The sequence below is a fragment of the Somniosus microcephalus genome, unplaced genomic scaffold, assembly GCF_052327205.1.
Source record: "Somniosus microcephalus isolate GS21.2 unplaced genomic scaffold, FLI_Smic_1.0 unresolved_chr2, whole genome shotgun sequence".
In the NCBI taxonomy this organism is placed as follows: Eukaryota; Metazoa; Chordata; class Chondrichthyes; order Squaliformes; family Somniosidae; genus Somniosus; species Somniosus microcephalus.
This window is the reverse complement of record NW_028225180.1, coordinates 79,866,648-80,010,826: the sequence shown is the minus strand read 5'-3', so window position 1 is coordinate 80,010,826 and position 144,179 is coordinate 79,866,648. Positions and strand designations below refer to the sequence as shown.

Genomic DNA, 144,179 nt, shown 5'->3' with positions numbered 1-144,179 from the left:
AGTCAATGGCTAGGGAACGGAATTCGTGGCGGGGACTGAAAACAATGGCAAATTGGAGAAAATGTTTGCTCATCCAGAACTGTATGTCGGACAAGCAGCATGACAATTTAGACACCATGGAGGGGTCTGGAGAAGAGGTAGCAAGGTAGAGTTGTACATGTGGAAACTGACGCTGTGTTTTCGGATGATGTCGTCAAGGGGCAACATGTAGATGAGAAATAGGAGGGGGCCAAGGATAGATCCTTGGGGGACACCAGAGGTAACGGTGCGGGGGTGGGAAGAGAAGCCGTTGCAGGTGATTCTCTGGTTACGATTAGATAGATAAGAATGGAACCAGGTGAGTGCAGTCCCACCCAGCTGGATGACAGTGGAACCAAAGGAGCAGCTCTTAGGACTGGTGATCAAACGCTTTGTCAAAGAGGTAGGTTTTAAGGAGGGTCTCAAAGGGGGCGCGTGAGGTGGAGAGGCCGACAATTTTTACGGGGCCCCAAATGTGGTGGGGACTTGGGACTTTGGTCCCCTCACAGATATTTGGTCATTGAAGGCCAACAAAATGGAGGCAAAGAACAAGGTATGGCCTTGTAAGAAGGGGACGATGGGTATAGTCTTCCCAATGTTTAACTAGAGGAAATTGCCCATGAATGTCTCATCCAAGACTGGATATCCAGGACATGATCAAAATAGCCATAACTCTTGTCCTCGAGGCTTTCACATCAAGAATGGCACACCTCGATTTTAAACTGAACACCCTTGTTTTTCAAATCCCTCCATGGCATCGCCCCTCTCTATCTCTGTAACTTCCTCCAGCTCTACAACCCTCCGATAAATATTGGCCAGGGCACCGGGGACACCTTCCCTGTTCTTCTTTGAAATAGGGCCATGGGATCTTCTACACCTACCTGAGAGGGCTTTAAAACCGGCAGGTAATTTCTGACCATCTCACACATACAGATGGCATTGTACGGTAAAGGAGGTAAAATTGGCTTCAGTGTCATTGAGGGAGTGAAGGAGGAAGGGTGGGGGGAAAGATCAGCCAAGGACCCCCATTCCTGGTTGCTCTCCAATGACCTCCTGCTGGTAGGTGTGGACACCAGGTGAGAAAAGGAGAGGCTGTTGACGTAAGGAAACTACTAGGCACTTGGTCTAAGCGTTAAACAAAGCTTTAATCAACTGTTTTACAACATGGAGGTCTAGTTGTGTCCTTCACTAGTTCCTGTTAAGAATGTCCTGCGCAAGCTGGGCCCATGCCCGAGTATTTATACTCTCCCTGGGCAGCGCCACCCGTAGGCCACTCAGTATTATTTCATAGGTCTTTCTTTCACGAATGACTGATTCATGTCAGCTGTGATGCATCCTAACATCGAATAGCCAGTGTGCTGACTGGGTTCACACTTGGGTGAGGTACCAGAGGGCGACCAGCGCCTATGGAACCTGTGCCCCAGTGAGAGTCAAACACCCTCAGTGTCAGCAAACGAAGTAAGAAAACTATGAGAAGAAAGATTCGCATCTTAAGAGCCAGCTCCACTGGGAAGGGTGCGGGGGAACAATTAATGGGACCAGGATGGGTTTCAGCAGAGCAGATTGGCTCAGTAAGGGAAAACAGATGGGAACGAGCACTCCAGCCTGGGAAGTAGGCCAGGAGCTGAGCTGCACGCAGTTACTAAAGCTCGGTATCACGTGAACCCAGCTGACAGCTGGGCTCTGGATTCAATCCAGAGTAAGGCCAACATCTCCTTCTGGGCCTTTCACTTCAGATGACGGTTGTATGGGCCAGTGGGTAAATTAAGGTTGTTTTTGCCAACCCTCCAGCATTGGCCTGGAGTCTCCAGGAGTTGAAGCTTAATCTCCAGGACACTGCTGCGAGCAAACCCAGGGAGGAAAGACCATAGGCATTAAAAAATAGTGTTTTCTTTTTAAATTTTCTTTGAACACTCTTGTTTATTAGTCAATAAAAATATCAGGCATGGGAGAAAACTCTGTTTGACTGATAGACAGGAATCATCAAATCGGGTAATGACGACTCTATCCGCTGAGAGTGTCAGCCGTGGCTCAGTGGGTAGCACCCGCACCTCTGAGTCAGAATGGTTGTGGTTCGAGTCCCACTCCAGAGACTTGAGCAAAAAATCTAGGCTGACACTCCCAGTGCAGTGCTGAGGGAGCGCCACACTGTCAGAGGGGCAGTACTGAGGGAGCGCCGCACTGTCGGAGGGGCAGTACTGAGGGAGCGCCGCACTGTCGAAGGGGCAGTACAGAGGGAGCGCTGCACTGTCGGAGGGGCAGTACAGAGGGAGTGCCGCACTGTCGGAGGGGCAGTACTGAGGGAGCGCCGCACTGTCGGAGGGGCAGTACTGAGGGAACGCCGCACTGTCGGAGGGGCAGTACTGAGGGAGCGCCGCACTGTCGGGGGGGCAGTACTGAGGGAGCGCCGCACTGTCGAAGGGGCAGTACTGAGGGAGCGCCGTACTGTCGGAGGGGCAGTACCAAGGGAGCGCCGCACTGTCGGAGGGGCAGTACTGAGGGAGCGCCACACTGTCGGAGGGTCAGTACGGAGGGGCAGTACTGAAGGAGCGCCGCAATGTCGGAGGGGCAGTACTGAGGGAGCGCCGTACTGTCGGAGGGGCGGTACTGAGGGAGCGCCACACTGTCGAAGGGGCAGTACTGAGGGGCAGTACTGAAGGAGCGCCGCACTGTCGGAGGGGCAGTACTGAGGGAGTGCCACACTGTCGGAGGAACAGTACTGAGGGAGCGCCGCACTGTCGGAGGGACAGTACTGAGGGAGCGCCGCACTGTTAGAGGGGCAGTACTGAGGGAGCGCCGCACTGTCGGAGGGGCAGTACTGAGGGAGTGCCGCACTGTCGGAGGGTCAGTACTGAGGGAGCACTGCACTGTCGGAAGGGCAGTACTGATGGAGTGCCGCACTGTCGGAGGGTCAGTACTGAGGGAGCACTGCACTGTCGGAAGGGCAGTACTGAGGGAGCGCCGCATTGTCGGAGGGGCAGTACTGAGTGAGCGCCACACTGTTGGCGGGGCAGTACTGAGGGAGCACTGCACTGTCGGAGGGGCAGTACTGAGGGAGCGTCACACTGTCGGAGGGGCAGTACTGAGGGAGCGCCGGACTGTCGGAGGGTCAGTACTGAGGGAGCACTGCACTGTCGGAAGGGCAGTACTGAGGAAGCAACGCACTATCGGAGGGTCAGTACTGAGGAAGCGCCGCACTGTCAACATTTACGACTTTAAATATTTTTTGCATTTGCTGAAGGTGTATGGTGATCAGATCCAGAATTCTGTACTGTAGGCCAGACAAAAACTCTGCCCCTACCACTCCCAGCCCGAACAGCGCAACATCACTGGTCTGAAACAGAAACAAAGGCGCCTTGTCCGTGGGTGTTTTCCAGAAGCTTCTATGATCGGACACGCAACTGATCCTGTGGCCTGCAGGATGAGAGCCTGATTTAGAATTCGGTTTAATTTACTGCAGACCCGAGGTACAATGGTGGAACAGTGAGGGTTGTCAAAGCAAAAACTGCTGTCAGTGCAGTCTCCAACACATCGTGCTTCAGCCCATGAATCACGGTCTGTGTGTTCCTAAGGAGTCTTATGACATCCCCAAGTATCTGAATGGTTTAAGATGTTCCTTAGCTACTCACCCGCCCAAAAGCAAACATTCGTCCCTTTGAAACAGTTTGCAATGTGTTTATCTCCCCATCTCTCCTGAAGACAATGACTCCTCACTGGGGTGTGGGTTCCATGGACTCCAGTCGCCCTCTCTCTCCACCCACCCCGGTACTTCATCCACGTAGCCACTGTTCATGTGTGAGTGCCGACAGGACATTAGATAGCAGGGTGACCGCAGCTGAGCCTGAACATATCCTCCCCCGATAGACACACATGTGCACATGCACGCACACACATACACGCACACAGACACGCACACCCACACATGCACGCACACACTTGCGCACAACCACACATGTGCACACAGACACATGGCCACATATGCGCGCGCACACATGTACTTCCACATATATGTGTGCACATACCCACACACGTGTGCAGATGCACACAGACCCACACACATGCACACACCCACATATATGTGCATGCACACACACACGCTCGCACCCACAAACGCATGCACGCACGCACACAGGGCAACTAAAAGTGGCCAACAAATGCCAGCCTTGCCAGCGATGCCCACATCCCAAGAATGAATTTTCAAAGTACAGGGCAGGAAGGGCCCAGGTTTGAACCCTCACCTCAAGCGGGGCTGCGGTACGTGCGCCACACTTAGGCTCAGCTCCACCCCATCAAGTCCCTGATCGCCTTCTGGGTGGCGTGCCTGTCGGGTAAGGACGGGATCGGTCGGGCACAGCTGCGATGATCCCACCACCACCCCCCCACCCACCACCCCCCACTCCCTCCCCCTAAGATTGCCAACTCAGGTTGGCTGTGTTCCTGGAGATTTCATTACTTGGCCTCCCGCCTCCAAGCACCCCGCCTCCAGTCAAAAAGACGTTTCTCCCCATCTCTAGCCTTTTTGTAACTAATAAACGAAAGTGTTCAAAGAAAATGAATGAATCACACAATTTTTCCAATGCCTGCTATGATTTTTCTCCCGGGTGTTACTCACAGCAGTGCCCAGGAGATCAATGTTTAAGGTTCACCAGACTGATTCCTGGGATGGCAGGACTGTCGTATGAGGAGAGGTTGGGTCGCCTAGGCCTGTATTCACTAGAGTTTAGAAGAATGAGAGGGGATCTCATTGAAACGTTTAAAATTCTGACAGGGCTAGACAGACTGGATGCAGGGAGGATGTTTCCCCTGGCTGGGGGGTCTAGAACCAGGGGCCACAGTCTCAGGATACGGGGTAGGACATTTAGGACTGAGATGAGGAGAAATTTCTTCACTCAGAGGGTGGTGAACCTGTGGAATTCTCTACCACAGAAGGCTGTGGAGGCCAAGTCACTGAATATATTTAAGAAGGAGATAGATAGATTTCTAGACACAAAAGGCGTCAAGGGGTATGGGGAGAGAGCGGGAATATGGTATTGAGATAGAGGATCAGCCATGATCATATTGAATGGCGGAGCAGGCTCGAAGGGCCGAATGGCCGACTCCTGCTCCTATTTTTCTATGTTTCCTAGAGACTCCAGGGCGATCCTGGAGGATTGGCGACAGCGTTACCTCACCCCCTCCCTTGCCATCGCTCATTTGAAGAACGGCCGCTCGGGTGAGGGTACGACAGTGGGGCCTAGACTTCTATTGAGAGGGTGTCCAGGGAGATGATTGCGGGCTGCGCCGACTGGGTCACCTGACTTGAGGAGAGCTGCACAGAATTGGGGAGAAAAACTGTGAGTGCTGTCACACAGTGAACTTCACTGTGACTAAAGAATAATGATAGCAAAATACTGCGGATGCTGGAAATCCAAAATAACAACAGAAAACGCTGGAAAAACTCAGCAGGCCAGGCAACATCCGTGGAGAGAGAAACAGAGTCAATATTTCGGGTCGAAACCCTTCTTCAGAACTGAGAAAAAAAGGCAGGAAATGAAAAGATTAAAAGGCAGTTTGGGGGCTGGGAAATGGGGGAGGGGATGAAAGCAGCGACATTAAGAGATAATCAAGGCGAGACGAGATGGTAATAGGACAGGTAAAGAAACAAACAATGGCTCTAGATGAAGTGTGAAATGCGCTGGCAGAGTGAGAGACAGCTGCCATGTGGGAGAGAGAAAAAAGGAAAAGTCACAAACCAAAAGTGTGGATAAAAATATATAAAAATGTAATAGGGGCCGAGGTTATGATCTGAAATTGTTGAACTCGATATTGAGTCCGGAAGGCTGTAAAGTGCCTAATCAGAAGATGAGGTGCTGTTCCTCGAGCTTACGCTGAGCTTCTGTGGAACAATGCAAGAGAGTACAGTGAGGTCTGAGTGGGAATGGAACGGAGAATTAAAGTGACAGGCGACCGGAAGCTCGGGGTCACCCTTACGGACTGAACGGAGGTGTTCCGCAAAGCGGTCGCCCAATCTGCGTTTGGTCTCCCCAATGTAGAGGAGACTGCATCGTGAGCAGCGAATACAGTATACTAGATTGCAAGAAGTACAAGTAAATCGCTGTTTCACCTGGAAGGGGTGTTTGGGGCCCTGGACAGTGGGAAGGGGGGAGGTATATGGGCAGGTGTTGCATCTCCTCCGCTTGCACGGGAAGGTGCCGGGCGAAGGGGAAGGGGTGCTGGGGGTGATAGAGGAATGGACTAGGGTGTCTCGGAGGGAGCGGTCCCTACAGAATGCTGAAAGGGGAGGGGAGGGGAAGATGCGTTTGGTGGTGGGATCACGTTGGAGGTGGTGGAAATGGTGGAGGATGATCCGTTGAATGTGGAGGCTGGTGGGGTGAAAGGTGAGGACAAGGGGAACCCTATCGTGGTTCTGGGAGGGAGGGGCAGGGGTGAGGGCAGAAGTGCGGGAGGTAGAGTGGACCCGGTCGAAGGCCTGTTTCTCTCTCCATTGATGTTGCCTGGTCTGCTGAGTTTTTCCAGCGTTTTCTATTGTTATAAAGAATAATGATACAGGCATATTTGGCACGGCCTGCTCAATGTAGTTAATGGCACTTAAAAGAACTTAATAGCTACAGGCCGCCTGATGGTTCTGGGCCTGCTGGCTGTATTTCAGCTGGCAGCTTGAGCTCTCAAATAGGAACCTTGTTCTTGGAATTCAATACCCAGGAGCCAAATCCCTCCCACCATCCATTTCTCACTTACAATCAGCAAGGCCGCCGGGCAGGCAAGCCTGGAGCCACCTGAGGAAACGGAACCTGTCAGCCTTGGTTCAGTGGGTAGCACACTCTCTCTCTCGCTTCCCGAGTCAGAAAGTCGTGGGTTCGAGCCCCCACTCCAGAGACTTGAGCGCGTAATCCAGGCCGACACTCCCAGTGCAGTACTGAGGGAGTGCTGCACTGTCAGAGGTGCCATCTTTCGGATGAGACGTTAAACCGAGGCCCTGAGTGCTCTCTCTCAGGTGGATGTAAAAGATCCAAGGGGTAAATGTCAACTTCGAGGGCGGGGGAAAGGGGCGTAAAACCTGCAGTATCTGATTGACCACCGGTTATACACCCTGCCCCTTTATAACAGCAATCGGCCACCCATTATACACCCTGCCCTTTATAAGCAGGGGGTGTATAACAGGCGGGATGTATAATGGGCATGCCACCCAGAAGGCGATCAGGGGCTTGATGGGGTGGTGTTTGAAGTGAGCTACTCAGGGTTCAAACCTGGGCCCTTCCTGCCCTGTACTTTGAAAATTCATTCTTGGGATGTGGGCATCGCTGGCAAGGCTGGCATTTGTTGGCCACTTTTAGTTGCCTTGTATACACTGCCGCTTTTCCGTTCCCTGCCACCCCCAACCCATCAAAGTTGAAATTTACCCGAGATCTTTAAAATCCACCTACAACAGCCACTAGAACAACTTGCATTTATATAGCGCCTTTAACGTAATAAAACGTCCCAAGGGCTTCACAGGAGTGTAATCAGACAAAACTTGACACCGAACCAAAGAAGTAGACATTAGGATAGGTGAACAAAAGCTTGGTCAAAAAGATAGGTTTTTATGGAGGGTCTTAAAGAAAGAGAGGTGAATTACAGAGCATAAGGCCTAGGCGGCTGAAGGCGCAGTCGCCAATGGTGGAGTGAAGGGAGTGGGGGATGCCCAAGAGGCCAAAGTCGGAGAAACACAAGAGATCTCGGAGGGTTGTAGGGCTGGAGGAGGTTACAGAGATAGGGAGACAGAGAGGGGCTTGGTTTAATGTCTCATCCAAAAAGACAAGGTAGCACCCCTTCAGTACCGCACCAGAGTGTCAGCCTGGATTATAGGCTCAAGTACTGGAGGGAGGCAGCTTCTCGCACCCTCTGACACAGGGGTAAGAGTACTACTGACTGAGGCAAACTGGCACTAAAGGGGAAAGTAAACGGAAGAAATGTTGGACGTTTCACGCAGAGAGGAACAAAATGAGTGTGCATGTTTCCGAATTCAGAGACTCAGTCCGTGTGGAGCAGAGAGGGGTGGGTTTCTGTTTCATATCCACGGCCTGAGTAGGGAATAGGGTTACTATAAGGAAATGCGAGTGACTAACGCTGTGGAGGGCAGATAACAGACCATTTTCCACTGACTCACCAGAGGAAACTGGCTCATTCCAGCCCCTCCCAGCCTCACTGACTCAAGATCCAGGAATGTACAACTGGATTGTGTCAGGGACAGTGGGGAAACATGAGAGCAGAGCCCTTGCACAGCGCAGCTTACTGGGGCTCAATGCGGGCTTATTATACATTGCAAAGCAGCCCAGAAGGGAGCGGTTTGTACACAGGATTTTATTTAGGAATGCAATCATTCCTCCCCCCCCTTCCCACACTACAGTATAGTTAGAAACCGTTCCTCCCTCCTCTCCTGAAAGTGCTGACTCCTCGCTGAGGTACATTTGCACAGGTCCTTCTCGCCACACGCTACCTTCTCCAAGCGGCCATGCGTTCCAGCCCAGACGCTGAGTGCCGGCTGGATATTCAGCCTTGGGGGGCGTCACCGCCGATCCACCATATTGCACTCGCTCAATGCGCACACAGGAGCATTTTCCAGCAGAGTGGGGTTGCTGGGTGTTGGTGAAGGGCAGGAGCCACAGCTGATTGCTCTCCCTCTACCCCGCCCAGGGGTACTGAGGCCAACCATTGCACCCCAGCTGAGATCAGCTAACTAACACGGGCTGTTGGGAGGTGGTGAGGGGGGTGTCAAACCTGGGACCTTTATGCTCTGCATAGCTCATTACCACACTGGGCAGCGCCTTAACCTACACATAATCATCTTTTTCCAAAACTTGAACTCCTAACTGTAGTGTATAGTGGTTCTGGTACTGGACTAGCAATGCAGAGGTTGTGAGTTCAAATCCCACCAGGGCAAATTGAGAATTTGCATTTAGTAAATCAGCTAATTTGGGGGCTGGCACCAGTTAAAATGACCACGAAAGGTGTTGGATTGTTGTAAAAATCCGACTGGTTCATTAATGTCCTTTAGGGAAGGGAACCCGCCTCCCCTACCTAGTCTGTGCCTACATGGGGCTTTAGACCCAGACTACATAGTTGACTGAGGAAGAGAGTGTTTGAAGACCAGGATCTCAAACCCGGCACCAAGCTCATGGTCTACAGAGCAGCAGTGATACCCGCCCTGCTGTATGCCTCAGAGACATGGACCGTGTACAGCAGGTGCCTCAAAGCACTGGAGAGGTACCACCAACGCTGCCTCTGCAAGATCCTGCAAATCCATTGGCAGGATAGGCGCACCAACGTCAGTGTTCTCGCTCAGGCCAACATCCCCAGCATCGAAGCTTTGACCACACTCGATCAGCTCCGATGGACGGGTCACATTGTCCGCATGCCCGATACGAGGCTCCCAAAACAAGCGCTCTACTCGGAGCTCCGGCACGGCAAGAGAGCCCCAGGTGGGCAGAGGAAACGCTTCAAGGACACCCTCAAAGCCTCCTTGAAAAAGTGCAACATCCCCACCGGCACCTGGGAATCCCCGGCCCAAGACCGCACAAAGTGGAGGAGAAGCATCTGGGAAGGCGTTGAACACCTCGAGTCTCTTTGCCGGGAGCAAGCAGAAGCCAAGCGCAGGCAGCGCAAGGAGCGCACATCAACCCAAGCATCCCACCTGTTGTATCCGTGTGTTAATGGAGACACGGAATGCAGGAGTTGGTTTAACAGGTGTTTACTGAACAAAGTCTGGAGGTGAACTAACAGATACAAGACACTATACAGGCTTATATAGCCCGAGTGGCCATTACCGGCATTACAGTACACAGGGGGCTCTTAAAGGCACATACACCACAATTCTTCCCCTTTTAGACAACCAGTACATAACATTTTAAGTAATCATTAATTAACATGTTACAAGAACAATAATCTACACATTGGCAGCACGGTGGCATAGTGGTTAGCACTGTTGCCTCACAGCGCCAGGGACCCGGGTTCGAATCCGGCCTCGGGCGACTGTCTGTGTGGAGTTTGCACATTCTCCCCGTGTTTGCGTGGGTTTTCTCCGGGTGCTCCGGTTTCCTCCCACTGTCCAAAGATGTGCGGGTTAGGTTGATTGGCTATGATAAATTGACCCTTAGTGTTAGGGGGATTAAATGCGTGGGGTTACAGGGATAGGGTGGGATATGTGTTAGTGTAGGGGTTACGGGGATCGGGTGGGATATGTGTCGGTGCAGGCTCGATGGGCCGAAATGGCCTCTATCTGCACTGTGGGGTTTCTGTGATTTCTGTGATTCTGTGATTTGCTGCAGTTAATCAATTATAAGTCAGTCTCTCTGGAGGCTTCCTGACTCGGTCCGGATAACGCCTCGGTGGTGTAGTAGTTTCTGGTGGTGTAGTAGGTTCTTTTGGCAAGGTCGATTCGGCTTGAATGCCAGTGTCGGGTTCATCTGGTTCCAGTATCACCGGATCGGAGGTAGATACTATGGGTATCTCTGCTTCATCATTAGGCGTATAGAGTTGTGGTGTAGGTTGTCCCTTTTCGAATGACTCTATGATCTGGTCAGCATGGCGCCTTATTATGCTTTCTCCAATGTCCACGGTATACATCAGCGGTCCTAGTTGTGTGCAAATAGTTCCAGGCTGCCATTTCTCGGTACGGTAGTCCCGGGCCAAAACTTGTTGACCTATCTGGAAGGTTCCAGTTGGCCTTTCATTCATGCCTTGAAATTGCCGGTTCTCCACGTCCCTTCTGATGTTTGGCTTGATCAAATCCAGCCGGCATCTTAGGCTTCTATTGAAGAACATCATGGCGGGAGTTTGGTTTGTAACCACATGTGTTGCATTCCTGTATGCAAACAAGAAGTTATCTACCTTATGCTGTAGATTTATGTCTTCATTACCCATGGCCTTTATGGCCTTCTTGAAGGTCTGGACAAACCTTTCAGCCAATCCATTGGTGGCGGGATGGTATGGGGCGGACGTGTAGTGCTTAACCCCATTGTTTTTTAAGAACTTCCTGAATTCTTCGGACACAAATTGCGGTCCATTATCAGAACAGATCTGTTCAGGCAGCCCATTCCTGGCAAATATGGTCCTTAATACTGTGATGGTTTTTTCCGTGGTGGTGGAGGACATCTTTATTACCTCCGGCCACTTGGAGTGTGCATCAACCGCGATTAAGAACATTGAGTCAATAAATGGACCAGCAAAATCGATGTGTGCCCTTTGCCATGGAGGAGGGCCACTCCCATGGATGTAGAGGGGCTTGTGGTGGGGCGTTTTGGACCTTCTGGCATCCGAGGCAGCTCTTGGTCATTTCTTCGATGTCTCCATTGATACCTGGCCACCACACAAACGCTCTGGCTAGGTTCTTCATTTTCACTCCACCCAGATGCCCCTCGTGAAGCTCTTTTAGCACTTTATCCTGGAGTTTAGGTGGAATCACCACTCTGGATCCACACATCAAGGTTCCTCGGCACACTGACAGCTGTTCTCTTCTTTGCGAGAATGCTGGCAACAGTGGTTCGCCATGTGCTGGCCATCCCTTCACCGTTAAATCGTAGACTCGTGAGAGAGTCGGGTCATTTCTCGTTTCCTTTTCAATGGCAGAATTTGTTACTGGTAGACATTCCACTATGGTTGAGTGGGACATCTCCACTGGGTCCACTGTAGGTGCCTCTTCTACCGTTGGCAAGGGTAGGCGCGATAAACCGTCAGCATTCCCATGCTGTTTTGATCCTTTGTATTCTATGTCATATTGGTGTGCCCCTAGGAAAAGGGACCACCTCTGTAGCCTTTGCGCTGTCATAATGGGAACACCCTTTTTAGGGTTGAATATGGAGACGAGGGGTTGATGGTCAGTCAACAAGGTAAATTTTTGTCCGTGTAGATAATGGTTGAATTTCATCACTCCCCATACCAGGCTGAGTGCTTCCCTGTCGATCTGGGCATAGTTACGCTCAGCTGAGTTCAATGAGCATGACGCAAAAGCTATCGGCCGCTCCGAGCCATCAGGGAATCTATGCGATAATACCGCTCCTACGCCGTAAGGGGATGCATCGCACGCCAGTCTGATTGGCAGTGATGGGTTGTAATGAGCCAAAACTTCCTTGGACGTGATCAAGCCTTTGCATTTATGGAAGGCACGTTTACAGTCTTCGCTCCATTTCCAAATTACTCCTGTTTGTAGCAGTTCGTTAAGAGGGTGCAGAACAGTTGACAAGTTCGGTAAAAATTTATGATAGTAATTTATCAATCCCAGGAACGACCTTAATTGTGAGACATTTTCAGGTGCTGGGGCTTTTATGACCGCTTCAATTTTTTCAGGTGACTTACGCAACCCTTCCTCGTTAATTATGTGGCCACAATATGATATTTGTTTCTGGAAAAATTCGCACTTGGGGCGATTTGCTCGTAGGCCCCGTTCTTTCAGCCTAGTGAGCACCTGCTCCAAATTGGCAAGGTGCTCGTTGTCGTTTTCTCCTGTTACAAGGATGTCGTCTAGGTAGCATTGAGTCCCCGGAATCCCTTGGAGGACTTGCTCCATAGCTCTTTGCCAGATAGCTGGAGCTGATGCTACTCCGAAAACCAGTCGATTGTACTGGTACAGGCCTTTGTGTGTATTTATCGTGAGATACTTTTTAGAGGCCTCTTCAACCTCCATCTGTAGATATGCTTGTGCCAAGTCAATTTTGGTGAAACGTTTCCCTCCGGATAGTGAGGCGAAAATATCTTCTGTACCGTGTGAAGGACCGGGTTTACAGTCACCTTGAAGTCCCCACAGATGCGAATTTTTCTCTGTTCTTCAGATTTATCATTATTCAATGTTTTCTTCATGACCGGGACGATGGGTGTTGCCCACTCGCTCCAATCTGTCTTGGATAATACGCCTGCCTTTTCCAAATTCTCCAGCTCTGCCTCGACTGCTGGACGAATTGCGTATGGCACCGGCCTTGCCTTAAAAAACTTGGGAATTGCCGCATCTTCCACTTTTATTGAGGCAGTGACGCCTTTCAAGGTTCCTAGTTCCTGTTGAAACACTTCCTTGGCATTGGCCAAGATGTCTTTTAATCGTTCAGGTATGACGTCATCATCATTTTTTTTCTTACTGGTCACTGTCAGTGCCTGAATGGAGCGCCAGTCTAAACGTATCTTCCTGATCCATTCACGTCCCAACAGCGGTGGACCACCATCTTGCAGAACGTATAAATACAACTTCTGTATTTCCTTGCCGTTGTATACAACAGGCACCCTTATTTTCCCTTTGGGGTATACTTTCTGCCCCGTATATGTTTTCAAGATAATGGATGTGTCTTTTAAAGGTATATGCGGAAATAGCCGCTCGTAATCCCGTCGACTTATGACGGTCAGAGCTGATCCTGTATCTAGCTCCATTTTAACTGGGGACCCCGCTATCGTGAGGGTAACCCAAATGGCCTGGTAATCTTCTTTGGCAATTACATTATGTAATTTGAGACAGCTTAGTCTCTTGTTTCCGGAGTCGCTATCGCCCTTCTGGTCTTCGGAGCTACTGTCCGTCATCATTTGTACCTTTCTGTACTTTTCCTTATTGATTTTTTTCCTGTCCGTGGATTTTTTGTTTCCAGATCGGCATACACGTGCAATGTGTCCAATCTTTCCGCATTGCCTGCATGCTTTGTCCTTGAACCAGCAGTCCCTCTGGTGGATCTGCCGCAGCGATAACATCTCTCGAAACCCTGTGTCATTTCATGGGTGCCGAAGTCCTGTGGCCTTTGCTGTATCTCTGCAGCTCCTCTTGCGGCTGCTTCGTATGATACAGCCACACTGAAAGCCTTGTCCAGTGTCAAATCTTTCTCAGAAAGTAGCCTTTTCTGTGTTCCTTCACTTAGGAGACCGCAGACGAATTTGTCTCGAAGAGAATCTGCCAGTCCTGCCCCGAATTGGCAGTGCTTTGACAGCTTCCTTAATTCGGTGAGGTAATCAGCGTTACTTTCATTCTTGTGCTGATTCCTCCTGAAGAATTTGAATCGTTCCGCTATCAACAGCGGTGTTGGGTTTAAGTGCTCCTGTAGGGTATCAACAATCTCCTTAAAATTCTTGTCCCTCGGTTTGGCTGGAGTGATTAAGTTTCGTAACAGCCCGTATGTCCTTGCGCCCATTAGATTTAGAAGTACTGATGCCTTTTTATCATCCTCTATTTCATTTGCTGTGCAATATACCTCCACTCTTTCCACATATGTGGTCCAATCCTCTATATCGCTATCGAAAACAGTAATATTGCCAGTCTTAGGCATCCTGAAAAAAAAATGGCGCCTCCCGCGCTTTCCTTTCTTCCCCGCAGAAAATAATGGTGCCTCCCACGCTTTCCCGCCGCTGCCGCTGCTGACAACGCTGTTCTCCGCGGTTTTTATTTACACAGGTATTTTTAATAGGTGGAGACTCGTTCCCGCCGGACTCTCTGGGACTTTTCCCTCCCTCTGCTTGGTCCGAACGCCGACCTGCTTTGCAGCGCTGGCCGTCTCCCGAGCACTCCACCCTCTGTCTCTGTTTGTCTCCGCCTTCGCTGCTCGGCACCGCTGCAGAGCCAGCCGATGGAGCCCCAGCCCGCCGCCCAGGAAGGATTATTGCAGTACCTGCCACCAGCTCGGCTAGCTGGTGAAACCACAGTTTTTTTTTTTTCTTTCTTGTTTTTTTCTTCGACTTTCGTCTGAGGAATCAATCTCCTTGAGGTGCTGCTGAATTGCAGGTAAGTCCGTTTCCAATTCGTCGCCACTGTTGTATCCGTGTGTTAATGGAGACACGGAATGCAGGAGTTGGTTTCACAGGTGTTTACTGAACAAAGTCTGGAGGTGAACTAACAGATACAAGACACTATACAGGCTTATATAGCCCGAGTGGCCATTACCGGCATTACAGTACACAGGGGGCTCTTAAAGGCACATACACCACACCACCCACCCGCCCCTTCAACCACCGTCTGCCCCACCTGTGACAGAGACTGTAGGTCCCGCATTGGACTCATCAGTCACCTGAGAACTCATTTTTAGTGTGGAAGCAAGTCATCCTCGGTTCCGAGGGACTGCCTAAGAAGAAGAAGAGAACATAGTTGACAAATAACGATCTCAGGGCAACTAATGTGGCCTTTGTGCCTGAGAAGAAATATATTTTTAACATGCCTCGATACTCCAGCAGCAAAGCATTGCACCTTGACTCCAGCCCGTGTGGGCTGGGCACTGGGATCTAAATAGTTACAGGATGCCAGCTTCTTCAGATAACAACAAGCATATATATAGCGCCCTTAAGGAAAAATCTGACACCGAGCCACATAAGGAGTTATTAGGACAGGTGACCAACAGTTTAGTCAAAGAGGTAGGTTTTAAGGAGTGTCTTTATGGAGGAGAGAGAGAGATGGAGAGGTTTAGGGAGGGAATTCTGGAGCTTAGAGCCTAGACGGGTGACAAGACAGACACAGGTAACTCTTCGACTCATCCGAGCTTTCCCATCAGACACACCTTGCTCGCAGAATCCAATCTCTTAAATGATTCCAGGTATTTTTGCCTGCACTACACCAGTCAAAATCAATTCAATGTGTTAATTTGTCTATGTGTGAACTTTTATCAGTCCTTAATTCCCCTTTCCCCAGTTTGACCCTATGTCCCCTTTACTGTCACGGATTTGTTTGAAGTTGTGTCATTTCTTATTCCTTTTATACCCAGTGTCCCTCTGTGAGGTCCCGTCTCCACCACCTCCGCTCGAGGCTTAACCCCTGAACATTTCTCCAGCCTTTCCCTCGTGGCTCAGTCCAGTGTGTCCAGCGACCAGCCTCCGAGGCTCCTCTCCTGTCTCCCCTCTGGGGTGAACCTGTTGCAATCCGGCCTCTGCTGACGGCAGATTTATGAGCTGGAAAACTATGTTTTTTTCAGGAAGCTGCCCTTGTTTTGGGTGAAAGAGATAATGCGACACACTGTTTGTACTCACTGCATGCAGCTAGTTGGCGGGAAGTCCAAGGGACTCCACGCAGAGTCCCACTGTTGTTCCCACTGTGGTTCCCCGCCTCTCCTGAAGGCATTAATCGCCCTTGGCCCCGGTCTGCCCCTGAGCACTTTTCCCAAGAGGCCATTCTTCATTTGTTTCGACAGTGAGGGTCAGACGGCCATTTGGCCATGAGGGGGATCGAATCCTTCCACCCTCAATATTTCAGCCTTAGCTCAGTGGTAGCACTCTTGCCTCTGATGTAAAAAGGTTGTGGGTTCAAACCTTGCTCCAGAGACCTGAGTATAATCTAGGCTGACACGCCAGTGCTAATACTGAGGGAGTGCTGCACTATTGGAGGTGCTGGCCTTCAGATGAGGGACACAGATCTCTAAAAGTTAGTGCACGGATATGAAAAATAATCAGAAGGGCTAATGGAATGTTGATTTTCTCAAGGGAGTTGGGATACAAAGAGGAGGATGTTGTGCTTCAGTTGTACTTGTACTTGTGACTTGGTCAGATCCCATCTGGAGTACTGCGTTCAGTTCTGGGCACCGCACCTCAGGAAGGAAGCTGGCCTTGGAGGAGGTACTGAGCAGATGCACTGGAATTATAACAGGGCTTAAAGGGTTAACTTATGAGGACAGGGGCCTAGAAATTCAGTCGCGTTTGCGCCCACTTAGGGGCGAAAGAGTGGGTTGCGCCGGAAGTTTTTTAGTGCCCGAAATTAAGTTGGTCCCTAACAGCGGCGTTAGCCGGTAGCGCTGCGCCGGCACCGATGACGTCATCGGTGTGCGCAGCGCCCCGGTTCCAACGTGATTCCGTGCCGAAGGCCAAATTCAGTTGCGGCCGCCTCGCCCGCAGCGGCCGCAAACAACGTTTGAAAAACGGGGCCTTGCAGCTCCGAGAGGCCGGCGCATAAAGGTGGAGGGGCGGCCGGCCGCTTTCCCGGCGGCCGCATGGCCGCACCTCCCTCCCCGGACTCCTGCACCACCCCCCCACGGCATTGCTGTCTGACTCCCGCAAGCCCGGCACTTCTCCGTGGTGCCGGGCTCATTTGCCGGGGGAATCCAGCGGCGACCTCACGGCTGCAGGCAGCTCCTCCTTAAGAGAAGGAGGAGGCCTGCAGTACCCCAGCCTGCCGCACCGCATCGGGTGGCGCAGCGGCAGCTGGACGCCTGAAATAGACTTTCATCGCCCCAAGCGAGGCGGCCAAACCCTGCAATAGCGCCTGCCTCCGTCTTGGCCCGTCGCAACTGAATTTCAGGCGGGCGCTACGGGAATCCGGGCGAGCGCTAAATTTCGGGCGCTAAAGACCTGGCGGGGCCTTACTGAATTTCTAGGCCAGGTTGTATAAACTTGGTTTGAATTCCCTCGAGTTTAGAAGGTTAATGGGTGATCTAATCGAGGCCTTTAAAATGATAAAGGGAATCGATAGGTTAGATACAGAGAAACTATTTCCACTGGTGAATGAATCAAGAACAAGGAGCAACATCTTAAAGTTAGCCCTTCCCCTTCGCCCGGCACCTTCCCGTGTAAGTGCAGGAGATGCAACACCTGCCTTCTTACCTCCTCCCTTCCCACTGTCCAGGGCCCCAAACACCCCTTCCAGGTGAAACAGCGATTTACTTCTACTTCTTGCAATTTAGTATACTGTATTCGCTGCTCATGATGCAGTCTCCTCTACATTGGAGAGACCAAACGCAGATTGGGCGACCGCTTTGCGGAACACCTCTGTTCAGTCCGTAAGGGTGACCCTGAGCTTCCGGTCACCTGTCACTTTAATTCTCCGCTTCCCTCCCACTCTGATCTCTCTGTCCTCGGCCTCTTACACTGTTCCAATGAAACTCAACGTAAGCTCGAGGAACAGCACCTCATCTTTCGATTAGGCACTTTACAGCCTTCTGGACTCAACATTGAATTCAACAATTTCAGACTATAACCCCTGCCCCCATTTTTCAGACTGTTTATGATTTTGCCATCCCCACTTGCAATATTTAATCTCTCCTGCCTCCTACCGTAGCACAGAACGTTCCTTCCTCCCCTCCCTCCTCTCCCTGCCTCTGCACCTGCTTAAAATCTGTTACATCTCTAGCCTTTTCCAGTTCTGATGAAGGGTCCCAGACCTGAAACGTTAACTCTGTTTCTCTCTCCATGGATGCTGCCTGGCCTGCTGAGTATTTGCAGCATTTTCTTTTGTTATCTTAAAGTTAGAGCTTGGCCATTTAGGGGTGAAATTAGGAACCACTTTTTCACACAAAGGGTAGTGAAAATCTGGAGCTCGCACCCCCAAAAGGCTGTGGATGCTGGAGGTCAATTGAAATTTTCAAGACTGAAATCGATAAGATTTTTGTTGAGTAAGCGTATCAAGGGATATGGAGAAAAGGTGGATAAATGGAATTGACGTACAGATCAGCCATGATCTGATTGAATGGCAGAACAGGCTCGTAGGCTGAATAGACTACTCCATGAAATGGGGCTCCATCTCCCCACTCAGGTGGGCATAAAAGATCCCGTGGCACTTTTTCGAAGAAGAGCAGGGGGAGTTCTCCCTCAACCAGCATCACCAAAAAACAAATGATTTGGTCACTTATCTCACTGCTGTTTGTGGGACCTTGCTGTGCGCAAATTGGTTGCCACATTTCCTACAACAGTGACTACACTTCAAAATAGTTCATTGGCTGTAAAGAGCTTTATTTTAAAATTGAGGCGTTGCCGGCCCGGGAGCCAATGAAGGTCAGCAAGCAGATTACGAAGGGATATAGTATTATTGGAGATAGTCAGAGAGCTGGGCTATGAGTAGAGAATGTTTAACCTGGGACTATACTCTCTGCAGAGGAGGGGGAACTCAATATAGGTTTTTCGGATTTTCACAGCTATGCAGAACTTAGATCTAGGAAAATTCTTCTGCTGGATCCGAAGACTGGGGGGCACAGTTTAAAGTTAAGGGCGACAAAGGAAGACTGGAAATGTAGGCAATTTTTTTTTAGTAAGAGGGTGATGGAACCCTGGAACAGAAAACCATGGGTTTCAAAAAGGAACTGGATGGATTCCTGTCAGTGAATGGAATGCAGAGCTATTCGTTCTGTCGCTGGGTTAAGGGAGCGGAGGCGGCGCTGTGAATGCCAACAGCTGGCTCCTGGGCAGTGGCCTCCCGTGGTCCAAACTGACACCATGCCAATACAGCACTACGGAGATGGAGGATGTGGAAAATAACTTACATTTATATCAGATCTTCCACGACCTCAGGATGTCCCAAAGCACTTTACAGCCAATGACATACTGCTGTAATGTAGAAAATGCAGCAGCTAATTTGTGCACAGCAAGCTCCCACAAACAGCAATGAGATAATGACCAGATCATCTGTTTTAGTGATAAATAGAGGAGACCAGGGAGAACTCCCCAGTTCTTCTTCGAAATAGTAGCATGGGATCTTTTAAGTGGACCTGAGAGGACAGACTTTTAATCCCACTCCTTCCCCAATAGCCCTGCTATTCAATTTCAGTTTAATGTCTCAACTGAAAGACACCACCTCCGACAGTACTAGCACTAGTGTCAGCCTGGATTTTGTGCTCAAGTCTTTGGAGTGGGCCTTGAACCCATGATCTTCTGACTCAGAGGCAAGAGGTATTACTTACTGAGCCACAACTGATTCTGGAACCGAACCATCCTATGGCTCTGTGTCAACGGCTGTAGGTGACAGAGCAGGAACAGCCAGCACGTAACGTCACCCCTCCAGGGCAATGCCGTCACCGCCGCGTTGCCGTATTTTCCACATCCCTTGCGATGCTGCTGCTGCTCGGTGATTGGCTTCCACCCACTCTTTTCAGCTGCGATAAAGCCCGGCCTCCCCAGAATAATAAAACCACAAGTGAAACCACATGGTGTGGAATGGGGACAGCAGGCGGCCCGGTCTGCTCGCAGAGAACTTCACCGCTCTACAAAGGAGCATTCATGCACCCAGCGTTAAACACACCCACGCTCAACAGTGGGGAAGGAAGCAAGGGATGTATAGGATTGGGGTCTTCAGGCGTTCAACATCCATCCCTCATAAAGAAAGCACCCTTCACGACCTCAGGACGTACTAAAGTGCTTTACAGCCAATGAAGTGTGGTCACTGTTGTAATGTAGGAAACGCAGCAGCCAATTTGTGCACAGCAAGCTCCCACAAACAGCAATGAGATAATGACCAGATCATCTGTTTTAGTGATGTTGATTGAGGGATACATTTTGGCCAGAACTCTCCTGCTCTTCATCCAATAGTGGCCACGGGATCTTTTAACATCCACCTGAGAAGGCAGATGGGGCCTCGGTTTAACATCTCATCTGAAAGACGGCGCCTCCAACAGTGCAGCACTCCCTCAGCACTGGCACTGGGAGTGTCAGCTTGGATTATGTGCTCAAGTCTCTGGAGTGGGACTCAAACCCACAACCTTCTGACTCAGAGTGTCAAGAGATCAACGGCTAACACCAAGGTTTGTCCTAACTCAGTCCTGTGACACTAGGGATCGGCCTTGCAGTATTTCTCTGTACTGCCGCCAGGGTTAAACTGCCTCCCTTGTGTCTCGGTGGCCAGGGCTGAACGTGATACTCAAGGAGTGGTCTGCAGGTCAATTTCTTCATGTTATGGTGCAATTCTGATTCCGGGCAGCCCATCGCTGAGTTTTAAAGGTTTGGCTCCTGCGGAGCTCGTCACTGTGAGAGGGGAGAGTTATTTATTTTCTTGCATATTTGAGCCGGAGCCAAAGAAAGGACAGGAAACCGAACGCTGCAACGTTTAATAGGATGAAAGGGAATAAAAGCTCTGAGGATTCCACCCACGAAAGCCAGAGGCTTTCTAGATTGGCACGTGCTGTCTTTCTTATGTGAAACACAAGGGAAGGTTCAAGGTTCAAGGTGCAGGATACCGCCAGGGTTGAAAACAACAGGAGAGAAGGTGAGGCCAATCAGGAAGCAGTGGTTAAGTGACGCCAAGCTTGGGTTTTTAAAGCCTTACAATCGTGAGAAGGGGAGGAGAGGCGCTGCCCAGTTTTGAGGTCCTGGGACATAGGAACAGGAAGAGGCCATTCAGCCCCTCGAGCCTGTTCCGCCATTCAATTATATCATGGCCGATCTGCATCTTAACTCCATCTACCCGCCTTGGATCCATATCCCTTAATACCCTTGAATCATGGAATAGTACAGCACAGAAGGGGCCATTCAGCCCATCGAGTCTGCGCCGGCTCTTTTGAAGAACGATCCCGTTAGTCCCGCTCTCCCAATAGCTCTGCAATTTATTCTCCTTCCAGTATTTGTCCAATTCCCTTTTGAAGTCTACTATTGAATCTGCCTCCACCGCCCGATCAGGCAGCGCATTCCAAATCCTAACCACTCGCTGCGTAAAAAAGATTTTCCTCATGTCGCCTCTGGTTCTTTTGCCAATCACCTTAAATCTGTGCCCTCTGGTCATCGACCCATCAGCCATTGGAAACAGTTACTCTTTATTTACTCTACCTAAACCCTTCATGATTTTGAACACCTCTATCTAATCTCCTCTTCGCCTTCTCTGCTCCAATGAGAACAACCTCAGCTTGCCTAACCAAATTATATCAATCACAGTTTTGCAATTTTCAATTGACCCCCAGCTTCAACAGCTTTTTGAGGGGCATAGTTGGGAGTAGGAGACGGTGTGATGAGCCTTGATCTCAACGCAGTAACGATGCAGGGAGGAGGAAGAGGGTGTAGGACAAGGAGATTTGGAGATTCCGAGGAACAATAGAGCAGGGATTGGGGAGCATTGGTCAGATCGATAAAATAGAGAGACAAGAAAGGTGGTGATGGATGGAGAGGTGGTAGGGTAGCGTTGAGGGAAGGGGTGCCAAGGTTTCTCTTGTATACTGCCCGGGAGATTGAGAGGTGCTGTGCTTCCATAGGATCAAACAGACTTAGTACTGAAGGGCAAATTGTTCGGGCCGGTCATGTCCCTTTAAAACTTGGCCCAGTTGATGTGGTCACTTTGATGACGATAATGCCACTTACTTTTAATTTCGCAAAACTCTCTATTTCTGCCTCAAACAGATCAAAAGCACCAGTAGAAAAAGAAAAAGACTCAAAGCAGCCGCATCAAAGCACAGCCGTGCTAAGGAATGTGGAGGGAACCTGTGACGGAGCCGCATCATTCCCAATCCGGTTATAAAATCCTACAGCACAGTAAGAGGCCATTCGGCCCATCGTGCCTGTGCCGGCTCTTTGAAAGGACTATCCAATTAGTCCCACTCCTCTGCTCTTGCCCCATAGCTCGGCTGTTTTTTTCTTTTCAAGTATCCCATTTGAAAGTTACTATTGAACCTGCTTCCACCGCCCTTTCAGGCAGCGCATTCCAAATCACAACAACTTGCTGCGTAGAAAAATTCTCCTCATCTCCCCTCTGGTTCTTTTGCCAATTATCTTAAATCTGTGTCCTCTGGTTATCGACTTTCTGCCAGTGGAAACAGTTTCTCCTTATTCACTCTTTCAAAACCCTTCATGATTTTGAACGCCTCTACTAAATCTTCCCTTAACCTTCTCTGCTGTAAGGCGAACAACCCCAGCTTCGCTCATCTCTCCACATAATTGAAGTCCCTCATCATCCCTGGTTTGTATTCTCTAGTTCTTTTGCCAATTATTTTAAATCTGTGTCCTCTGGCTCTTCTTCTTAGGCAGTCCCTTGGAACCGAGGATGACTTGCTTCCACATTAAAAATGAGTTCTCAGGTGACTGTCACAGGTGGGGCGAATGACGAAGTCCAACACCGCCTTCAGTGTGCCAGTGCAGCCTTCGGTCGCCTGAGGAACAGAGTGTTTGAAGACCAGGACCTCAAACCCGGCACCAAGCTCATGGTCTACAGAGCAGTAGTGATACCCACCCTCCTGTATGCCTCAGAGACATGGACCATGTACAGCAGGCACCTCAAATGTTTTTTGTCTTTTTTTGTTTTTCATACAGACCCCAGCATCTGCAACATTTGACCCCTTGTGACCCCACCTCATTGTTCTTTGATGTAATGTTTTCCTGACTGACCTGTTTGGACACCATTTACACCTTTGATTGCTGTGATTATCTCTCTGCCGAGGTGTGATAAATGGCAGTTAGAAAGATTACCTGTAAACATCTGACATTATTCTCTGACTATATAAGCTGTGTTTTTATGCATCTCTCCACTTCACCTGACGAAGGAGCAGCGCTCCGAAAGCTTGTGATTTCAAATAAAGCTGTTGGACTATAACCTGGTGTTGTGTGATTTCTTACATTTGTCCACCCCAGTCCAACACCGGCATCTCCACACCACATTTTCAAGTTGGGGAGTGCTATTTAAAGGCGGGCACTTCCTGCCTTTTCTTGTCGGCAAAATTTTTGGTACACGCAGGTTGAGAGGGCGAGAGCCGTCTGGAAAGGTTTAACGCTGTCCTAAGGAGTTTTGTCCCTCAGCACCACTTTTGAGGTTCCTAAGCGCCGAGCTCTTTCCCTGAGCCTATCCATTAGTGCTTCCAACACAATTGCTTTTGAGGTCTCTCCAGGCCGAGATTCAAGGCTGCAATCAGCAGGGTGTGGCTGGCCAGCAAGATAGCCCCTCCCCTTTAAGAACTGGACGGCACCAGTCTGTCTGGCTTCCATGGTAACAGACATCACCTGAGCTTCGGTAGCGTTCTGAGGTAGCGCCTCGCTCCCCGACGTTAGCGCCTTAAGAGAGGTGTGTAGCGCCTGATTTAGCGCTCCAATCACCTCCAGGGATGATAAGAGCCGAATTTTGCAGTCGGAGGCAATAATTAGCGCCGGGCCCAAAATGGACGATACCCAATTCCCCCCCCCCCCCCATGCTTTCTAAAGAAAAGAATGAACTTGCATTTCTATAGCGCCTTTCACGACCACACAACACCCCTTGACGCGTCACAGCCAATGAAGTATGGTCACTGTTGTAATGTAGGAAACGTGACAGCCAATTTGCGCACAGAAAGATCCCACAAATAGCAATGTGATAATGACCACATCATCTGCTTTAGTGGCGTTGGTTGAGTATTGTGTGCAGTTTTGGCCGCCTTATCTGAGGAAGGATGTTCTTGCCATGGAAGGAGTTCAGCGAAGATTCACCAGACTGATACCTGGGATGGCAGAAATGAGGTATGAGGAGAGATTGTGTCGATTGGGCTTATACTCGCTGGAGCTTAGAAGAATGAGAGGGGATCTCATTGAAACTTATAAAATTCTGTCAGGCCTGGACAGACTAGATGCAGGAAGGATGTTCCCGATGGTCGGGGAGTCCAGAACCAGGGGTCACAGTCTAAGGATAAGGGGTAGGCCATTTAGGACAGAAATGAGGAGGAATTTCTTCACCCAGAGAGTGGTGAACTTGTGGAATTCTCTACCGCAGAAGGCAGTAGAGGCCAATTCATTAAATATATTCAAGAAGGAGTTGGATATATTTCAAGGCTAAAGGGATCAAGGGATATGGGGAGAAGGCAGGGACCGGGTACTGAATTTGGATGATCAGCCATGATCGCATTGAATGGCGGAGTAGGCTCGAGGGGCCGAATGGCCTACTCCTGCTCCTATCTTCTATGTTTCTATGGTTGAGGGATAAATATTGGCCCGGACACCAGGGAGAACTCTTCTTCAAATAGTGCCGTGGGATCCTTTATGTCCACCTGAGAGGGGAGACGGGAATCGGTCTAATGTTGCATTGAAAGAAGGCTAGATTTTGTGCGCAAGTCTCTGGACTGGGACTTAGTACCCACAACCTGCTGACTCAGAAACGAGGGTGCTACCACTGAGCCACAGCTGACACATAGTGCTGTGGGGTCTTTAACATCCACCTGCACAGGCACAAAGAGCCTCAGTTTAACTCATCTGAAAGCCAGCACTTCCGACAGTGCAGCATGCCCTCAGTAAGGCACTGAAGTGTCTCGAGTAGGGCTCGAATTCTCGACCTTCTGGCTCAGAGGGATGGAGGACTGTTGACAAATTCCAGTCATAGTAAATGGGGCTAAACAGTCCATAGTACTCATAGAAGTCAGTGGAGAACATGCTCCAGGCTCCAGGGCCAGATGGGATAATCCTAAAATCATCAAGGAATTAAAGGAGGAAGTTAGTAAAGCTTTAGTTGACATTTTTCAGAGCTCCATAAATACAGTAGTGCCTGGAGAATGGCATAGAATGTACAGCACAGAAACAGGCCATTCAGCCCAACAGCTGGTGTTTATGCTCCACACGAGCCTCCTCCCACCCCTCTTCATCTCACCCTATCAGCATATCCTGCTATTCCTTGTGTGTTTATCTAGCTTTGCCTTAAATGCATCTCTACTATTCGCTTCAACCACTCCCTATGGTAGCGAATTCTCACCACTCTCTGGGGTAAAGACGTTTCTCCTGAATTCCCTGTTGGATTTATTAGTGGCTATCTTAAGAGTGGCAAATGTAGTCCCATGAGGCAAAAAAAAGAGTAAGGCACAGACCTGGGAATTATGGGCTGGTTAGTTTAACATGCATAGTGGGAAAAATGCTTGGAGGCAATCTACAGAATGCCATATATGAGCATTTAAAGAGAATTGGTATCAGAGGGATCGATCAGCTTGGTTTCTGAAGTAACAGCTCATGCCTTGCCAATCCTATCTGAATCTTTTGAGGGGTTAACTAGCGGACAGGATATAGTTTACTTGAATTTTCAAAAAGCATCTGATAAAGTTCCTCACGTGAGGTTGATGAGGAAGTTTGGCTCATGGAATCGTTGGCAAGTTATCTTGATGGGTTGAGAACTGGGCTAGCGACAGAAAGCAGTGATAAACGGAAGATGCTCTGCCCGAAGGGGAAAGTAACCAGTGGCGTTCCACGAGGATTTGTTGTGGGACCCCCTGTCATGAATCTTACCATTCATGTAGAAATGACTCATGAGATAACACTGGGCGGCCAGCTGGTGGCGCCGTCCAAGGAAAGTATAAATACTCGGGCGTTGGCCCAGCTTGCTCAGGACGTTTTTGTAACCAGGAACTAGTGATGTAACTAGAGCGCATGGTTGTGAAACAGTTGATTAAAGCCTTGTTTTATACTCAAACCAAGTGCTTAGTAGTTTTCTTACATCAATTTAATCAACTGTGTATCGGCTCCACGCTCTGAGTGATTTCGGGAACAGCCAGCTACAACTTCAACTGTAGAAGGGAACTCCGACGTAGAAATCAATCCATCATGGACAAACCACTCAGACCCGCCCGTCTTGACCTGGACCCGAATTCACCTACAACTGCTAAGGTATGGAAACACTGGTATCGTACCTTCAGCAACTTCCTCAGGGTGTGTGGTGAAAATGTTCCTGATAAATTAGAGATACTTGCCAATTATGTATCTCCTCATGTGTTTTGACTATATCGAAGACTGTGTAGAGTATGATGCCGCTATCCTAATATTACAGCGACTATATGTTAAGGCCCCAAATGAAATGTTTGCTCGGCATCTACTGGCCACAACTCGACAACAACCCGAGGAATCACTTGACGAATTCCTTCAAAAGCTTCGCAGGCTCAGCAAGGATTGTAATCTTAAAGCTGTCACAGCTGAGCAGTACCAGGAGGAGTTAATTTGTGATTCCTTTATTAATGGGATTGCGTCTCCCTTCATACGCCAGCGTCTGTTGGAGAATAAAACCCTCGAGTTACAGGGTGCCTATGACCAGGCATGTTCTCTGGACTTAGCAAAGAGGAATGCAGATACCTATCTTTTACCACGTACACGGGCTGCTGCTATCACTTTTAGTGACTCCTTCGATAGGCCTCAGGCGGAAGCCCTCACTGATGATGACTCTAACCTAGCTGATGACAACCCTACCCTAGAAGCCTTCACTGATGATGACCCTGCCCTAGTGGCATCTTGGCAATCTGGAAGGAAGTGTTTCTTCTGTGGAGGTGCATTCCACTATAGGAAATTTTGTCCTGCTCGTAACGCAACCTGCAATCATTGCAGTAAGAAAGGTCACTTTTCTAAGGTATGCCAGTCAAGAGCCTCTGTTAGTAAGAAAGGCCACTTTTCTAAGGTATACCGGTCAAAAGCCCCTGTTAGTTTTGCAGCTACTATCTATAAAACTGCTCCTCCCCCAAGAGCCACTACTAAGGTTACAGCTGCTATCTATAAAACTACTCCTCCCCCAAGAACCACTACTAAGGTTACAGCTGTCAAGGGTAAAACTGCTCCTCCTCCCATCACAGCTGTTTTTCCCCAAAGTCTGTCCCATGCAGCCACGAAGGTTTCGGTAAATGGACACATTCTGAGTGCACTAATCGACTCATGCAGCTCTGACAGCTTCATTAGTGAGCGGGCTGTCAGGAAGTTAAAACTGCGTATTTACCCCTCGGACAGGGAAATTGCAATGGCTCTGACGACACTGACCACCAACTCTTCCGGTTTTTGTCTTGTTGACCTTATTCTCAATGGCCGCATTTATTTCTCCACCCGGCTCGTGGTGCTCAAAAACGTATGCAGTGATGTGCTCCTGGGACAGGATTTCCAGAAACAACACAAAAGACTCACTTTCGAGTTTGGAGGGTCAAAACCAGAGCTTACTATTTCCAAAGTACTGTTTTGTGCGCTTTCGGCGGCTTCGCTCGACGAGCCCTCCTTGTTTGCCAATCTTTCCCTCTGACGTAAGCCCATAGTCACTAAATCACGACGTCTCAGCCAAGATGATCTATCCTTTATCGAGGCAGAGATCTCTCGCCTTCTAGCTGACGGTATCATTGAGCCATGTTCATCTCCCTGACGGGCTCAAGTCGTCGTTGTTAAAAATCCTCTGAAGCAACACGAGAAATGTCTTTGCATCGATTACTCGCAAACTATTAACCAGTATACCGACCTGAATGCCTACCCACTACCACGCATCAATGACATGGTATTTTCAACTTTTGATTTAAAGAGCGCGTACCATCAAGTACCGTTAAAAGACTCTGACAAAAAGTATACGGCCTTTGAGGCCAATGGTCGGCTTTACCAGTTTTGTCACCTTCCATTTGGGGTCACCAATGGGGTGGCTGTCTTTCAACGGGCAAGAATAGCCTAGTCAAACAGGAGAACTTAACGGACACTTTTCCATATCTGGATAATATCACCATTGCTGGTCATGACCAGAAGGAGCATGATGCCAACCTCCAGAAATTTTTTTGACGTTCTCCGTCGTCGCAACTTAACCTTAAATGAGTCCAAATCTGTGAAATCAGTACCATCAGTCAACATCCTTGGCTACTGGGTGGGCAATGGTGTCATCAAACCGGATCCGGAGCAACTTTGTCCGCTTCAGGAGCTCCCTCCCCCTACGAATCTCGGTTCTCTTCGTCGGGCACTCGGCATGTTCGCCTATTATGCGAAGTGGATACCCCACTTCTCTGACAAGGTCCAGCCCCTGCTTCACGCAAAGTCATTTCCATTGGAGGCAACATATATTTCAGCTTTCAACCACCTCAAGCGACAACTGGAAAAAGCCACACTTCGCTCCATCGATGAAAATCTCCCTTTCGTGGTCGAGTGCGATGCATCGGAGGTGGCGATCTCGGCTACCTTGAATCAAGGTGGTCAACCCGTTGCATTTCTGTCCAGAACTTTGCAGGGTAGCGAGCTCCATTATCCTCCTGTCGAGAAAGAGGCTATGGCTAGCATCGAAGCAGTACGTAAATGGTGTCATTTTCTCGCTCGTCACCATTTCACGCTTATAACCGATCAGCGCTCCGTGGTCTTTATGCTGGATAACCTGAGACGCACTAAGATCAAGAATAACAAAATACAGCTCTGGAGGATGGAATTGTCCACCTTTGGCTACACCATACATTATCGACCCGGCAAAGAGAATGTGGCCCCGGATACCCTCACGCGTTCATTCTGCTCTTCTATGTCAACTTCAACTTTTGCGGATCTTCATACTGATTTATGCCATCCTGGCGTTACCCGTATGTTGCACTTTGTGCGATCTAAAAATCTCCCATTTTCTACAGAAGGCGTGAAATGAACATGTTCCACTTGTAGAATTTGCGCGGAATTAAAACCGCAATTCTTCCGTCCGTCGGATGGCTCGCTCATACACGCTATACAGCCTATGCAGCGACTCAGCATTGACTTTAAAGGGCCATTGCCTTCCTCAACGCGAAGCACCTACTTGCTTACTATGGTGTACGAATATTCACGCTTTCCCTTTGCTTTCCCCTGTCCCAATATGCTTACTTCCACAGTGATCAAATGCCTCGATCAGGTCTTTTTCCTTTGCGGTACGGCCAATTTCATCCACTCTGATCGGGATCCCTCCTTCATGTCAAGCGAACTCAAAAGTTATCTTTCCCAACGAGGAATCGCCACAAGTAAAACGACACCGTATCATCCCATCGGTAACGGACAGGTTGAGAGATACAATGCTATCATTTGGAATGCTGTTCGTCTTGCACTGAGGTCACGCAACCTACCAGACCAGGAACTGTGCGCCCTGATGTGTTGTTGCATTCCATCAGGTCTCTTCTTTCTACTTCCACCAACGTTACTGCTCACGAACGATTCTTTGGGTTCCAGCGTTGCTCCACTCATGGGATGTCCCTACCATCATGGTTGGCAGCTCCCGGCCCCGTGCTGCTCCGCAGATTCGTTCGATCTTCCAAGAATGATCCCCTCGTCGACGAGGTGGAGCTAACAGACGTTAATCCCACATACGCGCACGTGCGGTACCCTGATGGCCGGGAGTCCACCGTTTCACTCCGAGATCTGGCTCCCTGTCCAACCGGTCCCACGGACCCCACCGATAGAGGGATCCATATTAATGATGCCGATACTCTGCGCTCCTTTGAGGATGACGCCCTACCCGGGACATCAAGGGATCTGCCGGCTACTCCGCCGAATCAACTCGGGCAGCAGAGCGCTCCCCATGGGATGGCCACCCGAAGCCAGGACGCCGGACAATCACCAGCTACCAAGCAAGATGAAGCCAGCTCTGCGCCTGTGGGGACTCGCACCCGGAGTCACGATCTCCCTAGTCCTCCTCAGATTGATCAAGGTGACACGGGCCCTGTCAACCTACCTGTACGAACCAAGCGACCCAGGGACCAAGATACGGTCCGAGGAGACGTGCCTTCCGGCCACAAACAGAAATCAAAACGACTGCGGCTCTTCGTGGTCCGTTATATCTGCTAGAAGGAAGTCGTCGGACTTCCAAATCTTTCGGGCAGGAAGAATGTCATGAATCTTACCATTCATGTAGAAATGACTCATGAGATAACACTGGGCGGCCAGCTGGTGGCGCCGTCCAAGGAAAGTATAACTACTCGGGCGTGGGCTCAGCTTGCTCAGGATGTTTTTGTAACCAGGAACTAGTGATGTAACTAGAGCTCATGGTTGTGAAACAGTTGATTAAAGCCTTGTTTCATACTCAAACCAAGGGCTCAGTAGTTTTCTTACGTCACCCCCTACGATTTTGTGAATGATATGGGATGGGGTGTCGGTAGATTTACTGATGACACAAAACTGCATGGGCAGGTGACAAGTAGAACAATTGGCTATCTTCAGAGAGGCTTGACTAATGATGTTTGTGAGCTGAGATGTGGCAGATGATATTTAATGTGGATAAATAGGTCATGCATATAGGATCAGGCAACAGTGAATATTTGTACAACACAAAGGGTTCCTACAGGTAGTGGATTTGGGAGTGATCATTCTCTGAAGGTACTGCGTGTCAGCGAGAAAGAAAGAATTGCATTTATATAGCGCCTTTCATGACCACCAGACATCTCAAACCACTTTACAGCCAATTAAGTACTTTTGAAGTGTGGTCACTGTTGTAATGTGGGAAATGCAGCAGCCAATTTGCGCACAGCAAGGTCTCACAAACAGCAATGTAATAATGACCAGATCATCTGTTTTTGTTGTGTTGGTTGAGGGATACTGGGGATAACTCCCCTGCTCTTCTTCAAAATTGCCATGGGGACTTTTACATCTACCTGAGAGAGCAGACGAGGCCTCGTTTTAACGTCTCATCCAAAAGACAGCACCTCTGACAGTGCAGCGCTCCCTCAGCACTGCACTGAAGTGTCAGCCTAGCTTTATGTACTCAAGTCCCTGGAGTGGGGCTTGAACCCACAACCTTCTGACTCAGAGGCAAGTGTGCTACCCACTGAGCCACAGCTGACACATGTTACCAATACCTACCCCTGGGGGATCCCACTGCATGCTTTTCTCCAGTCCAAAAAACATCCATTCACCACTAGTCTCTGCCTCCTATCCCTTAGCCAATTAAGTACCCAAGTTGCAACTGTCCCATAAATCCCATGTGCTTCTATTTTCCAAATAAGTCTGTTATGTGGTACTTCATCAAATACCGTTTGAAAGTCCATATATATATACACATCTACAGCACAACCTTCATCAATCCTCTCTTACTTCATCAATCAGGTTCGTCAGACACGATTTGCCTTTAACAAATCTGTGCTTGCTGTCCCTAACACTTCCCTCTGCAACTGGACCCTGGACTTCCTAACAAACAGACCCCAGTCTGTCAAATTAGGTAACCACACCTCCCCCCCCTGACCCTGAACACGGGGGCCCCACAAGGATGTGTGCTGAGCCCCCTCCTCTACTCCCTCTTCACCCACGACTGTGTGGCTGTTCATGGTTCCAACACCATCATCAAGTTTGCGGATGATACCACGGTAGTAGGCCAGATCACCAACAACGATGAGTCAGCCTACAGGGAGGAGGTCCAGCATCTCGTGAAGTGGTGCGCCGATAACAACCTGGCCCTTAACATCAAGAAAACCAAAGAAATCATTGTGGACTTCAGGAAGTCTAAAGGCGGAAGTCACACCCCCATCCACATCAATGGGGCTGTGGTGGAAAGGGTGGACAGCTTTAAGTTCCTCGGAGTCCACATCACGGAAGACCTCTCCTGGTCGCTCAATACCTCCTCTCTGGTGAAGAAGGCCCAGCAGCGCCTATATTTCCTAAGGAGGCTGAAGGGATGTAACCTGTCACCCCTGATCCTCTCTAACTTTTACCGCTGCACAATAGAGAGCATCCTGACGAACTGTATCACAGTATGGTATGGCAGCTGTAGCTACTATGACCGGAAAGCCCTGCAGTGGGTAGTCAAAACTGCCCAACGCATTACCGGCACCCGGCTACCGACCATAGAGCACATATACCAGAAACGCTGTTTACGGAGGTCACGGTCCATCATCAAGACCCTACCCACCCCAGCCACAGTCTGTTCGCCCTCCTGCCATCTGGGAGACGCTACAGATGCATTCGCACCCGTACGACCAGATTTAGGAACAGCTTCTTTCCCAGGGCTGTCATCCTACTGAACTCCACAAATAAACTCTAAAGCCTGCACATCTGCCAATGCACTTTATTATGGTTATGTTTATGTTAATGTATTACAAGCCAAATGTATGTTGAATGTTTAAATGTCTTAATCTAAATGTACACTCTCGGGAGCCACAAGCCTACATTTCGTTGTACTGCACTTGTGCACTAACAATGACAATAAAGTTGATTATGATTATGATTATGATTAACCCATTAAGACAGTCGAGTCTGTCTACGCAGAACTGACCGACACCAAGCGGCAGGGGAGACAAGTTAGATAATTAAATGGCTTGTTAACAGCCAATTTAATGCTATTTTGAGGCTACCTTGCAATTTTACGTGCTCCCCCATGGGTTACCCGCTGCTCGGGGAACACGCCAGCTCACCCTGTCGTGAGTTGAGTCTGCTTTGATGTATCTGATAAGCTGACAGCTACAGAAGTGGTATAAAGGATGCCATGTTGCAGCTGTTCAGTTTCAGAGCTCAGAAACTGCTGGTTACTGCATTTGTAAGACATATAGGGGGAAAAATAGGATCACGCCCCCTATGGGGTGCTAACTTTTAGCGCTCCGAAAAAGTTAGCGCCCCCGTGCCGGAAATTGAATGGAAACGCCCCCAGCAGGAGGTGGGGCACTACTGGAAGCGCTCCCCCTCCCTCTTGGGGCGCTCCCATTCAATATCGCAGCGCTATGTGCAGCAGCGCCACGCACGTAGCGCCGCAGTACTACAGGCCTCCTGCCCCTGATTAACGGGGAGGGGCCAAGCACTCACCGGGGCCCCGCTGGACCACCGGGGAGCGGGGTGACAGCAAAAGAGCCCGGCACTCAAGAGGAGTGCCGGGCTGACCGATCGTGGCCAGCACCCTGCTGGAGGAGGCCAGAGGGGGCAGGTGCTAGCAGGCAGGCCAAAAAAAAATGGCCGCCCGAGACCTGCCCTTTAATTACCACCGCAAACACGGCACCCTGACCCTGTCGGACACAGCGTCCGTCGGTAGGTCAGGGGGCGCGAGCCAAGTTTGCGGCCGGGGCGCGAGCGGGGTGCTGTGCACAGCGATGATGTCATTGCCAGAGGCGCAGCGCTGCAGGGCACTACCAGCTACCGCTAACCTCCCGCGGAATTTTGCAGGAGGTGTTAGCGGTGGCGTACCCTGGTGCTAGGGGCTTTGCGCCCCGTTAGCACCCCCTTGGGGCGCTAACAGGAGGCGCAAAGCAACCCAATTTTTCCCCCAATAGAGATTTAATTAGTTTGCAAGTGTTTAGAGTCAATTGTATAATTAGTGCCACCTCATTGGAACAACCTCTCTCACCATTGAAAGATCGCTTCTGTCATCTCACCTGCAGCTGCCATCTATTGCAGCAACATCGTTGCCCCTGGAAAAATCACACCTTGGTCCTCTGAATCCTCACACGGTCAGCCCCAACACCAACATCACCAGGCACACCAACATCACCAACCTTCTCTGCCATCACCTGATGCTGCACAGGACACAGGGCATCAGCCCCTGACAACATTGCTGCCCGGGAGGCCAGCGATGGCATCACCATGACCAGATTTACTTCACTTGACGCTGTAAACCCTGGCTGCCACATGATGCGCCAGGTTGACACCATCCCACCCCAGCACCGTGAAGCATCCCTTTAATGTCCAAGCCATTCCATGCACACTCATCACTATAGCGGGGTGGGGGGTGGGGGGGAAGTTCTGTCTCAACATTCACTGGAACTCAGTAAGACACTTCTCAAAGTGCGCACAGATCTGTCCAATAAGGTGAAGTGTTGAAAATATAGATTTCACTGTATGACAACACATTACCAGAAACATCACATGAACATTGGCTAAACCTCTCAATTGCCTTTCCTTGTGTGTTGTTAGTTGGTATGCTTGCAGTAGAATGAGGGTGAGTGTGAGGGGTGGCTAGTGAGATGGGGAAGTGATAATGTAGACAGAGAGGGTTGGTGCAAGGTAAGTTGGTGTGAGTAAGGATGTGCCTGAGTAGGGTAGGGAAGGCGGAGTGATGGGGATGCGATGAGTGGCGCAGTAGTTTGAGTGTGGCATTGCAGGAACGTTTTGTGATTTACTGAGATCATTGAAAGGTTGGCGCCACTGCAGTCAGGTACTCCTGGTGACATCCCTGCTTGTGTCCTGCTGTGCAATGTGCAACCAGGGGATGTCACTTCCGCCCATGGGAAGGGAAGAGAATCTCCCTGCGTGCTGTGACTCCCTCCATAAGCATATGGAGGGAGTCATGCGTGAGCCTGGGTGCAGCCGTGCACCTTTGTGCAGTGCTTGTCAGTGTTTGCAGCACCTCAATGCTGCAGAACACTGATCGCACAACTGTCAAAATCAATGTGGCCGTGGTCGCTTTAAGGAAACCGGCTGATGACGCGACATCAAATGACGTCATCAGACCCGCTTCCTGTTAATTGGCCAGGAACCCCGCAGGGCAAGCTTAACAAGGCCAATCTACGGAAAATCTTTTTTGAGGGAGCAGCTGCAGACGGGAGCGGGACCGGAACCCGCCATCCGACTCTCCCACCGCCATCCCGCCTCCGCAGGGAAAATCCAGCCCTGGGGGGGAAGGAAGGGCGGGGATATGACCCAGGTCTTCAAAACAATAGCGAGGTGGGAGGAGACATACTAATTTAGGCAATCGGCACAGGACTAGGGGTGAGGGCAGGATCAGGCTCGGTTGTGATGAGCCCAACACGATGGGTCGAATACGTGAGTAAGGGCTAGCTGGGCAAGGTGCTGATGGGCATCCAGCGTGTGTGGCACCCTACCCCAGCGTAAGCCACCCTACCCCAGTGCAGCACTGAGGGAGCGCTGCACTGTCAAGAGGTGCCGTCTTTCGGATGGGACGTTAAACCGAGGTCCCATCTGCTCTCTCAGGTGGATGTTAAAAGAACTCACGCCCACTATTGGAAGAAGAGCAGGGGGAGTTCTCCCCGGTGTCCTGGGGCCAATATTTATCCCTCAACCAACATCACTGAAAACAGATGATCTGGCCATTATCACATTGCTGTTTGTGGGAGCTTGCTGTGCGCAAATTGGCTGCTGCGTTTCCCACATTACAACAGTGACTACCCTTCAAAAAGTACTTCATTGGCTGTAAAGCGCTTTGGGACGTCCTGAGGTGGTGAAAGGCGCTGGAGAAATGCAAATACAAAGGCAAAATACTGCGGGTGCGGGAAATCTGAAATATAAACAGAAAATGCTGGAAATACTCAGCAGGTCAGGCAGCGTCCGTGGAGAGAGATGCTGCCTAACCTGCTGAGTGTTCCCAGCATTTTCTGGCTATGTCAAATGCAAGTCCTTTCTTTCTTAAAGTGGAGAAAACGGGGAAGGAATGCAAATCGCGGCGTGTGACCCAGAGCTCCTTGATCGGTTTGCTGAGCCGAACACTGAAACAAGAGAGAAAACGACAAGAGGAGGTACCAGGCTTGGGCTAGCACTGCTAGTTTGACTTGGCGGCACCTCAGACACAAGCACCTTTGTGAAGCAGCACCTGCGGACCCTGAAGCTGCAACTGGAACTGTTTGTTCTGCTGGGTGTGGCTGGATTAACCACAGACTATCTTCCCAACATTTAAAACCCAGCCAATCGCTATTTCCTGAATTACTTCACCTCTCTTCAGGTGCTTCTTATGTGGCGTAGACTGCACAGCATGCACCCCACCCCCCCGCCCCGCTATAGTCACGGGTAACTGAAAGTGTCGCAGACCCACGAGAACATGCGGAGGTGGGCAAATACACTGTCAGGTAAAGGCCTCCAGTAAACGCGGCAAACCGGGCCCACTTGTTTGCATTCTCTAGCGAGAGGGTCTCCATGAGCCCAGCAGGCCCTGGATGACTGGCACCTGAAAGCAAGTGCAAGAAGGGGACGCAGCGCACTAGCGGCTGCTCGCTATTGGAGCCCGGCAAGGGTGACAGAGAGTGGCAGCTGACGCTGATTTGTCAGTGGCTAGTGCTCGCGCCTCTGGGTCGGAAAGTTGTGGGTTCGAGTCCCACTCCACAGATTTGAGCAGCTAAGGCGTGATCCAGGCCGACACTCTCGGTGCCAGGGCTGAGGGAGTGCTGCACTGTCGGAGGTGCCGTCTTTCAGGTGAGATGTTCAACCGGAGGCTCCGTCCGCCCTCTCGGGTGGCACTATTTTGACGAAAAGCAGGGGGTGTCCTGGGCCAATGTTTATCCCTCAACCAACATCACAAGAAAAGAAAAAGAAAAACAGAAAATGCTATGAATACTCAGCAGGTCGGGCCGCATCTGTGGAGAGAGAAACAGAGTTAACGTTTCAGGTCGATGACCTTTCGTCAGAACTCAAAAACAGATTATCTGTTCATTATTACATTGCTGTTTGCGGGATCTTGCTGTGCACAAATTGGATGCCATGTTTCCTACAATACAACAGTGATTACAATTCAAAAAGTACTTCATTGGCTGTAAAGCGCTTTGGGACGTCCGGTGGTTGTGAAAGGCGCTCTAGAAATACAATCTTTCTTTTAAAATGCAAGTGAAATAACCTTGTCTTAGGTACAGTATCAACAGATGGCAAATTCACTGTTTTAACAGTTTTCACAACTATATTAAAATAGCATGGACACAAAGTTATGCAGACACAGGCAATTAAACCCGTGCGCACCATCACGCATTTCAGCACAAGCACTCTCTGGTGTTACATAAGAACATAAGACGTAGGAGCAGGGGTCGGTCATTCAGCCCCTCGAGCCTGCTCCGCCATTCAATAAGATCATGGCTGGTCTGATCTTGGCCTCAACTCCACTTCCCTGCCCGCTCCCCATAACCCTTGACTCCTTTATCGTTCAAAAATCTGTCTATCTCCACCTTAAATATATTCAATGACCCAGCCTCCACAGCTCTCTGGGGAAGAGAATTCCAAAGATTCACGACTCTCTGAGAGAAGAAATTCCTCCTCATTTCCGATTTAAAAGGGTGCCCCCTTATTCAGAAACTATGCCCCCTAGTTCTAGATTCCCCCACGAGGGGAAACATCCTCTCAGCATCTACCCTGTCAAGCCCCTTCAGAATTTTATATGTTTCAATAAGATCCCCTCTCATTCTTCTAAACTCCAATGAGTATAGGCCCAACCTGCTTAACCTTTCTTCATAAGACAACCCCTTCATCTCAGGAATCAACCTCGTGAACCTCCTCTGAACTGCCTCCAATGCAAGTATATCCCTCCTTAAATAAGGAGACCAAAACTGTACGCAGTACTCCAGGTGTGGTCTCACCAATACCCTGTATTGTAACAGGACTTCCCTACTTTTATTATACTCAATTCCCTTTGCAATGAACGCCAACACTCCATTTGCCTTTCTAATTAATTGCTGTACCTGCACGATAACTTTTTGTGATACATGTACAAGGACCCCCAGATCCCTCTGTACCTCAGCATTTTGTAATCTCTCCCCATTTAAATAATAATTTGCTTTTTTATTTTTCCTACCATTTTCCCACATTAAACTCCCATCTGCCAGTTTTTTGCCCACGCACTTAGCCTATCTATATCCCTATGGAGATTCTTTGCGTCCTCCGCACAATTTGCTTTCCCATCTGAGGAAGGGTTCGATACCCGAACCTGTTGACTCACCCCAGGAAGGATCTATTGGCCTTGGAGGGGTGCAGCGGAGATTCACCAGATTGATACCAGGGCTGAAAGGGTTAAATTACAAGGACAGGGTGCACAGACTAGGCTTACATTCCCTCGAGTATAGAAGATTAAGGGGCGGTCTAATTGAGGTGTTTAACATGATTAAAGGAATTAAAGGAGTAGATAGAGAGAAATAATTTCCTCTGGTGGGGGGGAATCCAGAACAAGGGGGCGTAACCTTATCCTTGTTTCTCATCCTTGTTTTAAAATCTCTCCATGGCCTCACCCCTCCCTATCTCTGTAATCTCCTCCAGCTCCACAACCCTCTGAGATATCTGCACTCCTCTAATTCTGGCCTCTTGAAAATCCCTCATTTTAATCGCTCCACCATTGGCGGCCATGCCTTCAGCTGCCTGGGCCCTGAGCTCTGGAATTCCCTCCCTAAACCTCTCCGCCTCTCTACCTCTCTTTCCTCCTTTAAGACGCTCCTTAAAACCTACGTCTTTGACCAGCTTTTGGTCATCTGCCCTAATTTATCCTTTTGTGGCTTGGTGTCAAATTTTGTCTTAGAACACTCCTGTGAAGCACCTTGGGACATTCTACTACGTTAAAGGCGCTATATAAATTTTTTATCCACACTTTTTGTCTGTGTCTTTTTTTCTTCTCTCCCACAGGGCAGCTGTCTTTCATTCTGCCAGCGCAATTCACACTTCATCTCGAGCCATCCTTTGTTTCTTAACCTGTCCCATTACCACCTCCTTTTGCCTTGAATATCTCTTAATATCTCTTAACCTCTCCTGCCTTCTATCCTATCACAGACCTTCCCTTTTGTTCTTTCACCCCCTCCCCACTTTCCCAGCCCCTACACTTGCTTAAAAATCTGTTCCATTTCCCACTTTTTTCCAGTTCTGATGAAAGGTCATCGACCTGAAACGTTGACTCTGTTTCTCTCTCCACAGATGCTGCCTGACCTGCTGAGTGTCTCCAGCATTTTCTGTTTTTATTTCAGATTTCCAGCATCTGCAGTATTTTCTTTTTGTTTTTTCTATATAAATGCATTGTTGTTGTAAAATTAGAGATAGGCCGTTCAGGGGTGAAGTCACGCAAAGGGTAGTGAAAATCTGGAACCCTCTCCCCCAAAAAGTGGTTGAGGCTGGGGATCAATTGAAAATTTCAAAATAAAGATTGATATTTTGTTAAGTACAGGTATTAAGGGTTACAGAACCAAGGCGGGTAGATAGGGTTAAGATACAGAGCAGCCGTGATCTAACTGAATGGCGGAACAGACTCGAGGCGCTGAATGGCCTCCTCCTGTTTCTATGTTCCTATGATTTACGTTCTCCCAACAGGTGCTGCCTGACCTGCTGAGTGTTTCCAACGTTTTTTGTTTTTGTTTCAGATTTCCAGCACCTGCAGTGTCTTTTGTTTTATGTTCGGCACTCTCTGGTAGTTCCCCAGGCACGAGGGCCAACAGCTGAGTCGGGGAATACACCGTCCCGTGTAGAACTGACCAGGAAGCTCCCAAGCTCAAGCCCCCCTGTTGTGTGCTGATCTCGGCCAGGGTTGTAGTTGCGGGTGCTACATTTGGCATTCAGCACCTTTAAAGAAAGATTTGCATTTATTCAGCGTCTTTCACGGCTTCAGGATGTTCCAAAGCGCTTCACAGCCAATTAAGTACTTTTGAAGTGTAGTCACTGTTGTAACGTAGGAAACGCAGCAGCCAATTTGCACACAGCAACAATGCGGTAATGACCAGATAATTTGTCTTTAGGTCTTGGTTGAAAGATAACTATTGGCAGTACACCAAGGAAAACTCCCCAGCTCTTCTTCGAAATAGTGCCATGGGACCTTATACGTCCACCTGAGAGGGCAGACGGAGCCTCGGTTTAACGTCTCATCTGAAGGATGGCACCTCCCTCAGTGCAGCACTGGGAGTATCAACCTAGATTTTTGTGCTCAAGTCTCTGGAGTGGGGCTTGAACCCTCAGCCTTCTGACTTAAAGATGAGAGTGCAGCCCACTGAGCCACGGCGGAGGTCCAAACACCTTTGGGTTAGGAGGAGAAAAATCAGCCAGGGTTCCCCATTCCTGACCACTATACAGTGGTCTCTGCTGGGACATGCGTGTGTAGATATTAGGTGAGGAATTGGATTGGGTCTGGCTGTGGTGCTCCCCATTGAATGAATAGCTTAGCTGGCTAAAGGGAGAGGGAAAATCCCACCTAATTGACACCATCTGGACCCATCCATATCCAGAGCATCTCTCATCCCTATGATAGAAAGCTATCTATGGCAGATTTAATTTGCACATGCAAATCCCTACTCGCCTCCACCCCAACTGGTTTGTAACCTGGCAACACAGCGATGTAATGTATTACCCAGAGAGAAACAAAGTCACATCATGAGTCGAGGCATGGCTTGCTTCATTGCTTTAGTCCTTGCACTGGATTTGTTTCCCTTCTAATTTTAAATTCTCATCACGTTCAAATCCCTCCATGGCCTCACCCCTCCCTATCTCTGTAACCTCCTCCAGCCCTGCAACCAATGTTCCCTGTAATTTTTTTTGGGGGGCCGCGCCAATTTAAAAGTTGGCTCACCAGCTGCCCGGGACTCAAGAGCCCCGTGCGGCCATGCGGCTTAAACGGAACGTTGCCTGCAACCCTCCAAGATCTCTGCGCTCCTCCAATTCTGGCCGCTTGTGCATCCCCGATTTCCTTCACCCCATCATTGGCGGCCGTGCCGTCAGCTATCTGAGCCCTAAGCTCTGGAATTCCCTCCTGAAACCTCTCCGCCTCTCTCTCTTCCTTTAAGACGCTCCTTAAAGCCTACCTCTCTGACCAACCTGTCCTAATAAGAAAATAAGAACATAAGAAATAGGAGCAGGAATAGGCCACTTGGCCCCTCGAGCCTGCTCCGCCATTCAATAAAGCCACTTCCCTGCCCGCTCCCCATAACCCTTCACTCCCTTATCTTGCAAAAATCTGTCTATCTCCACCTTAAATGTATTCAATGACCCAGCCTCCACAGCTCTCTGGGGCAGAGAATTCCACAGATTTACGACCCTCTGTGAGAAGAAATTCCTCCTCATCTCAGTTCTAAAAGGGCGACCCTTTATTCTGAAACTATGCCCCCCGAGTTCTAGATTGCCCCCCGAGGGGAAACATCCTCTCTGCATCTACCTTGTCGAGCCCCCTCAGTATCTTATATGTTTCAATAAGATCACCTCTCATTCTTCTAAACTCCAATGAGTATCGGCCCAACCTGCTCAACCTCTCTTCATAAGTCAACCCCCTCATCTCTGGAATTAACCGAGTGAATCGTCTCTGAACTGCCTCCAATGCAAGTATATCCTTCCTTAAATAAGGAGACCAAAACTGTACGCAGTACTCCAGGTGTGGCCTCACCAATACCCTGTACAGTTGTAGCAGGACTTCCCTGCTTTTATACTCCAACCTTGCAATAAAGGCCAACATTCCACTTTCTGAAGGGGAAATAGGGAGGGGCAATAAATGCCGGCCTTGCCAGCGACGCCCACATCCTGTGAATGAATTAAAAAAAGCAAAATACTGCGGATGCTGGACATCTTAAATAAAAACAGAAAATGCTGGAAACACCCAGCAGGTCAGGGAGCATTTGTGGAGAGAGAAACAGAGTTAACGTTTCAGGTCAATGATCTTTCATCAGAACTGGAAGATGTTAGAGATTAACAGTTTTTAAGCAAGTGTAAACCAGGTAAAAGGGGGGAGGGGGAGGCAAGGTAAGAATAAAAGGGAAGATCTGTGATAAGGTGGAGGGCAGGAATGATTAAATGACAAAAGGGATGATGGTGCAAGGCCCATTACCATCCAAAGAAACAAGTCAAAAAACAAAAGATGGATCCAGAGGAGGTGTGAATGGTTACAGGAGAATAGCAGAGGGGGAGGGAAGCATGGAAAATGTTATATAAATGCCAGTTGCTGCTCTCCTGTGAAGATGTTGAGTTCCTAAAATACCTTGCCCAAGTGGCTACACTTCCTGTCAGCAGGCTAGTCGGCTAAAGAGGGCATCACAGAGAGCCTGATCCTCTCCCCGCCCTGCGTCCACTCATAGGCACATTCCAACTTGCACTAGCTCGGCTCAGTCGGTAGCACTCTTGTCTCTTGAGTCAGGGTTTGAGCCCCACTCCAGGGTTTCAGCACATAATCCAGGCTGACAGTCCAGTGCGGTACTCAGAGAGTCCCGCATTGTCGAAGGTGCCGGCTTTCGAATGAGGCGTTGGAGCATTGTTCAGGTGGATGTTGCAGATGCCATGGCACTATTCCAAGGTGAGCAGGGAATTCTTCCTGTGTCCTGACCGACATTCCTCCCTCAACGAACGACACCAAAATGGATTATCTATCCATTATCATTTATCTCATTTGCTGTTTGTGGGATCTTGCTGTGCACTAACTGGCTGCTGCCTTTGTCCACACGACAACAGCGACTGCATTTCAAAAGTAATTCACTGGTTGCCCTCAGGATATCCTGAGGACGCGAAAGGCGCTATGTAAACACAAGTTCTTCCTCTTGATCCAGCATGGAGTCGGCGATAAGGAGCAGGGTCGATTCTTTGCTCTCCTTGACTCAGGAGGATTCACGAGAGCTGATCACCATCCTGGCTGAAATCAACTGACTCAGCACAGGCTGGGTGGTGGGGTCGGATATGCGGCTTGTCTGGCCCGTGCGTGGCTCGGTGTCACACCGGGGCGGTGCGTTTAGCCACGGGAGCAGCTGAGGCGGTGTGCTTCAAAGTCAGCATAAGGCGCAATGACAGGAGAGGATATCTAAGGGAGGACTGCAACTGTCTCTCTCCGGGCTTGCAATAAATTATGTCAGGAAGTCATTCAGTTTGTGGTGGGCGGTTTTCCTGGTTTGGCAAATATGTGAAGAAATGAAGGGGAGGCAGTTTCATTCTGATTATAGACTGCTGCAAATAAATGCAGGGCTGATCCCAACATAAAATTCCGACGCATCCAAATGATAAAAGCCTATTTCCCTCTCTGTGTCATGTTCCTTTTTTTGCCTTCTCCCCTCTTCTGAAGGCAGTACTGTGTCACAGGCACCAGGCTCCCTCATTTACCTCGTGCAAGCACCCATTTGTTATGTATAGAACTGAGCAATACAGACCATGAGGGGTATAAATAGCAACATTAATGTAGGAAAATGTCCCAAGGCGCTGCATAGAAGTGTTATCAGACAAAAACTGACACTGAGCCAAAGATGGAGACATTAGGACAGATGACCAAAGGCCTGGTCAAAGAGGTCGGTTTTAAGGAGCAACTTAAAGGAGGAGAGAGAGGTGGAGAGGTTTAGGGAGGGAATTCCAGAGCTTAGGGCCCAGGCAGCTGAAGGCACGGCCGCCAATGGTGGAGCGATGGAAATCGGAGATGCGCAAGAGGCCAGAATTGGAGGAGCGCAGAGATCTCGGGGGGTTGTAGGGGCTGGAGGAGGTTACAGAGATAGGGAGGGGCGAGGGCCATGGAGTGATTTGAACACAAGGATGAGAATTTTAAAATGGAGACGTTGCCGGACTGGGAGCCAATGTAGGTCAGTGAGTACAGGGGTGATGGGTGAACAGGACTTGGTGCGAGTTAGGGTATGGGGGCAGCAGAGTTTTGGCTCAGAGGTGCCCTGAGCCACCGGGATGGGTCCACGTTTTCAGGATAACCTTGCGTTTATGCTACTGTGTCTCTTTCTCTCTCTTCCTCTCTTTGTGTGCTGTCTCTAACCTTAATGGTGAACATGACTCACATCTATACAGCGTCTTCAACATAGTAAAGTTCCCAAGCCACATCCCAGATGCAGTCCCAGGCACCGAGCGGTAATGGAACAGTTTGGGAGGTAACTGAAAGCATGGTTGAAGAGGGAGAATCATAGAATCTGACATCAGACAAAGAGACCATTCTGTCCATCATGCCTGTGAAAGAGCTCTCCAATTAGTCCCGCTTCTCCTGCTCCTTCCCCATAGCCCTACAAATTTTTCCTTTTCAAGTATATCTCCAATTCTCTTTTGAAAGTTACTATTGAATCTGCTTCCACCGCCCTTTCAGGCAGCGCGTTCCAGATCACAACAACTCGCTGCGTGAAAAAAATTCTCCTCATCTCTCCCTCTGGTTCTTTTGCCAATTAACATTAAATCTGTGTCCTCTGGTTACCGACCCTCCTGCCATGGGAAACAGTTTCTCCATATTTACACAATCGAAACCCTTCATAATTTTGAACACCTCTATTAAATCTCCCCTTAGCCTTCTCTGCTCCAAGGGGAACAATCCCAGCTTCTCCAGTCTAGGTTCTGAGGAGGCCTTTAAAGGTGGAGGGAGAAGCAGCTGAGCAGAAAGGTTGAGGGAGGAAGTTCCAGAGAGTAGAAGTGAGATGGCTGAAGGCTTTGCCCCCAGTAATGGAGCAGAGGGAGGTCGGAATAGGAGGCCTGAAGGGTTTACAGGTCAATGAAAGCACGCTGGGTTCTTAAAGTATTGGGTGCTGATGACCCTTTCAGGTTGTTCTTGGGGCATTCGTTATTTCTTCCTACATTACAACAGTGGCTCACGCTCGATCAGCTCCAATGGACAGGCCACATCGTCCACATGCCCGATACGAGACTCCCAAAACAAGCGCTCTACTCGGAGCTCCAACACGGCAAGAGAGCCCCAGGTGGGCAGAGGAAACGCTTCAAGGACACCCTCAAAGCCTCCTTGAAAAAGTGCAACATCCCCACCGACACCTGGGAATCCCTGGCCCAAGACCACACAAAGTGGAGGAGAAGCATCCGGGAAGGCGCCGAACACCTTGAGTCTCTTCGCCGGGAGCAAACGGAAGCCAAGTGCAAGCAGCGCACGTCAACCCAAGCACCCCACCCACCTGCCCCTTCAACCACCATCTGCCCCACCTGTGACAGAGACTGTAGGTCCGTACAAAGAAGGTTCACTCGGTTAATCCCGGGGATGAGGGGATGGACATATGAGGAGAGGTTGAGTAGATTGGGACTCTACTCATTGGAGTTCAGAAGAATGAGAGGCGATCTTATTGAAACATATAAGATTGTGAAGGGGTTGGATCGGGTGGATGCGGGGCGGATGTTCCCGATGATGGGTGAAACTAGAACTAGGGGGCATAGTCTTAGAATAAGGGGCTGTTCTTTCAAAACTGAGATGAGGAGGAACTACTTCACTCAGAGGATGGTAGGTCCATGGAATATGCTGCCCCAAAAAGCTGTAGAAGCTACATCATTACATAAATTTAAAACAGAAATAGACAGTTTCCTAGAAGGGAATTAAGGGTTACGGGCAGGAATTTGGACATGAGTCTAGGTTCGGATCGGTCATGGCCCTGTGGGTAGCGGAGCGGGCCCAGGGGCCGTGTAGCCTGATCCTGCTCCTATTTCGTGTGTCTAATTCTGTTAGATTCAGGAGATGGTTCTGTGATAGTGGATTGGCGGTTAGGATCAGATCAGCCATGATCTTATTGAATGGCGGAGCAGGCTCGAGGGGCCGATTGGCCTACTCCTGCTCCTATTTCTTATGTTCTTATGTTCTTATGTAGGTCCCGCATTGGACTCATCAGTCACCTGAGAACTCATTTTTAGCGTGGAAGCAAGTCATCCTCGGTTCCGAGGGACTGCCTAAGAAGAAAAAGACAACAGTGGCAACACTTCAAAAGTACTTAATTGGCTATAGAGTGCTTTGGGACGTCTTGAGGTCGTGAAAGGCACTGTATAAATGCAAGTTCTTTCCTCTTTCTTTCTGTCACCATGTGAGCCTGCCGCCCAAAGGTTTGAACTCAAGAGTTTCCCTTCTCTTAGTGAATCTGTCAGGCAAGATATTGAGCTTCCACTGTCTAGGACATACTAGTTTTAATTAATTGCTGGGAGCATCTCGAGGGCATATGGTTACAAGTCGGTGCAGGTTCCCTCTGTGGCTAGTTTGGTAGTTCCACTGCCTGGTTTGGTATAGAGCTGTACAGACCAGGGAGGTCTTTGATTTCAATTCCTTGGGGCTGTGCTGAGCTCACTGATCTCGGTTGTGGAGGAATGTTGCAGGTTGGCCGCAACACCCCTGGGGGGGAAGTGGGAAGCGGCCAGGTTTCCCACGACTAATCATGTGGACGTCACAATTCTCACCTTCTCCTGTGCAGCAACCAGCCACCAGCATGAACAAAGGAACATGGAAACACAGGAACAGGAGGAGGCCATTCAGCCCCTCGAGCCTGCTTCGCCATTCATTTAGACTGTGGCTGATCTGTATCCTAACTCCACCTACCCGCCTTGGTTCCATATCCCTTTATACCCGTGCCTAACAAAAATCTATCAATCTCAGTTTTGAAATTTTCAATTGACCCCCAGCCTCAAAAGCTTTTATGGGAGAGTTTCAGATTTCCACTACCATTTGTGTGATGGAGTCGGTCATTTTTTTTTACGAAAGTGGAAAACAACCCAGGTAAAACCTACATGAACCTCCCTCACCTTGAAGGCAATCACGTTGGCAATCTCTGGGATACCAGTGTAACATTTTTCAATCCTGACCCATTGCATTCCACAGATTACATTCTTATTGGTCAGTGTTGCATAGAGTGTTTATCACTTCTGCCTGCATTGCCCCATGACCTTTTGTCCCCGTTCATAACCAGATAGCTGTCCAGCTTCTTTTTAATGGTATCCTTTGGCACACCGTTAACGCATTCCCCTGATGGCTCAGTTGGTACGTGCACTCGCCAGTGTGGTACTGAGTCATAAAGACCAGGAAGAACCAAGGTTTGATTCCACATTTCGTGTTACCTCGAGCACGTGATCCAGGCCAACACTCCCAGTGGAGTACTGAGGGAGTGCCGCACTGTTGGAGGTGCCGCCTTTCGGATGAGACGTTAAACCAAGGCCCCATCTGCCCTCACCATTGAAAGAAGAGCGAGGGAGGTCTCCCGGTGTCTGGCCAATTTTTATCCCCCAACAAACGTTTGTGGGAACTTGCTGTGCCTAAATTGACAGCTGTGTTTCCCTATATTACAATAGTGAATAACTTCAAAAGTACTTAATTGGACGTAAAGCGTTTCAGGACTTCCTGAGGTTGTGAAAGGCGCCATACAAGTGCAAATCCTTTCCATTACCTGATCCCAGCTGGAGTGCCAGTAGGGGCATGATAAGGCCTCTGGATTAGGGAGGGTATAAATCAATCAGAGGGTCCATATTCCATGGAAACTGGTAGCTCGCCCAAATAGCCATGTGGAAATCCAGACAGTGAGTGCTGGCAAGTTATTCCACCATGGGTGGGGAGATGGGCATCACACTTGAGCTTGATCCACTCCACATATGCAATTTTCAGCTAAAGTCACTAATCAGGAACAGGAAGCTGGCCGGCTTTTTTTCTCTCCCTAGCCCAGGGTCATTGTCCACTTGTAGCTCCTCCTAGCTCCTATCCATCTGAGAGCAGCTAACGCAGCAAAGAGTAGGAACTGAACCTGGGACCTTCCTGGACCTGTCACTGAATGGAAATAATTGCAGCTCACTTCTTTTCTTACATAGAAACATAGAAACAGAAGATAGGAGCAGGAGTAGGCCATTCGGCCCCTCGAGCCTGCTCCGCCATTCAATGCGATCATGGCTGATCATCCAAATTCAGTACCCGGTCCCTGCTTTCTCCCCATATCCCTTGATCCCTTTAGCCTTAAGAAATATATCCAACTCCTTCTTGAATATATTTAATGAATTGGCCTCCACTGCCTTCTGTGGTAGAGAATTCCACAGGTTCACCACTCTCTGGGTGAAGAAATTCCTCCTCATCTCTGTCCTAAATGGCCTACCCCTTATCCTTAGACTGTGACCCCTGGTTCTGGACTCCCCGACCATCGGGAACATCCTTCTAGTCTGTCCAGTCCTGTCAGAATTTTATAAGTTCAATGAGATCACCTCTCATTCTTCTAAATTCCAGCGAGTACAAGCCCAATCGACTCAATCTCTCCTCATACGTCATTCCTGCCATCCCAGGTATCAGTCTGGTGAATCTTCGCTGAACTCTTTCCATGGCAAGAACATCCTTCCTCAGATCAGGCGACCAAAACTGCACACAATACTCAAGATGTGGTCTCACCAAGGCCCTGTACAACTGCAGCAAGACATCCTTGTTCCTGTACTCAAACCCTCTCGCAACGAAGGCCAACATACCATTTGCCTTCTTAACCGCCTGCTGCACCTGCATGCTTACCTTCAGCGACTTGTGCACAAGGACACCCAGGTCTCGTTGCACTTCCCCTTCTCCCAATATATTGCCATTTAGATAATAATCTGCCTTCCTGTTTTTGCCACCAAAGTGGACAACCTCACATTTATCCACGTTATACTGCATCTGCCATGTTTCTGCCCAATCACCCAGCATGTCCAAATCATCCTGGAGTTTCTCGACATCCTCCTCACAGCACACACGCCCACCCAGCTTTGTGTCGTCTGCAAATTTGGAGATGTTACATCTAGTTCCCTTGTCTAGATCATTAATATATATTGTGAATAGCTGGGGTCCAAGGACCGATCCCTGCGGCACCCCACTAGTCACTGCCTGCCACTCGGAAAAAGACCCGTTTATTCCAACTCTTTGCTTTCTGTCTGCCAACCAGTTCTCTATCCAAGTCAATACCTTGCCCCCAATCCCATGTGCCTTAACTTTACACATTAATCTCTTATGCGGGACCTTATCGAAGGCCTTTTGAAAGTCCAGATACACCACATCCACTGGTTCTCCCTTATCTACTTTACCAGTTACATCCTCAAAAAATTCCAGTAGATTAGTCAAGCACGATTTACCTTTTGTGAATCCATGTTGACTTTGTCCGATCCTGTCACTGTTTTCCAAGTGCTCTGCTATTACATCTTTTATAATGGGCTCTAGCATTTTCCCCACTACCGATGTCAGGCTTACCGGTCTGTAATTCCCCGTTTTCTCTCTACCACCTTTTTTGAATAGTGGGGCAACATTAGCTACCCTCCAATCCATGGGCACTGTTCCAGATTCCATCGAATGTTGGAAGGTGATCAGCAATGCATCTACTATTTCTAGGGCCACTTCCTTAAGTACCCTAGGATGTAGATTATCAGGCCCTGGGGATTTATCGGCCTTCAATCCCATCAATTTCCCTAACACCATTTCCCTACAAATACTGATTTATTTCAGTTCCTCCCTTTCATCAGACCCTATGTTCCCCGGCATCTCTGGGAGGTTATTTATGTCCTCCTTTGTGAAGACAGAACCAAAATATGTATTTAGTTGGTCTGCCATTTCTTTGTTCCCCATTATAAATTCCCCTGATTCTGACTGCAAGGGACCTACGCTTGACTTCACCAATCTTTTTCTCTTCACATATCTAAAGAAGCTTTTACAGTCAGTTTTTATGTTCCCTGAAAGCTTACTCTCATATTCTATTTTCCCCTTCTTAATTAATCCCTTTGTCCTCCTTTGTTGAATCCTAAATTGCTCCCAATCCTCAGGATTATTGCTTTTTCTGGCCAATTTATATGTCCTCTCCTTGGATCTTATGCTATCCCTAATTTCCCTTGTTAGCCACGGTTGAGTCACCTTTTTTTGTTTTATTTTTATGCCAAACTGGGATGAACAAATTCTGTAGTTCATCCAAGCGGTCTTTGAATGTTTGCCATTGCCTATCCACCGTCAACCCTTTGAGTGACATTCCCCAATCAATCCTACCCAACTCGCGCCTCAGACCATCGTACTTTCCTTTATTTAAATTCAGGACCCTAGTCTCTGAGTCAACTACTTCATTCTCCATCTTAATGAAGAATTCGATCATATTATGATCGCTCCGACCCAAGGGGCCTCGTACAACAAGATTGCTAATTAATCCTTTCTTGTTACATAATACCCAGTCTAAGATGGCCTGATCTCTGGTTGGTTCCTCGACATATTGGTCCAGGAAACCATCCCGTAAACACTCCAGGAATTCCTCCTCCACAGTATTGTTACTAATTTGGTTAGCCCAATCTATATGTAGATTAAAGTCACCCATGATGACTGTTGTGCCCTTATTGCACGCTTCTTTAATTTCCCTTTTAATGCCATCCCCAACCTCCGCCTTACTGTTTGGAGGTCTATATACCACTCCCACTAACGTTTTCTGCCCCTTGGTATTTCTCAATTCTACCCATACAGATTCCACATCATCAGAGCTAATATCCTTCCTTACAATTGTGTTAATCCCTTCTTTAACCAGTAATGCTACCCCACCTCCCTTTCCTTTTTGCCTATCTTTCCTGAATATCAAATACTCCCAGGATGTTGAGTTCCCAGCCTTGGCCATCCTTGAGCCACGTTTCCGTAATCCCAACCAAATCAAATTCGTTTACCTCTATTTGCGCAGCCAATTCATCCACCTTATTACGAATGCTCCTCGCATTAAGACACAAAGCCTTCAGGCTTATTTTTTTAACGCTCTTAGACCTATTAGAATTATTATTTACTGTGGCCATGTTTGATTTAAACCGTTGATTTCTCTGACTGCCACTTTTGTTTTTCTCCTTCCTTTCTTTTGCTTTTATCCTTGTTTCCCTTTCCTCTGTCCCCTTGCTCAGGTTCTCAACCCTACACTTTTGCCATTGGACACACCCATTTTCACACCAAGATTCCCTAGTTCCTGCGCCATCAGTAAGGGTTACCTTAGGTCCCGCTTATCCATTCCTTAGCCTATTGAATTGGTCCAGATCCTTGTAACGCTTACCCGTCATTTTTACTCATCACCTGGGCACATAGCTTGGTGTTGTGGTGTATGTGCCTTTAAGAGCCCCTGTGTACTGTAATGCCCACTCGGGCTATATAAGCCTGTATAGTGTCTTGTATCTGTTAGTTCACCTCCAGACTTTGTTCAGTAAACACCTGTGAAACCAACTCCTGCATTCCGTGTCTCCATTAACACACGGACACAACAGTGGCGACGAATTGGAAATGGACTTACCTGCAATTCGGCAGCACCTCAAGGAGATCGATTCCTCAGACGAAAGTTGAAGAAAAACAAGAAAGAAAAAATTTAAAAAACTGTGGTTTCACCAGCTAGCCGAGCTGGTGGCAGGTACTGCAATAATCCTTCCTGGGCGGCGGGCTGGGGCTCCATCGGCTGGCTCTGCAGCGGGGCCGAGCAGCGAAGGTGGAGGCAAACGGAGACAGAGGGTGGAGCACTCGGGAGACGGCCGGCGCTGCAAAGCAGGTCGGCGTTCGGACCTAGCAGAGGGAGGGAAAAGTCCCAGAGAGTCCGGCAGGAACGAGTCTCCACCTATTAAAAATACCTATGTAAATAAAAACCGTGGAGAACAGCGTTGTCAGAAGCAGCAGCAGCGGGAAAGCGCGGGAGGCGCCATTTTTTTCTGCGGGGAAGAAAGGAAAGCGCGGGAGGCGCCATTTTTTTTTCAGGATGCCTAAGACTGGCAATATTACTGATTTTGATAGCGATATAGAGGATTGGACCACATATGTGGAAAGAGTGGAGGTATATTGCACAGCAAATGAAATAGAGGATGATAAAAAGGCATCAGTACTTCTAAATCTAATGGGCGCAAGGACATACGGGCTGTTACGAAACTTAATCACTCCAGCCAAACCGAAGGTCAAGAATTTTAAGGAGATTGTTGATACCCTACAGGAGCACTTAAACCCAACACCGCTGCTGATAGCGGAACGATTCAAATTCTTCAGGAGGAATCAGCACAAGAATGAAAGTAACGCTGATTACCTCACCGAATTAAGGAAGCTGTCAAAGCACTGCCAATTCGGGGCAGGACTGGCAGATTCTCTTCGAGACAAATTCGTCTGCGGTCTCCTAAGTGAAGGAACACAGAAAAGGCTACTTTCTGAGAAAGATTTGACACTGGACAAGGCTTTCAGTATGGCTGTATCATACGAAGCAGCCGCAAGAGGAGCTGCAGAGATACAGCAAAAGCCACAGGACTTCGGCACCCATGAAATAACACAGGGTTTCGAGAGATGTTATCGCTGCGGCAGATCCACCCATGACCAGAGGGACTGCTGGTTCAAGGACAAAGCATGCAGGCAATGCGGAAAGATTGGACACATTGCACGTGTATGCCGATCTGGAAACAAAAAATCCACGGACAGGAAAAAAATCAATAAGGAAAAGTACAGAAAGGTACAAATGATGACGGACAGTAGCTCCGAAGACCAGAAGAGCGATAGCGACTCCGGAAACAAGAGACTAAGCTGTCTCAAATTACATAATGTAATTGCCAAAGAAGATTACCAGACCATTTGGGTTACCTTCACGATAGCAGGGTCCCCAGTTAAAATGGAGCTAGATACAGGATCAGCTCTGACCGTCATAAGTCGACGGGATTACGAGCGGCTATTTCCGCATATATCTTTAAAAGACAAATCCATTATCTTGAAAACATATACGGGGCAGAAAGTATACCCCAAAGGGAAAATAAGGGTGCCTGTTGTATACAACGGCAAGGAAATACAGAAGTTGTATTTATACGTTCTGCAAGATGGTGGTCCACCGCTGTTGGGACGTGAATGGATCAGGAAGATACGTTTAGACTGGCACTCCATTCAGGCACTGACGGTGACCAGTAAGAAAAAAAATGATGATGACGTCATACCTGAACGATTAAAAGACATCTTGGCCAATGCCAAGGAAGTGTTTCAACAGGAACTAGGAACCTTGAAAGGCGTCACTGCCTCAATAAAAGTGGAAGATGCGGCAATTCCCAAGTTTTTTAAGGCAAGGCCGGTGCCATACGCAATTCGTCCAGCAGTCGAGGCAGAGCTGGAGAATTTGGAAAAGGCAGGCGTATTATCCAAGATAGATTGGAGCGAGTGGGCAACACCCATCGTCCCGGTCATGAAGAAAACGTTGAATAATGATAAATCTGAAGAACAGAGAAAAATTCGCATCTGTGGGGACTTCAAGGTGACTGTAAACCTGGTCCTTCACACGGTACAGTATCCTCTTCCGAGGATAGAAGATATTTTCGCCTCACTATCCGGAGGGAAACGTTTCACCAAAATTGACTTGGCACAAGCATATCTACAGATGGAGGTTGAAGAGGCCTCTAAAAAGTATCTCACGATAAATACACACAAAGGCCTGTACCAGTACAACCGACTGGTTTTCGGAGTAGCATCAGCTCCAGCTATCTGGCAAAGAGCTATGGAGCAAGTCCTCCAAGGGATTCCGGGGACTCAATGCTACCTAGACAACATCCTTGTAACAGGAGAAAATGACAACGAGCACCTTGCCAATTTGGAGCAGGTGCTCACTAGGCTGAAAGAACGGGGCCTACGAGCAAATCGCCCCAAGTGCGAATTTTTCCAGAAACAAATATCATATTGTGGCCACATAATTAACGAGGAAGGGTTGCGTAAGTCACCTGAAAAAATTGAAGCGGTCATAAAAGCCCCAGCACCTGAAAATGTCTCACAATTAAGGTCGTTCCTGGGATTGATAAATTACTATCATAAATTTTTACCGAACTTGTCAACTGTTCTGCACCCTCTTAACGAACTGCTACAAACGGGAGTAATTTGGAAATGGAGCGAAGACTGTAAACGTGCCTTCCATAAATGCAAAGGCTTGATCACGTCCAAGGAAGTTTTGGCTCATTACAACCCATCACTGCCAATCAGGCTGGCGTGCGATGCATCCCCTTACGGCGTAGGAGCGGTATTATCGCATAGATTCCCTGATGGCTCGGAGCGGCCGTTAGCTTTTGCGTCACGCTCATTGAACTCAGCTGAGCGTAACTATGCCCAGATCGACAGGGAAGCACTCAGCCTGGTGTGGGGAGTGAAGAAATTCAACTATTACCTACACGGACAAAAATTTACCTTGTTGACTGACCATCAACCCCTCGTCTCCATATTCAACCCTAAAAAGGGTGTTCCCATTATGACAGCGCAAAGGCTACAGAGGTGGTCCCTTTTCCTAGGGGCACACCAATATGACATAGAATGCAAAGGATCAAAACAGCATGGGAATGCTGACGGTTTATCGCGCCTACCGTTGCCAACGGTAGAAGAGGCACCTACAATGGACCCAGTGGAGATGTTCCACTCAACCATAGTGGAATGTCTACCAGTAACAAATTCTGCCATTGAAAAGGAAACGAGAAATGACCCGACTCTCTCACGAGTCTACGATTTAACGGTGAAGGGATGGCCAGCACATGGCGAACCACTGTTGCCAGCATTCTCGCAAAGAAGAGAACAGCTGTCAGTGTGCCGAGGAACCTTGATGTGTGGATCCAAAGTGGTGATTCCACCCAAACTCTAGGATAAAGTGCTAAAGGAGCTTCACGAGGGGCATCTGGGTGGAGTGAAAATGAAGAACCTAGCCAGAGCGTTTGTGTGGTGGCCAGGTATCGATGGAGACATCGAAGAAATGACCAAGAGCTGCCTAGGATGCCAGAAGGTCCAAAACGCCCCACCACAAGCCCCTCTACATCCATGGGAGTGGCCCTCATCTCCATGGCAAAGGGTACACATCGACTTTGCTGGTCCATTTATGGACTCAATGTTCTTAATCGCGGTTGATGCACACTCCAAGTGGCCGGAGGTAATAAAGATGTCCTCCACCACCACGGAAAAAACCATCACAGTATTAAGGACCATATTTGCCAGGAATGGGCTGCCTGAACAGATCTGTTCTGATAATGGACCGCAATTTGTGTCCGAAGAATTCAGGAAGTTCTTAAAAAACAATGGGGTAAAGCACTACACGTCCGCCCCATACCATCCCGCCACCAATGGATTGGCTGAAAGGTTTGTCCAGACCTTCAAGAAGGCCATAAAGGCCATGGGTAATGAAGACATAAATCTACAGCATAAGGTAGATAACTTCTTGTTTGCATACAGGAATGCAACACATGTGGTTACAAACCAAACTCCCGCCATGATGTTCTTCAATAGAAGCCTAAGATGCCGGCTGGATTTGATCAAGCCAAACATCAGAAGGGACGTGGAGAACCGGCAATTTCAAGGCATGAATGAAAGGCCAACTAGAACCTTCCAGATAGGTCAACAAGTTTTGGCCCGGGACTACCGTACCGAGAAATGGCAGCCTGGAACTATTTGCACACGACTAGGACCGCTGATGTATACCGTGGACATTGGAGAAAGCATAATAAGGCGCCATGCTGACCAGATCATAGAGTCATCCGAAAAGGGAGAACCTACACCACAACTGTGGAGTTTGCACATTCTCCCCGTGTTTGCGTGGGTTTTCTCCGGGTGCTCCGGTTTCCTCCCACAGTCCAAAGATGTGCGGGTTAGGTTGATTGGCTATGATAAATTGACCCTTAGTGTTAGGGGGATTAAATACGTGGGGTTACGGGGATAGGGTGGGATATGTGTTGATGTAGGGGATCGGGTGGGATATGTGTCGGTGCAGGCTCGATGGGCCGAAATGGCCTCTATCTGCACTGTGGGGTTTCTGTGATTCTGTGAACTCTGTACGCCTAATGATGAAGCAGAGATACCCATAGTATCTACCTCCGATCCGGTGATACTGGAACCAGATGAACCCGACACTGGCATTCAAGCCGAATCGACCTTGCCAAAAGAACCTACTACACCACCAAAAACTACTACACCACCGAGGGGTTATCCGGACCAAGTCAGGAAGCCTCCAGAGAGACTGACTTATAATTGATTAACTGCAGCAAATGTGTAGATTATTGTTCTTGTAACATGTTAATTAATGATTACTTAAAATGTTATGTACTGGTTGTCTAAAAGGGGAGGAATTGTGGTGTATGTGCCTTTAAGAGCCCCTGTGTACTGTAATGCCGGTAATGGCCACTCGGGCTATATAAGCCTGTATAGTGTCTTGTATCTGTTAGTTCACCTCCAGACTTTGTTCAGTAAACACCTGTGAAACCAACTCCTGCATTCCGTGTCTCCATTAACACACGGACACAACAGGTGTCATCACTATAACTTGTGCCGTTACCAGAAGCAGCCTTCCCCCCTATCATCTATGGAAGTGTAAATGACAAAGGACCTGAAACAGATCTGTGCGGAGTTGTACTAGTCATAGTATTATTCCTACAGCTTCAGGAAGCACCAGGTTGAGGTTATGGTTGTGTCTGGCTTCACCCTATTGTTAAGCCACCTGAACGACAATAAAGGGAGCTTCTTGAAACATATAAGATTCTGAGGGGGATTGACAGGGTAGATGCTGAGAGGTTGTTTCCCCTGGCTGGGGAGTCTAGAACCAGGGGGCACAGTCTCAGGATAAGGGGTCGGCCATTTAAAATTGAGATGAGGAGGGATTTCTTCACTCAGAGGGTTGTGCATCTTTGGAATTCTCTGCCCCAGAGGGCTGTGGATTCTCAGTCGTTCAGTATATTCAAGGCTGAGATCGATAGGTTTTTGGACTTTAGGGGGATCAAGGGATATGGAGATCGGGCGGGAAAGTGGAGTTGAGGTAGAAGATCAGCCATGATCTTATTGAATGGCGGAGCAGGCTCGAGGGGTCGTATGGCCGACTCCTGCTCCCAATTCTTATGTTCTTATGTTGATGGCTCAGTTGGTAAGTGCATTGCGCAGTGTGAAACTGAGCCATACAGACTGAGGGTCTCATCAGGCTCAACCTCCAGTCTATGCTGAGTTAGTTGCTCCCTAGCTGATACAGGCCATTTATCATCTCCCATTGCCAAGCCAATTTGCAACCCGGTTAATATGCCCTCAGTTCCCTCGAACTCTATCTTCTCAAAAAGCCTCACGTGTGGACCTTATCAAATGCATTCTGAAAACTCAGGTAAACTGACAGGCCACATCCACCAAGGCTGTTGTTGACAAGATTGGACACTGCATGGCCAAATGATGTGTGGTTTTTAACAGTGCAAGGATGAAATCAACAGCTGTTGAGAAAGATTGACTGTCCTGTTACCCACCCACCTCTACACTCCCGCTATAATCATTCAGCTCCTTGGCTTACTAGTCACATCTGATCTCGGGGCAGACGAACAGTCAAGCTGCACGGGGAAATGGAGAGCAGGAATCCTCAACAATACTCAGCCTTACTTGTCAGTCTTGGCAATCTCTGTTATCGGCAGAGCCGTCATCCACCGTTTGGTGATGGACTGTTGCAGCCTTATTAGCCAGGCGACAGAGAAACTCCATCTGTCGCTCCCGGGCTCGGTACAGCCCAAAGCCATGCATGCAATCCAATGACCTGTTACATGCCAAAGTCCAACTCCTCCACCGTTAAAGAGATGTGCCTGGGCTGTCAATCATCGGTAGATTTATGACAGGGGCAGCAGCACAAAAGTTACAGTAGGAACATAAGAGCTGTTGCAGCTGCACCTTTACGCTCTATCTGAATGCGAAGCCTCTGCCGACAGTTCAGCATTTGTGGGTTGCTTCTTCTACTTGGCTCAGTTAGCATCACTCTCACCTCTCAATCAGCAGGTCGTGGGTTCGAGCCACGCTTCAGGACTTAATCACATCATCTAGGCTGAAACTCGAGTGCAATACTGAGGGAGTGCTGTACTGTTGAGGGTGCCGTCTTTCGGATGAGATGTTCAATCGAGGCCCTGTCTTTCTGTTCTGATGGAAGCTAAAGATCCCATGGTATCTTCCAAGAGCAGGAAGTTCTCCTGACGTCCCTAATCAGAATTCTTCTTTCAACTAACTTCACTGAAAAAAAAAATTAACTGGTCGTTCATCTCATTACCATTCGTGAAATCTTCCTATGCATTTTCCCACAAAGCAACAATCACTGCATTTCAAAGTAAATCATTATATTTGAGATGTATAAATTCAGTGCGCACTTCCTGTCCAACTTCCTGTTGTCACAATTTTTGGTCACACTTTTATGTCAACATTTAACATTGAAACTGCTTATGTAAACATCTGGAATGGAAGTCTTGTATGTAAACAGTTGCCTGTAATGAGACAGTACTGATTCCATTCAAGGGATCTCTCCTCTGAATTACTTCAGGACATAGTGATTGTTGTTATGTACGGCAGCCATTTTGTGCACTGCAACATCCCACAAACAACCGTGAGGAATGTCAACCGTGGTTCAGTTGGTAGTACCCTCGCCTCTGTGGGTTCAAGTCCCACTCCAGATACTTGAGCACAAAAATCTAGGCTGACACTCCCAGTGCAGTACTGAGGGAGCGCCGTACTGCCGGAGGGGCAGTACTGAGGGAGCGCTGCACTGTCGGATGTGCCGTCTTTCAGATGAGACGTTAAACCGTGGCCCCATCTGCTCTCTTGGGTGGACGTAAAAGATCCCACGGCCACCATTTCGGAGCAGAGCAGGGGAGTTCTCTCCGGTGTCCTGGGCCAATATTTATCCCTCGATCAACATTACTAAAAACCGATTATCATGTCATTGTCACACTGCTGTTTGCAAGATCCTGCAAATCCATTGGCAGAATAGGCACACCAACGTCAGTGTTCTTGCTCAGGCCAACATCCCCAGCATCGAAGCTTTGACCACACTCAATCAGCTCCGATGGACAGGTCATATTGTCCGCATGCCCGATATGAGACTCCCAAAACAAGCACTCTACTCAGAGCTCCGGCACGGCAAGAGAGCCCCAGGTGGGCAGAGGAAACGCTTCAAGGACACCCTCAAAGCCTCCTTGAAAAAGTGTAACATCCCCACCGACACCTGGGAATCCCTGGCCCACCGACACCTGGGAATCCCTGGCCCAAGACCATACAAAGTGGAGGAGAAGGATCCAGGAAGGCGCCGAACACCTCGAGTCTCTTCGCCGGGAGCAAGCGGAAGCCAAGCGCAAACAGCGCAAGGAGCGCACATCAACCCAAGCACCCCGCCCACCCGCCCCTTCAACCACCGTCTGCCCCACCTGTGACAGAGACTGTAGGTCCCGCATTGGACTCATCAGTCACCTCCTGCGAACTCATTTTTAGTGTGGAAGCAAGTCATCCTCGGTTCCGAGGGACTGCCTAAGAAGAAGAAGGCTGTTTGTGGGAGCTTGCTGTGCGTAAATTGGCTGCTGCGTTTCCTACATTACAACAGTGATTGCACCTCAACAGTACTTCATTGGCTGAAAAGCGCTTTGGGACATCCGGTGGTTGTGAAAGGCGCTGTAGAAATGCAAGTCTTTCTTTTTATCAGTTTATCTGTTGGGTTTTTCTTCGTGATGTTAGCTGAATGAGGTATGTTGGCCAGGACATCTGGAGAACTCCCTGCTCTTCTTTGAATGGTGCAATGCAGTCATTAATGTCCACTTAAACGTGCAGATGGGGCCTCGGATAAACATCTCATCCGAGGGCCAAAATTAACCTTCTGTATAATTTCTGATTAAGTCCCAGTGCTTTTCTTGGCTATCAAAATGAAGTAATCCACTCTCCAGTCCTGATTATAGCCTCTGTATGTGTAGAGCTCTTGAAGATATCAACAAGACAAGGTTGATTGGAACTGGAATTTGCCTGATTGCTCCCCATCCCCCTCCTGAACTTATCTCTTAATGGACCTAACAGCCCTTCAACACTTTGTATATAGCCAGGGCCCTTAGAGTCCTGTGGTGCAGAATTGCAGAGTACAGGGAGTCCTCTATCCAGTTAAAACAAGCCCTTTTCACCTTTCTTGCTGGTATCTTACCCGCTCTAATGCTCACTTTGTTTATCCTGTGCTGACTTTTGTGTGACTCACATTCCTTGCAAATTTATTACTTGTCCCATTTAAAGTAACTCTTCTCAACTTCTCCTGATTTTCTCCCTCCTTAAGATACTTTACTCTAACTAGTGTTTTGCCCCACAGGCTGCCCCCTAACATCAAAGAAAAGAAAGAACTTGCATTTATATAGTGCCTTTCACGACCTCAGGATGTCCCAAAGCACTTTGCAGCTCTGATAAGCGTGGATGGACCCAGACTGTACGGTGCCCCTCAGATCTGGTAGACGTGGCTGGACTAGACTGTACTGTGTCCCTCAGATCTGGTAGACGTGGCTGGACTAGACTGTACTGTGCTCCTCAAATCTGGTAGACGTGGCTGGACTAGACTGTACTGTGCTCCTCAGATCTGGTAGACGTGGCTGGACTAGACTGTACTGTGCTCCTCAGATCTGGTAGACATGGCTGGACTAGACTGTACTGTGCCCCTCAGATCTGGTAGACGTGGCTGGACTAGACTGTACTGTGCCCCTCAGATCTGGTAGACGTGGCTGGACTAGACTGTACTGTGCCCCTCAGATCTGGTAAACGTGGCTGGACTAGACTGTACTGTGCCCCTCAGATCTGGTAGACATGGCTGGACTAGACTGTACTGTGCCCCTCAGATTTGATAGACGTGGCTGGACTAGACTGTACTGTGCCCCTCAGATCTGGTAAACGTGGCTGGACTAGACTGTACTGTGCCCCTCAGATCTGGTAAACGTGGCTGGACTACTCTGTACTGCGTCCCTCAGATCTGGTAGACATGGCTGGACTACTCTGTACTGTGCCCCTCAGATCTGGTAGACATGGCTGGACCCAGGCTGTACTCTTCTGTTTTGGTAAACATGACAGGATAGGCGCACCAACGTCAGTGTTCTCGCTCAGGCCAACATCCCCAGCATTGAAGCTTTGACCACGCTCGATCAGCTCCGATGGACGGGTCACATTGTCCGCATGCCCGATACGAGACTCCCAAAACAAGCGCTCTACTCGGGGCTCCGACACGGCAAGAGAGCCCCAGGTAGGCAGAGGAAACACTTCAAGGACACCCTCAAAGCCTCCTTGAAAAAGTGCAACATCCCCACCGACACCTGGGAATCCCTGGCCCAAGACCGCACAAAGTGGAGGAGAAGCATCCGGGAAGGCGCCGAACACCTCGAGTCTCTTCGGCCGGGAGCAAGCGGAAGTCAAGCGCAGGCAGCGCAAGGAGCGCACGTGAACCCAAGAAGATGAAAAAGAAGAAGACTGTACTGTGCCCCTCAGATCTAGTAAACATGACAGGACCCTGGTATGGTGCTGCCTGTTGGTTTTTCTGCAGCAGTGTTGGGAGAAGTGGGCTTGCCAGGGCGCATGACTGCTCTGGCACATCCCTGATGTAAGCTTTTACTTTTTTTCTCTCTCAACACGAAGTAAGTCTCCACCCCTAAAGGACACACCCGGCCGTGTACAAGAGCCCAGCCCTGTAACAGAAGAGCTTTATTATCGAGTATCTGGAGGCTGGAGCTACACTTGAGTGCTGCATTCAATAACGGGCTATTCCACACTAAGCACTGGGTGCCCCGGCACCATGAGACGGCGGGGGCTTTAGCCCATAAATCGCTGCCACCAGGTAAATCGAATAGCAATCTATAAGATATTTATTTAAATAGTGGAAATTTACTGCAGAAATATTTTGCTTAAAAGTTTTGATTTGCAAATAAAAAGTTGCTAACTTGAGTCAGTGATTGGTTCTCTAGTTGCAAACTTCTCATAAAGTTTATTTGCCGAGTTTTGCAAGCGACAAATAGGTCGTTTCCAGCTGTTAGCGGCTGCATTGGACAGACGAGAGCTATAACGTGGGCGTGGATCTTTTAATGTACCTTCGGGCTCGCTATGCCTGCCTTCTGCATAGACAAAAAAATCAACTGAACACTCAAAAAGTTTGCCGATCGAGCAGGCGAGGATGTCAAACCTGCTGGAATCTGAATATTTAAATTTGTAAATATATGTCAAAAAGTTGCACACAAGTTTATTTTCGTAATTCCAATGAAAAATGTAGACGTGGAGATCCGGTTCAAAAAAAAGGGAAAAGGGATGGTGTTGACAAGTTTTAAGCTTTTTTTTTAAAGAAAGTTTCTGCATCGTGTTTGACATGGGTGTGAAAAAGGGGGAAAAAACGCTTCTCTTTCCCTTCCCCAGCCTCTGGGCACCGAGCCAAGGTCTAACCTTGGAATTCGTGGCTGTGGTTGGAAAGACAGGGTAACTCAAAGCAGACTTTTGAGAGAAGAGGACAAGGGAAGAGAGAGAGAGAAAAAGTAACTACTGCCAGAACCGTATATATGAAGGAACGAGACGCAGAGAGCGAGAGAGACAGAGAGCAGAGTGACTTTAAATCTGAGCGAGAGGCAGGAGTGAAAAGAGACCTAGAATGGGTGTGGTGAGGTTGTTTGAAGATTAAACAAGTTGAACCAGTATAGAGCCCCTGAGATATCAAGCAGGGTTTTTTTTTTGTCAAATCCCCCAGCTGCAAATATTATTTGAAGGTTGTGGGAGGGAGGTTTTTTTTTGCAGCACTCTCCTGTCTGAATACATCTTCAAAATATAGCAGGCAAACATTTTTTTTCCTGTCCCAGTCAGACTGAAAAAAAGTTCAAAGGAGTTTTAAAATTTATAAATGTTATTTCCTTTGAGTGGCATTCGATTTTTTTTCTGTACAAAAAGAAACGATGCTGGTGAATGTGAGATTTTGGAACCACGATTGGGTCTCGTTTGCGTTTCCTGAAACGCTTCGGACACTGAAGTGTTCACCTTTGTAGCCGGTTGACTTATTCCCGTTCCACATTCACCTTTGGCTTAATGCCCACCGCAGAGTATGGGTTAATGCATACCAGTTTAAAAAAAAAATCATCAATCTGTACCCTGTTTTAGCTCAATTGCTAAAAATAATGCACAATACACTTTGTCACAGACGTGTTAAGCAGGAGGAAAGTAAGTCCCCTTATGTGTAAGGGTGTGTCACTCTGCATGTGCACGTCGAGGGGTTCAGTTGTGTAACCGTGTAAGGATTGTGTAACCGCCTGTTTTTGTGCAAAGGGGTGTATCCCACCCGATCGGGATATGGTTTTTAAAAAAAACTAAACGAAATCCTTTTGAAAAATCAAAAGAATTTTCAGAGCGAATTGTCTTTTTTTGTAATTAAAAAGATACATGATTTGTAATCTTTTTTTGGAGGGGTGGGGGGAGTTGATAGAATTGACTTGGATCTCCTTCGCAGTCAGTTCTTGAGAGTCGAGACGGAATCCTGTTTTCGATGAAGATTAGAGCCCCGAGGTGGTCAGAGAGGCTCCGCTGCAAAAGAGAGTGAGTTGCAAAGGAGGGGTCCGAGGAGGAGCGAGGCTCTTGGTGAAGTGTTCTTCGGGTGGGGCCGTGTATGTAGAAATCCTACAAGACTCCGGAGGGTAACACCAGCCTGTTGACGCTGTGACTTGCAGAGTGGACGCACCCTTTGTATTTTGCATCTGTTAACCATTCCCATCCTTGATTGGGATTGGGGGTGGAGTGGTCTTTGCACTGAAGCTCTGAGTGCAACACGGCACGTTCCCATTTATATATTTGCAGATAACGTTTAGAAAATCAACTCTAGCAGTTCTGACCTCGCCAACACTTATTTTAAACCGGATTCCGAGCTGTGGAAATGTCCAATTGATTGTGTTTTCAGAGGGGTGTGGTTCATATTTTTAAAAGCGCATTTGCAATGGGCCGGTGGGTAAATGTATTCCCTCGGTGTGGTGATGAGCCCTACAGAGCAAGACGATCGCAGATTCAACCCCCCACCCCACCCCACCTGTAATGATTTAGCTTATCTACAACTGGGGTTAGGAAGGTAGGGTGGGGGGGAATGACACTCCTGGTCATCATCCAGGCCCCTCTGCTGGCACGTGCTAGTGCGGAGATGTAAGGTGAGGGCAGGATCAGACTCGGCCGTGATGCCTCTCTTAGCCAAATAGCCCGCAGGACCGCACACTGTCCAGACTCCCGCGCGGAGAGTGGCCTCTTGGACAAGATACCTGAAAGGCAGCAGTTACCCGTGGAGCTCCCTCACCTTCTGGAGAGGAGCGGAGAGAAAAAACAATGACAAGGGAGTGGGGAGTTTGAAAAGAGAAATGCAAAAAAGTGTCCGCAAATAATCAGATTCCAAAATTGCTCCAGGAATGTCACACACTGAAAGCTGGTCCTCGATAGATGTGGTGAACTAAGAGGGGTGTGTGTGTGTGGGGTGGGGCAGCGGGGGGAAGTGAATGGTCATCATTTTGGGAAGAGGAAGAGTTGCACGTCTCGATGTCAGGCACAAGTGACATGTGGTGATGTTTCTGCAATGTGAGTGGCACCTCTTTTGACACAACCGTTTTACTGGGAGGAGGTCGCTCTCTAACTGGAGGCTGAGCCACTTGGGGCTAATGTTTGCCGATGTGGGTTGCTCTCTGCGCAGTTGGGGTTAGTTAGGGAGACACTTGTATACGACAAATCTGCGCAGAGGTCCTGTTGAATGGCATTCTGGTTTCAGTCCCCGCCTGTGTGAAATATCACTGGCGGGCAAGGGACCGCGTGAGTTAATTACACAACACTCAAAGATTCAGTCTTTGCTCCCTGTCATGACTGGATCTCCGCCATTCCATCCACTTTCCATGAATATTGTAAACCAGCGGCCTGGTCCAGAATTATAGTGAATTTCAATGATCATTCAGTAGGTTATTGAACCTCCCCCATCCCAGTTTTAAAATATACCAGTAAATCTGCCATGGTATTGCATACAGGGAGTTGAGGAGTGTAGTCTTCGGGTGGTGCACCTCAGATGTAACTCAGTCCCCATTTTAAAAAAGTTGTACATTTAATCCTCTTTTTATATCATTTTAAATTCCTACCTCCACATTTATAATAGAAACTGCCATGTAAACTTGTCACGTTGTAATTACACCCTCCGGTCAGTGATGGCGCTGCTGCGCCTCCACTGGCCGGTGGGTGTAATGACAGCCTGACGAGTTTGCATAGCTAGTTCCCAGCGGTCATATGAAGTTATAATGGAAAAAGTTAACAGGAAGTATGTGTAGATGTAACATTTTGAATATAGATATTTTGAGAACTTTGGCATGCCAATTCACACTTCTACATTTTTGCCAGTGAGTTGCTGAATTTCTTACTTGTGTGATTAAACACACACACACCAAAAAGCAGCCATGCTTTACAGTGTTAATATCTCTGAGCTTTTGGTATTCACAGTGCCCAGGCTCAAGTCTGATCCGTTCCAGGAAACTTTTAAGTGTACCGTGGGATCTTAGCCTCCCTCCCCATCTCCAAAAAGTAATCTTGAGGGTGTAAGATTCTTACTTTTTCAGTGAGGGCTCACAATGAAAGTTAATTAGGAACAGGCAGACATGGAGCAACGCAGACACTGAGAGACCTACTGAGACACACAGACACTGACACATAGGAGGCACTGAGAGACACACGGTTACTAAGGGACACAGACATACATTGACACACAGACAGGCACTGAGAGACACACAGACACTGAGATGCACACAAAAGCTAAGAGATACAGGCACACACAGACATTGAGAGTCATACTGAAACAGTTATTGAGAGACACAGAAACTCTGAAACACAGGCACTTGAGACACACAGAAACACTGAGAGACATGGGTACTGAAGAGACAAAGACAGTGATAGGTACGGAGAAACACTGAGGCACAGACACCAGTGAGACATGCACGGGGAGAAGCTAAATGTATTCGACATGGTGCCAATTTTAAACATAGTGGGAAAGCCGGGAATAATGAGGCTGAATAGTTTTGCTAATGATCATTTTCATGTAAACATGTAGACCAAAGGTGTAATTTAAACAAAAGCCTGCACTCTGTGTTTTATCAACATGAGAAACACCTTTACTAACAACTTCAGCACAAGAATCTTTCAACTGGAGGGTCAAATGAGGACACACTCCAGACATCTTGCTTGTGAAAAATGTATGGAAAAAATGTGAACTGAATTGTTTAAATGAAGTTGTCAAAAAAGATGCATGTACTTTGTTGTCGGGGGTATTGTCCTTTGAACAATATTTTAAACTAAGACCCTTGTTCACATGGATGCTAAAGATCATATGGCACTATTCGAAGAAGAGCAGGGGCCAATATTCATCCCTCAACCAACATAACCAAAATCAGGATAAGTGGCCATTTATCTTGTTGGAAGTTTTTAGTCACCCCATCTACTATCTCCTTCTTTGGTGTTGTGTAAATTTTTGGTTATGCTCCTGTGAAAAGCCTTGGGACATTTTCCTACGTTAAAGATAAGTTGTTGCTGTTGTTGTTGATCGTGCTGTGTGCAAAACTAGCTGTTGTGTTCACCGACACAATAACAGTTAAAAGTTAATTCATTGTGTGTGAAGCACTTTGAGACATCTCTGAGATACGGGAATAAGGCGCTGTATAGATGCAAGGGCTTTCTTTAAAAATTGTACTCTGTTCAAAAGAGAAGATATTGTAACAAGGAGATTTGGGAACCTAACAGCATTTGTACAGACGTGGGGAGAGAAGCGAGTTTAAAAAAAAATAAACTGAAATATAAAACTCAGATTCCCTGCTGTCCTTTTTAGAATTTGTCAAGTTAACTCTGAGAATGTAGAAAACAACTAGTGACGCATGGCAATTGATTTTTTTTTTAAATCATAATTTTATAAATGAAATTGCGTGAGAATATTTTGGAGCACTGACTGTGGGAAACAATTCATAAATATTTACTGCCAGTTTCTGGTGAAGAGAATTTTGTAGAACATTGCCCCTGGGGCTTGTTAAACTCTGGGGGGCGGGGGGGGACAACTTCAGATACAACTATCTTTCAACCACTGGGTTTACGTGCTCATGTAAAATTTCTGTTCACCATTTTAACCCATTTAAAGTGGGTTAGCGACTGTTTTTGAAACGGCAAACAGCCACAACCAGGCTCAGAGTAACCTGTATCCCCAAGACTTTGTGCAGCTTTTCAGTCTGTGATAACATTTCCATTTTTTAAGGAGTGAAGCGAAGCAGACCTGAATCTCATGTAAGTTCGCACAAAATGGAAACGAGGTATAAATAGATCTGAAGTGAGGGAAGCCCGATTTGAATAGGTTAAGAGCATTGCCATGGTTACAGCTTTCTTATCAACATGACAAAATGGTGGCGCTTTCAAGATGTGGGCACCATTTTGTTTGGCCCATTTTCTCTCCAACTCTCCTCGAGCTGGGGTACTGAGATGTCGGTCGCCCGCAGGCCAGGTTGCTCTTCTTTACCGTAGCAGCCTAGACAGTGAATTTTGGCAGGCTATTCGCCCGATGAGAGGGAGGGTCCTGATCAAGCTTGGCCTTGACTTCCTCCGAAGCCCTATCCGGCAGGGGTCACCAGATAGTGACCGGGAGCAGAAGTTCCTGGCTATTTCCTCCCCCACCTGTGGTAATGGGGATGAGGTGGTTGGGGAAGGGAGCGTCAAGCAGATTCTATCAAAATAATAGATAGTCAGAAAGAAGTGCTTAAAAGGCTGTTGTGCTTGATAAATTTTTAGCCTTTTACTTTGAATGTCAAAATACTGTCCCCACCATGAGCATGGTGCTGGCTAGAGTCATTTCCTTTACTACCGAGAAGTGGGGACCTTTATATCTGTTTCTCCGAAACACTTGAGCCCATAAATCGAGGCTGGCACTCCAGTGCAGGGCTGCATTGTCTGAAGTGCCATCTTTCGGATAAGACGTTAAACTAAGGCCTCATCTGCCTGATCAGGTGGATGTTAAAGGCCCCACGGCGCTGTTGGAAGAACAGCAGGCGAGTTCTCCTGGTAATCCGGCCAACATTCCTCTCTCAACAGACGCCACCAAAAACAGATGAACTGGCCATTCATTTTATGATTATTTGTGCTGTTCACAAAATGGCTGCCGTGGTTGGCCAGCATACCAATAGCGACTGCTCTTCAAAAGGAACTCGTACGCTAAACACTGACACTCTGAGACAAGATGAGCTGCTATATACATGCAACTTATGTAAAGTTGTGTAAAAGCTTGATGCAGGTATTGTTAAATGTAAACCTGACAGCCCTATAATAACAGGAGTATGTTATTACACAATTTTATAAATAATTAATTCTAATTAATAATAACATTTGTATAATTTATAATCTTTCATTAAATAATTTAAGCAATCTGGGACTGGGATGCTGACAAATTGTGTATAAGCACTGGCAGACTTGTGTGCACTAGTATTACACAGTATTTACAGCACAGAAACAGGCCATTCAGCCCAACAGGTCCATGCCGGTTTTTATGCTCCACACGTCCACTCATAGTGCACATGTAATTCGGAGCCTTTACAAGACTGTTAATAACGCACAGTGATAGAGAGTTTATATTTTACACAATAGCCTAGTGATTTCAAACTTTTCTGTCTGGGGATCCCCTGCAAATGCTGACACACTCCCGATGACGCCCTTCTGCGGACCCCCTGCAAATACTGATGCACTCCGAAGGACCCTTCCTGAAAAAACTGATACCCTCCAAGGGACCCCCTGCAAATGCTGACATTGTTTAGTGCAACCCTTTCAAATAGCGACACACTCCCGGGACCCTCTGTAAATAGTGACACTTTCCTGTGGATCCTGTTCAAATATTTACACCCAATTCGATCCGATTGCAGACTCTGTTAAGCTCCAGAGGCCCCAGTTTGAGAATCTATGCGATAGCCATACAGAAAAACTAATGCAAGGTTCAATTCCTGGTATCTGTTTAGTGTCATTGCAGCTGGGTGTCAGCATAGATTATAGAGCCACCTGGCTAATGAGGGGGGAAACAAATCAGGGATAGTCCTTGCTCCTGATCACTGTGTGCTGGAAGATGTATGTGTGTGGATGTGGGATGAAAACATGATTCACCTCAGCTGCGATGCCCCCCCCCCCCCACCATGGTTGTGTACTCTGCCGAAGCATGAAAAATGGCCCACTAGGTACAGCCGGGATCCAAGGACTTGCGCCTGAGCAGGAGTCAAAACCTTCAGGAGAGGAGGGGTGAAATTCGAACAACATATCTATACGCTACAAGAAAGACCAAGAAACACTTCAAAGAACAGCTGCTGCAGCCATTGTCCCAGTAACAGAGAGTCCATCGGCTAATGCTATTACTGGAGTCCTGTTAACTCACCGACAATTCAGGATTGCTTGCCTGTACAGGCTTGGGGCTGTGTCCTGAAATTACTTGCAAGCACAAAGTGTTTTGGGGAGATCAAAGGGCAGTATCGTGATGTAGCCGAGAGTCACCATAGTGGGAATTTGGAGGGTCCCACCTTCACTAGCATTTTTCAGTGATAAATGTATTGCCCCAAAAAGGGGGGGGGGGTGGTGAGGAGGTGGAATCAGAGCCATACAGCAGGGTACTCTACTCTGTGGAGCATTGCAATCCTGTCCTCACCCAATGCCTGCACATGTGCACTTTGGAGCAGGGGGTCACTGTATAGTGATTGGGAGCAGCTCCCCAGCTGAATTTGTTCTCCTCCCAGCTCGCTGAGCACTGCGGCCAGTGGTTGCTGCCCCCGGGGAACTTCACACAGCTGGGACCTTATTGGTCTGGCCGGCTCAGCTGGATGAAGCTGTTAAGCCATAAAGGGGAGGCATTTTTTTTAACCCATTCGTTCTGCGAGTTTTCTGAGTCATTGGGTGACCTGTTCCTGAAGTCCGGCCCTTCAAATTCACTGGCTGGTGTTTGAGATTGTCCTGGGGACCATTGCCTGCATGTTCCCTGCTTGGTTGGGATGGGGCATATGGCTCGAATACTGAGCATCCACCTGAACAGGTTACATAAAATCCATTTGGGTTTTTTAAATGATTTGTTCTCGGGATGTGGTAAGACCGCATGTATTGGCCATCCGCGTTGTTCTTAGGTGATGGTGGGTCTTCTCCTCCAACTGCTGCCCTCCTTGTGGTGATCGTGCTCTCAGCATGGTTTTAGGTAGGGAAATCCAGGATATTGACCCAAGCCACAATGAAGGAACAGCGATTATATACCCAAGTCAGGGTGGTGTGTGCCTTGGAGGGAAACATGGAGGTGATGGTGTTCCAGTGACATTCCTGCCCATGTCATTTTTGTCCATTATTTTTTTCTCTTCTGAAGGCACTGACTCTTTCCTTGGTGTCTGGCACCCTCCAGTACCTCTCGCAAGGGGTTATTTCTCATGTATGAACTTTGACAATAAGTGCTGCTGTCTATTCAACCAACATGGGAGGGCGATAGCTCGATCCTAATCCTCCCCTGAAATCCACACGTACTTTCTAGCCAGAGGTTCACTGGAGAGAAATCAGAAGTAGGAACACTGGCTTATTTCCATCCCCCTCATCTCTGGTTGGAATCAGATACTTTCCTGTGGGGTCTCGTTAAGAGCCTTTGAAAAGTTGTGTGGGAACACAATGCACCATTTGGCTATTGCTGCTTTGGGTGTTGGCAGAGTCTCTGGGCTTTAGTGCTGAGGCAGAATAAGAGGATAACTTGCTAAGATGTAAACCGTCTGAATATTTGCTTACAAATATTTGCACGAGTAATGTATTTTCAGTGCTTTTTTATTGCAACTTTCCATGTCTGTCTCAGACTGGCTTTCAGTGCGTTGATGGTGTGTTTTTCTCTCTCAATTTATGCCTGAAGGTGCTGTCTTTCGCTGAGGTTTGGATTCTAGGGGCTCTGGCCACCCTTCTGTACCACATACAAGTGCCCATTCTTCATGTGTGAGGCTAGAATGTGAATGGGGGGAAGGGTGGGGGGATTAATGGGCACATGGCCAAGCCTGATTCCCTTCCTCACCCAAAGTCCTCACCCTTTCACCTTCCAGCTGTCATAATTTTCAGGAGCAGGAAAGCCGGGCTGTTTTGCCTACGTAGTGTTGGGGCAAATTCTGGTGCCCTTAGCACTGACCAAGCCGAGATGAGCTTAAACCATTTCTTTAATATATATGCATATATATATTGGCGAGATAGGATTACGGGAGGCTGGGAGTTGGCTCACCCTGAATCTGAGCAACCTGGCCAACATGAAAACACCTGGATAAAAGTAAAGAAAGAAGAAAGAAAGGACTTGCATTTAGATAGCGCTATCGCAACCTCAGAATGTCCCAAACGCTTTACAGCCAATGAAGTGCTTTTTGAAGTGTAGTCACGTAGGAAACGCGACAGCCAATTTGCGCACAGCAAGCTCCCACAAACAGCACACTGTGGTAATGACCAAATCGTCTGTGGTGAGGTACTGGGAGATAGCTGGCAGAACCAAAACTTCACAAGAACGGGTGCCTTCACATGGCAAAAGCAGCCAGATTTGCCTTTTCTTAACAGAATTTGGCTAATTGCTCAGCTCAGCTCTCAATCTGGATTCATCCTAAAACGCAGTAAACAAGTAACTGCCCTGCCACAAATTGTATGTAGGTCAAGGGAGTCTGTGGCTCGGCTAAACTGAAAGGAGCTATGTTATTTTTCTTGGCTTCGTCTCTCAAAGCCCTGTTGATGTTAGCTGGAGGAGTGCAGTTTGCTCTCCCTTCAGGCGGAGCTTAGGAAACTTGCAGAGAAGGAGCTCGTAATTCTGAGGAAGCAGAGAAGAAAGTTGTTTTTTTCTCTGGAATTTTTTATTAACGAGCCGTCGTTGAATTCTATTCACCTTTTTTTTTCTTGCGCGCAGAGCCAGAAGATTCCTGCTCCGCGCGACATGGCTGACGCAGACATTTTCCAATCAGGGACGAAAAAAAGTGAAGGAAAAATAATTTCTTCCCCTACCCTCCACGCCCCCCCCCCCACCTCCAATTTTGTCTTCCTGAAAGGCCAGGCTCTTGCTGTGGTGCAGTTCTGGTACTTACCCAGCTGACCATTTATAATGTGTGAGCCAAGTTAGAGAGTGTCTGGAGTGAATTCAGAATGGATCTGGGAGTGACTTCTGCTCACACCAGACTGAATCCAGGAGTGACTCCGTGTAAAAGCGACTGCGCAGTATGAGGCTTTTTTTACTGGTTTGAAAATTGACCCCAAAGGTTTGGCTTTGGGTTGAAGATTCACCCCATTGGCCCCTGTGGTCTTACCGCAGCTTGCTATATTTCTCTCTTCTGGCAATGGGAGATAGCACATAAGGCCATTGTAAGAATGCCCTGCATCACATCTATGGCATGAGGTCTACAGTAGGGTGAGCATGGTCTGAGAATTCTGGTGTCTTGGACTGAATTGGTCTAAGCCTGGAGCCAGCCTAGGCCTAAAGTTGGGCTGGTTCTAAAACCACTCCCTAACGTACGGAGATTATCAGTGAGCGTGGGGACAACATTTGTTTTCCTTTGGTAGAAATTCATTGTTTTGGGATCGGTACAGTTATGTGTTTGAGGATTGTGACCAGTTGGGGTGAAGCCTGCAGTTTTAATCTCCCTCCAAGCTGGCTGAATCCAATGAGGTCTTGCGGTTCCAGATAGTACCATCATGAGGCTTGGCAGGCAGGCGTCTGTGTATTTCCATGATGAAGGTGGGAGTTCTCCTTGGAACTGGTCTTGCTCTGAATCAACTCATTAGCTCTCTGCTTGACAACCTTCCCAAATACCAAAAACCACTATCGGTTCTGTGTGTTCCCAAAACAACAACTTGCATTTCTATAAGTGTCTTTAATGTAGAAAGAGGTCCCAAGCCACTTCACAGAGGCGTTAAGAAATAAATGGAGGTCGATCCAACGAAAGGAGGCATTGGGAGGGGTGATCGAAAGCTTGGTAAAAGAGCCGGGTTTTAAGGAGGATCTAAAACGAAGAGAGGAAGTTCGGAGGGAATTCCAGAGTGTGGAGTCTAGATGATGGGGCAAAGAGAAGGGAGTGGATAGGGGACAAGAATCAGAGGAACAGACAGTTCTGGGGGGGGAGGTTTGTAGAGCTGGAGGAGGTTCCAGAGCTAGGGAGGGGTGAGGTCATGGAGGGATTTAGACACGAGAAAGAACATTTTAAATTTGTGGCGTTAGGGGAGCGAGAGCCAATCAAGATCAGTGGGACTGTCCAATTCAGGGACTGAGAAGACAAGAAAGTCTTTGAGTTGATGGGATTCTGTTTATCTGTGCAGCTGCACAGTGTGCAAGGCAGAGACCCCCATCTGCCCGAGGCATCCTTCAGACAGACCCAAGAATCGGTGGCATGCAGCAGAGAATGTTACCAGTGCAGGGTCCAGATCTGCTGATTTCCTCTGAAGCCACTGATTGCCCTTGCTGCTTACACAAGAGCAGAGAGTAGAAAGGAAAAGCACATCCTGAGTCTTAATCAAACCCTTGGCTACATTCAGCTCCCTGCTAAATTCTCAACTAGAAACTCACTGGGGGTGAAATTGGACGTCGTGGAAAACGGGTGCAAAGAGGTCCCATTAAAGGGGGCCAACCTCCCGCTCTGGAACAACGTCGGAAACAAATCCGACGTCATGCTGATTCGGGGGGTAGAGGCGTTCCTGGCGGTCGACTAAAATATGCCAATCCGAGGACTAACGCCTATTTTAGGATCAATCTGGAAATTGGTTTTAGGATCAAACCGGAAATTGGTTTACCCTGAACGCATTAGGTAACAGGCCAGCTGCGTTCAGGATTACCCTGGTCCACAAGCAACCTAACCAGCGGTCCTTAAAGGGACATTACCAAGATGGTACATTTAAAAATAAATACTTACCTGAATGTGGAGCGGGGAGGATCAGGAGTTCTCCTCCCGGACTCACCTGAGACTCGCGGCTGGCTTCCTAGCAAGCCAAATTCACTCCCCTATCCCCCCGGCAAGCTGCCTCTGGGGCCGCAACTGATGCCTGCAGCTCACCGGTACTACTCTGAGGCCGGCGGACCAATTTTCAGGGCATTGTCTAAACAGAGCTGATTTCAGCCCCTCACTGCTGTGTCCTCTGCTGAAGGTGCTAAATGGGGCTGGGGTAGAGTTCTGTGGGCATCAGCAGCTCTCCTGAGACTGGTCCCTCATCTGCTGGCCATTCTTCAAGTGCGAGCCTAGACTGTGAGTAGGCTATTTGACTGGAAGGGGCATCACAACTGAGTCCTTGAATCAAACCGATCGCGTCCTCAGTTGACACTCACGTGTGCATACTTTGCAACAGAGGTCACTGGATAGTGATCAGGAGCAGCAACCCTGGCAGCAGTAAGGGGTGTTGTAATAGCACTCAGTGTGCCCGGGCTAGATAGGGGGAATAATTGGCCAAGATTCTTGCTCCTAATCACCATTCACTGGCCCCTGGTTGGAAAGTGCATGTGCAGAGGGAGCAGAAGCCAATCATTAAGATTATACCAGCGACGAGAGGCTTTAGTTAAGAGGGGAGCAGAGAGAAACTGGGGTTCTTGTCATTGGAACAATGAAGGTTAAGAGATCTGGTAGAGGTATTCAGAATTATGGAGGTTTTGATGAAGTAACTAGGGAAAATCTATTTACACTGGTTGTAAGTCAGTAACTAGAGGGCATAAATGCTTTGGCAACATAAGATGTAACTTGTCATGCCAATAAAGCGATTTGAATTGAATTGAATTGAGAGATTGGGAGAAATTATTTTTAGACAGAGGGTTGTTAGGACGTGGAATGCCCGGTCAGAAACAGTGGCGGATGCAGAATCGATAGTAGATTTTAAAAGGGAAGTGGATAAATATTTGAAGGGTATGGGGAAAGGGCAAGGCAAATGGACTAAGGGGATAGCTCTTCAAACAGCTGGCATTGCCCGATGGACTAAATGGCCTATTTCTATGGGGTAAAATTCCATGGTTCTCTGTGAGTCTCAAGCGAGGATAGGATTGGCTTAGCAGCGATGTCCTCCACAGTTGAATAGTCAGCCAACACTCATCGTCTAGGAGTGCAGGAGAAGAATGACCACTCTGGGTGAGGTACTGGAGGGTGACTGCCAGGTGTTGGGGGCGGGGGGCAGAAGGGGAGAAAAACCTGAAAAATAAAGAAAAGTGACAGAATGCTGTGTGCCAAATGTTATTGAATTCAGAGCTGTGGGTGATACATATCCTGTTGAAAAAAAAGTACAGAACAGAATAAAAACAAATTAAATTCATCGAATTAACTGATAACAAAAGAGAATACTATCTGGTTAAGCCTGCTGTTGTCCTACTGACTTTTCCAGAGCAAACGCCTGGAACTGTTTTGACAGATTGGCCTCTGTGTTACCCCAAGAGAAGCTAATGTGGGCATTTTTCTGGGACATGTGAAACGGAATGAGATTAATTGGAATAATAAGACCCTGAAACCAATTCCGATGATTCATCAGAGAAGCACGTGGGGTCCATCAGACCTGTTCTTCTTCAAAGGACAGCTTGTGTTTCGGCTTCTTGTGGGTGTAGTGCTTTTGAGGTCAGCAAACTGCCCCCTCTCAACCACCATGCCTATCTCCTCTCTCCCTCGCCTGCCCTCTCTCCCCCCCTTACTCTCTCCCCCACTCTTGTCAGCCGTGGCTCAGCTGGTAGCACCCTTGCCTCTGAGTGAGAAGGTTGTGGGTTCAAGTCCCACTCCAGAGATTTGAGCACATAAATCTAGGCTGACACTCCAGTGCAGTACTGAGGGAGTGCTGCACTGTCGGAGGTGCTGTCTTTTGGATGAGACGTGAAACCGAGGCCCTGTCTGCCCTCTCAGGTGGAAGTAAAAGATCCCATGGCACGATTTGGAAGAAGAGCAGGGGAGTTCTCCCCGGTGTCCTGGACCAATATTTATCCCTCAATCAACATCACTAAAACAGATTATCTAGTCATTATCACATTGCTGTTTATGGAAGCTTGCTGTGCGCAAATTGGCTGCCGTGTTTCCTACATTACAACAGCGACTACACTTCAAAAAGTACGTCATTGGCTGTGAAGCGCTTTGGTCGTGAAAGTCGCTATATAAATGCAAGTCTTTCTTTCTTTAACATTCCTAGTCTCATTCACCAAGTCACTCTCTTACAGCATTCTTTCTTTCCTACCCTCCTCTTCCGTCCTTGTTTTTTTCTGCCTCAGTTTTATTCCTGCCTTGCCCCCTGATGATCTTACTTTCTGCTGTCAGACTCTTTCACTCGTTTTCCCTGCCTGTTTATCTTGCTCTCTCTATTTTCCTGTTTCTCTATTTCTTTCACTGTTTCTCAAGCTATTGCATTTTTACTTGTTTTCTCTCTCTATCCACGTACCTCAGTTTCTCTATGATCTGCTTGTATCTCTCTCTCAGTCTGTGCTTATGTTTCTATATTTCTCTCTCTCTCTCTCACTCTATGTCTGCTTATCTCTCTCTTGCTGTGACTTTTTCTTTTCCTGTCTCTCTATATGGAGGTTTTGTTCCCAATCCCTACTTTTAAACACTCAGGCAGTGCCTTGAGTCATGTGGTTAATAAGCCTCTCAAACATACACAATGCTCTTGTGTTACACAGTACAGACCATCTGCTTTGCGATTACACCCAACAGACTCTAACACGAGGGTCCAAAAACTGGTTTGAAAGTTACTTTTAACCCATAAATGAAGGAACTTGTTTTGATATTTTAAAACAGTTTATTATTTGGGACATATAGGGGTGTGACTTAGAGAATGTTACAGAGAGGGGCGTATAAGATATGGGGTAAATCAGAGTATTACAGTGAGGGGCGTGAGGCATATCAGAGAGTGTTACAGTGAGGGGTGTGGGGTACATCAGAGAGTTACAGTGAGGGGTGTGGGGTATATCAGAGAGTGTTACAGTGAGGGGTGTGGGGTATATCAGAGTGTTACAGTGAGGGGTGTGGGGTATATCAGAGAGTGTTACAGTGAGGGGTGTGGGGTATATCAGAGAGTGTTACAGTGAGGGGTGTGGGGTATATCAGAGAGTGTTACAGTGAGGGGTGTGGGGTATATCAGAGTGTTACAGTGAGGGGTGTGGGGTATATCAGAGAGTGTTACAGTGAGGGGTGTGGGGTATATCAGAGAGTGTTACAGTGAGGGGTGTGGGGTATATCAGAGTGTTACAGTGAGGGGTGTGGGGTACATCAGAGAGTGTTACAGTGAGGGGTGTGGGGTACATCAGAGAGTGTTACAGTGAGGGGTGTGGGGTACATCAGAGTGTTACAGTGAGGGGTGTGGGGTACATCAGAGAGTGTTACAGTGAGGGGTGTGGGGTATATCAGAGTGTGTTACAGTGAGGGGTGTGGGGTATATCAGAGTGTGTTACAGTGAGGGGTGTGGGGTATATCAGAGTGTTACAGTGAGGGGTGTGGGGTACATCAGAGAGTGTTACAGTGAGGGGTGTGGGGTATATCAGAGAGTTACAGTGAGGGGTGTGGGGTATATCAGAGAGTGTTACAGTGAGGGGTGTGGGGTATATCAGAGTGTTACAGTGAGGGGTGTGGGGTATATCAGAGAGTGTTACAGTGAGGGGTGTGGGGTATATCAGAGTGTTACAGTGAGGGGTGTGGGGTACATCAGAGAGTGTTACAGTGAGGGGTGTGGGGTATATCAGAGAGTTACAGTGAGGGGTGTGGGGTATATCAGAGAGTGTTACAGTGAGGGGTGTGGGGTATATCAGAGTGTTACAGTGAGGGGTGTGGGGTACATCAGAGAGTGTTACAGTGAGGGGTGTGGGGTATATCAGAGAGTTACAGTGAGGGGTGTGGGGTATATCAGAGAGTGTTACAGTGAGGGGTGTGGGGTATATCAGAGTGTTACAGTGAGGGGTGTGGGGTATATCAGAGTGTTACAGTGAGGGGTGTGGGGTACATCAGAGAGTGTTACAGTGAGGGGTGTGGGGTATATCAGAGAGTTACAGTGAGGGGTGTGGGGTATATCAGAGAGTGTTACAGTGAGGGGTGTGGGGTATATCAGAGTGTTACAGTGAGGGGTGTGAGGCATATCAGAGAGTGTTACAGTGAGGGGTGTGGGGTATATCAGAGAGTGTTACAGTGAGGGGTGTGGGGTATATCAGAGAGTGTTACAGTGAGGGGTGTGGGGTATATCAGAGTGTTACAGTGAGGGGTGTGGGGTACATCAGAGAGTGTTACAGTGAGGGGTGTGGGGTACATCAGAGAGTGTTACAGTGAGGGGTGTGGGGTACATCAGAGAGTGTTACAGTGAGGGGTGTGGGGTATATCAGAGTGTTACAGTGAGGGGTGTGGGGTACATCAGAGAGTGTTACAGTGAGGGGTGTGGGGTATATCAGAGAGTTACAGTGAGGGGTGTGGGGTATATCAGAGAGTGTTACAGTGAGGGGTGTGGGGTATATCAGAGTGTTACAGTGAGGGGTGTGGGGTATATCAGAGTGTTACAGTGAGGGGTGTGGGGTACATCAGAGAGTGTTACAGTGAGGGGTGTGGGGTATATCAGAGAGTTACAGTGAGGGGTGTGGGGTATATCAGAGAGTGTTACAGTGAGGGGTGTGGGGTATATCAGAGTGTTACAGTGAGGGGTGTGGGGTATATCAGAGTGTTACAGTGAGGGGTGTGGGGTATATCAGAGTGTTACAGTGAGGGGTGTGGGGTATATCAGAGTGTTACAGTGAGGGGTGTGGGGTATATCAGAGAGTGTTACAGTGAGGGGTGTGGGGTATATCAGAGTGTTACAGTGAGGGGTGTGGGGTATATCAGAGAGTGTTACAGTGAGGGGGTGTGAGGTATATCAGTGTTACAGTGAGGGGTGTGGGGTATATCAGAGTGTTACAGTGAGGGGTGTGGGGTATATCAGAGAGTGTTACAGTGAGGGGTGTGGGGTATATCAGAGTGTTACAGTGAGGGGTGTGGGGTATATCAGAGTGTTACAGTGAGGGGTGTGGGGTATATCAGAGTGTTACAGTGAGGGGTGTGGGGTATATCAGAGTGTTACAGTGAGGGGTGTGGGGTATATCAGAGAGTGTTACAGTGAGGGGTGTGGGGTATATCAGAGTGTTACAGTGAGGGGTGTGGGGTATATCAGAGAGTGTTACAGTGAGGGGTGTGGGGTATATCAGTGTTACAGTGAGGGGTGTGGGGTATATCAGAGAGTGTTACAGTGAGGGGTGTGGGGTATATCAGAGTGTTACAGTGAGGGGTGTGGGGTATATCAGAGAGTGTTACAGTGAGGGGTGTGGGGTATATCAGAGTGTTACAGTGAGGGGTGTGGGGTATATCAGAGAGTGTTACAGTGAGGGGGTGTGAGGTATATCAGTGTTACAGTGAGGGGTGTGGGGTATATCAGAGTGTTACAGTGAGGGGCGTGAGGCATATCAGAGAGTGTTACAGTGAGGGGTGTGGGGTATATCAGAGAGTGTTACAGTGAGGGGTGTGGGGTATATCAGAGTGTTACAGTGAGGGGCGTGAGGCATATCAGAGAGTGTTACAGTGAGGGGTGTGGGGTATATCAGAGAGTTACAGTGAGGGGTGTGGGGTACATCAGAGTGTTACAGTGAGGGGTGTGAGGTAAATCAGAGTGTTACAGTGAGGGGTGTGGGGTATATCAGAGAGTTACAGTGAGGGGTGTGAGGTATATCAGAGTGTTACAGTGAGGGGTGTGGGGTATATCAGAGAGTGTTACAGTGAGGGGTGTGGGGTATATCAGAGAGTGTTACAGTGAGGGGTGTGGGGTATATCAGAGAGTGTTACAGTGAGGGGTGTGGGGTATATCAGAGAGTGTTACAGTGAGGGGTGTGGGGTATATCAGAGAGTGTTACAGTGAGGGGTGTGGGGTATATCAGAGAGTGTTACAGTGAGGGGTGTGGGGTATATCAGAGAGTGTTACAGTGAGGGGTGTGGGGTATATCAGAGAGTGTTACAGTGAGGGGTGTGGGGTATATCAGAGAGTGTTACAGTGAGGGGTGTGGGGTATATCAGAGAGCGTTACAGTGAGGGGTGTGGGGTATATCAGAGTGTTACAGTGAGGGGTGTGGGGTATATCAGAGTGTTACAGTGAGGGGCGTGAGGCATATCAGAGTGTTACAGTGAGGGGTGTGGGCTATATCAGAGAGTGTTACAGTGAGGGGTGTGGGGTATATCAGAGTGTTACAGTGAGGGGTGTGGGGTATATCAGAGTGTTACAGTGAGGGGTGTGGGGTATATCAGAGAGTGTTACAGTGAGGGGTGTGGGGTATATCAGAGAGTGTTACAGTGAGTGGTGTGGGGTATATCAGAGTGTTACAGTGAGGGGTGTGGGGTATATCAGAGTGTTACAGTGAGGGGTGTGGGGTATATCAGAGAGTGTTACAGTGAGGGGTGTGGGGTATATCAGTGAATGTTACAGTGAGGGGTGTGGGGTATATCAGAGAGCGTTACAGTGAGGGGTGTGGGGTATATCAGAGAGTGTTACAGTGAGGGGTGTGAGGTATATCAGAGAGTGTTACAGTGAGGGGTGTGGGGTATATCAGAGAGTGTTACAGTGAGGGGTGTGGGGTATATCAGAGAGTGTTACAGTGAGGGGTGTGGGGTATATCAGAGTGTTACAGTGAGGGGTGTGGGGTATATCAGAGTGTTACAGTGAGGGGTGTGGGGTATATCAGAGAGTGTTACAGTCAGGGGTGTAGGGTATATCAGTGTTACAGTGAGGGGTGTGGGGTATATCAGAGTGTTACAGTGAGGGGGTGTGAGGTATATCAGTGTTACAGTGAGGGGTCTGGGGTATATCAGAGTGTTACAGTGAGGGGTGTGGGGTATATCAGAGAGTTACAGTGAGGGGTGTGAGGTATATCAGAGTGTTACAGTGAGGGGTGTGGGGTATATCAGAGAGTGTTACAGTGAGGGGTGTGGGGTATATCAGAGAGTGTTACAGTGAGGGGTGTGGGGTATATCAGAGAGTGTTACAGTGAGGGGTGTGGGGTATATCAGAGAGTGTTACAGTGAGGGGTGTGGGGTATATCAGAGAGTGTTACAGTGAGGGGTGTGGGGTATATCAGAGAGTGTTACAGTGAGGGGTGTGGGGTATATCAGAGAGTGTTACAGTGAGGGGTGTGGGGTATATCAGAGAGTGTTACAGTGAGGGGTGTGGGGTATATCAGAGAGTGTTACAGTGAGGGGTGTGGGGTATATCAGAGAGCGTTACAGTGAGGGGTGTGGGGTATATCAGAGTGTTACAGTGAGGGGTGTGGGGTATATCAGAGTGTTACAGTGAGGGGCGTGAGGCATATCAGAGTGTTACAGTGAGGGGTGTGGGCTATATCAGAGAGTGTTACAGTGAGGGGTGTGGGGTATATCAGAGTGTTACAGTGAGGGGTGTGGGGTATATCAGAGTGTTACAGTGAGGGGTGTGGGGTATATCAGAGAGTGTTACAGTGAGGGGTGTGGGGTATATCAGAGAGTGTTACAGTGAGTGGTGTGGGGTATATCAGAGTGTTACAGTGAGGGGTGTGGGGTATATCAGAGTGTTACAGTGAGGGGTGTGGGGTATATCAGAGAGTGTTACAGTGAGGGGTGTGGGGTATATCAGTGAATGTTACAGTGAGGGGTGTGGGGTATATCAGAGAGCGTTACAGTGAGGGGTGTGGGGTATATCAGAGAGTGTTACAGTGAGGGGTGTGAGGTATATCAGAGAGTGTTACAGTGAGGGGTGTGGGGTATATCAGAGAGTGTTACAGTGAGGGGTGTGGGGTATATCAGAGAGTGTTACAGTGAGGGGTGTGGGGTATATCAGAGTGTTACAGTGAGGGGTGTGGGGTATATCAGAGTGTTACAGTGAGGGGTGTGGGGTATATCAGAGAGTGTTACAGTCAGGGGTGTAGGGTATATCAGTGTTACAGTGAGGGGTGTGGGGTATATCAGAGTGTTACAGTGAGGGGGTGTGAGGTATATCAGTGTTACAGTGAGGGGTGTGGGGTATATCAGAGTGTTACAGTGAGGGGTGTGAGGTATATCAGTGTTACAGTGAGGGGTGTGGGGTATATCAGTGTTACAGTGAGGGGTGTGGGGTATATCAGAGAGTGTTACAGTGAGGGGTGTGGGGTGTATCAGAGTGTTACAGTGAGGGGTGTGGGGTATATCAGAGAGTGTTACAGTGAGGGGTGTGGGGTATATCAGAGTGTTACAGTGAGGGGTGTGGGGTATATCAGAGTGTTACAGTGAGGGTGTGGGGTATATCAGAGAGTGTTACAGTGAGGGGTGTGGGGTATATCAGAGAGTGTTACAGTGAGGGGTGTGGGGTATATCAGAGAGTGTTACAGTGAGGGGTGTGGGGTATATCAGAGAGTGTTACAGTGAGGGGTGTGGGGTATATCAGAGTGTTACAGTGAGGGGTGTGGGGTATATCAGAGTGTTACAGTGAGGGGTGTGGGGTATATCAGAGAGTGTTACAGTGAGGGGTGTGGGGTATATCAGAGAGTGTTACAGTGAGGGGTGTGGGGTATATCAGAGAGTGTTACAGTGAGGGGTGTGGGTTATATCAGTGTTACAGTGAGGGGTGTGGGGTATATCAGAGTGTTACAGTGAGGGGTGTGGGGTATATCAGAGAGTGTTACAGTGAGGGGTGTGGGGTATATCAGAGTGTTACAGTGAGGGGTGTGAGGTATATCAGAGTGTGACAGTGAGGGGTGTGGGGTATATCAGAGTGTTACAGTGAGGGGTGTGGGGTATATCAGAGTGTGACAGTGAGGGGTGTGGAGTATATCAGAGTGTTACAGTGAGGGGTGTGCGGTATATCAGAGAGTGTTACAGTGAGGGGTGTGGAGTATATCAGAGTGTTACAGTGAGGGGTGTGGGGTATATCAAAGAGTGTTACAGTGAGGGGTGTGGGGTATATCAAAGAGTGTTACAGTGAGGGGTGTGGGGTATATCAGAGAGTGTTACAGTGAGTGCTGTGGGGTATATCAGAGTGTTACAGTGAGGGGTGTGGGGTATATCAGAGAGTGTTACAGTGAGGGGTCTGGGGTATATCAGAGTGTTACAGTGAGGGGTGTGGGGTATATCAGAGTGTTACAGTGAGTGGTGTGGGGTATATCAGAGTGTTACAGTGAGGGGTGTGGGGTATATCAGAGAGTGTTACAGTGAGGGGTTTGGGGTATATCAAAGAGTGTTACAGTGAGGGGTTTGGGGTATATCAAAGAGTGTTACAGTGAGGGGTGTGGGGTATATCAGAGTGTTACAGTGAGGGGTGTGGGGTATATCAGAGTGTTACAGTGAGGGGTGTGGGGTATATCAGAGTGTTACAGTGAGGGGTGTGGGGTATATCAGAGTGTTACAGTGAGGGGTGTGGGGTATATCAGAGTGTTACAGTGAGTGGTGTGGGGTATATCAGAGTGCTACAGCGAGGGGTGTGGGGTATATCAGAGATTGTTACAGTGAGGGGTGTGGTGTATATCAGTGTGTTACAGTGAGGGGTGTGGGGTATATCAGAGTGTTACAGTGAGTGGTGTGGGGTATATCAGAGAGTGTTACAGTGAGGGGTGTGGGGTATATCAGAGAGTGTTACAGTGAGGGGTGTGGGGTATATCAGAGAGTGTTACAGTGAGGGGTTTGGGGTATATCAAAGAGTGTTACCGTGAGGGGTGTGGGGTATATCAGAGAGTGTTACAGTGAGGGGTTTGGGGTATATCAAAGAGTGTTACAGTGAGGGGTGTGGGGTATATCAGAGTGTTACAGTGAGGGGTGTGGGGTATATCAGAGTGTTACAGTGAGTGGTGTGGGGTATATCAGAGTGTTACAGCGAGGGGTGTGGGGTATATCAGAGATTGTTACAGTGAGGGGTGTGGGGTATATCAGAGAGTGTTACAGTGAGGGGTGTGGGGTATATCAGAGAGTGTTACAGTGAGGGGTGTGGGGTATATCAGAGTGTTACAGTGAGGGGTGTGGGGTATATCAGAGTGTTACAGTGAGGGGTGTGGGGTATATCAGAGAGTGTTACAGTGAGGGGTGTGGGGTATATCAGAGGACAACACTGTCAGACCACAGTCAAATTACTGTGTATCTAAAAAGGACAGAAACAACCAACACAGAAACACAACCCAGTAAGCTGTACAACATTAAAAAATCATAGAGATGGGCCAAAAACAGCACGGAAAAATACCAGAAAGCAATTAGCAATCAATCAACTCAAGCTCTCTTGGACACCTTTCTGGAAAACACATACACTCACAATAAAGAAGGCGTAAACCGGTCGGTGAATAACCTAAATAATATTTTTGATAATTTGGCATCAATGTCAAACTTGAAAGTTCGCAAGAACAAACCCAAAACAAAAAACTATGAAAAATGGTTTGACTCAGATTGCCATAACATGAGGAAAAAACTCAGAAAAATATCAAACCAAAAACACAGACAGCCAGAAAATGAGGAATTACGCCTTACTTATTGTCAGGCACTAACACAATACAAAAACACACTCAGAACCAAGAAAGAGTAGTACAGGTAGACTACCCTTTATCCGGACTTCCGAAAACCGAAACCCTCTAAAAACCGAAGGTTTTTTCGTTCAGCGTAAGTCGTGCGTACGAACGAAAAAGGGTTCCGGTTTCGGAAGTTCGGATAAAGGGTAAGTCGTGCGCACGACCCCCCGCGGACTCCGCTGGCCCCGACAACCGCCGACCCCGCCAACCGCGGACCCCGCCGGCCCCGACAACCGCTGACCCCGCCAGCCCCGACAACCGCTGACCCCCCCGCGGACTCCGCCGGCCCCGACAACCGCCAGCCCCGACAACCGCTGACCCCCCCGTGGACCCCGCCGGCCCCGACAACCGCTGACCCCCCCGCGGACTCCGCCGGCCCCGACAACCGCCGACCCCGCCAGCCCCGACAACCGCTGACCCCCCCGGCCCCGACAACCGCTGACCCCGCCAGCCCCGACAACCGCTGACCCCCCCGCGGACTCCGCCGGCCCCGACAACCGCCGACCCCGCCAGCCCCGACAACCGCTGACCCCCCCGCGGACTCCGCCGGCCCCGACAACCGCCAGCCCCGACAACCGCTGACCCCCCGCCGGCCCCGACAACCGCCGACCCCGCCAGCCCCGACAACCGCTGACCCCCCGCGGACTCCGCCGGCCCCGACAACCGCCGACCCCGCCAGCCCCAACAACCGCTGACCCCCCCGCGGACCCCGCCGGCCCCGACAACCGCCGACCCCGCCAGCCCCGACAACCGCTGACCCCCCCGGCCCCGACAACCGCTGACCCCGCCAGCCCCGACAACCGCTGACCCCCCCGCGGAATCCGCCGGCCCCGACAACCGCCGACCCCGCCAGCCCCGACAACCGCTGACCCCCCCGCGGACTCCGCCGGCCCCGACAACCGCCAGCCCCGACAACCGCTGACCCCCCGCCGGCCCCGACAACCGCCGACCCCGCCAGCCCCGACAACCGCTGACCCCCCGCGGACTCCGCCGGCCCCGACAACCGCCGACCCCGCCAGCCCCAACAACCGCTGACCCCCCCGCGGACCCCGCCGGCCCCGACAACCGCCGACCCCCCCGCGGACTCCGCCGGCCCCGACAACCGCCGACCCCGCCAGCCCCGACAACCGCTGACCCCCCCGCGGACCTCGCCGGCCCCGACAACCGCCGACCCGGACTGACTTACGCTGAGCGTCAGCGTAAGTCGTGCGCACAACCCCCCGCCGACCCACCTTCCGAAATCCGAAATTCTCCTTTATCCGAAACTCGGCTGGTCCCGAGGTTTTCGGATAAAGGATAGTCTACCTGTATATTAAGAATACACTCAGCTCCATTGAGGAATCTATTGATTCTAATTGTTTCTGGGACAACTGGAATACATTACACAAAAAACAACACGACGAATTGGCCATTCAAAATGGAGACACATGGGAAAACCATTTTGAAAAATTATACCAGGAAAACACACTAAGCCCAGAGCAATATCAAATATGCAATAAACTGGAAAAGCTCGAATTGGCCATAAAAGATAACCAAAACCCGCTAGACCTCCTAATAACTGAAAAAGAGCTATTTGAAAAACTCAAGGACCTGCGACCAGGAAAAGCTTGCGGTGCAGATGGCATCCTAAGCGAAATGATTAAACACACGGACGATAAAATGAAATTGGCTATCCTAAAACTCTTCAACTTGGTTCTGAGTGTCGGTTACTTCCCTGATATCTGGAACAAAGGACTCATAACGCCCATATACAAAAGTGGGGACAAAATCGACCCAAACAACTATCGAGGCATCTGTGTAAACAGTAACCTGGGGAAGGTATTCTGTAGCATCATAAACAAAAGACTTATAAACTTCCTTGAGGAGCACAATGTCTTGAGTAAAAGCCAAATTGGATTCCTGCCAAACTATAGAACATCCGATCATATCTTCACCCTACAGACCCTAATTGACAAACACGTTCACCATAACAAAAGCAAAATCTACGCATGCTTTGTAGATTTCCAGAAGGCTTTCGACTCCATCTGGCATGACGGTTTATTCCTGAAGCTTATCGAAAGTGGGGTAGGAGGGAAAACATATGATGTAATTGAATCAATGTATACAAACAACAAATGTGCAGTTAAAATTGGAGACAAACAAACAAAATACTTCCCACAGGGGCGTGGTGTGACGCAGGGCTCGCCCATCTCACCGACACTCTTTAATATTTACATAAATGAATTGGCAAAACTACTTGAACAATCTACAGCACCCGGCCTCACCCTATATGAATCCAAGGTTAAATTCCTCCTCTATGCAGATGACCTGGTTCTGCTGTCACCAACTAAGGAGGGTCTACAGCAGAACCTGGATCTGCTAGAGTCGTTCTGTCAGACCTGGGCCCTGACAATCAACCCCCAAAAAACCAAAGTTCTTGTGTTCCAGCAAAGATCCAGACATCAGGGATCCAGAATAAAATTCACACTAGGAACAACTAAAATTGAACAAACCACTAACTACACATACTTGGGCTTAAAAATCAGTTCTACGGGAAATTTTCATCTGGCTGTGAATGAACTGAAAGAGAAAGCAAGAAGGGCTTTCTATGCCATTAAAAAATCAATCCAAATAGAAAACCCAATTGGCATTTGGCTCAAAATTTTTAAATCAGTAATTGAACCAATTGCACTCTATGGCAGTGAGGTGTGGAGACCACTAACACAACAAGAATTTGCAAAATGGGACAAACATCCAATTGAGATCCTACATGCAGAATTCTGTAAAAGTATCCTCCGGACTCAAAGGAAAACCGCAAACAATGCATGCAGGGCAGAACTAGGCCAATATCCACTATTAATTACTATCCAAAAAAGAGCCACCAAATTTTGGAAACACCTAAAAATGAGCAACCCCCACTGCTATCATTACGAAGCCCTGAAATGCCAAGAGAGGACCATAAAGAAGAATACCCTCAGTCAACTAGTCCTGGGACTCAGTGAAGTAAATACTAACACTACTAACAATAACCAGCCCCAGGACAGTGACATCGTAGCACAGAGAATTCGACCCAACACAATTGTCACTAAGCAAAAGGAAAAATATCTGTCATATTGGGCAGAAACAACAAAAACCCAAAACAAACTCAATTGCTACTTGGCCCTAAACAGACAATGCAACATGGCTGAATACCTGACCACGGTAAAAGATAGCAAATTGAGAAAAACCTTGACTATGTACAGACTTAGTGAGCATAGCCTGGCTATCGAAAAAGGCAGACACAGACAGACCTGGCTGACAAGAGAGGACAGGATATGCTCTCACTGCAGTCAGGGAGTGGTGGAGACAGAGATGCACTTCCTCACAGCTTGTGGAAAATATCAGGGCATAAGGGGGAATTTCTACCCAAAATTCACAAAAATATGCTCTGAATTCAAAAATTTGAATGACGACCAAAAACTCCCATACCTATTAAGGGAACAGAGAAATTGTGTAACCTTAGCGGCACACTATGTTACAGCTTGCCATAAACAGAGGGACAACCATTAAATCTAAGAATAGAGTATATATACAAATTATATGAATGTATATTTATACACTCAGGGATATATCTGTTTATACACTGTATGGATAGATCTGCGTTTATGTGTTCAACCATAAATGTTTTTTCGATGCTTTGGCAACATAAGATGTACCTTGTCATGCCAATAAAGCGATTTGAATTGAATTGAATTGAATTGAGTGTTACAGTGAGGGGTGTGGGGTATATCAGAGTGTTACAATGAGGGGTGTGGGGTATATCAGAGAGTGTTACAGTGAAGGGTGTGGGGTATATCAGAGAGTGTTACAGTGAGGGGGTGGGGTATTTCAGTGTTACAGTGAAGGGTGTGCAGTATATCAGAGAGTGTCACAGTGAGGGGTTTGGGGTATATCAAAGAGTGTTACAGTGAGGGGTGTGGGGTATATCAGTACTGACCAGAGCACCCAAATCTATCCTTGGAAAGTGCATGTGGGCATCAGGTGAGAACAGGATCGTGCTCATTTGTGATGCTCTCAATGCAATGGTCAAATAGCCAGCTAACATTCACTTGCCTAGGGGTTACCTACGATGGATGTACCTTGGTGTACCTGAGGCTGGTGGGACTGTTGGCAGCAAGGATCAATGTCTGCAGGAGAGGAAAAGGGAAGAGTGGGAAAGGAAAGGAAAAACCCAGGTGAAAGGCCAAGGGCCACGGCGAGGGGGTGGGGGGTGGAAGTTAGCACCATGGTTCAAAAGAGAAGGCAACATAAATCAAGAAGCAGTGATTAGGTGACGCTAGGCTTTGGTTTAAGGGCCTGTATATTATGGGAGGAAGGGAAGACATTTTGCTCAACAACTTTCTCACCCTTGCTCCAAAGGCGTTGACTCCTTGCTGGGTTAGAGTTTTAGTGGCCTTGCTTGCCCCTTATCACCATGCCCAAGTGGCCATTATTCATGTGTGAGTCTGGAAAGGGAGTGCCGGCAGGTTATTGGACCATTGTAATTGAGCCCAATCTTCACACATGGACACACCCAATTGTGTGTGTGTGGTGTGGGGGAGAGTTTAGTTGAATAATATTCAGGAGTTGGAACTCCGGACAAATTTCCTCCCCAACAATAGTGGCACTGAAACCAATTATAGCACTCCTACCACCCCACTCGCTGAGATCAGCAACGTCCGCCAGCACTGATGGGGGATGGACCCTGGGACCTTTTTGTCTGTGGCTCAGCTGCTCGCCGGATGGAATTGGGAGTTCCTAGTTTTGAGGTTCGTGGAAATGAGGTGTTAGAGTTGCAAGCAGTACAATGAGTCTTAATTTTAACACAGTGTGAGTGCAAGACGGAGGAAGGGTGTGGCGATAGTGTGTTTGGAGTTTAGGAGGAGGGAGAGAGGAAAGTGCAGAAGAGCACTGACTACGGCACCATCAGTAGACAGACAAGAAAGGTGCATTGGGGGGTGCAAGGGGAGGGGAGGATGGATGACCTGACAGATGATAAATGCGAGAGGGGTATTGAAGAGCCTCTCAAATGTTCAAGTCTTAAGGTAGATGTGATTTGTTGGAAAGTGTGTGTTGGAGCATGTTGAGACAGCTGGTGCAGTGGATAATAACTTAGACAATAAGTGGCTCTATGTTTGACAGTTATAGCTGTGATGGTCTTCCATGAGTACTCAGTGTAATATGCTTTGATGCCGTGAAGGTTAGTGTGTCTAAATCACTTCTAACTTTCATCTGCACCAACACGATTGTGCAATAAAGCAGTCATTGAGTTGTTTGCAGTAACTTCTTTAAAGGTCTATACCGCCAGTTATCAAACAATTAAGAGATATAAGATAACCACTCAGAGCAATACAATGAGAGCTTGATGCAATCGACCCAGTTTTATAGTTGGAATCTCCTGATAATCTGAGTGGGTAAAGCCATCCCCAGTGTGGTACTGAGCCATACAGACTAGGTGAGACCGCCAGTCGGTGCTGAGTTAGCTGATCCCAGTCAGGGTGGGCACTACCGTTGGTCTTAGAATCTCTGGTCTAGGGAGGAGACAATTCAACCAGAGTTCCTGATTGCTATTCAGTGACTCCTGCTGGAAAGCAAGTGTGTATGTACAGCTGAGGGCTCGATTGGGCATGGCCCTGATACCGCAACCCCCCCCCCCATGGTTTAATAGCTTGCACACATATAAGGAATGGCCTTTTGGCTGGAGTCCGAGGGAGTGGTAGGCATCCATAAGACTGTGCCCTAGCCAGATTAAACACCATTTTATATCACCAGATCATTATGCAAGTAACTTGTCTGCTGCAGTCTCAGTAAGAAATCTTGCTTTGAAGTCTATTTGAAAGGGGAAGCTCAGAAGTTCCAGCAGGTGTGAGTAAGGCGCCGGGTTTGCTGGAATATAGGTGACAGCGCCGAAAGATTAGACTTGCATACCAATCCATGTCTCAGACTGGCTACGCAGGCCAGGGCAGGCCTGCACTTTGCCAGTTGAGGATTTGGGATCCACTCCTTTCAAACAAATAACAACATTCGAACTTTTGTTGGGAACCCAGGTTTGAATCCCGCTCTGTACCGAGCTGGGTGATTTCAGCAATACCACTCCCTCAGGCTTCAGCCAAATGGCCATTCCTTATATGTGTGCTTGCTATTAAACCATGGGGTTGCGGGGGGAGGAGGGTATCAGGGCCTGTTGTAGCTGACCTCAGTAAGTTAGGAAGGGGGAAAATCACCCACCCTTCCCACTTCGTATTGCTATTCAGTGTCTCAGTGGATGTCGGGAGATTGGGCTCCCCCGCCATGTTCGAATAGCCTGCCTAGACTCACCCGTGAAGGATGACATTGGATAAGGTGGCAGAAGAATGCAGGCGTCCATAAAACCATGCCCCAGCAAGAGCAGGCACTTTCAGGATTGGAAGGGAGAGAGTTAGTAAAAAATAAATTTTTAAGCGAAAAATCATTTAAAAAAAACATGAATTCTGCCCACTTCAGTGAAAGTGTATTTAAAATTACCAGTCAATCCCCTGTGACATTGCACAAGGAAGGGCTGATTTTAACTTTCAGCGGTGGCAGAAAACTGGCGATAGCGGATCGGCCGCCCGTTATGCACCCCCGCCTGATTTTTCTTTCCATTGCAGTCGAAAGTTAGAATCAGTCCTGGGGAGTCAAAACCAAGTGTAATCTTCAGGTGAAGCAGGGGTAGAGGCGGAGGATAATTGGATCAGTGTGCGCAGATGTAATTCAGTCCCCATTTTAAAGTCACAAATTCTGTCCTTATTTTTACAATGCCATTATAAATTCCTATGTATGCATTTATAGTGGAAAAACTGCCTATGTGCGTGTCATGTTGTAATTGTGCCCTCCTGGCAGTAGTGGTACATTAGTGCTGCCACTGGGGGAGGGTGCAATTGCAGTCTGCTAAGATTTTCATCAGCAGTTTCCCTTTTAAATGTGGACACAGACATTTATATAGGAAAAATGTACATGTAATATATTACTGTATATATATTGTCCCTTGGCAACTTACTCCACAACTCTTTGGATGAAAATGTTCGGCCTGACCTCTCATCTTGCTCCTAACTTCCTCCTTTTCAAACTCAAGTAACCTGGGAATTGAACCCTTCACTAGTGTGAACCATTTTTCTGGATCAGCTTCGAAGCCACTGAATGTATTTCACACACTGTTTAATAGCGGAAGTAGCTCATCCCAGTATTAGCCTAGGCAGTTCAACCAAGGGGGTGGGGACCACAACAAGCCCTCTGACCCGATGTTCATAAACCACGCATTTTCTAGGAATCACCAGATAATCATCGGGAGCAGTTGCAGCGCCCCCAACGTAGCACATGACCAGGGAGGTGGAATTCGAACCTGGGGCCCCTCTTGTCTGTATGGCTCAGTATCCACACTGGGAAGTATAGCTACGCATGGGGAGGGGCGGTTCGATCTGCTCACTTTCCACCAGAGTATCCTGGAGACCACGCCATTGTTCGCCATTTCACTTGTTCTTGCTGTTCCATTTATTTTGCTTTGTGCCTCCTGTTGACACAGGTCTATCTGCAAATTCTTGTTCTGTTTATATTTGATCAGTGAAAGATATTTTTACCTGAGTGAGCCGTCGCTCAGTAGCGGCCTGTTTGTTTTCAGGAGGTGGCAAGGCCCAGTGTGTACAGTGGTGCCTTTGTGAGCGCACACCGACCTTACAGGAACAATGCGTTTTTTTCTCAGTGAGTGGCAACAAATCCATGATAGGAGTTATTGGACGCGAAATTAGGTTACCGCCCTAACCGAGTTAAGGCCGGACATTTAGTGCCCGGCACGGAAGTATCACCCCGGCCGCTAAATTCGGCTTCCCGCCCCATGCAATGTCGGGCACTCCACTTCCTGGTGGGATGGTAACCAAGACAGTCGGGGTGTGGAGTGCTGCTGCATTTCAACGCCCCTCCCCTTCAGTTAAAGGGAAGGGCCGCTGCGCACTCTGCTGCATCTCCGATGGCCCACACTAGGCCACCAGGACGGCGTGGTGTCGCAGCTGCAGCCCAGCACCGAGACGCGGTGCCAGGCTGCGCGATGGCGGCCAGGACCACACCACGGAGGGCCGACCTGGAGGTCGGCCAAAAAAGGAAAATGTCGGCACGGGTCATGGCCGCACTTCCCCTTTAAATACCGCCTCGCAAGCAGAGGTCGGCCCAGTTTGCGACCCGTGAGGCTGGTGCTGACACAGCCTGTGGCAGCCTCGTGAGGCGCAGCCAAATTTCTGCTGCAGGGCGGCAAGGGGCCACGGTGGGGCGCTAAGGAGTCACGGCGCACTGCGAAGACACCATCGCTGGCGGCGCAGCGGCCTGGGGTGTTACCAGCGGGGGCACGGCACCATCGGGTAGCACCTCAGCAACGCCCCGCCAAATTTCTCGGGAGGTACTTTTTTTGCCCCCCCCGGAGGCGCTAACGGCAGGTGCAAAGGAGCTGAATCTTTAGCCCATTGTTTGCTGCATTTCCACTTTGTTTGTTTCCCCACCCTCACCTATGTGGCCATTCTTGTTCTTCATGTCCGGATATTTGACTTCATAGGGCATAACAGGTCTACTTGATCTTGTCATCGCCCAACTTCCACACATAACCACTTTCTGCATGGGGTCACTGAACCAGTGATCAGTAGTGGGGCACTGGCTGATTTCCCCCATCTGTCCCTAGCCTCAAAGAAAACTGTAGCACCCCCCTGCTTCCCAATATTCACTTACCTCAGCACAGATGATGGCGGGGGTGGGGATGAAACCCAGGGCCTTCCTGTTCTATGTGGTTCAGTAAGATAGAAAGACTTTGAATTTATATAGCGCCTTTCACGACCACCGAACATCCCAAAGCGCTTTACAGTCAATTAAGTACTTTTTAAATGTAGGAAATGCGGCAGCTAATTTGCACACAGCAAGCTCCCACTTGCAAAAGCAATGCGATAATGACCAGATAATCTGTTTTAGTGATGCTTATTGAGGGATAAATATTAGCCCAGGACACCGGGGAGAACTCCCCTGCTCTTTTTCGAAATAGTGCCATGGGATCTTTTACGTCCACCTGAGAGGGCAGACAGGGCCTCAGTTTAACATCTCATCCAAAAGATGGCACCTCTGACAGTTCAGCACTCCCCTGGGCGTGTCGGCTTGGATTTTGTGCTCAAGTCTCTGGAATAGGACTTGAACCCACAGCCTTCTGACTCAGAGGCAAGGGTGCTACCCACTGAGCCACAGCTGACAATCTAAAACATACATTAAGGCACCGCTGAGATTCGAACTCAGGGTCTCCTGTTTACTGGACAGGCGCTTTAACCAACTAAGCACCGTGCCCGCGTACCCCTCAGTTATACTGTACAGAGTATGATTGTGGGACATGCTGTGTCCTCTTGTACATGTCACAGTCAAGGGGGAGGGGCATTTGGTCATGCTTGTTGCGGAAGGAACCAGCCCCTTACAGCTGTGGCTGATGCTTTAATGTGCCACTGAGATAATTCATTGTTGCAGATGCATGACTAAAGCTCTTTAAGGCTTCCGTCACCCTGTAGGAATGTAGTTTGGGTGGGTTTGTAGTCCTAGGGCAGACAGACTGAAATCCTACAATAGCAGGTGGGACCCTGACAAGGCTGGACAAGCAAACATGGCATAATAAAGCATTTGATCACACTCTTGGGGCATCTCAAAGCGCTTCACAACCAATGAATTACTTTAGAAGTGTTGTTTTGCAGGGATAACATGGCAGCCAAATATACACAACCCGATTCCACAAACAGCAATTGAGATGAATGGCCAGTTAATCTAATTTTGGTGCTGTTTGCTGAGGGAGGAATGTTGGCCAAGACACCAGTGGAAATTCCCTGCTCTTCAAAGAATCTTTTGCTTTCGCCTGAACAGGTGGTTTAATGTCTCACCTGAAAGACAGCACCTCCGACCATGCAACACTCCCTTCAGTAGGGTGCTGGAGTGTTAGCCTAGGTTGTGGGCTCAAGTCTCTGGAATGGGGTTTGAATCCATGATCCTGTGACTCAGCAGTGAGAGTGCTACCACTGAGCCAAGGCTGACAAGAAAGCAAATTGCCACCTAGTGGCAGGAAGGTACACTGACTCAGGTGACCCCTCCCATTTGGAACGGATAAAAAACAATCTCGTACCATTCCCAAAATCATTGGGAACAAGATTATTGATAGCCCAGCCACAAAACCATTTTTATTTATTTATTTTGATGCAAGCCAAGATTTAGTTTAAAAAAAAAATTCTTAAACATTTCAAGGCACGTTATGCAATGCCCTTTTCTTCCTCTCTCGTGCCGAGGTACAGATCCACAGGGAGCCCTTCGATATCTCAACCAGTTCCACATATATGGGCCTAGATAGTGAGTGTTGGCAAGTTGTTTGACTGCAGGGAGGTATCTGATCCAAACCTGATCCTGTCCTCCCCTGATATCCACACAGCACGCCCCCCACGCCCCTACTGCTGTTCCGGCAGAAGTCAGCTAACTCAGCTAATCGATCCTGGGACCATCCTGGTCTATATGGCCCAATTTCACACCTAGGCAGTGCATTGACACGTTGAGGGAGCAGACAATGGACGCACGCTTACTACTGCAGATCCTGGTGGAGTGAACTGAATGAGCAAGACATGTTTTGCCACTGAGCATGTGGGTTCCTTCTCCAGGGAAGGTGGATCTCCCCTGCAGTGGAGGGTTTTTCAAACGGGTGACAAAACTCACTGGGTGAGGCTGGCAGATTGGAGTCAGAGGCAGGAATTGACAAAACTAAACGGAATGAGTGAGGCAGCCCTAGATCTCAAACCACCGACTTTGGCTGGGAGGTTGCAAACTTACAAGTTGTTGAAAGATTGTTCTTTTTCTTTTTGTGATAGTCAGAAAAAGGTTATAATCAAATTAAAGCAAAGTTTTGTCACATTATAAGAGCAGTTGTTGACTTAATGGTGGCAGTAATATGAGACTGGCCCAGCATGCTGTTTATCAGGGAAGCTCGCTGGATAATCACTGGATAGAAGTGGATTTCACCCTAAAACTGCACTTCCCTCACAGCTGTCAAAACACAAGCCTTTTATGTCTTAGAATATAACTGGTGCAAAAAATAATTCTGTTTCCAAAGCAGATTGTTCTGGTCTAGAGTCTTTTTGAAGCTTCAGTGCTCATCAAAGTGTTCAAACTAAGGAAAACAACACTTGCCATTTCAGGCACCCAGATGCTGAAATTCTGCAAGGGTTTCGCAAATCTCCCACCAGAGTTACTGCAGGAGTCCAGTGAAACTCGCATGGAATTTTAGCCCCCCCCCCCCCCCCCCCAACTCCCAATGTCAACATCAAGCATTTCCGTCTCTTGAAGGTACTGATTCCTGCTGGTGAACAATTCCTTGGATGTTATTCTGGCTATCATGCCTCACTTTGTCAGCTGTGGCTCAGTTGGTAGCACCCTCGCCTCTGAGTCACTCCAGAGACTTGAACACAAAATCTAGGCTGACACTCTGGTGCAGTACTGAGAAAGTGCCCTCTTTCAGATAAGACGTTAAACCGAGCAGGTGAGTTCTCTCCGGTGGCCAATATTTATCCCTCAATCAACATCACTACAAGAGATGATCTGGTCATTATCACATTGCTGTTTGTGGGAGCTTGCTGTGCGCAAATTGGCTGCCGCGTTTCCTACATTACAACAGTGACCACACTTCAAAAAAGTACTTCATTGGCTGTAAAGCGCTTTGGGACGTCCGGTGATCATGAAAGGCACTATATAAATGCAAGTCTTTCTTTGAGCGGCCTTTCTTTATGAGGGACCTATGGAAGTGACTATCAGCAGGGCAATAAACCGCGGTGGCCATTATAGCTGAGTCTGATCCTGTCCTCACCTGATGTTCACATTCCAGAAGTATAACAAGTAGGAAAATGATCCTTAGTTGATTTAGCCTTCCCTTGGCTGGGTGCACCAAGACCAAATGCAGAGGCCTAACTACCGTAATCTGTTAACTCAGTATTTCCTGGAGTTTGTAGCTGGGTCTGTTTGGCTCATTTGATCACGGAGCCACTGGGGAGGGTGTGGAGCTTCAGTCATCATCATTAATCTGACAGAAAGCAAGATACAGACTTCTGACGTTTGCGGAGTCTGACTGCTGTTCCTTCTCTCTTCCAGTGCTGTGAGCCTGAAGCAAGCACAAGTAAAGCACCAGCCGAAGAAGCGGCAGCGATTTAGTTTCATACTTTCAGAGACGGGGAAACTACACAAAGGTATGTCCTTTCTGGTTGTCTCCCCTCAACCCTGTAGGTGCAGTGGCGCAGAGAAGAGCTTGTGAACACATCATTGTTAAAGTAGTTGCATATTTCATAAATACCAGCAGTTCTCCCATGGCATTGCTTACAGTAAGTCAGATGATGCACAGCCTTATAAGAACAGGAGCGTTGTACCATGTGATGTACATTGTATTATTCTGCTGCTAACGAGCATTTGTGTGTATCTGATCTGTCCCTTTAAGATCCCAAAGTCCAATTGCTGTAAATTGCTTATCCCCAGGACAGTTAGAGGCTAATTGCTCTTAGGAACATCCTGAAGTTAATTGGAGAATATTTTCTGTTGCTGGGGAAGTTTTTAAAATGTGTGATGCAAATAATAACATCTGAAGTGTAACAGACATATCTCAAAACTAGAGAGAGACCGATAGATTTATAATACATTAAAAATCTATGCCTGCATGCACTTCCTGTCAACTTTTCCCACTTTACATTCCTATATATATGTTTTTAATTGGAACTGCCAATGTTAACTTGTCATGCAGTAATCACACCCTCCTGCCAGTAGTGTCGCTGTGTTGCCTCAGTTTTACATCTCCTGCCTCCTCAGCCTACACTGGAGAGAAATTCCATTGCTTCAACCAACTCTACTTCAAAAATTCTCTCAGCTTTGCTAATTAACTACTGTATAAGTAATAATATAAAATCATACAAAACAAGGATAGAAAGTATCCTTTAAAATGGTGACTGAATTATGTCCGTGCAACCTGGTCCAATTATCCCCTGCCCTTTAATCCCACTTTACCTGAAGGCCATACTTGGACTAATAATAAGTTAATCTAATACCTATGCGCAATTCCTGTCTACAAATTCTTACTTCCTATTGTCACACTTTTGTGTCAACTTTTTGCATTATAAATTCCTATGTCCACATTTATGATGGCAACTGCCTATGTCGTGCTGCAATTTATCTTTGTCCTTTCCTCTGTTGAAGGTGCCAAATGTTGCTAGGGTGCTGTTACACAACTGTTGGCACTTTGTCCAAGTGGTCATTCTTCATGTTTGAGCAGGCAGGCTTTTCAACTGTGGAGGCATCACTCCCAAGACTGGTAGCTCTCCCCAATATCGACAAACGTGCACTCTCAATTCCATAGTAATCAGGAGCGGGACCCCCCACCTACCTTCCCCCTGGTTCAAGAGTACTAAGGCCAAATTTAAGACCACTACTGTCACCCTGATTAAGATAAGCTAATTTAGCTCAGACAGGGTTGGAACCCGAGACCGTCCTGGTCTATATGACTTAGTACCACACCAGGCAGCCACTGAGGTGGAAAGGGAGTTGAAATTAGAATGATAGAAATAGGACAGCACAGAAGGAGGCCATTCGGCCCATCGAGTCTGCGGCAGTTGTTTCGAAGAGCAATCCAGTTAGTTTCACTCCCCCGCTCTTTCCCCAAATCTCTTCAAATTTTTCTCCTTTAAGTATTTATCCAATTCCTTTTTGAAGGCTACTATTGAATCTGTTTCCACCGTCCTTTCAGGCAGTGCATTCCAAATCCTAACCACTCACTGCATAAAAAGTTATTCCTCATGTTGCCTCTGGTTCTTTTGCCAGTCACCTTAAATCTGTGTCCTCTGGTTATCAGCCATTGGAAACAGTTTCTCCTTATCTACTCTGTCTAAACCCTTCATGATTTTAAACACCTCTATCAAATCTCCACTTAGCCTTCTCTGCTTTAAGGAGAACAACCCCAGCTTCTCTAGTCTATCCAGATAACTGTAATCCCTCATCCTTGGAACCATTGCAGTAAATCTCTTCTGTACCCTTCCAAAGCCTTCATGTCTTTGCTAAAGTGTGGTGTCCAGGATTGGGCTGGGGCCGAACTAGTGTTTTATGTAGGTTTAGCATAACTTCCTGGCTTTTGAACTCTATGCCTCTATTTATAAAGCCCAGGATCCCATATGCTTTATTAACTGCTTTGTTAAACTGTCCTGCCACCTTCAAAAATTTGTGCACAAGCACCCCCAGGTCTCTGTTCTTGCACCCCTTTTAAAATTGTACCATTTAGCTTGTATTGTCTCTCCTCATTCTTCATACCAAAATGTATCACCTCACACTTCTCTGCGTTAAACTTAGCTTCTAATAAACAATGCAGCAGGGGTAATACCATTGTTAAGAGTTACGACTGCTTCACCAATCTGGCGACAGACCCCTGACAGTGATAAATAAACCTGTGATCTTCCAGTCAGCATTTTTCCTGCAGTGAAAAAAGGGCTGACTAACACTTTGATCCTTCTGATTTCGACAGATGGCTAAAAAGGAGGACGATCTAGACGTGCTGCTCCCAAGCTGGTCAGGAGCTGCTGCACACGGGTTCAGTATAAGTGGTAGTGAGGATGGGATCTTCATCAAGGACGTGGTGCAGAATTCCCCAGCAGGAAAGAGTGGAGTGCTGAAGGAAGGTATGGTCCCTGCTTTTCAACTGGTCGTCTTCCTTTCCCACACCATACCCTAGTAGTTAAGATTGGAATGGAACACTCTGAACTGATGGTCTGATTCTTAAACAAAGGCAGCCTCCTAGTCCACATTTTATTGTGCAATTTGTTAAAAGAAATTAAAAATTCATAATTACCTTCACTCTTGGAGAATTTGCTGTGAGTAATTTAAAAATAAGCAGCTTATTTAAAACCTAGTCTTCTGGGTTCGTACAGTTCCATAGTCACCATTACAGAATTTAAGATATACTGATGGGTCTCCCATGGCCGTGCTTTGTAAGAACAGGACTGTTACACTATATATTACACAATGTTTTTTTTTACTACGGTAGCTATGTCCCTTTAAAGCTCATTATTTAATTATTGTTAAGTAAATGCAGGCTGAGGTCACTCAGAGTGTAATTGCTGCTTTGTCACTGTACTGGTACGTGCAGTGCAGTGTTGAGTAAAGTCACATTAAAAGGAACTTTTTTTTAACAAGTTGGAATTACAGGATGATGCCACCTTTTATAGCGCGTTAACTGCTTCAAGAAAGAGTGGGTCAGGAATAGTCCAGAGCTACTGGTGCTGTGGAATCTGCCCATTTACATTGTATGGCACATTCCATGACACAAGAGCAGCCAGCACACGCAGGCCTAGCGCTTGAAATCTGTTAGTCAGATTCAAGCTCCAGCTCAAAGGTACGCATCATTATAAGTTGCTTTATACATCGGCCTCTAAGTCACCTGTATCAGTAAGTTTAAATTATTAATTTTCCTCTGCTAATGGACAAAAGGAGCTAAGCTGTTTTGTCAAAAGTGTAAGAAATAATTATGTATTAGCAGATACACAGTTGCTTTTTAATTTCCACGGCCAATTTTCTTTTCTGAAGACACTGACTCTTGCTCCAAGTACAGGGTTTAATGGCACCAGTCTGCCTCCAGAACTGTACCCAGGTGGCCACTTTTCATGTGTGCACTCAAGACAATGAGCATTGGCAAGCTATTTGTCTGTGAACGGGGGAGGCATCACAGCCAAGCCCAATTTTGTCCTCAACGAATGTCCAGAAACACATGCACTTTCCAGCACTGAATATCAGCCACACGAATACTGGGGCACCGAGGCCAATTATAGCATCAGCTGAGACCAAACCCAAGACATTCCTGTGTGTCTCAGTTCCACATTGGACAGTGCACTCACCAGGTGAGCTTTGGCAGTTTCTGGTCCATAGCACCCTTGTTCGTTTCGTGCAGCCTGCTCTTGTCTAACTCATGGGCTGAGCTCGGCTTTTACCATCGTTATTTCAAGTCTCGACACTTTCAAATGTCCTAAGAACCTGAAAGGCGCTACATCAATATGAGCTCTTTTTCCCCTTCCTTTTTAGGTGACCAAATCGTAAGTGCAACTATTTACTTTGATGAAATGGGATATGAAGAGGCACAGAAAATACTACAGACAGTGGACCGACACACAGTGGGACTGAAGTTACATCGGAAAGGAGAAAAGCTTTCTCCTGGGGGAAGTTATTCTTGGGACCCTGAGCGGCTTGGGGCTACAAGTCCAGATGCTGTACTGGTACGTGCAGTGCAGTGTTGAGTAAAGTCACATTAAAAGGAACTGTTTTAACAAGTTGGAATTACAGGATGATGCCACCTTTTATAGTGCGTTAACTGCTTCAAGAAAGAGTGGGTCAGGAATAGTCCAGAGCTACTGGTGCTGTGGAATCTGCCCATTTACATTGTATGGCACATTCCATGACACAAGAGCAGCCAGCACACACAGGCCTAGCGCTTGAAAGCGACTTTTAGCAGATTTTCTGGCTGCTTGACGTTAGCTGGTGAAAATGTGGGGTTGATCTATGAAATAAAGGACAGGCAGACTCCCCGATGACTTAGAGGTGTTGCAGACCAGGAAGGATCAAGATTCCCTCACTGACTGTGTTGAGTTAGCTGATCTGAACTGGGACAGTGGTTTGGGTCACTACAGTTGGCCTCAGCGCCTAGGATTAGGGGAGGGAAAATTGGCCAGGGTTCCTACTCCTGATTGAAATAAGCAACATCTACTGGAAGTGTGCATATGGACAGGATTGGGCTTGGCTGTGATGCCATCCACAGTTGGATAGTCTGCTCACCCACGGCCAGACAAAACATTATACAGGAAACTTTCGATTAACCGGCCCCTAAATAACTGGAACGTTCTATCCACCGGCAAAATTCAGGAGTCGATTCAGGTAACTTTTTTTTTACTTTTATTACTTTTTTTTACTCCATTTGTTGCTGTACAAGGGTGTAGCTGAAGCTGTTGCTAAGCTACAGAGACGCTTGCAACTTGTGCCGATTGTTTTGAAGCTGTGCAACAGGGTTTGTTGCTTTATACGGAGCTCTGAGCTCCGTATCTTTTACTATAGCGTTCGGTTATCCGGAATTGTTGATGAACCGGCACCAGGTCGGTCCCGTCCGTGCCGGATACCAGAAAGTTTCCTGTAATTGGCCACTTGAGTGAGGTACCAGATGGTCACCCAGTAAGGGACACAGCACCTCCTGGAGAAGAGGGGAGGGGAGAAAATTGTAGAGAAAAACAATAAAAGAAATAAAGGGCGGCGTTTATGGCCTAAAATCCTATTCCCCAAAATTCCTATATTTTTCCCCAATAACAGGAAAGGCAAGGACTTACCGTTTCCTCTGCTACTAATGCTGTCCTCTGGAGGCACCAGTGAAAACCACCTCTTCGGTAGGGTCTCAGTGCTCACGTTGGTGATTACACCTCCTCATTTACCTTACAATGCTGCCACAGGTGACAGTGCTGTAAGTTAAAGGTAACATAATATAACACACATCTTTCTCTGTAAAAACAGAATTCCTAACTAATCCCACATTGCTTATAGCACTTCACTAACAACCGTGCACGCTTCACGTCAACTTTTTCTATTAAAAATTCATATATCCACATTTAAAATGGAGACTGCCAATGTAAATTTATCACACTGTAATTACACCCTCCCACCAGTGGAGGTGTTGCAACATCGTGGGTAACCATCTACTGTAGTACTATATCATATTTCCCTTATAAATTTCCCCCATTTTCTCTACGTCTCTCCTGAAGGAGCTGCGTCTTCCTGAGGCCGTACCTCACTCAAGTGATCATTCGTCATATAAGAGGGCGCTAACGGGGCGCAAAGCAACTAGCGCCCGGGCGCGGCACTGCCAACGCCTCCCGCAAAATTCAACGGGAGGTTAGCGGCGGCGGTAACCGTTAGCGCCCCGCGGCGCTGCCCCGGCGGCGATCTTCGGTAGCGCCCCCTGACTTACCACCGGACGCTATGTCCGACGGGGTCGGGGGGCCTACCTGCAGCCAGGGTGGCGCTAATTAAAGGCGAGGTGCTGGGTGGCCATTTTTGTTGCTGGCCGCCTGCTAGCACCTGCCTCCGTTGCCGTCCCTGGCCTCCTGAGCACCCCTTCCCGCAGAGTGCCAGCTGCGCTCCATCAGCCCGGCACTTCTCGAGTGCTGGGCTGTTTTGCCGGCACTCCGATCCCGGTGGCCCAGCTGGGCCCCGGGTCATGCTACGCTAGGTCCCTCACAGCGCCCCAAGAGGGAGGTGGGGCGCTTCCAGTAGCGCCCCATTTAGCTCTTGGGGCGCTACCGGTGAATTTTGGCTGCGGGGGGGGGGGGGGGCTAATTTTGTCGGGGTGCTAAAAGTAGCGCCCCAGTGAAGTTAGCGTCCCCAAAAGGGGCGCAACTCAATTTTTCCCCCATAGGACATACAATGGGACATAAGACTGGAGGAGGTGGGTGAGTCTGGATAATGAATATTGGTAGGCTGTTCAACTGTGGGCAAGGGAGGGCATCACAGCTCAGCATGTTCCTATCCTCATTAGATGTCCACACATATGCTCTTTTCAACAGAATCACTGGACAGAGATCAGAGTAGGTATTCTGGTTGCCCTTTTTTCCCTTCCTAGCTCCCGTACTGCCACACTAGCTGAGATCAGCTAGGACTTTCCCGGTCTGCATGGGAATCTGGCCTGCATGGGAACCTAACAGTTCCTCTTAAATAAAAACAAAAGCATGAAGCTGGATATGACACAGATTTTGTATTTCCTCTAGAGCGGAGATGATGAAGACTATCAGAGGATTTTCAGAACCAAAATCAAGCCTCGTCTGAAGTCAGAAGATGGCATAGAGGCATCAGATCAAGGTGACAGATCTTCCAGTGTACATATCACCAGAAAGGTCATTACACGTACAGTTCGCACATCTGGCCCCACAATCATGACAGACATGGAAATCCAGAATCCAGAATTTAAAATAAAAGTTCCAAGATATGAGCAAGTCACTGTTGAGAGATCAGGACCAAAACTGGAAACGTCAGAGATGGATGTGGATGTTAATCTCTTGGGCACTGAAGGTCTGAAATTTCAAATGGGAGACGGCCAGCGGACAACGCATACAATGCACATTGTGAAAACAAAAGTTGTAGAGGTATCTGGACCGGATACAGAACATGGACAGACTACGTTTCATATGCCGCAGATCAATTTATCAGGAGGAACAGCACAAACATCCGATCTTGATGGCAAACATGCAAAGACAAATGTGGATATTTCTGCACCAAACGTTGATGTTGATGTCATGGCGCCTAAAGTCAAATTCCCAAAAGCAAGCATTGAAGTTTCTGCTCCAAAAGTTACAACAGATATGCAAATACCTGTTATTGATACAAGAACAACAAAACTAGATGTTGACATTGGAGGTTCCGATAGGAAAACCAAAATGCCTTCAATCAAGATGCCAGAGTTGAGTTTTTCTGGGTCAAAGGTGAGAGGTCCAGTTGTTGATATTAACACAAGTGTAGCAAAAACTGATATTTCTTTTCCCAAGATTGATGCTGATCTAAATATATCTGGAAATCATGATGATTTAAAAGGTCCAAACATTGATGTTCAAACGTCAAAAATACACGTTGACAGTTCAGGTTTCAATGCGCAAGATGGGAAACTAAATATCAAAGCGAAGACACCAAACTTCAATATTTCAGGTTACAACGTAAAAGAGATTCCAGAAGCCCAAGTTACGAATAAGTGGACAAAAGTAGAAGGACCAGAACTGAATATCGACTCCAACTTTCCCGAGGTACATGTTAAGCTACCTGGACCAAAGATAGAAGGCGGTGTTGAAATACCTAAAGCAAATCTGGATGTTGAAGGAGGTGCTGGTGAAATCAAAGGCCCTGAATTTAAAATTCCAGGATTCAGTGTCTCAGGAACCAAGATCCAAAAGTCTGATTTTGATCTGGATGTCAAAGGCCCAAAACTGACAGGTGATGTTGACACACCTGACATCAATCTGGAGGGTGACATCAAAGGCTCAAATATAAATATTAAAGGTCCCAAAGTAGATATCGAGGGGACTGATGTGAAAGGGAGTGGGCTCAAGTTGTCAACACCTTCAGTAGGTATGCCCAAAATTAAGGCTCCAGATTTTGATTTGAGTTTTAAAAGCCCAAAGCTGAAAGGGGATCAGGATATTGACCTTCCTTCTCAAAATACAGAGGGACAGATCAAAGCTCCAAATGTAGATGTGCATGCACCAGAGTTTGAACTAGGGAGTGGGGATCGACGGTTTGAGATGCCGAAATTCAATATACCTAAATTCCAAATGGGTGGAGCTAAAGGAGAAGGTCCAGATCTAGACATTGATGCTAATCTTCCCAAGGCAGATGTTAAGCTATCTGGTCCAAAGGTAGAAGGCGGTGTCGAAATACCTGATGTAGATTTAGATTTTGAAGGGGGTTCTGGTAAAATCAAAGGCTCCAAATTTAAAATGCCAGGATTCAATATCTCAGGACCCAAAATCCAAAAGCCTGATTTTGATCTGGAGCTCAAAGGTCCAGAAGTGACTGGAGATGTTAATGCCCCTGATGTTAATCTGGAGGGTGGCATCAAAGGCCCGAATTTCAATATTAAAGCTCCCAAAATAGATTGCGAGGGACCTGATGTAAAAGGAAGTGGGCCCAAATTTTCAATGCCTTCCCTACATATGCCCAGCATTAAGGCTCCAGACTTTGACGTCAGTCTTAAAGGCCCAAAAGTGAAAGGTGGCCATGAAATTAGCCTTCCTTCTGCAAGTATAGAGGGAGAGATCAAAGGACCAAAGGTAGATGTAGATGTAGATATGCCAGAGGCTGACGTTGAAGGTGGCAGTGGAAGGTTCCACCTGCCTAAATTCAAAATGCCCAAATTCCAAATGGGTGGAGCTAAAGTAGAAGGTCCAGGTCTAGACATTGATGCTAATCTTCCCAAGGCAGATGTTAAGGTATCTGGTCCAAAGATAGAAGGCGGTGTTGAAATACCTGACGTAGATTTGGATTTTGAAGGGGGTTCTGGTAAAATAAAAGGCCCTAAATTTAAAATGCCAGGATTCAATATCTCAGGACCCAAAATCCAAAAGCCTGATTTTGATCTGGAGCTCAAAGGTCCAGAAGTGACTGGAGATGTTGATGCTCCTGATGTTAATCTGGAGGGTGACATTAAAGGTCCAAATTTGAATATTAAAGGTCCCAAAATCGATTTCCAGGGACCTGATGTAAAAGGAAGTGGGCCCAAATTTTCAATGCCTTCCCTACATATGCCCAGCATAAAGGCTCCAGACATTGACATGAGTCTTAAAGGCCCAAAAGTGAAAGGTGGCCATGAAATTAACCTTCCTTCTGCAACTATAGAGGGAGAGATCAAAGGACCAAAGGTAGATGTAGATATGCCAGAGGCTGATGTTGAGGGTGGCAGTGGAAAGTTCCGCCTGCCTAAATTCAAAATGCCTAAATTCCAAATGGGTGGAGCTAAAGCAGAAGGTCCAGATCTAGACATTGATGCTAATCTTCCCAAGGCAGATGTTAAGCTATCTGGTCCAAAGTTAGAAGGCGGCGTTGAAATACCTGATGTAGATTTGGATTTTGAAGGTGATCCTCATAAAATCAAAGGCCCTAAATTTAAAATGCCGGGATTCAATATCTCAGCACCCAAGTTTGAAAAGCCTGATTTTGATCTACACCTCAAAGGTCCAAAAGTGGGAGGTGATGTCGATGTACCTGATGTTAATCTGGAGGGTGATATCAAAGGCCCAAATTTGAAAATTAAAGGTCCCAAAGTTGATATCAAGGCACCTGATGTAAAAGGAAGTGGGCCCAAGTTTTCAATGCCTTCCCTACATCTGCCCAGCCTAAAGGCTCCAGACTTTGACTTGGGTTTCAAGGGCCCAAAACTAAAAGGGGATCAGGATATTGACATTTCTGCACCAAATATAGAGGGCGAGATCAAAGAACCAAAGATAATTGTAGAAGCACCAGATGTTGACCTGGAGGGTGCAAGTGGACAGTTCCACATGCCAAAAATCAAATTGCCCAAATTCCAATTGGGTGGAGCTAAAGTAGAAGGTCCAGATATGAACATTGATGCTCATCTTCCCGAAGCAGATGTTAAGCTATCTGGACCAAAGATAAAAGGTGATGTTGAAATACCTGACGTAGATTTGAATGTTGAAGGGGGTTCTGGTAAAATAAAAGGCCCTAATTTTAAAATGCCGGGATTCAATATCTCAGCACCCAAGTTTCAAAAGCCTGATTTTGATCTAAAGCTCAAAGGTCCAAAAGTGGGAGGTGATGTTGATGCACCTGACTTCAATCTAGAGGGTGATATCAAAGGCCCAAATTTGAATATTAAAGGTCCCAAAGTTGATATCGAGGGACCTGATGTAAAAGGAAGTGGGCCCAAATTTTCAATGCCTTCCCTACATATGCCCAGCGTAACTGTTCCAGACTTTGACTTGAGTCTTAAAGGTGCAAAAGTGAAAGGTGACCATGATATTAACCTTCCTTCTGCAAGTATAGAGGGAGAGATCAAAGGGCCAAAGGTAGATGTAGATATGCCAGAGGCTGACGTTGAAGGTGGCAGTGGAAAGTTCCGCCTGCCTAAATTCAAAATGCCCAAATTCCAAATGGGTGGAGTTAAAGGAGAAGGTCCAGATCTAGACATTGATGCTAATCTTCCCAAGGCAGATGTTAAGCTATCTGGTCCAAAGATAGAAGGCGGTGTTGAAATACCTGATGTAGATTTGGATTTTGAAGGGGATCCTGGTAAAATCAAAGGCCCTAAATTTAAAATGCCGGGATTCAATATCTCAGCGCCCAAGTTTCAAAAGCCTGATTTTGATCTACACCTCAAAGGTCCAAAAGTGGGAGGTGATGTCGATGCACCTGATGTTAATCTGGAGGGTGATATCAAAGGCCCGAATTTGAATATTAAAGGTCCCAAAGTTGATATCGACGGACCTGATGTAAAAGGAAGTGGGGCCAAATTTTCAATGCCTTCCCTACATATGCCCAGCATAACGGTTCCTGACTTTGACTTGAATCTTAAAGGCCCAAAATTGAAAGGTGACCATGATATCGATGTTCCTTCTGCAAGTATAGAAGGAGAGATCAAAGGACCAAAGATAGATATCAAAACACCAGAAGCTGACATAAAAAGTTCCGACGGAAAGTTCCACTTGCCTAAATTCAAAATGCCAAAGTTTCGAATGGGTGGACCTAAAGGAGAAGGACCAGATCTGAGTATTGATGCCAATCTTCCCGAAGCAGATGTTAAGCTATCTGGACCAAAGATAGAAGGCGGTGTCGAAATACCTGACGTAGATTTGAATGTTGAAGGGGATTCTGGTAAAATCAAAGGCCCTAATTTTAAAATGCCGGGATTCAATATCTCAGCACCCAAATTTCAAAAGCCTGATTTTGATCTACACCTCAAAGGTCCAAAAGTGGGAGGTGATGTCGATGTACCTGATGTTAATCTGGAGGGTGATATCAAAGGCCCAAATTTGAATATTAAAGGTCCCAAAGTTGATATCGACGGACCTGATGTAAAAGGAAGTGGGCCCAAATTTTCAATGCCATCCCTACATATGCCCAGCATAACGGTTCCAGACTTTGACTTGAGTCTTAAAGGCCCAAAAGTGAAAGGTGGCCATGAAATTAACCTTCCTTCTGCAAGTATAGAGGGAGAGATCAAAGGACCAAAGGTAGATGTAGATGTAGATATGCCAGAGGCTGACGTTGAAGGTGGCAGTGGAAAGTTCCACCTGCCTAAATTCAAAATGCCCAAATTCCAAATGGGTGGAGCTAAAGCAGAAGGTCCAGATCTAGACATTGATGCTCATCTTCCCGAGGCAGATGTTAAGCTATCTGGTCCAAAGATAGAAGGCGGTGTCGAAATACCTGACGTAGATTTGGATTTTGAAGGGGATCCTGGTAAAATCAAAGGCACTAAATTTAAAATGCCGGGATTCAATATCTCAGCGCCCAAGTTTCAAAAGACTGATTTTGATCTACACCTCAAAGGTCCAAAAGTGGGAGGTGATGTCGATGCACCTGATGTTAATCTGGAGGGTGGTATCAAAGGCCCGAATTTGAATATTAAAGGTCCCAAAGTTGATATCGACGGACCTGATGTAAAAGGAAGTGGCCCCAAATTTTCAATACCTTCCCTACATATGCCCAGCATAACGGTTCCAGACTTTGACTTGAGTCTTAAAGGCTCAAAATTGAAAGTTGACCATGATATTGATGTTCCTTCTGCAAGTATAGAAGGTGAGATCAAAGGACCAAAGGTAGATATCAAGACAGCAGAAGCTGACGTAAAAAGTCCCGACGGAAAGTTCCACTTGCCTAAATTCAAAATGCCCAGGTTCCGAATGGGTGGACCTAAAGGAGAAGGACCAGATCTGAATATTGATGCCAATCTTCCCGAAGCAGATGTTAAGCTATCTGGACCAAAGATAGAAGGCGGTGTCGAAATACCTGACGTAGATTTGAATGTTGAAGGGGGTTCTGGTAAAATCAAAGGCCCTAATTTTAAAATGCCGGGATTCAATATCTCAGCACCCAAGTTTCAAAAGCCTGATTTTGATCTAAAGCTCAAAGGTCCAAAAGTGGGAGGTGATGTCGATGCATCCGATGTTAATCTGGAGGGTGATATCAAAGGCCCGAACTTGAATATTAAAGGTCCCAAAGTTGATGTTGACGGACCTGATGTAAAAGGAAGTGGGCCCAAATTTTCAATGCCTTCCCTACATATGCCCAGCATAACGGTTCCAGACTTTGACTTGAGTCTTAAAGGCCCAAAATTGAAAGGTGACCATGAAATTAACCTTCCTTCTGCAAGTATAGAAGGTGAGATCAAAGGACCAAAGGTAGATGTAGGTGTAGCTATGCCAGAGGCTGATGTTGAGGGTGGCAGTGGAAAGTTCCACCTGCCTAAATTCAAAATGCCCAAATTCCAAATGGGTGGAGCTAAAGCAGAAGGTCCAGATCTAGACATTGATGCTAATCTTCCCAAGACAGATGTTAAGCTATCTGGTCCAAAGATAGAAGGTGGTGTCGAAATACCTGACGTAGATTTGGATTTTGAAGGGGGTTCTGATAAAATCAAAGGCCCTAAATTTAAAATGCCAGGATTCAATATCTCAGCACCCAAGTTTCAAAAGCCTGATTTTGATCTACACCTCAAAGGTCCAAAAGTTGGAGGTGATGTCGATGCACCTGATGTTAATCTGGAGGGTGATATCAAAGGCCCAAATTTGAAAATTAAAGGTCCCAAAGTTGATATCGAGGGACCTGATGTAAAAGGAAGTGGGCCCAAATTTTCAATGCCTTCCCTACATATGCCCAGCATAACGGTTCCAGACTTTGACTTGAGTCTTAAAGGCCCAAAAGTGAAAGGTGGCCATGAAATTAACCTTCCTTCTGCAAGTATAGAGGGAGAGATCAAAGGACCAAAGGTAGATGTAGATGTAGATATGCCAGAGGCTGACGTTGAAGGTGGCAGTGGAAGGTTCCACCTGCCTAAATTCAAAATGCCCAAATTCCAAATGGGTGGAGCTAAAGCAGAAGGTCCAGATCTGGACATTGATGCTAATCTTCCCAAGGCAGATGTTAAGCTATCTGGACCAAAGATAGAAGGCGGTGTTGAAATACCTGATGTAGATTTGGATTTTGAAGGGGATTCTGGTAAAATCAAAGGCCCTAAATTTAAAATGCCAGGATTCAATATCTCAGCACCCAAGTTTCAAAAGCCTGATTTTGATCTACACCTCAAAGGTCCAAAAGTTGGAGGTGATGTCGATGCACCTGATGTTAATCTGGAGGGTGATATCAAAGGCCCAAATTTGAAAATTAAAGGTCCCAAAGTTGATATCGAGGGACCTGATGTAAAAGGAAGTGGGCCCAAATTTTCAATGCCTTCCCTACATATGCCCAGCATAACGGTTCCAGACTTTGACTTGAGTCTTAAAGGCCCAAAAGTGAAAGGTGGCCATGAAATTAACCTTCCTTCTGCAAGTATAGAGGGAGAGATCAAAGGACCAAAGGTAGATGTAGATGTAGATATGCCAGAGGCTGACGTTGAAGGTGGCAGTGGAAGGTTCCACCTGCCTAAATTCAAAATGCCCAAATTCCAAATGGGTGGAGCTAAAGCAGAAGGTCCAGATCTGGACATTGATGCTAATCTTCCCAAGGCAGATGTTAAGCTATCTGGACCAAAGATAGAAGGCGGTGTTGAAATACCTGATGTAGATTTGGATTTTGAAGGGGATTCTGGTAAAATCAAAGGCCCTAAATTTAAAATGCCAGGATTCAATATCTCAGCACCCAAGTTTCAAAAGCCTGATTTTGATCTACACCTCAAAGGTCCAAAAGTGACCGGAGATGTTGATGCACCTGATGTTAATCTAGAGGGTGATATCAAAGGCCCAAATTTGAATATTAAAGGTCCCAAAGTTGATATCGAGGGTCCTGATGTAAAAGGAAGTGGGGCCAAATTTTCAATGCCTTCTCTACATATGCCCAGCATAACGGTTCCAGACTTTGACTTGAGTCTTAAAGGCCCAAAGGTGAAAGGTGACCATGAAATTAACCTTCCTTCTGCAAGTATAGAGGGAGAGATCAAAGGGCCAAAGGTAGATGTAGATGTAGATATGCCAGAGGCTGACGTTGAAGGTGGCAGTGGAAAGTTCCGCCTGCCTAAATTCAAAATGCCCAAATTCCAAATGGGTGGAGTTAAAGGAGAAGGTCCAGATCTAGACATTGATGCTAATCTTCCCGAGGCAGATGTTAAGCTATCTGGTCCAAAGATAGAAGGCGGTGTTGGAATACCTGATGTAGATTTGAATGTTGAAGGGGGTTCTGGTAAAATCAAAGGTTCTAAATTTAAAATGCCAGGATTCAATATCTCAGCACCCAAGTTTCAAAAGCCTGATTTTGATCTGGACCTCAAAGGTCCAAAAGTGACCGGAGATGTTGATGTCCCTGATGTTAGCCTGGAGGGTGATATCAAAGGCCCAAATTTGAATATTAAAGGTCCCAAAGTTGATATCGAGGGACCTGATGTAAAAGGAAGTGGGGCCAAATTTTCAATGCCTTCCCTACATATGCCCAGCATAACGGTTCCAGACTTTGACTTGAGTCTTAAAGGCCCAAAATTGAAAGGTGACCATGATATTGATGTTCCTTCTGCAAGTATAGAAGGAGAGATCAAAGGACCAAAGGTAGATATCAAGACACCAGAAGCTGACATAAAAAGTCCCGACGGAAAGTTCCACTTGCCTAAATTCAAAATGCCCAGGTTTCGAATGGGTGGACCTAAAGGAGAAGGACCAGATCTGAATATTGATGCCAATCTTCCTGAGGCAGATGTTAAGCTATCTGGACCAAAGATAGAAGGTGGTGTCGAAATACCTGACGTAGATGTAGATGTAGGAAAAGGTTCTGGTAAAATCAAAGGCCCTAAATTTAAAATGCCGGGATTCAATATCTCAGCACCCAAGTTTCAAAAGCCTGATTTTGATCTGGAGCTCAAAGGTCCAAAAGTGACCGGAGATGTTGATGTCCCTGATGTTAACCTGGAGGGTGATATCAAAGGCCCAAACTTGAATATCAAAGGTCCCAAAGTAGATCTTGAGGGAGCTGATGTAAAAGGAAGTGGGCCCAAGTTTTCAATGCCTTCCCTACATCTGCCCAGCCTAAAGGCTCCAGACTTTGATTTGGGTTTCAAGGGCCCCAAACTAAAAGGGGATCATGATATTGACATTTCTTCACCAAATATAGAAGGAGAGATCAAAGGACCAAAGATAGATGTAGAAGCACCAGATGTTGATCTGGAGGGTGGGAATGGACAGTTCCGCATGCCAAAAATCAAATTGCCCAAATTCCAACTGGGGGGAGCTAAAGTAGAAGGTCCAGATATGAACATTGATGCTAATCTTCCCGAGGCAGATGTTAAGCTATCTGGTCCAAAGATAGAAGGTGGTGTTGAAATACCTGATGTAGATTTGAATGTTGAAGGGGGTTCTGGTAAAATAAAAGGCCCTAATTTTAAAATGCCGGGATTCAATATCTCAGCACCCAAGTTTCAAAAGCCTGATTTTGATCTAAAGCTCAAAGGTCCAAAATTCGGCGGTGATGTTGATGCAACTGATGTTAATCTAGAGGGTGATATCAAAGGCCCGAATTTGAATATTAAAGGTCCCAAAGTTGATATCGACGGACCTGATGTAGAAGGAAGTGGGCCCAAATTTTCAATGCCTTCCCTACATATGCCCAGCATAAAGGCTCCAGACTTTGACTTGAGTCTTAAAGGCCCAAAAGTGAAAGGTGGCCATGAAATTAGCCTTCCTTCTGCAAGTATAGAGGGAGAGATCAAAGGACCAAAGGTAGATGTAGATATGCCAGAGGCTGACGTTGAAGGTGGCAGTGGAAAGTTCCGCCTGCCTAAATTCAAAATGCCCAAATTCCAAATGGGTGGAGTTAAAGGAGAAGGTCCAGATCTAGACATTGATGCTAATCTTCCCAAGGCAGATGTTAAGCTATCTGGTCCAAAGATAGAAGGCGGTGTCGAAATACCTGATGTAGATTTGGATTTTGAAGGGGATCCTGGTAAAATCAAAGCCCCTAAATTTAAAATGCCGGGATTCAATATCTCAGCACCCAAGTTTCAAAAGCCTGATTTTGATCTACACCTCAAAGGTCCAAAAGTAGGAGGTGATGTCGATGCACCTGATGTTAATCTGGAGGGTGATATCAAAGGCCCAAATTTGAATATTAAAGGTCCCAAAGTTGATATCGAGGGTCCTGATGTAAAAGGAAGTGGGGCCAAATTTTCAATGCCTTCTCTACATATGCCCAGCGTAACTGTTCCAGACTTTGACTTGAGTCTTAAAGGTCCAAAAGTGAAAGGTGGCCATGAAATTAACCTTCCTTCTGCAAGTATAGAGGGAGAGATCAAAGGGCCAAAGGTAGATGTAGATATGCCAGAGGCTGACGTTGAAGGTGGCAGTGGAAAGTTCCACCTGCCTAAATTCAAAATGCCTAAATTCCAAATGGGTGGAGCTAAAGCAGAAGGTCCAGATCTAGACATTGATGCTAATCTTCCCAAGGCAGATGTTAAGCTATCTGGACCAAAGTTAGAAGGAGGTGTTGAAATGCCTGATGTAGATTTGGATTTTGAAGGGGGTCCTGGTAAAATCAAAGGCTCTAAATTTAAAATGCCGGGATTCAATATCTCAGCACCCAAGTTTCAAAAGCCTGATTTTGATCTACACCTCAAAGGTCCAAAGGTGGGAGGTGATGTCGATGCACCTGATGTTAATCTGGAGGGTGATATCAAAGGCCCGAATTTGAATATTAAAAGTCCCAAAGTTGATATCGAGGGACTTGATGTAAAAGGAAGTGGGCCCAAATTTTCAATGCCTTCCCTACATATGCCCAGCATAACGGTTCCAGACTTTGACTTGAGTCTTAAAGGCCCCAAATTGAAAGGTGACCATGATATTGATGTTCCTTCTGCAAGTATAGAAGGAGAGATCAAAGGACCAAAGCTAGATATCAAGGCACCAGAAGCTGACATAAAAAGTCCCGACGGAAAGTTCCACTTGCCTAAATTCAAAATGCCCAGGTTTCGAATGGGTGGACCTAAAGGAGAAGGACCAGATCTGAATATTGATGCCAATCTTCCCGAGGCAGATGTTAAGCTATCTGGACCAAAGATAGAAGGTGGTGTCGAAATACCTGATGTAGATGTAGATATAGGAAAAGGTTCTGGTAAAATCAAAGGCCCTAAATTTAAAATGCCAGGATTCAATATCTCAGCACCCAAGTTTCAAAAGCCTGATTTTGATCTGGAGCTCAAAGGTCCAAAAGTGACTGGAGATGTTGATGTCCCTGATGTTAACCTGGAGGGTGATATCAAAGGCCCAAATTTGAATATCAAAGGCCCCAAAGTAGATTTTGAGGGACCTGATGTAAAAGGAAGTGGGCCCAAGTTTTCAATGCCTTCCCTACATCTGCCCAGCCTAAAGGCTCCAGACTTTGATTTGGGTTTCAAGGGCCCAAAACTAAAAGGGGATCACGATATTGACATTTCTCCACCAAATATAAAGGGAGAGATCAAAGGACCAAAGATAGATGTAGAAGCACCAGATGTTGACCTGGAGGGTGCAAGTGGACAGTTCCGCATGCCAAAAATCAAATTGCCAAAATTCCAAATGGGTGGAGCTAAAGTAGAAGGTCCAGATATGAACATAGATGCTAATCTTCCCGAAGCAGATGTTAAGCTATCTGGTCCAAAGATAGAAGGCGGTGTTGAAATACCTGACGTAGATTTGAATGTTGAAGGGGGTTCTGGTAAAATCAAAGGCCCTAATTTTAAAATGCCAGGATTCAATATCTCAGCACCCAAGTTTCAAAAGCCTGATTTTGATCTAAAGCTCAAAGGTCCAAAAGTGGGAGGTGATGTTGATGCACCTGACTTCAATCTAGAGGGTGATATCAAAGGCCCAAATTTGAATATTAAAGGTCCCAAAGTTGATATTGATGGACCTGATGTAAAAGGAAGTGGGCCCAAATTTTCAATGCCTTCCCTACATATGCCCAGCATAACGGTTCCAGACTTTGACTTGAGTCTTAAAGGCCCAAAAGTGAAAGGTGGCCATGAAATTAACCTTCCTTCTGCAAGTATAGAGGGAGAGATCAAAGGACCAAAGGTAGACGTAGATATGCCAGAGGCTGATGTTGAGGGTGGCAGTGGAAAGTTCCACCTGCCTAAATTCAAAATGCCCAAATTCCAAATGGGTGGAGTTAAAGCAGAAGGTCCAGATCTGGACATTGATGCTAATCTTCCCGAGGCAGATGTTAAGCTATCTGGTCCAAAGATAGAAGGCGGTGTTGAAATACCTGATGTAGATTTGGATTTTGAAGGGGGTTCTGGTAAAATCAAAGGCCCTAAATTTAAAATGCCGGGATTCAATATCTCAGCACCCAAGTTTCAAAAGCCTGATTTTGATCTACACCTCAAAGGTCCAAAAGTTGGAGGTGATGTCGATGCACCTGATGTTAATCTGGAGGGTGATATCAAAGGCCCAAATTTGAATATTAAAGGTCCCAAAGTTGATATCGACGGACCTGATGTAAAAGGAAGTGGGGCCAAATTTTCAATACCTTCCCTACATATGCCCAGCATAACAGTTCCAGACTTTGACTTGAATCTTAAAGGCCCAAAATTGAAAGGTGACCATGATATTGATGTTCCTTCTGCAAGTATAGAAGGAGAGATCAAAGGACCAAAGCTAGATATCAAGACACCAGAAGCTGACATAAAAAGTCCCGACGGAAAGTTCCACTTGCCTAAATTCAAAATGCCCAGGTTCCGAATGGGTGGACCTAAAGTAGAAGGACCAGATCTGAATATTGATGCCAATTTTCCCGAGGCAGATGTTAAGCTATCTGGACCAAAGATAGAAGGTGGTGTCGAAATACCTGATGTAGATGTAGAAGTAGGAAAAGGTTCTGGTAAAATCAAAGGCCCTAAATTTAAAATGCCGGGATTCAATATCTCAGCAACCAAGTTTCAAAAGCCTGATTTTGATCTGGAGCTCAAAGGTCCAAAAGTGACTGGAGATGTTGATGTCCCTGATGTTAACCTGGAGAGTGACATAAAAGGCCCAAACTTGAATATCAAAGGCCCCAAAGTAGATTTTGAGGGAGCTGATGTAAAAGGAAGTGGGCCCAAGTTTTCAATGCCTTCCCTACATCTGCCCAGCCTAAAGGCTCCAGACTTTGATTTGGGTTTCAAGGGCCCAAAACTAAAAGGGGATCACAATATTGACATTTCTTCACCAAATATAGAGGGAGAGATCAAAGGACCAAAGATAGATGTAGAAGCACCAGATGTTGACCTGGAGGGTGCAAGTGGACAGTTCCGCATGCCAAAAATCAAACTGCCTAAATTCCAAATGGGTGGAGCTAAAGTAGAAGGTCCAGATATGAACATTGATGCTAATCTTCCCGAAGCAGATGTTAAGCTATCTGGACCAAAGATAGAAGGCGGTGTTGAAATACCTGACGTAGATTTGAATGTTGAAGGGGGTTCTGGTAAAATCAAAGGCCCTAATTTTAAAATGCCGGGATTCAATATCTCAGCACCCAAGTTTCAAAAGCCTGATTTTGATCTACACCTCAAAGGTCCAAAAGTGGGAGGTCATGTCGATGCACCTGATGTTAATCTGGAGGGTGATATCAAAGGCCCAAATTTGAATATTAAAGGTCCCAAAGTTGATATCGACGGACCTGATGTAAAAGGAAGTGGGGCCAAATTTTCAATGCCTTCCCTACATATGCCCAGCATAAAGGCTCCAGACTTTGACTTGAGTCTTAAAGGCCCGAAGGTGAAAGGTGACCATGAAATTAACCTTCCTTCTGCAAGTATAGAGGGAGAGATCAAAGGACCAAAGGTAGATGTAGATGTAGATATGCCAGAGGCTGACGTTGAAGGTGGCAGTGGAAGGTTCCACCTGCCTAAATTCAAAATGCCCAAATTCCAAATGGGTGGAGTTAAAGGAGAAGGTCCAGATCTAGACATTGATGCTAATCTTCCCAAGGCAGATGTTAAGCTATCTGGTTCAAAGTTAGAAAGTGATGTCGAAATACCTGATGTAGATTTGGATTTTGAAGGGGATCCTGGTAAAATCAAAGGTCCTAAATTTAAAATGCCGGGATTCAATATCTCAGCACCCAAGTTTCAAAAGCCTGATTTTGATCTACGCCTCAAAGGTCCAAAAGTGGGAGGTGATGTCGATGCACCTGATGTTAATCTGGAGGGTGATATCAAAGGCCCAAATTTGAATATTAAAGGTCCCAAAGTTGATATCGAGGGACCTGAAGTAAAAGGAAGTGGGGCCAAATTTTCAATGCCTTCCCTACATATGCCCAGCATAAAGGCTCCAGACTTTGACTTGAGTCTTAAAGGCCCAAAATTGAAAGGTGACCATGATATTGATGTTCCTTCTGCAAGTATAGAAGGTGAGATCAAAGGACCAAAGGTAGATATCAAGACACCAGAAGCTGACATAAAAAGTCCCGACGGAAAGTTCCACTTGCCTAAATTCAAAATGCCAAAGTTCCGAATGGGTGGACCTAAAGGAGAAGGACCAGATCTGAATATTGATGCCAATCTTCCCGAGGCAGATGTTAAGCTATCTGGACCAAAGATAGAAGGTGGTGTCGAAATACCTGACGTAGATGTAGATGTAGGAAAAGGTTCTGGTAAAATCAAAGGCCCTAAATTTAAAATGCCAGGTTTCAATATCTCAGCACCCAAGTTTCAAAAGCCTGATTTTGATCTGGAGCTCAAAGGTCCAAAAGTGACCGGAGATGTTGATGTCCCTGATGTTAACCTGGAGGGTGATATCAAAGGCCCAAATTTGAATATCAAAGGTCCCAAAGTAGATTTTGAGGGAGCTGATATAAAAGGAAGTGGGCCCAAGTTTTCAATGCCTTCCCTACATCTGCCCAGCCTAAAGGCTCCAGACTTTGATTTGGGATTCAAGGGCCCAAAACTAAAAGGGGATCACGATATTGACATTTCTTCACCAAATATAGAAGGAGAGATCAAAGGACCAAAGATAGATGTAGAAGCATCAGATGTTGATCTGGAGGGTGGGAATGGACAGTTTCACATGCCAAAAATCAAACTGCCTAAATTCCAAATGGGTGGAGCTAAAGTAGAAGGTCGAGATATGAACATTGATGCTAATCTTCCCGAGGCAGATGTTAATATATCTAGGCCAAAGATAAAAGGTGGGGTTGAAGTACCTGAAGTAGATATGGATGCTGATGGTAAAATCAAAGGCCCTGGATTTCAAATGCCAGGATTCGATATCTCGTTACCCAAAGTTAAAGCTCCTAATTTTGATCTTGGGTTTAAAGGCCCGGAACTGAAAGGTGGTGTTGCTCCTGACATTAATATGAAGGGTGACATCAAAGGCCCAAATTTTGATATTAAAGGTCCTAAAGTAGATATCGAGGGACCTGACATGAACATTGAGGGTCCTGATGTAAAAGGAAATGGGCACAAGTTTTCACTGCCTTCATTGGGCATTTCAGCTCCCAATATATCTTCACCAGACATGAATCTTGACTTGAAAGGCCCAAAACTGGAAGGTACTGCTGATATTAAATCTCCAAGTATTGGTATCGGTGTTAGTGCACCTGAGATGGATACAGATGGTCAAGGAGCACATCTGAAAATGCCAAAAGTGAAGACGCCAAAATTTGGATTTGGAATTAAAGGGCCACAAGGAGACATCAGTGCTCCATCTCTGGATGTAACAGGTCCTGATGTAGATTTGAATGTTGATTCACCAGACTTAAATGTTAGCACTAAGGGAAAAAAAGGCAAATTTAAAATGCCTAAATTCAACATCAAATCGAAGAAACCTGCAGGAGATGTGAAGCTGACCGTTCCAAAGAGTGACCTTGATTTATCCAACCCAGAAATGGATATTAAGTCCCCAGATCTAAATGTAAGCCTTGGATCATCAGATGGACAGTTAAATATCAAGCCATCAAAAGTAAAGAAACCACGATTTGGAAAAATGAAGTTGTCATTTCCAGATGTTGAGTTTGATCTGGCACCATCAAAAATTAAAGGTGAATTATTGAGTCCAAAGATTGAAGGAGATTTACAAGCACCTGATATTGACTTTTCATCTGCAGATATAAAAGGTCCACATGTTGACATTAAAGCACCTGGAATAGATGTCAACACAGATGTTGACTTGAAAGGATCTAGTTTCAAAGCGAAAGGCACAAAATTAAAATTTCCTTCAGTAAACATCAAGTCGCCCAAAATATCTGAGCCAGATTTGGATATTAATTTGAAGGGCACAAATCTGAAAGGTGAAGTATCAGGAGATGTAAAAGGCCCGACGCTCGACATAAAGAGACCAGAAATAGATTTTGACGTTGATGCTCCAAATGTTGACATTGAAAAACCAGAAGGTAAATTAAAAATGAAAATGAAGAAGCCAAAGTTTAAGATTTCAGGACCTAAATTCAAAGGTTCAGATGTGGATATTGATGTTGGTACACCAAAATTAGAGAGTGGAATTAAACGACCCGAAGTTAATATTGATGCATCCAGTATTGATCTTCAACCCAAGATCTCTGCTCCAGATCTACATTTAAAAGGATCAAATCTTAAAGGTGATGTTAGTGTATCTGGTCCAACAATGGAATATGACATCAACGGGCCAAATGTAAACCTAGATGCTAACATTGAAGGTGCAGGAGGAAAATTGAAAATGCCTAAACTGAAACTCCCCAGCTTTGGGGTGGACTGCAAAGCAGCAGGGCCAGATATGGATGTTGTTGCCAACCTTCCAAAAGCAGATCTTTCAGGACCACAGCTAGAAGGTGACATTAACATACCTGCAGCAGATATCAAAATTGGTGCTCCAGATGTTAATTTTGAGGGTCCAGAAGGAAAGCTGAAAATGCCTGAAATTAACATTTCTGGTACTAAACTGCAAGGCTCTGATCTGAATCTCGGCATAAATGCACCAAAGATAGGAGGTGACTTTAAGACACCAGGTTTACATGGAAATGTTGAGACACCCGGCGTGGACATCAATGCTGATGGTAAATTCAAAGGCCCCCGGATTGCAATGCCATCCGTTGGCATCACAGCACCTAATTTGGATATAGGTTTAAAGAAACCACAATTAAAAGGTGATGTCAATATTTCCAGTCCAAATATCAAAGGAAACTTTAGAGGACTAGATGTGGATGTAGAAGGTCCTAATGTAGATGTTGATGCTCCAGACTTTGACATTAAAGGTGCAGAAGGAAAGCTAAAGATGCCTCAGATCAACTTCCCAAAAGCTGATATTGACACTGCAGGACAGAAGATAAAAGGCGACAACTTTTCAGGATTTGGGGTCTCTGCGCCTGATTTTGGCATTAATGTGAAGGGACCTAAACTAGAAGGGAATTTGGCTGCTGATCTTTCTGGTCCAAAGATAGACACTGACATAAAATGCCCTAAAGTAGACATTACAGGGCCAAATGTGAAAATGGACAGACCAGACATCAACTTTGGTGGTCTAAAAGGAAAAGGTCCCAGTGTTGATTTTAATGCACCAAAAGCCAACATAGGATTTTCTGGACCAAAGTTTGAGGGAGACATGAAGGGAGATATAAACGTCAGTGCACCAGATGTGAACCTAAGTGGTAAAGTAAAGAGCCCTGAAGTGAAAATCCCTACAGCTGATGTGAAGTTTGATGCAAAAGGAGGTGTTGGGGTGCCCAGCTCCAAAGGAGATCTGAAAGGTGCAGAGTTTGATCTCAAAGTTCCTGACATAGGTACAGATATTAAAGGAGCAATAGCTGATCTTGATGTTCCATTGGACAAACTGAGAATACCTAAATTCAAACATTCTCAATTTCAAATAAAAGGCCAGAACCTAGAAGGACCAGAAATGGCAATGGGCGTCAGTGTTCCAGAAACTCAGCTAAATGTTTCAGGTGCACAAGGTCCAAGTGTCAACATTAAAGGAGCACAGGCGAGTGTCAACTTGCCAGAAGGTGAGATAGAAAGTTCAGGGGTCAGAATAAAGAAGGGCAAAATTAAAATGCCCAAATTTAATTTCTCTAAGTCTAAAGGGAAAGGTAGTAGTGAAGGATCAGAGGGTGAATTCAGTGCATCTGGGGCCAAGATTGATATTAAGGGCTCAAAGGGTAGCCTGGGTTTCAGTGACATTGAGATGGAAGGACCAGAAATGTCAGCATCTGGGAAAGGTTCTGGTCTGGACATAAGCACTTCTCCAAAAGGGAAGTCAGGCACACTAGATTTCTCGTTATTTAAAGGCAAAAAGTCAGAACGTCATAGGTCATCATCCCTGAGTGATGAGCATGAACTTTCACCTTCCCCCAAGGGCAGAACAGAATTTGGAGAAGGGGCTGCGGGTGCAAAAGGCAAAAAGTCAAAGCTGAAATTTGGAACATTTGGAGGCTTCGGGGCCAAGTCAAAGGGCTCCTACGAGGTCACTGAAGGCGAGGCAGCAGTAGAGGGCAGCGGAATCTCTCTAGTTTCCAAAAAGTCCCACATGTCCTCCTCTTCTAGCAACGAGAGCGGATCCAGAGCAGGATTCCGTCTTCCTAAAGTAGAACTAAATATCAATAAAAACAAACCATAATTTTGTAAATAGAGCTGAATCCTTGTAAATAGAAATTAACTGCATTACTTTTTACTGATAAGCCAAGGCATGGAGATCTATTAGACTTCATCCCTATCTCATTTGCAGGTCAAAAATAGGATGGAATATTTAAAGTGTTGAGCTATTGTTTTTTTTACAATGCGAGGAATAGAACCATAGTCAGATTTGACCTGCGGATATTTCAGTACACTTCTGTACCAGCTAAAAAACAAACTAAAGTTCTATTACTACAAGCTGAGAGCAATAGCTTACTAGCAGGAAAAATAAAACCTATTTTGATACATTTTCTATGTAGCGGTTTATTATTTTCATATACTGGTAAAATGGAGGTGTTAAGACATGTAATCACTGGTGCTCTCTCTAGCTTACTTTATTCAATGGAGTTGCAGCTAATATATGAGAGGTTTTACTGAATATTGATTTGAGGAAAATAGATATGGAGACATTGGTAGAGGAAGAGTTTAAGCTGTCTTTAGATAAATAGATGCCATCCTATCTATGTAAGGTGAAATTTGGCAATAGCCAAATTAAACTCAATTCGTCCAGTGATTGGTGCCGTATTGCCAGGGTCCAACAGCAATAAGTAAAGTTTGGCCGATTTCCTTTCTCTGTAAATTAACAGGGCTGCAAAAAAAAAATTCTATTCTGGGTAGCTTAAATTCTTCTGCTTTGTAAATGTGTAAGTGTTGTCTGTGGATCTAGTCAGGGCGTGTTTCTACTGTGAATTTGAGTGTTTACGCCACCCTCCCCGCTCCCCAAACCCCCTTAACTCATGGTGGTGGTGCTGCTGCTGTAATCTTTTATCCCCATGTCCTTCCACCCAAAGCCACAAGAGTGAAAGCCCAGGAAAATTACTCAATACCCAACCATGCAGTTTGGAGTGAGTCACAGATATTAAAACGTCTGAAGCACTAAATTAAATATCCAATTTAGTTGCATTTCAAATCGCGCTTCCAAGCCGTCTCGCTGCCACCTCCACACACCCCCCACACACCACACCCCATGACTCGGGTGGTATGTGCACTGCCCCGGCTGGAACTGAGCCTAACAGACCCCGGAGATTTCAGGTTGGATTGCCTGGTCGGAGCTGAGTTAGCTGATCACACATATGGGCATGCCGGCGAAGGAGCCTGTAACATCCAATCTGCTAGCACTGTAAAGCAGAATGCGAGAGCATACCTACCCCCTGCATGGGTAATGAGGATTCACTGTCTTGCAGTAAAGCACCGCCTTGCCGGAGTCCACAGATAGCACCAATATTCCTTGTAACATAACAAGCAATTTTGTTATGTTATGAATGGCGAGAATTGTGACTTTGCTCGGTTTTTCTTACCATTTCATTGTTCCACTCAAAAGTGTTGTTAATAGAACTTTTTTTTCATAAATCTGTCTGCACTTTTGCGGCAAACAGTAGACGATGGGAATGTAAGACAAGTGTGTACTTTGTAAAAATCAAATAAATTGTTCATTACCCTGAATTAAAGGCTGGTCTGTCTCTCTCGGTTTTTATCCAAATTATGAAATAAAAGGCTGAATCTTTGACTTGAGCAGTAGGAAAGCTACAATTGGCCTGTGGGCTGAGGTGTGGATAAAATAATTTAAGCAGGGTCCCTTGCTGCTGAACATTATTCAGTGAGTTCTGCTGGAAAGTGTGTGTCCACGTGTGAATTTTGGGTGAGGGGAGCATTATGTTTGGCTGTGGTGCCCTTCATGACCGAGCAGCCTTCCAACACCTTATTCCCCGAGATTCCTGGAGCCCCACTCTGCCACTGGAAGTGCGGCGCGGTGGAACTTCTGGCATCCGGCTGTTAATGGACACCTGAACATAGGAACAAGAGTAGGCCAAGCAACCCCTCGAGCCTGCTCTGCCATGCAATATGAACATGGCTGATCTGCCCGCGGAGGATCCAGTGGGAATGGTGGGAGATTGGCTGTTACAGACAAAAAGCCATCTTTTCAGCTGTACTTTCTCCTGGTCACAAGAACTGGTGGTATTTCAGGCGGGGAATGTCATCCCGCCAGTCCTGCCTCTTTCAATGACGTCACAACGGATGGAGCGGACGCAAGAAGCACTAACCTTTCTCGTCTGAATTTTCCAACATAAGGAAAAAGGGTCGGAGGCCCACCAAACCAGTTCCCACCCCTAATTAACACAATTTCCCCGCCCCCACCCACTGCTTGACCTGCGTCCTTGTTCTGCCCTCTCGGGGCTATCAATTTCAGGGCCTCTAATGTCAACTCTCAGACCTGAAGAATGGCTGCTCGAAGGCGAAGTATTAGGAGCAGCCCGTGCCACTGGAATCTGTGACCTGGCAGGAATCACAACTGTCAGGTATGGAATGGAGAAATCTGGAGGGTGATGGGGGCGCGGGAGAGGAGAAACTTAGAACAGGGGCACACCGTGATCCTTCACGCTATTGCACATACAGCACCTGCTCCAACACTTCCCTACTCCGAGAACAGGCTGTCCGATCGCTTTGCAAATATCTCTGATATATCATGTGCAGTAGGAATAATAAACTTAGAAGGGAGTTGTATCCATTTGAGGGAGAGAAGTGAAGCGGAGCAATCTCTTCTGGAGGAGTAAGGTTGCTCTTCGATATCTTGCCAAATGGCAACGGTTCAAAGTGATCCTAGACAGTGAGCACTGGCAGGCTATTTTCTCTCTTCTCTCTTAGGCAGTCCCTCGGAACCGAGGATGACTTGCTTCCACACTAAAAATGAGTTCTCAGGTGACCGATTAGTCCAATGCGGGACCTACAGTCTCTGTAGCAGTACGCCGTTCCGGTCTGTCGCTGTTGGGGTTGTCCATGAGAGTCCTGACGTTCCAGGTCCCGAACTTCATTTTAAAGGGTGGAAGATGCCTGTGCATGAGTTCTTTTAATGTGGGGTGGCCATTGCACACCAGCTACCACACGGGCTTGACAGAGCAAAGTCTTGGTCCAATGGCAAGGGGATCCAAGACGATTGGAGACCAGGCCCTGCTACATCAGCCTAGCATACACTCCCAGGGCAGGTCCCTTCCACTCTGCTAACTATACAATGCTCAGTCTAGTCTGGGGTAGCTCAGCAGTCAAATAAGAGACTGCAAAAGAACATCTCTCATTTCTGTTTCTGCCATTCTTTCCCTTTCACTTCTGTGCTTCACTCTTCCCGTCACACTTCATAAACCCAGATAGAATTGCAGTCTTACCTTGGTTTTCATGCCTGCAGGCTACGATTCCCGGGTGCCACCCTTGGGTGCTGCTGTGCCCAGGTTGTCCCCTGAGCAGGTAGAGGCCGGCCAGGTTGTGGAGGAGCCCCGAGACCCCGAACCCGAGCAGGAGCCGGGGCTGGCGGAGGGGCTGAGGCTGCAGCATCCTCGCCCCGACTCTCAGCAGGGCGGCCAGGCACAGGCCGGTCAGCAGGACACCCTCCGCCAGCGCTCCCAAGAGCCCGAGCCTCAGCCAGCCAAAGGTGTTGCCGGCCGGGCGGCTGGGGGCCAGCTGGAGGGTGGCCAGGAGGTGGGAGACGAGAGCCAGCGTGGTCAAGGAGTTGGACATCTCGCCCACAGTCAGCTTCAGCAGGAAGGCAGCCAGAGTCAGCACCAACACCAGCTGCAATCTCCACCTCCTGCCCATCGCACGCACCACCAGCAATGTTTCTGCATTCTCCCAACTTTTGCTGTGTCCTCTCAAAAAACTTCTGCACTCGGTGTTGGGTGCACACGAGGCACTCTTCCACACGGATCCCTGGCCATCGCCAAGATCCAGACAACAAACAAACTTGTGCCAAAGAAGAAAAAAAGGCCCTGGGAAGTGACTGAGTCAGACGCTTGCAGAGCAACAAGTTCATTCACCTCTCCACCATTGCAATCCCCATCCCTTACTGTAAAGGGCAAAGTAGTCAAGTCCAATGACCCTCAGCCGACCTCCACTCACTTTCCAACAACGGTCACTGGATAATGATCAGGATCAGAACTCTGTAAACGTTGGTCCCTTAGAGGATGAGACTGGGGAATTAATAATGGGGAACGGGGAAATGGCAGAGACTCTGAACAACTATTTTGTATCTGTCTTCACGGTAGAATTGTGGATGCATTGGTAATAATTTTCCAAAACTCCCTGGACTCAGCAAAGGTCCCGGCAGATTGGAAAACTGCTAATGTAACACCCTTATTTAAAAAGGGTAGTAGGCAGAAGGCTGGAAACTATAGACCTGTTAGCCTAACATCTGTGGTTGGTAAAATGTTAGAGTCCATTATTAAGGAGACAGTAACGGGACATTTGGATAAACATAATTTAATAGGACAAAGTCAGCATGGTTTTATGAAGGGGAAGTCATGTTTGACAAATTTGCTGGAGTTCTTTGAGGGCGTAACATACAGGGTGGATAAAGGGGAACCAGTGGATGTAGTGTATTTAGACTTCCAAAAGGCATTTGACAAGGTTCCACACAAAAGATTACTGCACAAGATAAAAAATCATGGGATTGGGGGTAATATACTGGCATGGGTGGAAGATTGGCTATCTAACAGAAAGCAGAGAGTTGGGATAAATGGTTCATTCTCAGACTGGCAATCAGTAACTAGTGGTGTTCCGCAGGGGTCAGTGCTGGGTCCCCAACTCTTTACAATCTATATTAACGATTTGGAGGAGGGGACCGAGTGTAACATATCAAAGTTTGCAGATGATACACAGATGGGAAGGAAAGTAGTGAGTGAGGAGGACATAAAAAACCTGCAAAGGGACATAGACAGGCTAAGTAAGTGGGCAGAGATTTGGCAGATGGAATACAATACTGGAAAGTGTGAGGTTATGCACTTTGGCAGGAAAAATCATAGAGCAAGTTATTATCTTAATGGCAAGAAACTGGAAAGTACTGTAGTACAAAGGGATCTGGGGGTCCTGGTGCACGAAACTCAAAAAGTTAGTATGCAGGTGCAGCAAGTGATCAAGAAGGCCAATGGAATGTTGGCTTTCATTGCTAGGGGGATAGAATATAAAAATAGGGAGGTATTGCTGCAGTTATACAAGGTATTGGTGAGACCGCACCTGGAATACTGCATACAGTTTTGGTGTCCATACTTAAGAAAATACATACTTGCTCTCGAGTCAGTACAAAGAAGGTTCACTCGGTTAATCCCGGGCGGTTAATCCCGGGGATGAGGGGGTGGACATATGAGGAGAGATTGAGTAGATTGGGACTCTACTCATTGGAGTTCAGAAGAATAAGAGGCGATCTTATTGAAACATATAAGATTGTGAAGGGGCTTGATCGGGTGGATGTGGTGAGGATGTTCCCAATGATGGGTGAAACTCGAACTAGGGGGCATAATCTTAGAATAAGGGGCTGCTCTTTCAAAACTGAGATGAGGAGAAACTTCTTCACTCAGAGGGTAGTAGGTCTGTGGAATTTGCTGCCCCAGAAAGCTGTGGAAGCTACATCATTAAATAAATTTAAAACAGAAATAGACAGTTTCTTAGAAGTAAAGGGAATTAGGGGTTACGGGGAGCGGGCAGGAAATTGTACATGAGTCTATGTTCGGAACGGTCATGGCCCTGTGGGTAATGGAGCGGGCCCAGGGGCCGTGTAGCCTGGTTCTGCTCCTACTTCTTGTGTTCTAATTATGTGTTGGATTTCAGGAGATGGTTCTATTCCTGTTCCTGGCTGGGGTGGAGATCACCTTTTACAGAAGGTAAGTACTGTAGAAAATATAGGGACAGTGATCTCCTGGACGAGTTTCGATCACCTAGATGGGTCGGAGAGGAATTTCCCAGATTTTTTTCTCCCAAATTGGCCATTGGGTTTTTTATCTGGTTTTTCGCCTCTCCCAGGAGATCACATGGGTTCGGGAGGGATGTAGAGTGATAGTAGATTTGAGGTTAGGATCAGATCAGCCATGATCTTATTGAATGGTGGAGCAGGCTCGAGGGGCCGATTGGCCTACTCCTGCTCCTATTTCTTATGTTCTTATGTTCTAAGACACTAACAACATCCCAATAATGGATAATCAAGGGGCCACAGGGAGGGGGGAACTAAAGACAATCACTATCACTAAGGAAATAGTACTTGGTAAAATAATGCGACTAAAAGACAAGTCCCCTGGACCAGATGGCCTGCACCCCAGGGTCTTAAAAGTGGCTGCAGTGATAGTGGATGCATTGGTTGCAATATACCAAAGTTCCCTGGTCTCTGGAGAGGTACCAGCAGATTGGAAAACCACAAATGTAACACGCCTATTTAAGAAAGGTGGGAGACAGAAAGCAGGAAACTATAGATCAGTTAGCCTAACATCTGTCGTTGGGAAAATGCTGGAGATCTTCATTAAGGAAGAAGTAGCAGGGCATTTGGAAAATCATAATGCAGTCAAGCAGAGTCAGCATGGTTTTATGAAAGGGAAATCATGTTTAACAAATTTGCTGGAGTTCTTTGAGGATGTAACGAGCAGGGTGGACAAGGGTGAGCCAGTGGATGTGGTGTATTTGGATTTCCAGAAGGCATTCGATAAGTTGCCACATAAAAGTTTACTGCATAAGAGCTCACGGAGTTGGGGGTAATATATTAGCATGGATAGAGAATTGGCTAACAGAAAGCAGAGAGTCGGAATAAATGGGTCATTTTCCGGTTGGCAAGCGGTAACTAATGGGGTGCCACAGTGATCGGTGCTGGGGCCTCAACTATTTACAATCTGCATTAATGACTTGGATGAAGGGACCGAGTGTAATGTAGCCAAGTTTGCGGATGATACAAAGATGGGTGGGAAAGCAAGTTGTGCAGAGGACTCAAAGAATCTGCAAATGGATATAGACAGTGAGTGGGCAAACATTTGGCAGAGGAGTATAATGTAGGAAAGTGCAAGGTTATCCACTTTGGCAGGAAAAATAAAAAAGCAAATTATTGGCCCAGAAATTCGGGTCGGGGGCTTCCCGCGGGTGCAAGCCCCCGACCTACACTTATCTAGTGCGCCGGCCGTTGAGCTCTGGGCCCCCGTGGAATTCCGATCCGGGGCCTGGTCCAGCTGCCGGCGTGCAGTGCTTGCGTATCCCAGGGGCGCAGTTAGTTCGGTGCATCCCCTGGGATCACGTGGGCCATGGGGAGCCAATCGGAGCAGGGAATGCTCCATTCATAAGTCTGACAGGAAGTGCTGTCAAGACTTATAAATGCTACGGCCCCAAAATAGCACTAAATCTTCAAATAAATTTTTTTTTTTTAAATCACATTTTTAAAATAAACTATAAATTACATGAAATAACTATTTTAAACAATAATTTAAATTTTTGAAAAAAATAATTTTATTTTCTAACGGGGCTAAAAATAAACTTACCTTGCTTTAAAGTATTTAAAAATAATAAACCTGTGGAAAAAATGTTTTAATTTTAATTAATTCACCACTTACCTTGTAAAAAGCAGGCCAGAATAAAGGGTTGCCCTTTTAGAACTGAGATGAGGAATTTCTTCTCTCAGAGGGTCGTAAATCTGTGGAATTCTCTGCTCCAGAGAGCCGTGGAGGCTGGGTCATTGAATACATTTAAGGTGGAGATAGACAGATTTTTGCAAGATAAGGGAGTGAAGGGTTATGGGGAGCGGGCTGGGAAGTGGTTTTGAGCCCAAGATCAGCCATGATCTTAGTGAATGGTGGAGCAGGCTCGAGGGGCCAAGTGGCCTATTCCTGCTCTTATTTCTTATGTTCTCTGGCTGATTTTTTTTTGCCCTCATTGAGACCAATTGAAGACCTGCTTTCTTGGTGCAAACCTGGCATCTTCCTCGTCTGCTTGGCTCAGAGCCATACCCCACCAGGAAATACATTTACCCACTGACCCATCGAGGGAGCTCAAGGTTGCTATAAAGTGAAGCAGTAAGGGATGCACCATGGTTGGACTACATATGTTTTTGGTCAGCTGGGTGTCTTGACATTTGCAGAAACTCATCATCGTGCTTATGAATTTCCAAACCAAACTGGTGGTTTGATGAATATAATAATAATATTTTATAGACAAAAGGTCAACAGAGTTGAGAAACCTCAGAATCACACTCAACGGCGCCATCTACTGGTCAGAGCCTGCAACTACATCATTACAGAAAACTGTTTACATACAGGATTTCCATTCTATAGGCTGGATTTTACCAGCCCTGAGGAGGCAGGTTTGGAGGTGGGACTGCTGAGAAAGTCAAAAAGAATGGGAGCGGGTCCCGAACCCGCCTCCAACCAATCTTCCCAGGAGTCGGGTCCCCGATTTGCGCAGGGACCCGACTCCTAGCGGCGGGAAGAGGATTATAGCCACTTAACTGCCTGTTAAGAGGCTTTTCCCAATTTTTTGACTGCTGCTGCGGGCTTCCCGACGTCGGGGAACCCCGCCAGGGTAAGTGAGGTGTGCTGTGGGTCTGTTGTTATGTTGGTGTTTGGATGACAGCTGCAGAAGTGGTGTGAAGGATGCAATGGGACACTGGTTAATATCAGAGGTAAGGAAATGTTGGGAAAGCAATTTTTAATGTGGTTAGATGTTTCTGCAGGTGACAAGCTATGAAGTGTTTGTGTGGCCTCATCTCATCGGGAGAAGTGACAGATGGCTTCTGCAATCTCAGCTGCAGCTGCCATCTGTTTTATCCTAAGGAGAGAGTCACTGGAGAGCCTAGGTGCAAGGGCTCACCTGTGTACAGTGATTGTCAATGTTTGACAGTACCTCAATGCTGTCAAACACTGACAATTCATCTGTCAAACAAGTGTGGTGCATATGCCTAAGAAAACGGCAGATGAAGCGTCATCAACTGACGTCATCTGACACCGGCTTTCCCTTAATTGGCCGGCAAGCCCACAGGGTGGGCTTAACAAGGCCAATCAGGGCAAAATAGCATCTGTTCGTCAGACATCGCTGGGGGCAGGATTAGAACCCGGAAGGCAGCAGTCCCGCCCCTAACTCATCTCGGTAAGTAAAATCCAGCCCTAAGTGTTTACATAGGCAGTTTCAATGTTAAATTTTGACATTAATACAGGACCAAAAAAAGTGACAACAGGAACTTGGACAGGACGTGCATGTGTACACAAAATCTTTAACAATATAAAGATTCAGTCACCCAACACAACAGAGCAGTTGAGTGGCCAATCAAATACAGAGAACACATCTAAGAATAATATAACATAACTACAGTTTCCCATCACTGGCATAATTCTGGTGAATCTATGCCATACACTGTCAACAATGGGGTGTCCAGAACTGCACACAATACTCTATGGCCTAACCACTGCCATGTACAAATTTATCATTTCTTTTTTTATTCTTGTATTCTATGGGGGAGAAATCCCCTACCTTAGCACCACCCGTTAGCACAGCATAATGTGGCAATTTATATATGGAGGTAATTTTTCAAGTGCACGCAGGCAGTGAAGAACCTCTCCTGCCGTCAGCTGTATACACTCCTGCAATTTTCCAACATGCAATGGCAGTGAATAAGATTTCCCACCTACTCAAAAAATTTAGGCTATAATCAACAAAGCCCCATGACCTGTGTGTGCACCAGATATGTGGCTTCCCTTCCACACATCCCCTACCCTTTTCCACTGAAGGCAACACAACATGGGACATTTTACTACATGAAATGCATTATATAAATGTAAGTTATTGTTGACATAGAACAAAAGAAATTTACAGGACAGAAGGAGGCCATTTGGCCCATAACTGGCATAATTTGTGTCGTGTCTGTGCCACCTCTGCTGGAGCAATCCAAAACTAAACCCACCCCCTGCTCTCTCCCCATAGCCCTGTATCTTCCTCTGCTTTAAATATTTATGCAGTTTTCCTTTAAAAGATGCAATGGTCTCTGCTTCAACCACTCACTGAGGTAGAGCATTCCATGCTTCAACAACCCTCTGTGTAAAAAAAATTCTCCGCACTCTAACTGATCATTTTAAAATTATGTCCTCTCAACATTGACTCCTAATCAGAGGAAATAGTCCTTCCCTATTTACCCTATGCAAACCCTTCATAATTAAAAAAAAAACTTTATTAAATCTCCTGATAGCCTTCTCTACTCCAGTGGAAATAGTCCCAATATCTCAAGTCTCTCCATATAACTACAGTTTCCCATCACTGGCATAATTCTGGTGAATCTATGCCATACACTGTCTACAATGGGGTGTCCAAAACTTCACACAGTACTCTATGGCCTAACCACTGCCATGTAGAAAATTTATCATTACTTTTTTTACTCTTGTATTCTATGGGGGAGAAATTCCCTACCTTAGCGCCATCCGTTAGCGCGGCATAATGTGGAGAAAGCGGCGACCGTCGCTCTTCCGCCAGCTAGTGTCAGGTCCCGTCGCATCCTCCATTTTCGTCGTCCCAGTAGCGCTGTCGGTATGTAGCATCGCCCTGAAAAGAAAAATGGCACTGTGGTGACGAACGCCGACTTAACGTCACCAGGGCGAACTTTCACCCTAGTGTTGAGTTCAGCGCTGGGTCCTAAGCATGCCAGGTAAACCCGGTGTGCAAGCAGACTGACAAAGGTGATGTCAGCATCTCTTAAAGGGACACGCACATCTTTCAGGTAAGTTTGCATTTAAGCTTTTGGACAGTTTTTTTTTGATTTTATTGAAGTAGTGGCTTGCTGAAATACATGTTAAAAGTTGTTTTAGTTTGTAGGGAGTGCTGCTGGATGCTTGCAAGGCCTTGGATGGTAAAGGTAGGCCTCTGAGAAGACAGAAAATGCTGCACTCAGCAGGTCAGGCAACATCCATGGAGAGAGAAGCAGAATTCAAGTCTCAGATTGAGATGCTGCCTGACCTACTGAGTATTTCCAGCATTTTATGCTGTCATTTCAGATTTACAGCATCCATTTGCAGAGGGAAGAGGAAGACACAGAAGAGGAGGAAGCCAAAGAGGTGGAAGCAGAAGGAAGGATGCAACCCAGGGGAGGAAGCCAAAGAGGTGGAAGCAGAAGGAAGGATGCAACCCAGGGGAGGAAGCCAAAGAGGTGGAAGCAGAAGGAAGGATGCAACCCAGAGGAGGAAGCCAAAGAGGTGGAAGCAGAAGGAAGGATGCAACCCAGGGGAGGAAGCCAAAGAGGTGGAAGCAGAAGGAAGGATGCAACCCAGACAGCCCCTTTCTGGCCAGGATGGAATCATCTGTCTGCAGTACCAGTGACCACAACCCCAATTCCCTTTTCAACATTTGTCCCACACCATACCTTCCCTCTGTTACTGACATCACAGTGTCCTCTTGGCCACGATGCTGAAATAAAAGCCACCACAAAGCAAACTTTCCAATCCAACTTTATACATCTATCCATCCAATATGACATCAAGAAATCAACTCATCAGCCTTATGCATTATCTTAGTGACTGTCTTTTGTGAGCCTTTGCCTATCCTACTGATGTCATGCAGTGCTGCAGCATGGCTGATGGAAGGCTGCTGACTTTCAGTGGGGGACACGGCAAATGGCCTTGCTGGTCGACCTTGAGGAGCTGGTGGCAGAGAGTGTCAAATCAAGTAATGGTGTTCCTTCTTCACTCTCCTCTCCCACTTCTTGGCCAACCACTGGCTTGGCAGGCTGCATTTATTGGGTGTGCGAAATGAGGAAGGCACAAGGGTGGAGTTGTGGTGCGGGGAGGATGAGAAAGCAAGAGGTGCATGCTAGAAGGAGGATAACGTATGAGGATACCAGCATCTTGTATCCTTTCTGCCCCACAGCTGGCCAAGGATTCAACCATGCCCTTGCCAAGAATGGTCTGTACCGTCTCCTCCAAGGTGGGGGGGGGGGTGAGGTGAGGCTAGGAATGGTGGTTTGTGATTGGTACAGGTTGTTGGTAGGTGAGTGATGGGGGGGGGGGGGGAGTCGAGCATTGAGCAGTGTGTGAGACTAGTGTTGCAGTTGGTAGGAGACGGCTTTTGAAGATGCATTCACTGATCTTGAGCAGTGGTCTGAGATCATGAAGCTTCTTTGGGCACTGGTGCCAGGTGGTGGGGGGTGACAGTGCTGCCATTGACAGCCTCGGTGATGTAGTCCCACATCCTTCTTTCTGGAGGGCCTCCTGGCCCGTGAGTAGAGGACCTCTCTTGCGGTGTTGCACTCCTGCACAAAGCTGGAGTGCTGCGTGCGAGACCCTGGGTGTCTCTTCCCGGGCTTGCTGAGCCATTTGTGTTAGTTTTATGAGGTTCGGATTTAAGTGCTGAAGACTCCCATTTGGGACTTCTTTTCAATGGTAACATTTTTTTTTTAAATGTATTAAGGGCTGAAAACTGCATTTTTTCACTGTATTTTAATTTTTATTAGTTCTGAATCCATTGCCCCTTTAATTCATAGCCTGTTTAATTGCCCACAATTCCTTGCGAACTCCACAGCCTCGCTCCCAGAGGCTGTAAGAAGCTACAACGCCACTCCTGGACGGGAACTTTGGGTCGGATGCCGCCAGTAAAAGGGCATTACACGGTAAGTCAGCGCTGCGCTACAAATCTCCAGCTACCAATGCGAATTTTTGCCCGGTAGTGCTGAGGCTATTTTCAGCGGCCGTAAACCCAAAGCCGTGGTAACATCGGCAGGTTTCTGTCGATGTCCAATTTCTAGGCCTCTACCTCTATTTATAAAACCTAAAATGCCTTGGACGGTTTTATAACTTTATCTACACATGCACTTTCAAGGAAATATGTAGGTCTCGGTTTATCCTCAGCCTTTAGGTCTTACCATTGATATGTTCCAATTTCTTGTTTTTCCTTCCTGAATGTACTACCTCACACTTCTCCGCATTTAATTGGATCTGCTACCTGCCTGCCCATTCCGAGAACCTGTCCTCCTCAGCTCTTTTACAGTCTCCTCGCTGTTTGCCAAACCCCCTACTTTTGTGTCAACAACAAATTTCGCTATCATGCTCCTATGCCTAAGTCCAAATCATCTATATTTACTGAGAACAAGAGTGGACCCAGCACTGAACCCTGGGGTACACCACTTTCAATCCTTCTTAAATCTAGGCAACACGGATTAGCCCGAACCCTTTGTTTCCTGTCGGTCAACCCACCTTCCAACCATGTTGCTACATTTCCTCTTACATGCCTGAATCTTTGGAATAAGCCTCCTGTGAGACAACTTAACAAATGCCTTCTGAAGATCCACATATACTACATCCACAGCATTCCCTTTATCTACCCAACTGGTCACTTCTTCAAATAACTCCATTAAATTTGTCCTTAATTATCCCACGCATTTCCAAATGCTCACTAATTTGATCTGGAAAGATGGATTCTGAGGCCGCGATTTTGCCAGCGCTCAGGGGGCGGGTTTGGAGGTGGGTCAGGTGGTAAAATTTCAAAAAACGACAGCGGGTTCCGATTCCACCGTCAACCCGCCTCCGTGCAACTTTGCCAAAGGTGGACTCCCAGACTCCCGTTCGGTCCCACAACCAAGCGGTGGGATAGGCACTTAAGGCAGTTAACAGCTTGTTAACTGTCTGGATAATGCCATTTTGACAGCCGTTTTAAATTTTACCACTTTTTCTGCGTGTTCCACGCCGTTCCCAAACCACGCCAACTATTTGTGTCGGGTTCACAAGTGGCTGCCTTCTTGACAGCTGCAGCTCCAGCATAAAAACGGACCTCTCAACAAGGATCACTTGCAGGTGGCAGAACTTTGTTTTTTCAGGTCTTGGAAAACTTTTTGCAGGTCTACTGATCTTGGAAGTGGTGAAGCTGAGATCCATCTCCACTGTGACCTCCTGGGAAAACCCTCCACACATTGACTGAGCGTTTCCTCAACTGAGATATCTACCAGCAGCATAGGAACCATTTACTTCCTATCATCCTGGTCCTCAGATTCAGAGGAACAGCAGCCGTGGTAGCAGCAGAACCAGACACAACATCAGTACCAACAGCAGGAGCACCAACCTCCTGCTCACCCACCTGATGGTGCACAGGGCAGAAGGCGTCAGCGCAGGGATGCACGTCGCCGCAGGAGATACCCCCAACACAGGGGTTACAGGCCGAGGATGACCTTCCTCAACATGACTGAGCAGCAGTGCCAAAGGAGGCTGAGGCTTTCGCAAGAGGTAGTCGGTGATATCTGCGTAATGCTACACCAACACCTGGAGCCCAGAGGAGCGGGTGGACACCCCTTACCAGTGGCTGTCAAAGTCACCACCGCCCTCAATTTTTTTGCTTCAGGGTCCTTCCAGGGCTCATCAGCAGACATCAGTGGCATCTCCCAGTCGGCCGCACACACTTGCACTACGCAGGTAATCGATGCCCTCTTTGCCAAGGTGCACAATTACATCCACTTCTTGACGGATCAAGCAAGTGTAACTGTGCGTGCAGTTGGCTTTGCAAATATGGCAGGCTTGCCAAGGGTGCAGGGCGTCGTAGACTGCACACATGTGGTCCTTAGGGCACCCCATCACAACCCAGCTGTTTTTGTCAACCGCAAGGGCTTCCGCTCCCTCAACGTGCAGCTGGTGTGTAACCACAGGAAGGACATTTTGCACGTTTGTGCGAAGTACCCTGGCAGTTGCCATGACTCATTCATCCTGCGGCAGTCTAGTGTGCCTCCGCTATTCAATCCGCCAAACCAACTTTCCGGGTGGCTACTTGGAGACAAGGGCTATCCCCTGAAGACGTGGCTGATGACACCATTGAAGAGGCCATCGAACGAAGCTGAGGAGCGCTACAATGCCAGCCACATTTCGACCAGATCCATCATCGAGCAAACCATCAGCTTGCTGAAGATGTGATTCAGATGCCTTGACAGATCAGGTGGAGCCCTACAGTATTCAGTAGCCAGGGTCTCCAGAATCGTCGTGGTCTGCTGTGTACTGCACAACATCGCACAGCATTGTGGCTTGCAGTTGCCTGAGGAACAAGTGGCTCAGCGCATAGCCTCCTCAGATGAGGAGGAAGACCTTTTGGAGGCGGATGCGCCAGCTCCAGCAGCACGCAAGCACATTGCTGCCCGATATGCAAGGGATGCACTAATCGTTGCCAGATTCGCTTAAGTAGACGAATGAAACAAATGTGGCTGGCACCTTCTTAACACACCATACACAATTTACAAGAACCTGTGGGTTCTTATCACTCTCACCATCATTACAAATGCAAGTCGCCCTGAGCCCTCAATGTGGAACTTCCATTTCCGAGATCACATAGGCCAGAACTTCAACTGTTTGCCATCACTCCTGTTTAATCCATTCACAAAAGGATGACAATGTCAAAAATTATACACAACAGAACAGAACACCCAAGTGACTACCCTTGTGACTAATTGTGTTTATCTTCCTCTTACGCGTGCTTCTACATCGTGCTTCCCTGTGGCTTCAGCAGGTGTGGTGGCACCTTGCTCACTTTCATACTGCTCCTGCTTCAACACCTTTGGCGGGCGTCCTATGGGTTTGCGAGCCTGGGAGGGCTCGGCAAGTTTGCTCCTCCTGCGTCTGTGCAGGGGCTGAGACGCCCATCTCAGTTGGGTGAGGCTCTGACCGAGGGCCACTTGGTGGCATGGGAGTGTGAGCGCTTGGAGAGGAGCCCCCACTTCCTTGTTGCCTGCCACCAACATCCCTCTCATGAGTCAGCCCCACTTCAGTGCTAGCAAGTGGCTTGACAGCACCTTGCTGCACATCAGGGGGGCCATGGGGACCCGTATCTGCACTGGCAGTCCTAATCAAAAGGACTTCCATGAGCTCTGGTTTCTCTGTTCAATAGCTGCCCATCGCTCCTCCAGAGATGTCAGTCTATTCTGACCATTCACCATGTTTTCCAGACACTGGCGACTTATTTCCTCCATGGCCGTAGCCATCCTCTCCTCTAGTGTAGCCAACCTTTCCAGAGAGGTAACCCTTACCACGGAGGTAGCCATCATTTCCATGGAGGTTGCCATCCTTTCCGTGATGGTGCGTTCATGCGCCATTGCCTCTACAAAGGCACTGCTCATGTTAGAGTTGGACTCCTCCATCCTCTCCACACTCATAATAACCCTGGAGACAAAACCTGCCAGAGACTCCTGCACTTGTTCCTGGAGTTCCAGCACCACTCTCTTTCTGGATGGACCTGGAGGCACAGGGTCCACATGCAGCTGAGCAGGACTGGGAGCACCCTGTGGCCTCCGACGAGGACTCTCCACTGCTGTCCCTGTCTCCACCATCTGCTGATGCTTACTTGTGAGCTGTGATACACCAGGTGACAACACTACTCTATCTCCCGAAGGTCCCACCGAAGTGTGCGTCTCTGCGCTGATGTTGGGTGCGCTTAATTCTGCTGACGCTGCACCCTCAAAGGTTGCAGGTTCCTCTGAGGCGTCTTCTGGCTCCGGCTCTTCCTCCTGGACAGTGGGGAGGGGAGCTGTCGATGGTCCTGTGGGGGAGTAAAGGCATGAGTTACACATGTGATATTAACGTAGCATGCACATGGAATAGTGCAGATCATCATAAGTCAATCTGTATGAGCATCAGATGCCATATCAGTCACTCATGCAATGTAAATGAGAGAGATGCAAATCTATTCTGTCACCAGCTTGCTCTGATGCGCCCATCTGTCCATCCCCCACTTCCAGATCCTCATCGGCTCCAATGATCTCTAGGGCCGCCTCCTCAGCTCTGGTGAGATGGGCTATTGAGTGTGGCCCTCCTCCTGTCTTAGCCCTTTCCCTCTTATTGTGGGCTCTCTTTTCCTGCAATGAGGGACACAAGTGGAGTATGAGTGAGAATGATGGAGTGAGTATAGAGAATCCAGAGCATAGATGCTTAGAAGGAGACAAAGATGGAGTGAGGTGCCAATACCAAGGGCCCTCCCTTGCATTGTTAGTTGTTGTCATAGCATCGCAGTGATAGTGAGTGTGAGGGCAGCATAGTCGAATAGTGAAGTGATTGTGTACATAGAGAGAGGGATGCTAAGGGTGCAAGGGATGTAAGGGTAAAGTGGGATGTGGAGGAGTAGGTTGACAATGCAGAGTGTTGGTGATGAGAGGAGATGGGGAGCAGATTGAGGGTAATGGTGATGTTATACTCACTTTCCCTGAGCAGACCAGGTCATTGAACCTTTTTCGGCACTGCACCCAGGTTCGACTGCACGTTGATGTCGAACTGACCTCCTGTGCAATTTGCAGCCACACAGCTTTGGTCTGCTATGGTGGCTTCTTCCTCCCAGAGGATGGGAAGAGTACCTCCTTTTGACCTCTGACTCCCTCCACAAGAGCATGGAGGGAGTCAGCAGCAAATCGTGGTGAGGCCTTGGCCCTTGAGGCTGTCATGTCAGCAGTAGTCCGCAGAGTAGTGAATCCAGCAGTAAATAATGAGAAAATGAACCAAGGCTGCTTGGGCCCCTTAAATGCAGCTGGCTCACAGACATCAACAGAGGCGTGTTCCAGACACAAAACAGTAATTGGCCAGGGGAGCGCACACGCCGGGACTAAATTGCCCAATTAGGGCAAAATCACAAATTTTTACCGGCTGAAAGCGGAGGCGGGACCGGGACCCGCCGACCACCTGACCCACACCCACCCCGCCACCAGTGATAAAATCGCGGCCTAAGAGTTTACCCACAACTGATGTTAGACTAACTAGTCTTGTTACTTGGTGTATCCTTTTCTCCCTTCTTGAACAAAGGTATTAAAGTTGCTACCCGCCAGTCCCCCAGCACAATTTGTATATCTGAGGACAGTGCTGGGGTATGGTTCCATGGGCACCTAGGCTATGAGTGTCGCTTGGATATTCAACTACAGTAGGCATCACAGCCAAGGCCAATCCTGTCTTCATCTGACATCCACACGCATGCACTTTCCAGCTGGGGGCACAAAGATCAATGGCGAGCTAACTCAACATAAATCTGAGCTCAATCTTGGAGCCTTCCTGGTCTGTCTGGGGAATTGCGGTATTTATAGAATAATATCTGACATGTTAAATTAGTTCTATTCAATTCAACATTGAACAATGATACGGCATGAGATACGGAAATAAGATTTGTTTTCAGTTAACTCAATAAGAGGATTGATTCAATTTGGAGCAAAGGATCAAGTGACTCTGACTCATGCATGGGCAGGGAACTGTTCTTTCGTGTAAGATGATTCCACTGAAACACAGCTTCCAGCAAACATAATAGAAAAGAGTGAAATGAGAGCCACAAAGTGGAAGTCTCACCCCTGAGATAATAACAGTGGGGAGAGAGTCTGGGGCTGAATAAATGTAGGGGTGGAGTGGAGGGATTTTAGTCGGGATATTAGTCGGGAAAGGACCCCAAGGTTGTGGAGGCTCAGTACCACTGGTGGGCTATCCTCGGAGGTCAGAAGAGTCTAGTGACCCCCTTCATAGATAGCGTCGCTAGATAACCATCAGTATTGCTGATAAGACACTGCCCTGGTGGCAGTGGCTAAGCACACTTGCAAACATTGAAGCTAAAGTGTTCTGGTAGACTGTAAAGCCGTTTTTGTTTAAAAACTGGACTGCCATTCTGGAACATCCTGGCTTGTTTTAAACACTGTTTTGCAGCTCATGGATGTAATGATATTCTGCATCACAGAGCGATAGGGTTGAGCCTCTGGGTCATCACTGCCTCAGGGACGCTGACCGCAAGCAACAAGTCAGTTTCTGCTATTACATCAACACCCAAGTACGTCTCTCTGCCGCCAACTCCAAGGGAACTTTCCAACTGCGTATCCAATATTAAGTCCTGGATGCATGCAGTTTCTTTCAGCACATGAATGGCAAAACCAAAGTCGTTGTTTTTGACACGTCAGTAGCTACATCCCTCTGGCTCCCACTCCACTAACCAATCTTCAACAATAAATTCCTGGATTCTTCCAGGTTGGTGGATCAATAAAAAAAAATCTTCCTGATTCTTTGTCACCTCCAGAATCGACTATTCCAATGTTCTCCTGGCCCACCTCCCATCCTTCATCTTTCATAAACTTCAGCTCGTCCAGAACTCTGCTGCCCATATCTAATCCCACATCAAGTCCCCCTTACCCATCAACTCAGTCCTCACTGACCTACATTGGTTTCCGGTCCCCCAACACCTCCAATTTAAAATTTTCATCTTCGTATTTAAATCCCTTCATGGCCTTCCTCCTCCCTATCTCTAACCAACTCCAGCCCTACAACCTCCCCCTCCAGCAACGCTGTATTCCTCAAACTCTGGCCTCTTATGCATCCTCCCACCATTGGCGGCCGTGTCGTCAGCTGTCTAGGCCTCATGCTCTGGAATTTCCTCCATAAACCTCTCTGCCTCTCCATCGCTCTCAAGGCAGCATTCGATTGAGGGTGGCACCAAGGAATCCTAGTAAAACTGAAGTCAATGGGGATCAGGGAATAAACTCTCCAGAGGCTGGAGTCATACCTAGCACAAAGGAAGATGGTTGTGGTTGTTGGAGGCCAATCATCTTAGCCCCAGTACATTGCTGCAGGAGTTCCTCAGGACTGTATCTTAAGCCCAACCATCTTCAGCTGATTCATCAATGATCTTCCCTCCATCATAAGGTCAGCAGTGGGGCTGTTCGCTGATGACTGCACAGTGTTCAGCTCCATTTACAATTCCTCAGCTAATGAAGCAGTCCATGCCAGCATGTAGCAAGACCTGGACAACATCCAAGCTGGAGCTGGTAAGTCACAAGTAACATTCTCGCCACACAAGTGCCAGGCGATGACCATCTCCAAACAACAGAAACTCTAACCGTTTCCTTTGACATTCAATGGCATTACCATCACCACATCCCCCACCATCAACATCCATGGGGTCACCATTGACCAGAAACTCAACTGGACCAGCCACATAAATGCCTTGGCTTCTAGAGCAGGTCAGAGGCTGGGTGTTCTGCGGTGAGCAGCTCACCTACTGACTCCTCAAAGCCTCTGAACCACCTACAACACCCTACCTAACAACATTGTGGGAGCACCTTCACCATACAGACTGCAGCGGTTCAAGAAAGCGGCTCACCACCATCCTTTCAAGGGTAACTAGGGACGGGCAATAAATGCTGGCCTTGCTAGTGGTGTCTGTATCCCAAGAATGAGTAAAAGTAAATTCAACACAGATCATAGAAAATCGGCAAAAATAATCTGCTCCATGTTTGCAAACTATTTGATGATCCATGTTTCTGCTAAAGCAGTAAGGGAACTTGCTTTTTAGCAATATTCTTCTAAAACAACTTAGCTGTGTATTTGTTAGCCGCTTGCTTGTTTTCTTGAGGTTTAGTGATGTTGAAAATAAAGATTGATATTTACTAATTTTCTCCAAAATGCCCGGGTTTTTTAGGCTCCAATTTTTTTAACTGCAGAATCTCTCCCGGTTTTTAATTCAGCAAGAAATTGGCTCACATCATCTGCTCCACCATTAGAGGCCAAATTTTCATTATGCCCCTGTCCTCTGGAATTCTCTCCCACACCCACTTTGCTTTGTTACCTGCTTCACAGCATCCTAAAGACTCCCTAAAACCTATTCCGGACTTCCCCCCCACCCCCCCGGCCACCTCCATGATCTCCTTTTCTTGCTTGTGCACATCTATTTCTGTTACCTCTAACTGCCGAGTTCTTTAGTGACAAATAAATAAAAGATTTTACTGACTGCCAATTTTCCGGTTTCCACTTCTCTGGTTTTGGATTAGAGGGTCCAGTTTTTGAGCTGGCTGTCTAGAGAATGTGGTGCTGCAGCCTGTGATTCAAGATTCAAGATCATTTTATTGCCATATGTAACTAGTACAATGGAATGCTTACTCCCCACTCACTCCCACAATACAAGCATATAATATAAAAGCAAAAAAATAAAAACAAGTATAAATAAAAACAATAAGCAAATAAGCAAAAAGTATAGCAATAACAGTCCAAGTTGCAGGATATGATGAATAGTACAAAAAAGCTTCAATTACCACTGGAAATAATAGTAATGTAATATGATAAATATATGGTAATATGAGTATAATATATATATTTACATAAACATATAACTATATAATATATGGGGCAGTGCGATTAGCAGTTCAGTAGGCGCACTGCCTGTGGATAGAAACTGTTCTTAAACCTGCTGGTCCTGGTTCGGATGCTGCGGTACCGACGTCCGGACCGCAGGAGGGAGAACAGTTTGTGCCCAGGGTGATTGGGGTCCTGGATGATGGAGCGGGCCTTGTTCCGGCACCTGGTCTGGAAGATCTCCTCGATGGACGGAAGTGCGCACCCGATGATCTTTTCTGCCGTATTCACAACTCTCTGGATGGCTTTCTTGATCCGTGCAGTGGTGTTACCATACCACACATTGACACCACTCGTCAAGACACTCTCTATGGTGCCGCGGTAAAAGTTCACAAGCCACTGTGTGCTTATACCGCATTTCCTCAGGCACCGTAGAGGGTAAAGGCGCTGGTGTGCCTTCTTCAGCATAGCCTCAGTATTATGGTTCCAGGCCAGGTCATCAGAAATCTGCAGACCAGGTCACAGGTTTGAAATTCACAGCGTTTCCATCATTTTATGTCATCCACGATGGTTTCACCTATTGTTCCATCAATGTTAGACCCTGGAATGTAGAAACAGGAGTAGGCCATTCAGCCCCTCGAGCCTGTTTTGCCATTCAGTTAGATCATGGCTGATCTGTATCTTAACTCCATCTACCCGCCTTGGTTGGCAAAAGATGGCCACCATGCAGGAGCTCAGCTCACCTTCCCAACTCTCTAGGTTGGAGGACAGCATCAGGAGGTCTAAAATAGAAGAAAATAAATAAAATTGAATTGCAGAATGTGATCTCAAAGCGCTAATAAAAATGCTGAAAGACAATGTAATAAAGTGGTCCTGGTCACCGGCCTTTTTTCAGCTGCATGTTGTTTTTGGAGCTGTCACCTTTTTGGGGGAGGTCTGTCAGTTTAATCAAATCAGCTTTTCCGAGTTTTGTAGGTTGGTGTTGATGTGTAAAAGATCTTGGTTAGACTGCATTTAGAATACTGCGTCCCAATTTTGGTCTCATATGGAAAAGGTTCAGAGAAAGAAAAAAGACTTGCATTTATAAAGCGCTTTTCATGACCTCAGGACGTCCTAAAGTGCTTTACAGCCACGGAAGTACTTTTGAAGTGTAGTCACCAGTAATGCCAACCCCAGCATCTCATAAATCTCCCCTTTGCCTCTGGTTTCGCTCCCCAACCTCTCTGGTTTCTCTCTTCTACCCCCTCCTTCCATTCTCTCTCCCTCACATTGCTCCGTCAATCGCTCTCTCGTCTCTCAGTCTTTTTCGCACTACCTCTCAGTTTATTTCTCTCATCTCTGTCTCTCCCCTCTTCCTCTTTTCCCTGTATCTCACTATCTCTTGCCCTCAGTGTCTACTCCTCTCTCGACCTGCCCAGTCTCTCTCTCTTCCTCCCCCAATCTCTCCCATGCGCCAATACTCCCGGCTGCGTCAATCTCTTCCTTCCGCGTCTCCATCCCTCTCTCCCCCCTCCACTGGTGTCGATCTCTTTCCCCCTCCCCTGCGTCTCGTCCTCTCTATCTGTACTCCCATCTCTCACATTCCTCTCCCTGTACCCCATCTCGCTTCCATTCTTGTCTCTGTACCTCCATCTGTCTCCCATTCCTCTCTTGTTGAGGGAGATGGCTTATCGGGGGAAGGCAGCAGCAGCCAACTTCCTGGCACCATGGGTGGTCCTGCTGCACAGGACGGGAGGAAAAAGAGGGGTAGAGCTATAGTGATAGGGGATTCTATTGTAAGGGGAATAGATAGGTGTTTCTGCGGCCGCAAACGAGACTCCAGGATGGTATGTTGCCTCCCTGGTGCAAGGGTCAAGGATGTCTCGGGGCGGCTGCAGGGCATTCTGGAGGGGGGGGTGGTGAACAGCCAGTTGTCGTGGTGCACATAGGTACCAACGATATAGGTAAAAAACGGGATGAGGTCCTAAAAGCTGAATATAGGGAGTTAGGTGGTAGATTAAAAAATAGGACCTCAAAGGTAGTAATCTCAGGATTGCTACCAGTGCCACGTGCTAGTCAGAGTAGAAATAGAAGGATATTTCAGATGAATACATGGCTAGAGGAATGGTGCAAAGGGGAGGGATTCAAATTCCTGGGACATTGGAACTGGTTCTGGGGGAGGTGGGACCAGTTCAAACCGGACGGTTTGCACCT

At 47.3% G+C, this 144,179-nt stretch overlaps 1 protein-coding gene across 1 annotated transcript; it reads left to right on the top strand.

Moving 5' to 3' along the window:
* Positions 1-61,034: 61,034 nt before the first annotated feature.
* Positions 61,035-122,627, top strand: ahnak (AHNAK nucleoprotein). The gene is made up of 5 exons (XM_085976150.1): positions 61,035-61,163; positions 95,982-96,076; positions 98,386-98,539; positions 99,936-100,126; positions 102,656-122,627. The coding sequence occupies exons 3-5, from the start codon at positions 98,386-98,388 to the stop codon at positions 121,121-121,123; spliced, it is 18,813 nt and encodes a 6,270-aa protein (XP_085832276.1). The 5' UTR covers positions 61,035-61,163; positions 95,982-96,076; the 3' UTR covers positions 121,124-122,627.
* The last annotated feature ends 21,552 nt before the right edge of the window (positions 122,628-144,179 follow it).

Coding starts and splice junctions, on each gene's coding strand:
- ahnak (XM_085976150.1), top strand. CDS start 98,386: ATGGCTAAAAAGGAGGACGATCTAGACGTGCTGCTCCCAAGCTGGTCA. Junction 98,540..99,935: donor GAGTGGAGTGCTGAAGGAAG/GTATGGTCCCTG, acceptor CTTCCTTTTTAG/GTGACCAAATCGTAAGTGCA. Junction 100,127..102,655: donor CAAGTCCAGATGCTGTACTG/GTACGTGCAGTG, acceptor TATTTCCTCTAG/AGCGGAGATGATGAAGACTA.